General features: G+C 46.6%; 2 protein-coding genes and 2 long non-coding RNA genes across 13 annotated transcripts; 2 read left to right on the top strand and 2 right to left on the bottom strand.

The window, feature by feature from the left end:
* Positions 1-16,468: 16,468 nt before the first annotated feature.
* On the top strand, positions 16,469-20,599 carry LOC144112897 (uncharacterized). 4 transcript variants are annotated; one of them, XR_013310525.1, is made up of 3 exons: positions 16,469-16,539; positions 16,942-17,063; positions 19,770-20,599. It is a non-coding gene; the product is annotated as an uncharacterized LOC144112897 (long non-coding RNA). The 4 variants fall into 4 exon arrangements; XR_013310527.1 differs by having other exon boundaries at positions 16,942-17,075; XR_013310526.1 differs by having other exon boundaries at positions 16,942-17,094.
* A 6,807-nt stretch (positions 20,600-27,406) lies between these two features.
* LOC144112919 (uncharacterized) lies at positions 27,407-85,743 on the bottom strand. 5 transcript variants are annotated; one of them, XR_013310551.1, is made up of 4 exons: positions 85,204-85,456; positions 81,498-81,690; positions 32,190-32,382; positions 27,407-28,472 (listed from the first exon to the last, which is right to left on the bottom strand). XR_013310551.1 is itself a non-coding variant. In XM_077645745.1 (3 exons), exons 1-2 carry the CDS (start codon positions 85,366-85,368, stop codon positions 81,547-81,549), a joined length of 309 nt encoding a protein of 102 aa, XP_077501871.1. In that variant the 5' UTR covers positions 85,369-85,455; the 3' UTR covers positions 76,553-77,777; positions 81,498-81,546. The 5 variants fall into 5 exon arrangements, 1 of the variants encoding a protein (XP_077501871.1); XR_013310553.1 differs by lacking the exon at positions 85,204-85,456 and adding an exon at positions 85,544-85,743 and having other exon boundaries at positions 27,414-28,472; positions 29,590-32,382; XR_013310550.1 differs by having other exon boundaries at positions 27,415-28,472; positions 31,957-32,382.
* LOC144112916 (uncharacterized) lies at positions 39,227-44,976 on the bottom strand. Its single transcript, XM_077645742.1, has 2 exons — positions 44,495-44,976; positions 39,227-40,150 (listed from the first exon to the last, which is right to left on the bottom strand). Exons 1-2 carry the CDS (start codon positions 44,604-44,606, stop codon positions 39,459-39,461), a joined length of 804 nt encoding a protein of 267 aa, XP_077501868.1. The 5' UTR covers positions 44,607-44,976; the 3' UTR covers positions 39,227-39,458.
* Positions 65,710-69,438, top strand: LOC144112895 (uncharacterized). Of its 3 annotated transcripts, none has more exons than XR_013310522.1 (3): positions 65,710-65,771; positions 66,172-66,324; positions 69,000-69,437. It is a non-coding gene; the product is annotated as an uncharacterized LOC144112895 (long non-coding RNA). The 3 variants fall into 3 exon arrangements; XR_013310524.1 differs by having other exon boundaries at positions 66,172-66,293; positions 69,000-69,430; XR_013310523.1 differs by having other exon boundaries at positions 65,726-65,771; positions 66,169-66,324; positions 69,000-69,438.
* Positions 85,744-144,179: the final 58,436 nt, after the last annotated feature.

The following is a 144,179-nucleotide window of genomic DNA, read 5'->3' as shown; positions in this document are numbered from 1 at the left end:
GAGACATGCAGTTTGATCCTATGCAGGATGACTACAACGATGTGCTTAATAGCTACGGTGTGAACACCGATGACCCAGGTGTGGCAACCTCGAAGTTTACTGTCAAAAATGGTCACCGCATCTGCAAATTTTTCAACGCACAAGGCACCTGTAAGCACGGACAATATTGCGTTTACAGCCATGTTGCTGAAGAAGCGAATTAAGCGCTACTGCACGTAAATGAGCCAGTTCTGAGCCTTTCAAGAATAATGCAGCCACCTGTTGTGGAAAGCTGGGTGTTTGGACAGGTGTCTGCATGCAATAATAGCCCAAGTTTCTTCTTCCTGGTATTGCCTTATGGGAAAAGTCATTTGTGCAGCTGATTGTCGTAGGCATGGCTTCCAGGTCAAAGCTGTCTTTGAAAGGCCTCATGGAAGACATGCAACGTGAGTGCAATCTCAGGAAATTCAGCGAGGTCAGATCGTTCACAAAGGCCAAAGAGAGCTTGTGGCTGCGAGGAGCAATCACGACGCGCGTTGGTACAGAGGACAAGTTGTGTCAGTTGGCCACAGTGATGTTCTCCAGGTGTTCTTTGTGGACTTCGGGTTTTATGAGTGGGTACCAGAGGAGAAGGTGAAGGCCCTCGATGTGTGCTTCGCACACTTGCCATCATTGCAGGCACATCCGGCTTGCATTGTGGGAGATGGATTCAGTTGCCCCGGTGACAAGACAGGATGGGACGCATAAATGCGTGAGGTGTTTCTGAACTGCGTCACTCGCAAGGACCTCCTTTTGAAATTGTCCGAATTTTGGACGGACTTCTGCATGTCAGGCTATTCTTTTTCAAAGATGATAAGCTCCTTAATGTAACTGACTGTATGACAGCTTGCAAGAGACGCTCAAAGAAGAATGCCGTATGCGCTCCATCTTTACAAAAACTCATAGGGTTCCTTTTTAGGTGTGCATGATGTTTTGTTTTTGATGTTTATGCAAACAAGTGTGGCATTTTCTTAGGTGTGGATGGTCATTTGTTTTTGATTGAGTTTTATTGTATTTTTAAGTAGGTGAATTTACCTTTGACAGAACTTGATGACTGTGTACCAAAGTTAGTGTGCACTCCATCTTTACAAAAGCCCTTAAGGGGCCTTGTTAGGTGTGTAATATCTTTTATGTTTGACATTGCATGCATTGTTATCATTTATATGCATTTATCCTTGACAAACCTAATGACTCTGGCCCAAAATTTAGTAATAAGTGTGAGATTTGTGCTTTTTTTACAGTAGCAACGTGCACTATGCATTCAGTGAATAATAAATTTTTTGTGTTCGAGGTACATGCAGAGAAAACTGATTTCTCATTTAATAAAAGGTATAGTACAAGGAATGAAAGTCTTACTGACTGCACAGAAACGTTTGCAGAAACTACACATGGGTTTGAAGCTGAAGAAACAATTTCATTCTCTTTGATAATGTGCTTAGCTTTTATAGAAAACTCGCTGGAAAATGTGAGTGCATTCAGCACTGGCTCAGCATTTTGAGGCAAAGCTGGAAAAACAAGCAACGTTAAGTGGGTCATAAAGTAAAATTTGTGGCAAGAGTTGTACAAAAGAGTTAAGTTTTATGATAAATGGATGTGCAACATTATGCCAGGCTAGATGTTTGAAGCTGATGGTCTTCTCTTTTCCAGGTGCTCTCCTATCTTTTCATCATCTGCACCACTCAAAGTGTGCAGGAATTGAGATTAGATGATACAAAAAGAAAGAATAGTGCTTTTAGTGGCACTGGGTACTATTGGGGACAAAGCTTCCAGGGGCTGTATTCTATAATAAATAATCCATTCCACTTAGCCATGTTGTCAATGTTGCAAAGGCAACAGCAGGTAGGAAAGTGAATGCCTAAATCCCAGACATAGCCAATGTGGCCATAGCACCGCCACTAGCCAGCATCTTGCTGCCACATCCAGTCCGGCCGAGTCACACGGACCACGCTCTGCCAATTTGTCTTAGAAGCTCTTTCCTGAGAGGGCATTATTGGTGATAAAGCTCTTCAGGCATGTCAAAGATGTCGTTTTTCTTTGGCATCTATGCCTGCCAGCCAGTGCGACACGGACTTGAGATGTGTTAATGCAAGCAGGTGGCATTGTGAGCATGTTTCTGTCAGAACCAGCGTAACACCTGCTCTAATGCCCTGCGGCAATGGGAGCAGCAACGAATGGCAAAGGACCAAATGAAATAGCAATGGGATGGATTTTCACAAAATACGGCCTCAGGACACGCAAAAAGTGGTCCAAGCACATAGCTGCCATGTCTGTAAAGGATCACTTCCATTGGACTACCACAGTTTATAGGATCCTGGTCCACAAGTTGGGCTCGAGCCACTGTGTAACACTGTGTAGCTACCAGAGCAAGCTCTGCAATGGCTCTTTATTTTGTTTTACTTTCTGTCACATTTTCTCCTGTGATATGGTTCAGTGGTGAAGTACTGGCTGCAACAATACTAGTGCATGATGCTTTCAGAGCACGGCTAAGGTTATCAGCTGGGTTTGGTGGAGGGGAAACGCAAAAGGCACCCATGTGCTGTGCGATGTCAGCACAGCACACGCGAAAGAGAGATCCCCAAGTGGTCGAAAATTTTCCAAAGCCCTCCACTGTGGCACCTTCTGTCTTTACCCCCCCCCCCCTTTTCTTTCACTCCCTCCTTCATCCCTTCCCTCACAGCATGGTTGAGGTGTCCATGGAGAAGTGAGACGGTTAATGCTTCTTTCCCTCCCTCAAAACCAATTTATAGCTCACTGGCCTCAGGTGCTTCACTTACACAATAAGCTTACCCTGTTTATTCCACTTCTCTGGTAGTCCATATGCTTCCTTTGACAACCTAAAACTTCTCTGTTGTGATTGGTATGGTGTCAACTGCTCTAACATTGTAGATATCACCTTATGAGTACATTTTGATGGAGCACCACTTTGCATGGCCTAGAAATGCATGTGGCACTTAACACAAGAAAAATATCACTCAAGCATCTCCTATGCATACCAGCAGCCAATACTAACTCTAGCCATACATGCCTGCTGCATGCCTGCGTGGAGTCGGACTGATTATGGCCTTGGAATCGGTGAAAGGCCTTTGGTAGGCTAGCTTTACATCTGCTGCCAGGAGCAAAACTGCTGTATGCCTCGTGCTACTGTGTTGCTTGCTGCTCTTGCGATGCCTTTTGGTGTTTTCGTTGGGCAGGAATGCTACAGATCAGATGGAGCAGACTGGATTGCCTCAAGATAAAAGCAGTCACCTCCTCACTTGTTTTTACACCTGATCCTGCCAAGAAATAGCACAGCAATGGTAAGTGAACCTCGAGTGGTATACTCCATTTTTGTTTCCGACCGTATGTGTCGGCATGACGTGCACTTATGAATTGAAGTGGTCAGCATTTGAAGTGTAGTAAACATCAAGCAAGACTGTATGAATAGTAAATAAAGCAAAATTGGAAAGTTGTTTCGAGCTAGAGTCACTATCACGGTAGCAGTTTGCTAGCCTTATGTTATTTCACAAATTCTACTATCATTCCATACTTTATGACGATTTATTTCAGCCACTTCTCGCAATCTTGTGGCACTGCGGCCATGATAACAAAGTAAAATGCATAACGTGATGCTAATTGTTTTACGGAAGGTCATTTATGTACCACATATATATATTGGAACCGCCTGCCATCACGTGTTGCAAATAAAGCAAACATGATTTATAAATGTTTTGCACTCTGATAATAAGATTTAGCTGGCTTCGAGCCCAGCCGTGAGTTGTGTTATATGCATTAAAACTTGTGAATACTACCTGTGTAGTTGTTTTTTGCTGTGTACATCACTTCTTTGGGCAAGAAAATGTGCCAAATAGGTTACAAAGACTCAAAGAGAGAAGAGAATGACTAGACTGATGAAGTGAAAAAACTAGTAAGGAAAGGAAATTTAGGCGCAGTAATTGTCTCACATCTTGGTGGGCACCCAAAGGGGGCTTGCGAGAAGGGAGGAAGGTGGGAGTGAAAGAAGAAAGGTTGGCCATAGTGGAGGGCTTCAGAATAATTTTGACCACAGGGGGATCTTTAACATGCACTGACATCGCACAGCGCACGGGCGCCTTTTGAGTTTGGCCTCCATCGAAACGTGGCTGCCGCGGTCGTGTTCAATCCCGGGTACTCCAGCTCAGTCGCTGAAAGCCCTAACCACTGAACCTTACTCTCAATTGATTTTAAGAGCGTTAGCTCTTACTAACTACTTTTGTCAAGCACGTGTCTGTCTGCAATGAAGGTCAAATTGACCAAAACAGTAAGTGACATGGGCAGATCAGAACGGTTTCCAGTTTTCCACACAGAAAACAGTAGCCATTCTTTTCTCGCTGAATCGAGGCATACAAGCCGACCCATTCATACACCTGAACGGAACACAGATACCCGCCAAAAATGAGCACAAATTTCTAGGGATAACCTTTGACAAAAAACTCACTTTCCTGCCTCGTATAAACGCACTGGAAAAAAAAAAGCCTCCGGATCCCTAAATATACTCAAAGTACTGTCACGTAAGCATTGGGGGGCTGGCAGGACATTTCTTTTACAAATTTATTGCTCAGTGGTACGCTCTACGTTAGATTACGGATGTTTAGTTTACGGGTCGGTGAGACCTTCGTCCGTGAAACGACTAGATCCAATACATAATTTAGGTTTGCGTCTTTCCTCTGGTGCTTACAGGACGTTGCCCATAAATAGTCTTTATGTAGGAATCAACAAACCGTCACCTGCAGACAGAAGAACCATGCTCACATCCTCATACATTTTAAAAATCCATTTGCTGCCCAAACACCTATGTTACCCAATAGTCACAAACTGCCCATCTAGAACACTGTTTAAAAACAAACCGCTAGCTATCGGGCCACTCGGCCTGCGTTTTGAACAGATGTGCCAAAACTTCGGCGCACTAGATACAGTACCTGATATATTGCTCAGCGACGAGATCCACTGCCTCCATGGTAAAATTTTCCTGCAATCTGTGATCTCATTCTTAGACTGTGCCATAAAAAACAAACTCCACAACAAATTATAGTACAAGAATTCCTTGCACTTGAAGAAAAATACAGTAGTTCTACTCAGTTTTATACAGATGGTTCAAAAACGGACGTTTACATAGGAAGCGCAGTAGTCCGAGGGAAGTCTGAAAAAACAGTACGACTTCCACAGTGCTCATCCATCTTCACTGCAAAATGTTACGCAGTCTGTGTGGCCATAGAAAAATATAGAAAATGAGAACCTCACCAACAGTATTATTTACACAGACTCCCTCAGTATACTTACAGCTCTGGACTCTACAAATGCAGTGACTCCGATTCTTGGTGACATACACAAGATAGCAAAAGCCACAGCTCGAGGACAAGACACAAAATTCTGCTGGGTTCCCAGTCATGTCGGAATAAAAGGCAACGAGAGGGCAGATGTCTGCGCTGCAAAAGCTCATGGCAAGGAAATAAAGAAAGTAAATTTACCTTTTAAGGATTGCATGAACTTAGTACAACGTAAATTAAGTGAAAAATGGCAGTCGGCATGAAACGGCAAAGTGAATAATAAGCTACACTTGGTAAAGCCGGTTTTGGGTGAATTTAAATTGTGTGCACCAGGAACGTTTTAAAGAAATGATTTTATGTTGTCTCCAGATAGGCCACACGCGCACCTTACGCACAACTTTTTGCTAACAAATCAAGACAAACCTGTTTGCGAATGCGGAGATGATCTTACGGTTAATCACATTTTATTTTCATCTGTGAAACTGGAAAAACTAAGAAAAAAGTACTTTACTCAATTTTATAATGAATGCATTCCTCTTCATCCAGCACTGCTCTTAGATGATAATGCCATTGTTAACATACCTTCCATTTTTAGCTTTTTAAAAGAAGCAGGGGTACTTGAAAAACTAAATTTTGAACCACTGGTTTGCTTTATTACATGATGCACCTCAGCCACTTTCTCATTCCTGAGAAGCGTGGGGCTTTTTGATTGGTTGGGAGCCTCAGGATCCTTGCCCAGCCAAGGATAGTTGCTGAGGCTACCTGGCCTTCTCTAGGGCTTTTACCTTTAGCCATTTATAGATTTATTCTTCTCTGTTATTACTAGACAGTACAATCTCTTTCGGCCATCTACACCATCGACGATTTTTCATATTCCTAAACATTCTACAGAAAACAAATTCTATACCTTGAGCTTGGCGCATGATGGCCTTAATGGCCTACGTGCCATAAAACCCAACACAACACAACCACGTGACCACAGTATATCACACGGCAAAAGTGAGCGCGTGGCCTCAATTAATACATATACTTTCGATCCATTATATATATGCCAGTATAGCGACCATCGAAGTGGGATCTCCCCCCCCCCCCCAGGACCACCATTTGCATAAAATTTGGTAATAATAATAATTGGTTTTTGGGGAAAGGAAATGTCGCAGCATCTGTCTCACATCGTTGGACACCTGAACCACGCCGTAAGTGAAGGGATAAAGGAGGGAGTGAAAGAAGAAGGAAGAAGAGGTGCCGTAGCAGAGGGCTCCGGAATAATTTCGACCACCTGGGGATCTTAAACGTGCACTGACGTCGCACAGCACACGGGCGCCTTAGCATTTTTCCTCCATAAAAACGCAGCCGCCGCTGTCGGGTTCGAACGCGGGAACTCCGGATCAGTAGTCGAGCGCCCTTAGTAACCACTGAGCCACCGCGGCGGGTGATATAATAAAATTTGGGGGCCACCCGTTTGACGCATAATGTTCGAAGTGGTGTCGAACGACTTGGCATGTTTTTGAGGATAAAATTAGTAATTAAGATGAAGACCAAAATATGTGTGGGATTCGTATACCGACGACTTTTTCCGGCGCAAACGGTGCATTCAAGTAACTTTAAACGGCCATTACGGCCGAACCGTTTGTCGCAGGGGGTACTGGATGGTGTCAAATGATTCGTCGTGCCGTGATGCACGCGTTTATAGAATTTATTAGCTGATATAATGAAGAATTATACCGGATATAGCAACTGGCTATGGACCTCCTTCACCCCGCGACGTCACGAAGATGCGGTGGCGCTGATGTTAGCAGCGACTTTCGCATGGTAGGCAAAACAGGTTACGCTTGCCCGTGTCTACCGCAGCTGCCGCAGCTACCGGCGGCTGCTTCAAGCCTGTGAACTGCAGAAGCAGCATGTATTGACCGGCTGCGTCACTGCTGGATCCGCGTAGTAGCATAAAAAATATTAAATTAGCCTCGATAGGTTTCTCGCGCATAAATGCCGCATTCGGAAACTGGCCAACAGGCATTGGGCCACGGTAGCAAAGCGCGAAGTCTGGGATTCGATAGGCACTGCCACTCAATGCACTTAATAGCATGCAAGTTACTGCGTTCATTCACCTGAACTTCAGGATAGTAGGCTAATAATTGCTCAAGGAAAAAAAGACATATGCAGCTGCACACGTACTTATCACCTTGAGCCGGAGTGCACGGGGCGCCGACAGGATCACTCGCCCCCAAGGAATGCGTTTTTTTGTTAATAGCACACCATGTTTTAATGGCGCGTTTTATGACATTTAATATTTACTTGAAACTGTTTCTTGATATGACGACGTAATTATTTCATTCGAGTAGAAAGAAGTCTGGTAAGTTGTGTCAATCTTGCGCGGTCGCGTTGGTGTGCTTAGAATAGCGTACCTTAAGTATGCTAAACGCCATATGTTTTTCATTGCATCATGCATGTGTCATGTTTCATGAGGTAGTACATGATCGCGAAGCTTGTTTGGAAAGAAGCAGCCGCACGCGTGCTACTAACAGACACGTGGCGAGATTGAGAGGGGACGCGGCAATGAAAAGTGTTTTCGTTATTCATGCATGTGATATGTAACTAAACTTGGTGCAAATATCAAATTCCTACGCGTTTCAGTAATTCCTTTTATCACTGGTGCAGTTCTGGGTAATTATAATTAACACCGTCGTCAAGTCCCCCCAAGGTCTCAAATAATTGAGTAGATAGTGCGCAGTTTTTTATGCCAGCATGTACATAAAGCCCTGTTCTGCACGATGACGCGATTAGTTCTTTTTCTATATGATCAGTACTTATGCATGCATAGTTACATGAAAACGTTTCTTACAAGAAATAACTAACACAGTACTGCACGTGTAGGGAAAAAAATCGAGAGGTTTATTACGCTCCTCAACGTCTCAGGAATAGTTTGCGACAAATGGAATCATTTGATTTTCATGCGAATTACGAAGGTGAGTGATCCAGTCGCAGAAAATGTGAGAGGTCACAAAACGAACCTTAAAGTTTATGGCATCTTCGCTATCGCTTTGGTCAAAGAAATGCGGCACTGAAATCAAAGAAATTACCTCACAATTTTTGACGACCACACTTCTAAAAAGCGTAATTTATAAATTTGTACTCAATATTTTGCTATAATTTTTCGTCACGAAACTAGACTTCAGGGCTAAGAAAGAAATAATTCTAGAAATCAAAAATTTTCACCAAATCGACCAGCTTAAAAAGAGGACAAGTCGGCCTGGCTGGTGCGTGGTCATGCGGCTAAAAACAGCGCTAAGCGAGACAGAGGAGATCAGGGAGACGACGCTGTCCCCACTTTTCGCACAGCGCGACATGTACATATCTCAGCAGACGATGAGCGCACGCCTGCTCCGACGAAACAAGGCCAGCACTTCCCCTCACTATTGTCCCGAAGTAAAATCATTCCGGCTAGTGCAGAGTGTCAAAACTTGTTTTATTAAATGCCTGGCGCATAAATAAATGGCAGGAACGCTTTCTACATGTTTACTACTAACCATATATACAATACAGTGGAAAACTATTTCTCTTTATAGGCCGCACGTGGCCGACGCGAGCTCGTGTACTTCAACAAATTACTAAGTTGGAAGCATCGACCATTGCTATGATTCGCAGAAACTGCAAACGCGCCTACAAGCCTTGAAAACCCGCGCTCAACACCTATCCGCGACGCCACTCCCCGACCTTTTGCCTACCACGAGCTCGCTAGCGACTGCAGCGCCACCTCGTTTGTTTACAAACATAATAATAATAATAATAATTGGTTTTTTGGGAAAAGGAAATGGCGCAGTATCTGTCTCATATATCGCTGGACACCTGAACCGCGCCGTAAGGGAAGGGATAAAGGAGGGAGTGAAAGAAGAAAGGATAATAGGTTCCGTAGTGGAGGGCTCCGGAATAATTTCGACCACCTGGGGATCTTTAACGTGCACTGACATCGCTCAGCACACGGGCGCCTTAGCGTTTTTCCTCCATAAAAACGCAGCCGCCGCGGTCGGGTTCGAACCCGGGAACTCCGGATCAGTAGTCGAGCGCCCTAACCACTGAGCCACCGCGACAAACATGCAGGAAGTCCGTAAGTAGCAATAGTAATGCAATATCCATGAGGTAGATGGCGCTGCTTGTGTCTTAGAAGTAAAGTCCAGAGGACCTTAATTAGAAGGGATGTTTCCGAAAAGAAAAAAAAACATCCGCAGATGTTTGGATTTGGTCCTCTCCGCGTTTGCAGAGCACACTTATGTAAGCACGACACTCCCGTAGCTAACGCTCTTTTTTTTTAAAGCGAAATTTATTGCCCCAAGGCATCAATGATTGGTCAAGGTGTGATGATGTAGTAGAGAATAAATGAATGGAAAAAGGTTAGCTGATTTGATGAAGTCCAGTAGAGAACGATGGTACGGTCCCTGCGTCCAGGCAATGTATGAAGCAGGGTTGCTTGGTGAAAGACCTGCTACCATCAGGTGCCGGATCCTTGTATGTTTGTGAGCTGGGCAGTCCCACAGTATGCTGAATGTCGGCCTCAATGTCCTCGTGTTTACATATCGGACACCCTGGCCGAGGAAACAATCCTCGTCGGTACTAAGGCCACTTCCGAGTGATGGCTGGTGTGAGGGCAACCCCGACCCGGATCATCCTAAGCCCAACCTCCTCTGCACGGGTAAGACCGCGGGGGAGGGTTAAAGCACACGGAGGGATGAGAGAACGTGTGCGGCGCCGGAGGAGTTCCTTTCTTGATGAAAGGAGGGTAAAATTGTCCAAATGAAGGAGCCGAGGCGGCGATGAGTTTGTATTCGCAAGGCGGGTCGCTAATTATGCCTGGCTTTGATAGGTCAGCAGATCCCGTGGGACCCACTCAATACGTACTGGCTGCAGGATGCGTGCCGCGAGCCGGTGGATGTCCTGACATATCGTTGGACAGCGGCTAACACGTCGTAGCAACCGCACAACTTGAAGGGCGTCAGTGCGGATGACAACGCGGGCCGCAGGGAGCATATTATGTCGGCCACGGAGCAGAGTGCTTCTTGAACTGCAACGATCGAGCTCAGCACAAAAGGACGAAGGGCGTTCCGTAAGCTGAAACCAAGAGGTTTGATTCAGGGCACGTCTGCACGGGCAGTAGATAGCTGTTGTTGCTTTGCAGTCTTGTATGCTTGCGTCTACGTAGACAACAATGGATCCTTCAGGCAGGCAAGCATCTTGTTCCTCAAATTTCTGGCGAAGCAACGATGCCGAATGAGCAGATGTTGGCCGGCGATTATCTGTTGGCTTGTTGTCGCTGAGCTGAACAAACTTCCATGGGGGAAGAACTAGCGTTGGCGGCTGAAGAATGGAGTGTGACGTTGCATAAGTTCTCAGTGCATGCATTCGCTGCTGCACCAGCTCATCAATGGTATTGAGCTCCGATTCTCTTGTAAAGCTATGACCGGTGTGATGCGTGGAAGGCACGTAATGGTCCTCAAAGCCTCTCGGTTCACGGCTTCAAGACGCTCTTAAGTCGAACACTGAGGCAGTGTTGACGGAGAATTTATTATCCGAGAAATAGCTTTTTTGTACAGAAGCATGGATATGGTAGCGAAAAATGAACTTACATCACAAAAAATTGAGACTCTTAAGCTTCACCTTCAAGAGCGAAACACGACAGCGTGCTGCAGCGCTGCCAGGGAGTCCACGGAACGCCATCGCCTTGCCCATTGTTCAAATCGCTCGGAGTCTCTAGGCCTCTTCTAAAAAACAGACGCTGCTCCACACTACCACTCGTAGACAGCTGCGGTTCCACCACACCTGTTCAGAATCCGCCTTGCGACTAAGGCAGCCCTAAACCTACCTCGTAGCACTAGTACAGCCAAACCCCTTGCACTAGGCATGCATAACACCATTCAGGAACTAGTTGACGCGCACCTTGAGACACAGTACCTTAGACTTGCCACGAGCGCCACTGGCCGCCATATACTCTCCTCCCTTCGCACCAACACACTGGCTAACCAGTCAACCCTATAGATTGACGCATCCATACACCACACGTTGTGAAACCCCTTCCTCGAAACGCCCATCCCCAATATCAGATCCCTCGCCGCGTAGCTCGCGCTAATACCCTCCTTAAGTATTACGGGCAAGCCCACGATGCCATTTGGGTAGGCGCCGCATGTACAGCGCATGAAGCGGTAGCAGTTGCCTACAATCAAACCCTACCTCACTCCCTAACTCAGCGACTTCCGTCGGGCTCTACGCCCGAGGAGGCAGAGGAGACCGCCAATGCCCTTGGATCGCCGTGAGCGCTCGGAGCAAACGGGCGCACCTCAGATGCGTTCCGTATTTCTCCGGCCAAATTCCGTGTTCCGGGCCACTTACGTTCACCTTTTTTTTTTTTGCCCTGGACGTACAACTACCGCTCCGGACCCGGTGTTGTGTTTTTGAGACCCAGGTAGGCAAGATTTCCGGAATTTTCGACCAATTTCGTTTGGCCACGCCAGCAGCTGCGGCGGCGACGCCGCGTCCCGCCGAGCCCAACTACGCCTCGACTATGCCGTACACTGTGGAAGGCACCCACATTACCGTCGCGGAGTTATCCGACGGCACATGGACGGCGTTCGAGATGCAACGCCGATACCGAAGACCATCTCCGATTCAGCAACAACCTGCTGGAGCCCAGACTACAGCCTCGACACCTGCTATCCCGAAACCGCGGCGTCGCGGCCGCCCTCCACCGCCGACCAAGAAACGTCCGCTTCCCCGCCTGCCCTTGGAAGACCTCAAGATAGTCCCCCGCCCGCAGGGCACACTCAACCTCCACACCGTCGGCCCCGCACGACTGGCTGTTGCCATCTGCGAAGCCGCCAAAGTCGACAAACGCCTGGCAGTCACTGCCGACCAGGTCCGAATCCACCCCACTAACAACACAGTCAGTCAGCACGCCCGACCGTGCTGTCTTACGCCAAGGTCCAAACCATCACCATCGACACCACAGCAGTACCGGTCGCCGCCTATGCCCCAGCCCCGGACAATTCCGTGCGGGGGATCCTGTACCGGGCCTACAGCTATGAAAGCGACGCTGAAATCCTCGCCTAGCTTCGGGCTCGCAACACCGACCTCCCCATCGTTGCTGTGCGCCGTATGGACCAGACACGACACTTTGTCGTCACTTTCGCTACTACCAATCTTCCCCGATACATGCGGTACTAAAAGGCTTTACCTTCGAGGTGTTCTTTTACAAGGGGCGCGTTTCAACTGTCGCAAGCTGGGCCACAGGAGCCCCAACCAGCAGGCCAACCACTCACCTGTCAAGCCACGTGCCTCGTGTGCAAAGGCCCACATCCCACTGGCAGCAGGAGCTGCAAATACCGTTTCGTGGCCACCAACCGGCCCAAATCATTCCTATCATCCACGGATACTGACACTGACCCGGAACCTTGCCACATGGCCGCCAGTCCGGAGGTCGCGGCAACCAACAACGACCCCCGAGAGGTGACTCTTTCGCGCCACTGCGAAGCAGCAGCTGCAGCCACAAGAGCCGTAGCCGCTCCTCATCACGCTCTCGGAATTCTCGGGCTAACTCCCAGACCAGGCCGGAGAGCAAGCCCGCCAAGCAAGTCGGATGGAAGACTCCTCCACCAGCTCCAAGCCAAATAACTGGCCAACCCGCAGGTAAAGGAACTGGCAGGCATGGTCAAACAAATACAGCTCCAGCTAGCACAGGGCAATGCCAAAATTCACAGCCTGGAGTCGGCACAGGCACACGAAAAACCGCAGCCGCAGCAGATGGCTAGCGTTCCCAACCCCGATCACACCAATGACTCCAACATGGACACCGACCAGCACAAATGCACTAAGCGCAAGGCTCCCCCACCCTTCACCTCCGACAGTGATGCCAAATTCGATGCCTTTGACGTTCGTGTCTCTAAAATAGAGGGCGCCCTCCAACGGCTGACCCCAACTATTGACCGTCTCATTGACGGCTGTTCCGCCATGGCAGCCAATATTCACACCATCCCCATCTGTCTCAAATGGTCTACCCCCCCCCCCTCCCCCCCCCGTGCACTCAGTGGCCTGGTCCGAGTCCTGCGCCCGAGAGTGCAGCCGCGCGCGCGTGGTCTGGTGGTATTATCAATACCGCCATCGCGCCTCCGCAGCGCCCCGAACCCTACACTAAACGCGACGGCTAGCGCGCCCATCACGGTATGGCAGTGGAACTTCAGGGGCTTCATGGCAAAGCGGAGGGCCTTGGAGCATACCCTGCAGGTTAAGCCATACACACCCCACATTATCGCGTTCCAAGAAACGTACACTGACACCAATCTCACCGGCTATGTCACCTACAACCAACCGGTGGCGCCGGATCTCTGCCCGAGTACCGCCACCCTCGTACACCGCAACCTCACAGCCAATCAGCTCGACCTTTACTACGCCGAAGTTACGCACAATTTCGTGCAGGTCCTTCCCACCAGCCGAACCCAATCCCCGCTCAACATCTGAAACGTGTACATCCTCCCCAGTGACAAGAGCACTTAAGTAGCCACTCTCCTCCGCAAGGCCTGTGCAGTCGCGCGAAACGAGATGCAACTTATAGTGGGCGACTTTAACGCACCGCACGCCGAGTGGGGCTACCCCCGCAAAGCCTGTGGTCGCAAAGGAGCCAAGGTTTGGGAGACAGCCCAGACTCTGGGCCCCACGCTACTCCTTGACCCCGAACGATCCACCCGTTTCGGCAACAGCGTCACGCAAGACAGCTGTCCGGACCTCACTTTCGCCCGCAATATCCCAGACGCGCGCTGGGAAAATTTCGGTATGAACATAGGTAGCGATCATTATGTTCTCAGCACTACCTTCCACAGACAGCAAGGGCCCCCGTCGCACACACCAACTGGGACGCTTTCCGGTACGTGCGAGCTCAGTGTCCGCAGGACCCCATAAACGACCTCGTCACATAGAGAGACTGCTCCGCGACTCCGCTAAGGCCACCTGCATGGCCACCCAAGAGGAGGATGGCCTCACCCCCGACGCCAAACTCATGCGCATGTGGGAGGCCCAGCGCAGCCTCCACGCTCGCTGGCTCAGACGCAAACACAACCGTCCTCTCAAGCTTCGCCTCGCTCGCCTCGAACGAGAGATCGAAGCCTACTCTGCCAAACTCAGTCATGAGCAATGGCACCAGACTTGCGACCGCCGCAACGGGCAGTTGGGATGCAAGAACACTTGGTTTCTGCTCAAGCACTTGCTTGATCCAATACACACCAAGTCTGCATCCCACAAGAATCTAAACCGCGCTATACACGCGTTTCAAGGCACCAACGAGGAACTCCTCGTTACCTTGAAAGACAAATACATCAACATCTCCACAGACATACCCATCCCATCCCCTCGCAATACACAGGATCTAAGAACCCAGACATGGAAAGAGACATCATGGCGTCGGAAGTCCGCGCCGCCCTGAACCACCACCAGGGCCGCCGGCGACGACGACCGCATCACCAACAAGATGCTACGCAACCTCGACGACCATTCAGTCGAAGCTCTTCCGGACCTTTTCAACCACAATTGGCATGAAGGTCGCCTTCCGGACTGCTGGAAGCATGCCAAGGTAATCTTCATACCCAAACCAGGCAAACGACTCGAGCTAGGAAACCTCCGGCCCATCTCGCTCACGTCTTGCCTGGGGAAGGTTATGGAGCACATCATTCTACACGGACTTCACACCCACGTAGACAAGGAGGACCTCCTTCCCCCCACCATGATTGGTTTCCGGGCTGGACTGTCCACCCAGAACATATTGTGGCAGATACAACACGGCATACTCGACCGTGTTTCCGTTTGCCAGCCGCTGCATACAAGCTCAATGTTGCCCACGCCAACGCGCGCGAGGAGCAGCTGTTTGCCATGACAACTATGTACATGCCATGGTTGCCAACGCGCACGCGGAGCAGCTGTTGCCATGGCAAGTGTGGAAAATAGACGCGACGCCGGTAATTGCAAATGGCGGCGCCCTGCCGCCTTTGGGTTTTCGTGCTTTTCAATGACAGCAACGATGTCTGCCGCTTGCGGTGACTATCAGAGTGCCGTTTACAAAAGCTTAATTCAAGATGGGTATTTTCTTCGCTTTCATTGTTTTCATCGATAACGCAGGCAATTTATTTGAACGCCGGTGAGGCGGTGAAGCAACGATGTCTGCCGTATGGGTAGTATGGGATAAGTTTAATGCAGGTAATTTATGTGGGACAACTGTGCTGTCACAAGGACATCGCAGCTGTTGCCTTTTCTTTTCATTGCGGAAAAGTTCTGAAATGCAGGAAAATAAAACAACATTCCTTTTATATTTAAAGTGTAACAGTTTACCCTCACATTTATTTTTCCACTTGCTCAACATTGTATAGCAGTTGTTATAGTTGAGGAACTCACCTGAATGAACAGCATTTTGCACCACGGAGACTGCGTAAATACATGGTGTAATTAAGAGTGCCGCTTGGACAAGGTTAATTCAAGGCATGTGTAAATTATGATTTTGTGGGCCACATCATGTGGATGTATCCTTTTTTTCTTAGTGCGTAAGAGACTGCATGAATACATGGCGTAAAAGAGTGCCGCTTGGACAAGCTTAATTCAAGGCATGTGTAAATTATGATTTTGTGGGCCACATCATGTGGATGTATCCATTTTTTTTTCAGTGCGTAAGAGACTTCATGAATACATGGCATAAAAGAGTGCCGCTTGGACAAGCTTAATTCAAGGCATGTGTAAATTATGATTTTGTGGGCCACATCATGTGGATGTATCTTTTTTTTTAGTGCGTTAGAGACTGCATGAATACATGGCGTAAAAGAGTGCCGCTTGGACAAGGTTAATTCAAGGCATGTGTAAATTATGATTTTGTGGGCCACATCATGTGGATGTATCCTTTTTTTTTTAGTGCGTAAGAGACTGCATGAATACATGGCGTAAAAGAGTGCCGCTTGGACAAGCTTAATTCAAGGCATGTGTAAATTATGATTTTGTGGGCCACATCATGTGGATGTATCTTTTTTTTTAGTGCGTAAGAGACTGCATGAATACATGGCGTAAAAGAGTGCCGCTTGGACAAGCTTAATTCAAGGCATGTGTAAATTATGATTTTGTGGGCCACATCATGTGGATGTATCCGTTTTTTTTTTAGGGCGCAAGAGACTGCATGAATACATGGCGTAAAAGAGTGCCGCTTGGACAAGCTTAATTCAAGGCATGTGTAAATTATAATTTTGTGGGCCACATCATGTGGATGTATCCATTTTTTTTAGTGCTTAAGAGACTGCTAGAATACATGGCGTAAAAGAGTGCCGCTTGGGCAAGCTTAATTCAATGTATCCGCAAATTACGATTTTGTGGGCCACATCATGTGGAGGTAACCGTTTTTTTTAATGCATCCTTTGTTGTGCATCCTCTCACCTATGTCTCAAAATCGTCATTCATACTGTGAACAAATGTATGGCTGAAATTAGCCAAACATCTTGTTTTATGAGGGGAGATTTTGTATCAAAAAATTGTGTAATTATTTTGCGGTGCCCCATATTTAATCTCCTTCAAGGTAATGCCCATTTGATCCAATGCTCTCGTCTGAAAATGTGTTTTTTCACTTTTTTTGAAGCAGTCCAGAAATTCTTGCGAGAAGTGGGGTCTTTCAATGGCTGCGCCCTTCTTCCACGACCACAGAACAGTTTACCCTGTGGACTTTCTTCTTAGAGGGGAACTGAGGAAGTTGTGAAGAAGAAGGTACTGTAAATGGTACTGGTAAATATTCTAGGTAATGCTGTTTTTGCTTAGAAATTTGCCACAACTTGGGCTATTTTCGTCTTGTTCAATCATGCAAATGTTTTAGAACCTCCTGGCATTTTCTGGCTTTTTTTGGATGTGCTGAAGTTTCTCCGGCAAATGCTAATTATGGCTGAGAAATTTGAATTTAAAAGTTTCCCTGCTCCATGAGTCAAACTCATGATATCCGAACCGAGAAGGTCGGGTTACCACCATTTTGAAGTGAATGGCAGTGTAACATAGCCTTTGCAATCCATGCCCAAAATTTGGTGCCTACGCACACAGTTTACTTGCAAAATCAGCTGGTGATGACAACACCTGTAGTTCACCTTTTGGTGTTTTCCGTCTTATTAAAGCTCAGTTTTTGGTGACAGCAGTTCCTTTGACATTAGAATATCATAGTCTATCGAAAAGCAGGTCAACTTTAATTTATCCTCAGTGTTCTTTTAAGTTTTGCTTGATTTGTGGGGTTTAACATCCCAAACCGACTTTAGCTATGAGGGGTGCTGTAATAGAGGGCTCCAGATAATTTTGAATACCTGGGGTTCCTTTATGTGTACTGACATCACACAGTACACGGGTCTCTAGCATATTTTGCCTCCATCAAAATGCGACCGCCGTGGCCAAGATCGAACCCACGTCTTTCGGGTCAGCAGCCGAGCACCATAACCAGTGAGCCACTGTGGCGGCTTCCCCTGTAAGGTCAGTTGGTTGCCCAGTGATAACTGAAGCTTATGTTGTGTGTAGTTATGCGGCATTCATTTGGGGGCTGAAATTTTTCAGAGCACTTTAAAATTACTTATACATGAAGTTCACGATTGCTATGCACTGAGAAAGCAATAAAACCTGCTCATAACTGTGCGTTGCACAAAGATTGCTTTTAGATGTCGAGTGTAAAGCTGTGTAAGTGAGGTTGTACAATGACTAATAATAAGCTGGTCCATCTAAAAACAGATCTTTCATATGCTCACATGTGCAATTTCATATTCCAGAGAGCTGTGGTGTACAAAGTTTAAAACAGATCTTTCATATGTTCATATGTGCAATTTCATATTCCAGAGAGCTGTGGTGTACAAAGCTTCTGAACGCCAAACACTGAATTATACACCTCATTAGTGTTGCACCCAACTTCAGTGTATGTTGACTCGAGATAGAGTGCTCGAAATGTAAATGCATGAATTTATCATCTCAAGGGAATTTAGTGAGGAAATCACTTCCAGTTCTCAAAAATTAAAGGGTCATACACATAGTGTAACGCTGGACAAACTTGCAAAGGCTTCGTCCCGTTTTGAGCTCTGCTAATTTCCCTTGCAATTCTACATATACGAAATTATATGCATCTCAAAAAAAGATGAGGCCAGGCGTGGTGTCAGTGAGGTCATTAATTGTTTCATTCTTGCTGAAGTGGCCGCTTGTGCTGCTAGCTTAGCTTTCTCTCACCTTTACGAATTGCAAACATGCTCATGACAGAAGAAAGTTGGCACATTTTGTAGGTGCCGGTCCGAGTTCTTTCATACATTGCACAAGTAGTGTACCTTATTAAATAGATAAGCTTCATGCAGTTACTATCATCTGCACTGCATGAAAAGGTTGATGTATTGTGAACATGGTTAAACAATAATAAAGGGAGACCACAGTGAATATCATACTGTTACTCACTTTTGAAAATGACACCCGATTTTAGTTACATCTTGTCTTCTCTGTAGTGAAGCATAAGATATTAGAATGCATGGATCACCGCATGGCATTTAGCTACGACTGTTATGTGATTTAAAATTCAATTTATTTTCTCATGCTGTTTCGGTTTAGACAACCAGACAATGGCTATGACATCAAAGGTCAGTATAGGTCACTGCTTCTTCATTTGTAATCATTCTAGCTCTTGAGACAGCCTTGTTTTAGCATTGCAGTTAATGAAAACAAAGAAGGAGCAGTTATATTGCAGTTTATTTTATGCCGCATGTGACGTACACCAACCCTTGATATCACAACCACCTCCTAGCCGCTGGAATCAAAACAGCATCAAGAGAAAATTCGATTGTAAATTATTTAGTGACTCTGATGTGTATGGGGTGATCCATATATACTAATGTCTAATGCATCGTTTCAAACAAGAAAACATGCAAGCAAAGATTTGGTTGGTGGGTATAGCCCTGTGAAAAAAAAAAACAGTGAAAAAGCAAGAAAGGAAGGAGGAGAAATGAGAACTACTCACACACACACAGCATTTGAAGAGCAATGAAGAGAGGAATCGAGTGTGTTCCATGCCTTACCTGCATTATGTTTCTCACGTCAAGAAAGCTGCAGGCAGGTAACGAGTAAGCCTATGTTTTTGGTGCCATTTATGCGAGGAGCTCCAAATTTTTGTGGACTTTGGCAATACATTTTGCTGCATGAATGTTCTGTCTTGTCAAGCTTAGAGTGGCATTCCTATGTCGTTCTAGAGGCATAACTGCTTCATGGTGCTTTTCCAAATACACATACTGACTATAAATATGAGAAAAATGTGGAGATGGTGCAAAGACAACGGCGGCATTCTTGAAAGAACAAAAATGAACAAGGATACTGTACCATTTTCACTATGGGCTCAGGCCCCCCTATTGATTTGTTGAATTCCAACAGCATTTTGTGAATGAAGATTCATCTAGGACCACTGTTTATTTCCAGAAATGAGACCACTGCCACTCGGAACAGTGAAGTGCAAAAGCTACAAAGGAGTAATTTCAAAGCATATTAGGAAAAATAAACCTGTCACAAGAAACACACTGACATCAATGGCAAATATGTTGAGAGATGTTTGAATGAACAGACTCTTTTGGTACAACCTTTGTCTTTCGTTTCATCAACTAACGGCCACAAATTTTAGACCTCCTCTCATAACCTTGCCAAAGTGTACCCAAGGTTGAGCAAAAGATTAAGAGCTGAAGGAGTTCACAAAAAAACACATAAGCAAACACAATGCGCCTCAGGGCCATCAACAAGGCCCTTTATTCCAACTTGCGGCTCATTCAAAAACATCCCATTTGGTAATACTCTCTGTAGGGCTAAGTTGGTGCATGGTTTTGAAAACAGACGTGCAAAACAGACAATGCTGGGGGAAGACAGACGAAACAAGTGCAACTGTTTATTCACCTATTGAAGCAAGTGAATATATAGACAAAAAGGCAAGAGCAGAGAGGGACCCACACATGCGCACAAGTAGAAACAAAAAGGTAACAAATGGCTATAGAAAAAAATGTGGCTCAGCACATATCTAAAAACACACTTTCTTTTCTTCGCCTTTGTTGATGTGGAACGCCTCTATAAGTTCACGGGCTGTAGTATCTTTGCCCCTGCTTAAGATTTTTGTTTTCTTCAGCTTCGCCTGGCATTTTTTTTTCTTTTTCATTGCAGGATTTAAAGTAATGTGGTAAGAAAGAACCCGTGCCGTTCTTTAATGCGTGATTATGGTCAGCAAGGCTATCATTAATACATCAGCCCGTTTGGTCAATGTAAGATTTCCCACACGTCAATGGGATCTGATAAACTACGCCCACTGCACATTTCACAAATGGCGTCACATGCTTTTTCTGGCATTCTGCTTGTTTCGGTTTGTTTGAATCCATTTTGCCACACAAGGAGAACAGCTTCTTGGGGGTGGAAAAACTACACGAACTTTAAACTTTGCCTCAACATGTTTCAGATTGTGTGCCATCTTATGAATATAAGGAATTATCACAGGTTTAGTTTTCTGTTTGGCAACATCGTTTTTTGCACAGTTATTACACTTTTCTTTTTTAACCTTTTTCAGTAACACTTTGGCAATTGAGCAGAGTAGGATAGCGAGCTTGTTGAAGCCTGGTCTTGCCTTTTTGCTGATCTATTCACTCGTTTTCAAGTGAATACACAGTTGCAGAGTTGCACTTGTTTCGTCTGTCTTTCTCCTGTGTTGTTAGTTTTGCGCATTGTCTTTTTTCAAAATTTCATTCGGTGACACCTGACTGCCCCAAATGGCGGAAGTAGATGCACATCTGCTTCTGGCATTTTGGCCAATTAGGTTTCGCTGAAAGGGATGTTTTCAAAAGGGACACAAATTGGAATACAGGCAGAGATTCGCCTACCGTGTGGGAGTATGCCCATTTGGCAATGCACTGTAGCAAATGCAAGAAACATGGCTGCTGCCCTGCCCTTGAAAACACAGTGTTACAGTGTTCTTTGCAAAGGCAAGAGGTAAAACTGGGGCTTTCATATCACCAAGAATGCCGACAAAAATATATGAGCACGCTATCTTCATCATTATCATCATCAGCATGACTGCGCCAACTGCAGGGCAAAGGCCTCTCCCATGTCTCTCCCATTAACCCTGTCCTTTGCCAGCTGCAGCCACCGTATCCCCGTAAACTTCCTAATCTCATCCGCCCACCTAACTTTCTGCCGTCCCCTGCTACGCTTGCCTTCTCTTGGAATCCACTCCGTTACCCTTAAGGACCAACGGTTATCTTGCCTTCGCATTACATGCCCTGCCCAAGCCCATTTCTTCCTCTTGATTTCGACTAGGATGTCATTAACCCGTGTTTGTTCCCTCGCCCACTCTGCCCGCTTCAGGTCTCATAATGTTACACTTAACATTTTTCTTTCCATGGCTCGCTGCGTGGTCCTTAACTTAAGCTGAACCCTTTTCGTTAGCCTCCGCGTTTCTGCCCTGTAGGCGAGCACCGGCAAGATACAGCTGTTGTACACTTTTCTGTTGAGGGATATTGGTAAACTGCTATTCATGATCTGAGAGAACCTCCCATATGCGCTCCACCCTTCTTATCCTTCTAGTTATATCCCTCTCATGATCCAGGTCAACAGTTTCTGCCTGCCCTAAGTAGACATATTCCCTTACCACTTCCAGCATCTCGCTTCCAGTTGTGAACTGCTGTTCCCTTGCTAGGCTATTGAACATTACTTTGGTTTTCTGCATGTTAATTTTTAGACCCACCGTTTTGCTCTGCCTGTTTAAATCATTGATCATGCTTTGCAATTCATCTCATGAGTGACTCAGCAAGGCAATGTCATCAGCAAATCACAGATTATTTAGGTATTCTCCATTAACTCTTATCCCCAGCTGTTTGTAATTCAGGCCACATGATGTTATAACCCTTTTTTTTTTGCTGTAGTATGCAGTCTCCCCTTCATATTTTGTGCATATACAAGGTGTCCGATTTAATTCAATGCAAATGGTTGATTAAACATTGCATATGCTGTACACCACAGCTTTGGAAGTTGAATAATCGGCGAGGCTGATGCCTCAGTCAAGTGCAATGTAAATAATAAATGCTTATCCATATAACACTTTCAGATTGGCTTTTTAAATCCTGCGTTTAGGTCATATCTATAGGGAATAACATGGCACACCCTGTATACCATGAGTATTCCGCCCAAACATATTCTTTAAGAATAAATGAAAACACTGAAATGGCTCCATTGCGCCATCTTCTCACAATATGTCCAATGCTAATGGCAATTGCTAGAGTTTAGCAAGGCCGGAAATAAAAGCAGGGTTTTACCGGACGGACCGTAACAGGTGCTGGCACCACATCGCTGGAACTCCTTTATAAAAATTTATTTGTCGGCAACAAAAAATATTTTTCTAGTTTTTTTAATATGCGAAACTAAATGGGTTGACCATTTGGCTAATTTTTTTGTCCAGCACCGTTGCCCACATAGCGTTTTCTGGTCCTCAATGTGGCCGTTTCCGCAGAAATCTATGCACTTTTTCTTAAATTACAGAACAACGCAAGGTTCAAGTTTAATTCAAACAATGCTAGATCAAGGTTTCAGGCAAAACTCCAAAAAGTTTGGTTAAATTTAGACTCCAAGTTTAGTTTTAAAAATGCGGAAATCTTCAAATTTTTCTCCTGTTAAGCACTTCCATTTTAAACCAAAATGGCATCATCCAGTTTATTTTTTGAGGCATGACAGGGCATCTCAATACCAGACTACATGCGGAGATAAACTTTGCTGACAAGGACCGGTTCCTGAGCAATAATTCTTGCAAAATGCCCAGATGAAGGTGATGTCTTACACTTTGGAGCATGATATATGGAGAAAAAATTTTTTTTCTTTGAAAGAAGGTGTCTACACTTCTGTTGGGACTGGTCGTCCATGAATTTTCTCAGCGAAATCTACAATACCAAGAATTTGGTGCATCTCCTTTCGCGTGGAATGACTCTGCTGTCCCCAAATTTAATTCTTGAAATCGACTGGGAAGTACTGTAAAAAAAATTGTTTCATGAACCTCGGCGGCTGTGAATAGTGACGAAACATTCAAGAAACGGGCAATTTTCTCTGTTAAGGTTTTCTGCCTAGATACATGCCTTACGGAGCATACTTGTCCCCAACAGTTTTATGCTTTCTGGACCACTTGTTTCGTTGCACTCCTAGGACCGCAGCGCAGGTCTAGACAACCGTTTTTTCAAATTTATGAATTTTAAACTACTTGTATGAAATTTTCTTCTCACTTTAATATGTCAACAAACACTGAATCTCAAAAATTCAAAACGAAAATTTGAGCTTTGCAAAACAAAAAGAATTACAAGAATGACTTCACCCTGCAAGAACAATGAATGTTGAACTAGCCTTCTGCCATATTTTCTTAGCTTTGCAGGTTTTAAGAAAAATATATATCAGAAAATAATGTTCTGCACATAAAACAGTGACATTTGATGAGCTGTTATAAAATTATTTTTAAATTGCTCAAAAAATTTAATGTAAATACTCTAGAAATAAACTCAATTTTGTTGAAAGTTGCGTCCCTTCTTAAATGGAAATGTGGGACAGACTGCCGGACATATCATGCTGACTTGAAATCCTAATGTTTACATCAAGTGCCGTATTGCTTGCTGCATTGACTTTCTGACTGGTTCTCGCAGTTGCTTGTCAAGTGCGAGTGAACTTTGAAAATGGGCAAGGTGCCACCTCTTTTTGACACAGAGTGGCACATGACGAGAAATGTTGTTTGAAATAGTGGCCATTTGGCAATCACTAAGTGCCAGCAGACTGGTTGGAAATATGCAGAAATCACTCTTGCTTGACACTTCAGCAGCTGACTATGATGCAGGAATACTTTACTGTGAGACTGTTTATTGCCATGGGTGCACCCCAGAAACGCCACATTGTAGCACTCTGTATGTAGCCACTGTCTGCAAGTTACCACATCTGTTCTTCCATGGCCGAGATAAAGGTGACTCCCCTGCCATCATTGGTATCCAAAGAGTCTCCCTATGCATCGCTCCCACTATAGTGGCAGTGTTTATCATGCTGTTCGTCTTTTGATACAGCCACATTAGAAGATGCATGCAAAGTTAGTGGGCTTCCTCATAACAGGAACATTGAAAGGACTCTCAAAATGAACACTGAAGCTTGTTTGGCTGGTTGCTGTTTACTTCAGAAAGTTTTGCATAATACCTTTTCTGTGTGCTCAACTTACTGCCCTACCATTTCTGTATTTTTTTGTCATAGCAGGGATGAGGGACGTTCCTTAGGAAGGCCATGCATATCATGCGAAACCAGGTGGTGTTTTTCGAATACTGCATGGTTATAGAGGCATGCCTCGTTAATATGGTACTTTCGTCCCCCGTCAAAACTGTCCATAACAAATTGGGAAGAAAAATAAAAAAAAAGACATTTATTCATATATATACACTGGGATTACAGTATGCTTTTCTGCATAACAACAAGCAGTGAATTTCAAATTATAATCTTAGAAACTTGAACATTTTCCCGGTCGCAAAACTTGTACTGCGGTGCGAAGTGCCTCACAGGCCGTGAGAGACATGATGGCAGGATTCGCACTGGGTGTCCGATTCTGTTTGCTGTTGTATCCACAGTGGCCCTGCAGACGCCTTGCTTGTTCACCAGTTGTTCATCACTTCCTGGTCTACTGCATCAGCTGCAGGCATTCCTGAAGACTCATGAGGAGCATGTCATTGATGAGCACATTCATTTGCCTGTGACCTCCCTGTGAGGAATGCGATTTCTTGGCTGCTCTGTGACATCGATGGTGAGCCAATGTATATGTGGGCTTTGTTGGCTATGCAGAATCCTTCCAGGTTTCTGTGTGCGTTTGCACCTTTTGTACTGGAGTTTTAGGTTCCCTGGTTCACCTACCTGTTTGCATATGGTTCTGTGTTCATGTTAGCACCATTTGCATGTTCCATAACGAAATTCCAATTCTTGTGCAGGATGTCTGCACAATGACAGACACTGCACTGCTGAGTTGGCTCACAAAGTTTAATTTCGGTTTCATTCCTCACTGGTTGGACTAAATTAAATTGTTCTTGCTGCTTATACTTGTAAATTTAGAGCTTTCAACTGCTGTTAAGCTCAGTTCCTCTGCGCTTAACCGCAGTCATATCTCAAGACCAAATACCGCTTAATTTTCACCGCAACTGTTTTTCTTGTGTGCTTTTTTTTTCCAGAGTGGTCATCACACTGCAAGTGAACAGCTTTGTTTTCATTATTTTTTGAGTGGCTTCGTTCTCTTTGCACGTGCAGGTTGGCGCAACAAAGGTTGACGAAGCTTCCATTCTTTTCTTTACAATGTTGAAATGCTTATGGAGGTGGTCATTTGAAAATTTATTTATTTTCACATCCTGCAGCCTCAGGTGAAACTGTGGCGTGAGGAGCGGAAAAAATATGTACCCCAGTGTGCTCTTCTGAACACCTGCCCGATGACAGCAGGGTCTAATACACCGAATAATGTACAGTGGAATTTTTTCCTTACATATTTCTTTGTACACTTTTTTCCCAGAAGTGGTTGCTCTCACCCTACAAAGTAATGCAGCTAGTGCTGTGCAGAAAAAAAACACTGACATTAGTTTGCTGCTTGATTTTCAAGCTATGCAACAGCTGAAATGCCCTGGAGACTATACCATGAAGCCTTCAGCAACATCAGCTGCGGTGGCTCAGTGGTTATGGCGCTTGGCTGCTGACCCGAAAGACGCGGGCTCGATCCCGGCCATGGCGGCGAAATTCTAGAGGCCCTTGTACTGTGCGATGTCAGTGCACGTTAGAGAACCCCAGGTGGTTGAAATTTCCAGAGCCCTTCGCTACGGCGTCCCTCATAGCCTGAGTCGCTTTGGGACGTTAACCCCCATAACCCTTCAGCAACATTGGCCAAAACGTAGTTAAGGTACTGTGCTTCTGCTAAGTGTGCATCCTTTAAGGACCTGATGCCAACATGGTGTGAACATGACATTGAAGAGATGTCTTCATGATAGCTGTCTTGGCAAGTTTACGGTGGAATGAATTGTATTGAAGCAGTCCTTTAATAAAAGCACTGTCTCCTCATTGCTCTTCAGTGCAACCAAACTGCCATATATGTATATAGCCAAGAGAAAATCGGACAGCGATTTAATGTCAAAGTGGTTGTTTTCTGTGCCAAATGAGCTGCAATCGTTGTGCCAGATGACTAGGCCAACCATTTCTTGCACGAATAGAATGCGAAAAAAAAACATAACATCAGATTTTTTCAGTGCACAGGATTCATTGTACATTGGATCCCACTGTCTTAGGTACAGTTTCTTTAACGGCAGACTGGGGTACATTTAAATGATTGTTTTTATAAGCATTGCAAAAATGTAAAAGTCAGAGAATGGTGGTTTCCTCAGCTTTCATTGCAGAGTATGCAGATGCCAACATATCTTTGACATATTGTAACGAGAAGAAGCATATCTGATAACCCGAGAAATTGTCTGAACAGAAATAATTCATAGTCTGAAAAGAGAAAACTGCACATCTACTCCGGCCGACATTTTACTACAGAAACATGTCGTCATGATGATGATTCTTATTCATTCACAGTGCCAGCACTCTTTACTGCATAAGTCTGTGCAAGAGTGCGAACAGTAAATGGCAAGCAGCAGCAGTAGTGCATCATCCTTTCCCCTGTATTCACTGTCTATGTACTTAACCAAAAATAAAAATTACGATTACTAACGCTGCAAGACCAGGCCCCTTCTCATCAAACAAGCCATTTCCTACAAGGTACTTCACACCAAGGCACTGCGAGTTTTCTGTTTGAAACATAAGTTAAGGAGCTGCACAAGATTATGGTTATGATTATGGATTTTTATGGCGCAAGGGCATCTAAGGCCAAAGAGCGCCATGACACAAGGTATTTTTCTTTTTCTCAAGGTGGGGTCAAGGACCCGTTTTCCAAGCATTTCACCCTAAATAAGCCGAGCACCAGACCAGGGGAAAGCTTGTACCCATTGTATCACCGGTGGGTACCCGGCGGCACTGGGGATCGAAACCCCGCACCTCCCGCATCCGAGGCGGATGCTCAACCACTTGGCCACCGCTGCGGTCAGGAGCTGCACAAGATGGTATTATGGGGGTTTAACGTCCAAAAGCGACTCAGGCTATGAGAGACGCCGTAGTGAAGGGCTCCGGAAATTTCGACCACCTGGGGTTCTATAACGTGCACTGACATCGCACAGTACACGGGCCTCTAGAATTTCGCCTCCATCGAAATTCGACCGCCGCGGCCGGGATTGAACCCGCGTCTTTCGGGCCAGCAGCCGAGCGCCGTAACCACTCAGCCACCACGGCGGCTATGGAGCTGCACAAGAGTCCACACAACTTTCTGCACAGTGCGGATGTCAGATGAGTGATGTATTCCTTCCAGTCCTCATAAATTGGCAGTCAAACCACACCCTCGGTCACATGCAGCGTCACACCGTTACGGATGTTAGTTTTCTGTACAGTATGGTACACTGTTAAAGGGAACATGCAGTCGCGTGAAGTTGACTTTCCGCGAGGCGCTGCTGCGGAAAGCCGGAAAGAATGCCGAGCTGATTATGGTCCGGAGTTTCTTTTCGGCATTCTGTCCCCATGCCTGGATCTCATTTTTCACATCCACAACACATCAATTACCTCTTCTCGCTGCTGAATTGGCTTTTTCCATTCTGTGGTCGCGTTTCGTGCGAAATAAGCAACATTTTCTGCGGACTAGATTATCCATGTGTGAGTGACTTGGTTCATATGCCACTTAACGCGTACAGTACACGTTGATAAACATGCTGTTCTTATTGACTGATTCATGCACTAACACTGCGCCTTGGTTTAATCTATTTATTTATTTATTACCTTAAAGACCCCAGATATGGGGCATTACATGAGGGATGGGCATGACAGACTACAAGATGATGGCCTCAATCTTTTTCTTGAATTTGGTGGGGTTGGTAAGGTGTATGGCTTCCGGCGGCAGATCGTTCCAGTCCCGAGATGATTTGACAAAAAAAGATCGCAAATGAGATGCGGTTCTTGCAGGGGGAGGGTACACTGTCTTGCTGTGGTGAATGCGGCTGGACAGATGATGTGCTGCTGATATGATCGATGCTCCTAAAGATGAATGATAAAACTTATGGAACAAGCATAATCGAGATATTTTTCTTCTTGTTTCAAGACTAGACAAAGAGGCTCTAGATTTTAGAGAAGACACACTAGTATAATATGAATAATCACAGTAAATAAAGCGGATAGCGCGATTTTGTATTTTTTCAAGTGTTAGCGAGAGGTTCGACTGATGAGGGTCCCATACTGCTGAAGCGAATTCTAATTTAGGTCCGACGAAAGTTTGGTAAGCTAATAAATTAATGGAAGGGGTAGCAAAACGAAGATTTCGACGTAGGAAGCCAAGGGTGCGGTTAGCCTCATTAGCGATGTTCTTTATATGTGAAGACCATGTTAGGGTATGAGTTAAAGTAATGCCTAAATGCTTACAGGTAAGAACGGAACGCACTTCAGAACCAAAAAAAAACATATCTAGAGGGAATGTGGGATTGCCCGCGATGGAAGGAAATCATACATGTTTTAGCAATATTAAGGGACATTAACCACGGCTTGCACCAGGTTTCAGTTCGGGTTAAATCTTGTTGAAGGGTGTCGGAGTCGGTGCTTGTAGAAATCGGGCAGTAAATTACGCAATCATCTGCAAATAGCCGGATGCTAGAGGTAACGTTGGAAGGAAGATCATTAATGTAAATGAGAAAAAGCAAGGGTCCGAGCACTGTGCCTTGAGGAACACCTGAAGTAACCGGAGAACGAGGGGACGACGATTTGTTAGCGTAGACGAATTGTTCTCTGTTAGTCAAAAAGTTTTGAAGCCAGTTCATCACTAAATGATTAAGGTTTAGACGCGAGAGTTTTAGTAGTAATCTTTTGTGCGGTACTTTATCGAAGGCTTTTTCAAAGTCAAGAAACAGCGCGTCAAGAGGGATATTTAAGTCAAGATGCGAACTAAGGTCATTGATGAAAAGGGCTAGTTGGGAATCACAGGAAAGTCCTTTTAAGAAACCATGTTGTTTAGGGTGAAAAAAGTTTACTGAGACTAGGAATTTAATGATGTGAGAATAAATAACATGTTCAATCAGTTTTGAACAAATGCTTGTGAGGGAAATAGGGCGGTAGTTTTTACAAGAACAAGATGAACCTTTTTTGGGGACTGGGACGATCTTACCTATTTTCCAGTCTTGTGGCAGCACACCTGATGTTAGAGACTGTTGAAAAAGGTGGCATAAGATGACACTAACAATGTTCTTAGTATTTTTTAGAACTTTAGAGTTTAAGCCATCAATACCAGATGAAGAGGGCACTTTCAATGATTCGATTAGTATCATAATTCCACTGGTATCGAACAGAATGTCTAGCATAACAGGGTGATCGAAGACAGGGAAGTATGGTAATTTGCCTTCAGGTTCTTTAGTAAAAACTGAGCAAAAAAAAGGAGTTAAGAGTGCTACAGACTTCTTGTTCCGGTATGAGAATGTTACCATCTTTGTGTAATGTTAGAGGTTTGTGGCGTGTAGGGTTAATAGTTTTCTAAAACTTGTTAGGATTGGTGCGCAGCATAGACGGTAAAAGTGATGAAAAAAAGGAACGTTTGGTTTGGCTTGCTAAAGATTGGAATATTTTTTCCGCAGACTGATACCTTTTCCACGTGCAAGCGCTATTCAGGCGTTTGGCTGTTCGAAAAAGTCTTTTCTTTTTGTTGTTGAGGTGCTTCAGTTCGTTCTTAAACCACGGTGACGATGATTTTTCTGTGATGGTGATAGTAGGGATGTGCTTATCAATCAGTTGATGCATTTTGTGTTTGAAGAGAGACCAGTTAGTTTCAATAGACCGGCTTGAGAAGTCAAGGACCAGCCACGCCCAAAAGTCGGACAGTTCTGCGTTCATGGCTGTGTAGTTCCCTTTGTCATATAAGGTTAGTGTCTTTTTTTGCTTTTTCAGGTATGGCAGTTTGAAGGAAAATGTGCTTAGTATTACGGAGTGGTCACTAAACCCAGGTAAATGAAGCAGAAGTGACACGTTATCTGGGTGGGAAGTGAATACAAGGTCAAGAATATTAGAAGAATGATCAGATTGCCTGGTAGGGTTAGATACGAGCTGGGACAAGCCGAAGGTTAGGCACGTGTTAACAAAGTCACTTTCGATGTTATCTTTGGATGTAATGGCAGGGAGGTCAGACCAGGTAATATCGGGAAAATTAAAGTCACCATAAAGAAGAATGGGAATGTGCTGATGTGACGTAGTTATGACGCGGAGTGTTTCATGGAAGTGAGCCACAAAGGAATCTGTTAGATCAGGTGGTCGATAGCAAACGCCGATGATAACTGGAGGGAACGAAGCATGGCATTGAATGAAAAGCAATTCTAGAGGGGATGCAAGATTAATCTCGGAACAACGACATGACTGATGAGCACCGATTAGTACACCTCCTCGCCTGTTTATCCTGTCACGTCGAAAGAAATTGAAATCTGGAAACACGGAAAGTATCTCGGAGTCTCCTGTGGACGAATTTAGCCATGTTTCGGTTAGTACAATTATGTTGCTCTCCGTCGTGCGTACGAGACTGGCGAGGGTGTCAAGCTTAGGTGGAAGGCTGCGGATGTTAGTGTAAAGAATGGTCAAGGGGCGGAGCTTAGTCTTTTCGGAAGGGCCATTGGGTAGCTATGGAGTGCGGGGAACGACTTTGTTTGTAACATGGTCATAAGTGTACGTAGTGGTACCAATGATGAGCTTATTGTACCGGAGTTTGTATTTTTCGGTTTGCGATTTTCCAAATGCAAGAAGCTGCTTCCTTGCGAAGAGAGTAGTTTTAGAGTAGTCCTCAGAAACACTATAGCCACTGTCCTTTAGTTTGCTAGCACAAGAAAGAATTTTTTCTTTTGTTTTATAGTGAGCAAAATTAACAATAATCGGCCTGATTTTGTTAGCATCAAACTTTCCCAGTCTGTGAGCTCTTTCAATGTCTGTTGGGTTGATTGTGACGTCTAGTTTTTCTTTGCATACTTCAGTGACAATCTTTTCAGATTCAGCCCAGGTTTCTTGGTTAGTGTCTTTTAAGCCAAAAAAACAACAAATTGGATCGGCGTGCCCTGTCTTCACAGTCGGCCAGCTTAGACATAATGTTCGATATTTCACCTGCATTTTGCTCTGCAAGCTCCCGAACTTCGCTTATATCATCCTTTATGGCGCCAAATGATTCGCAATCTTTTTCAATTTTAGATAGTCTGCTTCTTTTTTCACCTAGCGCTTTGTCATTTTGGGTTAACGTGCTGCGAATTGTTTTCATTTCGGCCAGCAAAGATGCCTGTCCAGATTGAAGTTCATTCAAAGCTTCCATTATGTCGGAAGAATCTTGCGGAGCAGCACCGCGGGTGTTGGGACCGGGGTTTAATTCAACATCACCCGCCAAAATCAGCAGTTGGCGGATGACACCGAGGCATTCAAAGGCAGTCGCGACACAACACTGAGGGCTCGGCAGCACTAGCAATGCCGCATAACGGGTACGCCGCGCAAATAATGAGTGTTCATAGTTTACCTAGATGACAAAAAGGCGACGCAGGTGAGCGTACGTGGACATCGTTGCAGTGCTGCCGAGCCCATTAAGCGCGTTCGGCGTTGGTGCTGTCCTTAAGTAGTGTGGACGCTGCGGTGACGTAGACATGCTGGCTATCATCGTTGGGGGGAGGTTGGGTGGGTAGAGTGGCACATGCGCTGTACTCAGACAGGAACCAAAGCTGGCGTTTGGGCAGTATTCCAAGGTAGGCCTACTTGAGGGAGGGCGTAGATGGCACTGGGTCGATCCTAGTGATCCAGCCGACTAGGGTCCGGCCGGGATGCACAACCAGGCGTTGTTGCTCCACGGATGATATGGCGATGGTACCGGCAGGAGGGTGTTGCCGATGGCCCAGCTCGCGTCAGCACAAGCACCAGCCGGCGGACTGAAAGGCACGAGCGCCAGCACCTGCACGACAAAAAGGCGACGCAGGTGAGCGTACGTGGACATCGTTGCAGTGCTGCCGAGCCCATTCGGCACCTACATCGCCGAAACAATAACAAAAAACACCTTTACAGACAGGCTGACTGCTGGAAACGCTACAAAGGCTGGAAATGCTACAAAGCATGCGATAAGGATTATCAGTTGATGTCTAAAAAATGGTGTCATTGCATGGCATCAATTTTTTGGGAAGGAAGCATTCGAGTATTTTTTTATTTATTTACACACACTGCTGTCTCTTCTTTTAGAGGCGTAACAGGGGTGGGCTACACAGCTTTTGATTACAACAATGTCAATAACATAGTTAGGCAGTTCTTTTTGAAATTGATTATTTAGCAATGCACGCAGCTCACCGTCCAAGTTATTCTATAATTTAACATTCTGTGGACCTTGATATGCCGGCCTGTTGACATTGCAGATCTGCAAGCTTGAGCAATTTTTGGAAGCCACCCAAGACAAACACATTAGGTAAAAAACTGTGAAGCGTAGTAGTGATGTCATTGTTAAAGAGTGCGGGAAGACAGGACACATGAAAGGAAGACATGCAACACAACCACTGAAGCAAATGGATCATTACCAACTCGCCCAAACAGAAACTTTAATTTAGAGGTGATATGTTCACTTTTTCAAGAACTGGTGAGCGGTTTGAGCAGCTTTACATCGTACCAGTCTTTTTAGTTTTCATTTACCCACTGCAGTATGTTTTTTCACATTCACACTGCTCTGATATAATAACTACCAGCCCTTCTGACATGTATGATCCTGACAAAAGTCAACGAAATTTGGGTGCGCAGAAAAACCCATATACATGCGCCATAACCCATAGCAACATTTCCAAGGCAATCATGAGGGAACATGCACGCTCCATTCACTGGCATAATGCCAGGCAATTGGTACACAAGGCACCAGCACACCAATGAAGTTTTTCCTACACAGCCACATTCTGCAAACCTTTGAGGCTGACAAAACAGAAGATAGCAGTGCAGCACAAGATCAAGACTGTGACTAAAGATTTCTGGATGATAGGATTTAACAAAAGTGGCCATGGAATACTCTGTGTCAAACAAGCACATAGTTAACATACAACAGAGGAGAACCGTACACTGGTGAGTTGTTGGTATACCATGGCAACAGCAGCACCACAAGACAATGGCACAGGATCAGCACAGCCCCCTAGTTCTTCTGTCAATATCTTTTGGTGCTTCTACCGCAGATTGAATATTCTATAATCAGTACTTCTCATGATAACTTGGTATCTTGCAAATACTTTAAAAAATCTATATTTAGAATGAACTTAAACACTTGTACCCATTCTTGTATTACTCATAACATGCTTCAAGTTTTTTTTTTTCTGGAAAGGGGGGGGGGAGGCGAGATGCTGGCAGATAACTTCAAACATGTTTGCTACGTCCTTTTGCATACATTCCTCCCAGATATTTTTGGGGACACTGTTATCTGTTCTTATAAGCAAACACAGGTTTTTTTGTAATGCTCCTTTTCTTATTCTCAATTTTACAACCCTGCTGGGGGCACGTTGTTTGACCCCTCGTTGACCTTACGAAAAAGAAAAAAAAGATGTCTCGGGGAAACTACCCGTGGAATCTCCCACGCATGCTCCCCTATGTCGGACCGTGAGACGCGACCAACGATGGACAAGATGACGAAAGGAAGTGGGCAGAAGCGCATTCCCGAGGACGAAGTAGCAACGGACCTCCGTATCCTCCTTGCCCATTCCTACAGGGCTCAGCGTGCTATGTGCGGCGACTCTTCCGATCTGTGAATCGTGTGGTGAAAGCGGCGGAGCCTCAGTGTATTTAACGAGTGTCCTGAGTACGAACGATCGCTCTGGGCCCTGACGACAAGGCTCACCCAGTTGCTCGACGCTATGAACTTTTAATTCTTGACTGTTTGCTCTTTGTTTCCTTCTAAATTATGTAATCAAGTTTCTTGAAAAGTGCCAGTAAACCCGTTTGTTTTTCGTTTTCCCAAGCTTGAAGTTCCATATTTCTTCAACCCGAAGGCTCGGACCCGTTACCCAACGGAGCCCGGGTTCGAGTGAACCCCTGTGCCACGACACTATGAATGATTTACTTTTCACTGTTCAGACATTTTTTAAAAGTTGAACATAGTCTCAGCAGATACTTTCTTGTTACATAGTACTCAGTACCATAAGTAACTGTTTTCATGAAAAGTATTTTCAACAAATCTGTTTTGCACTCATGTGCCCAAACTTTGACCTACAGCAGATAGATCTGAGAAAAACGCACCAAGACTTAACTGCCACTCAATGTTATTTCACAAAATCAGCATACGGTGATGCCAAGTTCAGCAATACATAGTACCACAACTTGTTTGGCAGACTTCGCTACAAATGTATTATGCTGTCTTGCCATGCTGTTGCCAAATACAAGACATGTTAACCTGTTGTCATTATGAGCAGGCAGTGGTGGTGAACAACACTTACAGTAAGAAAAAAAAGAGAGAGAAGAGGCTATCAAATACAGATGCTTTGCTGAAGCATGTTGATGACCTCTGTTAACACTAGTTATGTCAAACTAAACTGGTAGCCGCGTTCACACTCATTTGAGGTGCTGAATCGAGCTGGACTGGTCAGAAATGTGCTTATGGAGTGTCTTTATACGGTTATGAAGGCATCAACTGTACAGCAATTGTAAACGTTGTCACTGTCATTTCGGCTCAGGAGGGCTAATATTTTAGTGTGAAAGTACTACTTCATGAGGTCTAACTGGCTTACAGAGTTAGTGTGAAGCTTGACCTTGAGGATGACCTTGGCAAACATAATAAAATAAATATTGCCGGGACTGGGATTCGAACCCGCGGAGGCGCGAGCAGATCAATTTCGCTGGCCTGTGCACGAGAGCACCATGCTGCTGCCGCAGACGACCCCGGTTCGCGTTAAACTGCAACACACGCTCGCGCTGTGCATTGCATGTCGTCGTCTTCCATCAACAACTACTCTAGAACTAGTCTCGTAGCCAGAACTGCCGACGACCTAGCAAAGCAAAACCATGAGACAACCAGGCTAAACACGTGCTTTCACACATATACTCGGTTTAACTACGTTAAAACCCTACCATTCTCCCCCTCCCTTGTGCGGTACCCGTTTACTATACAGGGTCACAGTGGCTGAGCTCGCACACTGCGCTCAGTATTTCAAAGAAAATTAACTGTGTGAACTCGCTTAATTGAACAGGTCAGGCCTGAAGTGATCAATTTCGAATCGCGTCACACGGAGGTACTATCGGCAGGCAAAATTTACGAGGTGGGAGTGTACGGGGAAGAAGAAGAAGATTGGTTTTTGGGGAAAAGAAATGGGGCAGTATCTGTCTCGCATCTTGTCGGACAACTGAACCGTGCCGTAAGGGAAGGGGTAAAGGAGGGACTGAGAGAAGAAAGGAAGAAAGATGTGCCGTAGTGTACGGCTCCGGAATAATTTCGACCACCAAGGGATGTTTAACGTGTACTCACATCGCACAGCACACGGGCGCCTTTGCGTTTGGCTTCCTTCGATAACGCGGCCGCCGCAGTCGGGTTCGAACCCGGGAACTCCGGCACAGTAGCCAAGCGCCACGTAAGCCAATCGCTCGAAGTGTCTGAACGAGGGGACTTGCATTCGCCACACGCTGGTAGCATTTTTAAAGCACTAGGTCGCGAGGAAGCCCCACAATAACTTTTCTGCCCCGAGAACACGCACCCCAATAACTTTTGCTGCTGGTGGTACATACATTTACGCGGTATGAACTCGACCCTGTCCGGTAGGATTACGCAGCAGTAAAAGCCTCCGAAAAGAAAAGTGACCATATGGTACCTCAACTGCTGTTTTCCCAAAAATTAGTACAGTACTAACGAAGGCCGTGTAGGTAGCCGCGCAGCACGGAGAGCTCGCCTGAACTTGCTCCAACGTGTCATACTTGAACACTGCAGCACAACTTTTTGCTTGCGCTTAAAAATGCACTTAGTGTTACAACAAACGCAAGAACAGCACCAATCCAGCCACAGATACAAACGACCCGCGGCACGAAGGATGATGCTGATGTCGATGGGCAGGCCGTCCCAGGCAGATGGCGCTACAACGCTACCTACGAAATGAACTTTTTCTGCAACTGATACGAAATGCGCTGGAAACATGGCTCAGAATTATTAAGAAATGACACCACAATAGCACCATAAAAACAATGAAAGCTGACAGCAAAAATAACGAAAGTACAGATTTTAGACAAAACTGCAAACCGTAAAATCAAAACCGAAACTCTGCAAAGAATGCACTCGGAATGCAACTTCACCATTTTTTTTTTGTCATCGAAGCGCGTTGACCTACAGCTGCACCAACTTGTCTCAATTTTGATGCGTGAAAATGTTATTCCTAAAACCGGCATCATTTTTTTTCCTGTCCGAGTCACGACAGCGCCTGCATCACGGCAGCGGCAGATCTGCCAGGCAGAAGTATTTCAAACAGAAATTTACAAGCTACATATGTACACCGTAGGTCTAGATACTCTTTCTTGAATCAAATGCTCTCTCGCAACCGAAACAAGATTGGTTTCGGTTCCATAGCGTGTACTGCCATCAGACAGTACACGGGCCTCTAGCATTAACGCCTCCATCGAAATGCGACAGCCGCCGCGGGATCGAACCCGCGTCTTTCGGGTCAGGAGCCGAGCACAATAACCACAGCAGCGGCTGAACGGAGGTGCTAGCATTCATGGCGGTACATGGAAGATATGGCGAAGCTATTATAATTGTGCAGTCTCAACCCCTTTTCTCGATGCGTCATATCTCGTTTCACAATTGGACAGGCAAAGATTGCAGGCTGAGATAAGCCGCGTTTACAAGAATACAGCAGTGCCGCACCGCATATTTCGTGGACGCGACACGCCACTATTCACATATGTACTATCGGGCCCAAAAGTTTGCGGGACGAGAGTTCTTGGAAAAACGTTTATTGCAGCTCCACTTCGCTAGTAAGTCGCCAGACAGTGTATGAAGTATACTAAAGAGTGCTTGGCTAAGGTGGCCTAGATGGGCCATTGTCTGGGCCCTTGGCAAGTTTCGACTTTATCATAATGGCCATCCTTTTGACGTGGTCACCAACCACCATGCCCTATGTTGGCTTTCTTCGCTAAAAGATCCCTCCGGTTGCCTGCCATGGCTCGACGGGCTCTCCATATACAAGAATATAACATACGTGCCGTATATCGCTCGGGCTGCAAGCACCATGATGCTGATGCCTTGTCCCGCTCCCCACTACTGGCCGAGCTTGCCAGCCTCTCTGCCCTCGAATCCGCTGTGCCTTCGCTCAACACATGCGACTTGACTTCTGAGCAGCGTAAAAATCACTGGATTGCCTCTCTTCTTGACTTTCTCTCTGCCCCATCTACGGCACCTGCATACCGCACGTGTAAAATTTGTTAATTGTAGGGTTTAACATCCAAAAACAACCCGCCGGCTACAAGGGTCGCCTTAGTGGAGGGCTCCGGATTAATTTCAAGCACGTAAAGAAGACTGAAGAGACATACACTTAATGCAATGTGACCATGCTGCCTCCAGAACTTTTGCATAGGCTGTCAGAAGCAAAAGGCGAAGGGCTATCCCGAACTATTTCCTGCGTAGTTAGTGTCTCATGGTGTCAGAAGCTTCAAACCATTTAGGTAAAGAGAACTAATTGATCAACAACTCAGAGAGAGACTAACACCATTCTTGCTTCAGGTTGTTGACAAATTCGACCTCACCATGACATCTGCTAGGCATCCTGGTTAGCTTAAATGTAGAGTGACTGCCCAAGCAAGCAGTGGTCCCTGGTTTTATCCCAAGACTAAGACGAATTTTCCTCCAGCTGCAAAGCTTCTGAGAAAGCTGTCTAGCTTTGCTCTGCAACCCAATAACTGCGATCAAGTTGAAACTCACGAGTAATTGCTGCCCAATTTAAATGCACTTCGCCTCTAGTGTTTCCCTTAACCACTTTGGACTACATTGTGAATGAGCATTTTAAGAGCATCTTCCATTCACCAATATTATCCTTGCCCTAAAACAGTTAGCAATCTGAAACTCAAAACAAAACAAGAGGCTCCATGCTGACACTGTCAACAGAAATTTTCTATTCAGTCTTTAAGAATATATGCATGCTATTGTAACGATATTTTTGATACAGCACTGTGTACACAGACTTAGGACACAAATAAATCGCACTCTCACTTTACAGTTCCATTCAGTGCCTCTCACGATGAACCTTCATGTCTACTCTTTGGTTATAAAAGCGTTTTTGCTGCAGTGCTGCCTGCATTACCTACCCCTTTCCAGTTTCCTATTCTTTTGCCAAGGCTGTGGAGTCTGATAGCACCTGTTTCAGTTAATAGGTATATTTAGCAGGCTAGTAGCTGCAGTTCACAGAGTGTTTGAAGTTACTTTCCTTGCAATGGAATAAAATATAGCAGGAAGCTTTTAGATAACTGGATTCTTATGCTGCAAACCTGTTGGACCTAACATGTGCTTTCTGGCAGTTTCTCAGTGTCATCTTTCTGCATTTTTGAAGTACACTGAAACTTAGGATTAGAGACAATGTTAGATAATGCTTTGTGCAACATGCACGGAAGCAACTTCACATTTTTTTGCCGTGGCTGCAATACTAACAGGATGACTTAGAGCTTGAACTAACACATGCAGGCTTTTGAGTTTAGGTCCCCTGTTGGGCTCTCTAGAAAGTATATGCTTGCTGTATGAAGTCAAGGGTTGGACGGAAACCTGTCTGGTCGGGGCTGTACGTGGAGAAGGCAGAACACCGGGCAAAATAAAATGAACTCCTAAATGATGTTTCAGCTCCCACACGGGAGCCTTGTTCACAAACAGGTGCAGATGTGTAAGGCTGGCTATTTAAGCTTGAAAATGTGCCCTAGGCAGCAGGCGTATACACTAGAAAGTGCCCCGTCAGTGCGATTAAGAGTGTGTTCGGTTGTCTGAATGATTAAGGAGTCTAGGCATAGACGGCTCTAGAGGTTCTTTTCTGTTTTTAAAATGCGTGCATTGCTTCAATCTACATCATGCTGCTGGCTTTCAGAATGTTCGGCGAGTGCATTTGACGACGCTTTCTTGTTTGCAACATCATGCTGGTGTTGTTTCAACCTTTTAACAAAGTTTCCACTTTCCCCCATATACACATGGTTACAGTCTCTGCACGGTATAGTGTACACTATGCCCGGAAATTTTTCTTTCGGCAGGCAGTATTTTACGTTGACGAGGGCTTGCCGCAACTTTTTTGCCGGCACGTGTGACACCTCAGAGTCATAAGATCGCAAGATGCGTGCCAAGGCTTCGTTGATCCCGGGCATGTATGGCACAGGTGCACATTTTTTGGCGGCTGGGCTACTGTCAGATCGTGGGGGTTGCAGCAGTTTGCGTTCCACAGCGTTGACGAAAGGCAACGGGTAGCCACATTCGGAGAAGTCCTTGCGAACACTTCGATGGTCGGCTTTCACATCCTCTGGCTCTGTGCAGATCCGGTATGCTCGATGAAAAAGCGAGGCAACCACTGATCTTTTGTGAGAGGCTGGGTGAAGGGAGTGAAAGTGAAGATAGCAGCCAGTATGAGTGCTCTCCCTGTACACTTTGAATGAGAGCATGGATTGGCTTCGTTTCACTAAGACATCCAAAAACGGAAGCTGTCCATCCTCTTCTTTTTCAACTGTGAACTGGACGACTCTTTCGATGCTGTTCAGATTTGCTGCAAAATAAAGTAAAACATCCTTGTTGATAATAGCAAAGCAATCATCAATGTACTGCACAAAAATCTTTGGCTGTGGGCTGAATGAATCTAGTGTGCGGCTTTCCAGCTATTCCATTGTTAGGTTTGCAGCGGTAACAGAAACTGAAGCACCCATGGCTGCGCCGTGAACCTGTTTGTAAAACACCTGGTCGAAAGTAAAATATGTGTTACTCAGGCAGAAACGCAGGAGTCGCCTGAGATCTGGCACATCGATTGGCGACCTGCCAGGCGAAGTAGCATCAGATTCCAGGGCCGCCGCGCAAACCTCGACTGCTAAGTCAGTTGGAACACTCGTGAAGAGCGACTTGACATCAAAAGAGACCATCATGTCACAGTCCTCAAGATGCACGTTTCGAACTTTTTATATAAAGTCAGCAGAATGAGGCACATTGGTGGGGGTTCTTCCAATGAGCAGAGCCAGTATGCGGTGCAGGAAGCCGGAGAGCTTGTAGAGGGGTGAATGGGTAAAATCTGCGATAGGCCTCATTGGAACATCGGTTTTGTGTACCTTAGGAAGGCCATAGTACGCCGGTGCTGAGTCATTGTGACATAGTAGAGCTAAGTAGAGAGACTTATGTTGGGGTGGCAGAAAGCGAAAGACGTCCGACAGAAGCTTTTGCAACTGTGTCTGTATCTTTGGCATTGGATCCTCCTTGAGACACGTAAGTGCTCTGGTCATTCAGCAGGGCCAGCATTTTGGCACAGTAGTAGACCTTGTCGAGAACAGTGGCATTTCCTTTGTCAGCTGGTAGAATGACCAAACTGGCATTAGCGTGGAGTTGCTTGATGGCACTGCACTGAACTGAAGAGTGTCGAGGAGGCCTGAAGCGTTTGCAGCCTCGAAACGCCGAGTGCACGAGTACGTGCTTCTTCGTGGCGGGAAGGTTCCACCTTGCTGATTGCGTTCTCCACCGTGCATACAATATTTTCTGCGGTCTGGGGCCAGTGCCACATTGAAGTTTAGGCCCAGGTTGAGTGCAGACATTTGAGCAGGATCAGGCTTATAAGCGGACAGGTTGTGGACTGTTGACAAAGTGACGTTGGTGCGTGCAGGCCTATCCTGATGTGTGAGCCTGTTGAGTTTGTTTTCGTGGGACTGTTCTGCTCTGGCAGCAGATAATTTGGCCTGAAAATTGGCATGTAGCTGCACGCTTGGGAATACTGCCGAGTACTGGTGCTCTAGCCGGCACCGTGCAAAGAAAGCTTTGGTTTCTAGTTTCCTAATCGTTTGTTTGCAATCCAAAATTCTTGCCTGTAGTAGAAGTCGTTCAGCCTTGGCGACAATGCTGTAGCCGAAACTTGCTGCAACGGGCCTGTTGAGGCGGAGGGGCCGAGGAATGAGGCCAAGTGTCTTGCATGTCATGTTGAAGGTCAAGTGCCCTTTGAATGATGCCACTCGAGTAGTCACGGAAGTAAATCGACAGATTTCGGTGATTGCTCTTTGGCCATACGACCGGCGTAAGTTGATGAAGTCGAGGGTTAGACAGAAACCCGTCTGGTTCGGGGTATACATGAAGAAGGCAGAACACCGACCAAAATAAAATGAACTCTTAAATGACGTTTCGGCTCCCACACGGGAGCCTTGTTCACAAACAGGTACAGACGTGAAAGGCTGGCTATTTAAGCTTAAAAATGTGCCTTAGGCAGCGGGCGTATGCACTAGGAAGTGCCCCGTCAGTGCGATTAAGAGTGTGTTTGGTTGTCTGAATCCTTAAGGATTGTAGATATAGACGGCTCTGGAGATTCTTTTCTGTTTTCAAAATGCACGCGTTGCTCAATCTATATGATGCTGCTTGCTTTAAGAATTTTTGGCGAGTGCATTTGACGAAGCTTTCTTGTTTGCAACATCATACTGGTGTTGTTTCAACCTTTCAACAAAGTTTCCACTTTCACCCACATGCACATGGTTTTACAGTCTGCACGATATACTGTACACTACGACCGATTTTTTTTTTTTGGTGCAGACAACAGCTCTATACGTGGCTTGAAAAGTGATGATATTCTAGAGTTTATTTCGTTTTTATTCATTATTCTCAGCAATCACTGTCTGCAACTCTCTACTAACATTCATCACATCATCTAGTACAGAAGCATTATTCCATAAAAGGTTTAAAAATGTGTGTACTTTTTAATTACCTTCATTTGCCATGCCAATGAACCCTGTATTTATTGTGTATGGCTTTTATTGCTTGAGTGCTTTTGTATAGTATTGTGTTCTCTTTTTGCCATGTTCCTTAATGAGTTTGTAAAATTGAGCATGCTTAATCAAATTTTTTGTTGTGATTGTTAATTCCTGCTGCACCTGCTTTCCGATATGTAGTTGCTATCTACCATATGTTTAATATGCGTCATATATACAATTAACAACAGGAGGTCCCCCGACAGTTTCTACTTGGGGCCTCCTCCTCTACTAATTTATTTACCTCATAACTGCACTAGTTTTTGAATAAACAATAATGTATGTCAAACAAAACTTTGCAGAGGTTATTTGTCATCTGTATGCCGTCTTGCTCACATACTGTTAGCTTCACACCACCTGCTAAGCTAGACCGCATGCTGGAGGTCAGATTTTGAGTTAACGGGATTGGTATATTATTCCAAGATGTTAATTAGGCCAAGGTATTTGGTCCTTATGACATTCCCCCAGTGTAATTCACAAATTGTGTATGATTCACCTACTTTGCTAAAAGCTTTGCAAACTGTTCACATCACCTTTACAAGAAAGTGTTGTAATCACTTCGATAGGTACAGAGTTAATCATATTACTTTGAGAACAAGCAAGAAATTTATGTATAGCAGTGCTTTTTATCTCAGGCCTTGGATTAAGCATGTGAATTACATTTGGAACGAGGCAGCCATCAGTTCCGGGTTTATTACAGTAGAGATTCGGTCATTTGCAAAGTGATTTCAGAATACAGCTGATAGTCAACTCTGACCAATACTTGAGTATGGATGTGTTTGTTGGGGCTTGCATACATGACCACTTATAAGTAAATTGAAAAAATTCACAACAGTGTTGCTTGATTTCCACCGGGAAATTAAAGACTAACTCAGAATGACAGAGCAAACGTAAACTGTAATAGAAACAGCAGCAGAACGACCACGGGAAAAATCTTGGATAAAAATCTTTCTACAATATTTACTTGCTAAAACTGCTGTAAACTGTGAGAAATATACTCAACCAACAACTTAATTACATATTGAAGCATTTAAAGGTAAAAGAGCTTTCCTTAAAGGATGATGTTTTCCATTCTTCTGTTTTTTACCTATCCTAGAGTAGAACAGCTTAGTGTCAAGTACTGTTCATACATTATCCAATGGTGCTTTCTTCCATGGTTTCAATGAGTAGACTATTTTCTTTTTCAACATTTTTAACTCCTTGCTGTAATGTCCTATGGGGTGGTGCAAGTAACTCTTAAAAAAAAATGTTGATGTTCAGAGAAGTAGCCACCTTTTTTTTTATTCTGAGGACACTAGACAAACTCCAAGCCATCAAAGGGGGGCTCACTACACAACATCAAAAGAGTCATTATGCATTGGAGAAAAGGAGCAAGCACATAAACCAAGCATGGAAAGCAGGTCTCTAAGTGAGAGAAGCATGTACTTTCAGAAGCACTATCACCTATGTTTAAGACCTACCAGATCACAGATTGCAGAAGATATGTGGATGCCACATCGAGCTCAGATTAGACACATAGCAGTGGACGCAATATTAATAATGACTACTGTTTAAACTCTGAACAGTTTAGTTAGGGGAGGTTGTGCTTAGTGGGATTTTTCCATTCCTGTGTCCAATGTTAAGATAAGACAGCAAGTATATGCCATCATGAAACTGTTTGCAACAGCGTCTAAAGGAAATGATCTTACAGCCCAATGCAATGTTCTAGGTTACCTGACAGTTCGTCACTTCAGCTACTTTATTTCAGTTTCGCCAAATCAATCATGCGACAACGTCACCCGTAACCGCGCGCAGCTTTCAGGAGAGGTGTGAGATGGATACGAACGTTTGACGATTCAACAATTTGAAAAAAATGTGCCACAACCCATGACGAAAAATGGGCAAAATGAGTATGGACTGTCGTGACAATTTTTGCAGTAAACCACGAAAATATACGCTGAAAACCTACATCATACAAAAACCACTCCGGCAGGGACATTACAGCAGCCCTGCTAAGAGAAAAGACTCAACAAAGCGACGGTTACGCAGAAAAATCACCGACAATGAAACAAAAGTGCCAGCAGGAATGTTGGCTTGCTTATTGTGAAAGGCCAGGAATTTTACAGACTGCCCATGACACTCACCTATTCTCACAAATGCAGGCCAGGTTAGCGTTACTACAATACAACTTGGGCCTGCCAGATGCGGGGCGTCTTCAGCGCATGTTTCCAACAGCAGGCAACAGCTGCACAACATTGCATTTGTCGGGAACGGCCGTGGGCGACACTGAACTTGGCTGTAGCGTCTGTTTTGGCAACATTGCACTTGTCGGGAACGGGTATGGGCAACATTGGGCTCGTCTGCAGCGAACAAGGGCAGGCGACCTTTATGTGAATCGGTTTACTACTGTTAGTGCACGGTGCCTTCGTGTGTGCTGAAGTCCGTTAGCGACTAATTGGAACTGCCGATCCGCTCCTAAAGGAGTAGGGGTGCGGATGTGCGTGCGACAATTCGTGTGTGAGCGCTGCGACGCGATGAGTTAGGAGTAAGATTGTCAGAAGTGAGTGAACGACACCCCCTTTTTCCCGCCACCACCCTTTTTGCCATAAGGCGTCGTGGCCAGACGAAGGAGACCACTGAGGAAGACTCTGCGATCAAGAAGTAGGTCCAGTGTACGACATGCAAATCGTGGCTCGTTTTGGAGGACAAGCCCTACGACACCGTACACGAAGCTCGGGAAGACCCTGCTTTCAAGTGCCACCAATGCATAAGGATGAACGCTTTGCGGGATGAGCTCACTACCTAAGCGGCTAAAGAGAAGGAAAACTGGAAGCTGGAGATCGCCAACATCAAGGCGCGGTTGGACGCCGAACTCACTGCGATTGAGGTGGAAAGAAACGGCCTAAAGGCGGAGCTTGAGGCGGAGAGAAGAAAGAGGACTGCTGTGGAAGAACAAGTAGTTGAACTAAGGCAGACACTGAGCGAGCTGTGTTCGGGGACAACTCGTGTGCGGCAGCCAGCCGCTGTCGAACCAATGGCCGGGGAGTCGGTGGGCACCCTAAAGGAGCAAATGCCAGGACAGCCTGCACCAGAGCCATGCAGAAGTGGAAAAGAGAACACAAGTGGAAGTGAAGAGGAGGAGGCCAGGAGCTTAGCTGATACTACCCAACCTGTCACAGGAGGAAGTACCCAAACAACAGCAAAGTATATCCAGCAGCCGCGCCACCAAACACCTAAAGTACGAGGCTCAGAGTATAGACACCAAAAAAAAGGGGAGAAACATGGGAGCCCACATGGACAGGAAAGGAAAGACCAAAGTGTTTTCCTATACGGGGATCACAACGCCTACCGTATGAAGCCCGCTATACTACAGGCTTCAAAGTGGCACAAGAGAGTACACATCAGGACAGAGGCAGACGCAACCCTCCAAGAGGCCTGTGAGGCCCTCAATGATGCAACGGATGTCTGGCAGGCGCAGGAGGCCCTGGTGGTACTACATGCTGGGATAAATGATGGAAGAAAGGAGGATTGGCCAGCGGAGGATGCCTTTCAGAAAGTGAAAGGCCACCTGGATACGTGGTTGCAGCGGGCTCCACAGCACCGCTTCATAGTATACGGTCTCCCCCAGACGGCGACCACCCCTACTGGGCTTTCAGTGTGGAATGAAGGAATGAAAAACGCATGCAAGGACCTTGGATCTAGATGGTGTGACGGATAGAATGGGCAGACTGCTCCTGGACTGGTCCCAAAGACAAGACTTATAGTGGTTGTAAATACCACAGACAAGTGTAGGGGGAAGACAACTTGGACTATGCACAAGAAGACCAGCAGCATAGACTACTGCTTAATAGCACATGCCTTTCTACCTCAGCTTCAAGAGATGGTGATAGATGAAGAAGGCCCCCAAAGCATTGGAAGCGACCACAACAGCTTTGTGCTGTCATTTGGAAGGGAGGGTCATACACATGTTGACAGGGCACGCCCAGAACATTGAAATGATTTGACGACAGAAATTGACGACATTGTGGCATGCTGGAGAGCGAGGCGGAGGGTGTAGATGTGCAATCATATGAAGACTTTGAACTCTGGGTAAAAAAGGCAATAACTGCAGTAAAAGCTAGCCGGCCAATCCAGAAGTACTCCAGAAGACATAGACCTAAAGCATGGTGGGACAAAGAGGTGTCCAATGCCCTAAAGCAACGTAAAGTCGCTTGTAGAGAGCTTCGACATGCTACACTGCAGGGCACACCTGAAATAATAAATAGGCTGTGGGAGGCATACATTGAAGAGAAAAAGCATATGGCCGCTTTGGTACAACAGAAGATGCTGGCAGTTAACAGAAAGCTCCTCCATGAAATCAAATCAGCTGGCAGAGATGGCCCAGCGAAATTCTGCCGATATATCCAGACACTTCAGCCAGTGGCTAAAGCTGACACGGTGACCCTGCGAGAACCAACCACAGGGGAGGAGTACGTGGAAGCAGCCTGCCTGGGCTACATTGAAACACATATGGCCCACCAGTTTCAATCCCTGATAGGCCAGGATAGTGCAGCACTACCACCCGCAAGCCCACCTGCCGGATCGGGATGTGACACAGTCACAGAGGGGGAGCTGAAGCGAGCACTGCGACACATGGCGGGAAGCTCGGCAGCAGGGCTGGATGGCATACCACCGTTACTAATAAAAAAGATGGAAAAAAGAACACGGGAACAGCTCAGGGACGCCTTGAACGATGTAAAGACCACAGGCACTGCTCCACCAGGGTGGCGGTGCTCAAGGATACGGCTGGTACTAAAGAGAGGAGGAGACAAGGCCCTCTTGAAAAGCTATAGACCCACTGTGGTAACATCTGCTTTGTATCGCTTGTTTTGCCACATTCTGCAAGCTCGCATACAGAGATGGGCGGAAGGTGCTCAAATTCTGGGCGAACTGCAAAATGGCTTTCGACCCAATTGCCGACTGGAAGACAACCTTTTCGTTGTGACATCTTCAATTGAGATCGCCACCAAAGAGAAGCGAGAGCTGGTACTGGGCTTTCTGGATATAGCCCAGGCATACGACTCAGTGGAGCACAATCAACTGTGGGAGGTCTTGGAGGAACAGGCTATCCCAGAACCGCTACTACACTTGGTGAAGGCTTTATACACTGAAACCCAGGCTGTGATTCACTGGGGGGCCTCAATCACCAGGCCAATCAGCATGTCTAGGGGATTGCGTCAGGACTGCCCTATGTCGCCGATCCTGTTCATGTTGTTTATCTTGGGGATGGAGCAGCGCCTTTTGGAGAGCGGAGTTGGGTTCAGCCTCACCTACATGGAGGATGGCGCCACTCGTACTCACAGGCTACCAGCCCTCCTGTACGCAGACGATATAGTACTGCTTGCGGACAACACGGGAGATCTCCAGAGCCTCCTAGACATATGCTCATCTGAGGGCGATGGCCTCGGGCTCCATTTCAACGCCACAAAGTCTGCAGCAGTCAGGTTCCCGCCGGAGGCGTCCGAGGACAGTGGACAAGAGACCCTACCCCTGCATCTTCAGAACAACAGTGTCCTTTGGTTGCCATCCTACAGATACCTGGGAATAGAAATCTCGGCGGGCCGCAACTATGTACAGGATTTCGAGAAGCAACTCCGGACGAAGGCCATCAGACGACGGGCTTTCCTGAGCTCACGCGCCTTATGGGCTTTCAAACGTTTTGAAGTCACCCGATCGCTATGGAAGGCGGTGGCGGTGCCAGGCCTTACCTTCGGCAACGCAGTCATCTGTTTATCCTCCGTGACTCGCCAAGGTTTGGAGACGCGGCAGAGAGGTGGGACGAATGGCCATGGGAGCTCACGGCAGTGTGCCGAACGAGGCGGTACAAGGTGATCTGGGGTGGTCCTCCTTTGAGGCACGGGAAGCCGTAGCCAAACTGAGCTACGAGCGCCGTCTTAGCGAAATGCAGGACGGTCGCTGGGCGCGGGAAGTGTTCAAGTATGTCCACCTGAGGTGTGTCAACACCAAGTGGGCCCGTCGCACCAAGAGTCTGGCGGATAAATACAGAGTGGTACCCCCCCCCCCCCCGTACTTCAAGTTTCCAACCCAACGGACGGCAAAAGATCCGAGAAAAGTGCGATGCGAGGAGCAGCGTCGTTGGCAGCAGACAGCCCGCGAGAAGCCAGCCCTGGCCGATGTCTTCGAGCAAAGTACACGGAGGGTATGAGCACGACGTGTGAACTCTGCGGAGGCGCTGATAAAACCATCGAGCACATCGTGTTGGAATGTGCAGGCCTACACCCGTCGGTTTCGGATGCACAGGACAATTCCTCAGTAGGTCCCATGCCACCTGACGCGATCAGCGGATCAAATTAAAGTCCCTTCATGAGCTTTTCTAAAAAAAGCGTATCTAGGGGCTTTAGATCCAACAGCCACGGGGCACTAGCGATGGCACTCAGTTTTCGCCGACCCGACGAGCCACCGCAATGGAAGCTGGATGAGCGAACGAAGCGAACGTTTGGAACATTGGTGGCGCACACGACACGGTCACGCTCCTTGAAGGCTCAGGGGACCAAACCGTGCCATGAGCGTGTGTTAGGTGTTTTTATTTTTTAATTTTTATTATTGTTACCTTCTTGGCTTGATCCGGTTCTTAGTGCCGTTGATCTCCCGATACAAAGGGATAGCCAGTATCATCATCATCATCATCATCGAACGGAAACGCGCGCTTCCCGGCTCTGCCTTTGTCCTCTGTCCCTCTGTGTTCGAAATAGTTCGAGACATGTTCGAGACGCTGGTGGCGCTGGACAGCTTCACGGTGCCGCGGGGCTCACAGTTCATACAGCTCCGAGCGCTTTTGGACGGGGTGTTCGGCAGTCTCCATTAATTTTTCCTTGTTTATGGCTTAGTCGTGTCGTGCCGCGGTCTCTCTCTTGCTGTGCGGGATCATAGCTGTGGCATAAGGCGTCTACGGAAAATCCACGATGGCTCCGGCGAACTATGTTGAGACTGCAGTGGTTGCGACGCATTCAATACCACGGCCGCGTGATGTGCCTTTTAAAGTTCGCGTCCCAGTTCGTGTGACTTACTACGATGGACCAGCCAAAGTCTTCCTTCGTTACAACCCGCCTGGCTTGCCTGAATACCCCTACGAGAAGTTGTGCGTTGGCGACGGGAGACGCCACTTACACAAAGTCTTTGTTGGAATGTTTTGCCTGGTGTGCCAGGACGGCAGAATGGAAGAGGGTCTTCGCGCGCAGATAAGAGACGTGCACAGAAATTCGAACGGCTTACATGCACTGGCCAGAATCCTGTACGTAGACACCGGCTGCGAAGATATTGTCGAGCTGAACTGTGTGTACCCCATCGACGAGCGAGCGGCAGCCGAACCGCGCGGGACCGTGGAATGCTGCCTGCGTAGGTTACGGCCAACACTGAGCAGCACACGCTGGGACTTGATGAACATGTTGCCCAGCAGCTGCGAATACGAAGCCATATTCCACAGCGTCTCAGACATGGGCGTCTGCGAGGTTGATCTGTTCGTTATATGCTCCACAACGAGAATGGGACCGGTTAGACTAAATGTTGACGAGAATCTTGTCTATAGTGGCTATGCCCAATTCCTGAGTTAACTTTATGACATCCCGGCTATGGACGGAAACCCAGCCCAAGCTACAAGCAGGCTTGCATCGCCCTCGTGTGAAGAAGGCTCCACCAAGACGCCTGAAACACCACCATCGACTCTTTCAGACCGCGCTGACACTCCCAGCGAGGGGTCGGCGCCTTGCTGTGAATTAGCGACGGCGGAAGAACCAAGGGGATGTTCCTGAGACATTATAGTCACATATATTTAAATGCACACCTGATCACATGGACAGCTGACTTCCAGATCGAAAGACCTTTTGGAAGTGTGCAGCATTATAAGCTCCTCATGCAGCGAGAGCGCATGCTCTGAACGTGAAGTTAAAAAAGGTTCATACTTGATCTGTCGTGATTTTCCACATGCGACGGGAGCCAGGGTAAGAGTTGAAGAGGTTCTGGACTGTGATGTTTCATATTTTTAATAGATTATGGCAATAGGAAAGTAGTGAGTTCTTCATGCCTGTTCAGGCTAGACAGAAGGCTTCGTTCCATAAACCCTCTTGCACTGAGGTTCCATCTTACTGGTATTGCACCATGGTCAGAGTGGACAGAGGCAGCTGTCGCGAGTTTTGAAGCACTCACTCAGGCTGACACCAAGCTTACAGTGGAAGTTCTGGAGAGACAGAACGGTGGTGACAAATTTGGTGACAAAGTCCACTTGGTAAAATTGTTTAGCAAGACTCATGGCAATGTGGCTGAGTGCAGGATCAGAGATGGCTATGCAAGGATGCCGATTGAAAGGCGAGAAAGACAACACCTGGACAAAGTACAAATTTTGGAGACATGCAGTTTGATCCTATGCAGGATGACTACAACGATGTGCTTAATAGCTACGGTGTGAACACCGATGACCCAGGTGTGGCAACCTCGAAGTTTACTGTCAAAAATGGTCACCGCATCTGCAAATTTTTCAACGCACAAGGCACCTGTAAGCACGGACAATATTGCGTTTACAGCCATGTTGCTGAAGAAGCGAATTAAGCGCTACTGCACGTAAATGAGCCAGTTCTGAGCCTTTCAAGAATAATGCAGCCACCTGTTGTGGAAAGCTGGGTGTTTGGACAGGTGTCTGCATGCAATAATAGCCCAAGTTTCTTCTTCCTGGTATTGCCTTATGGGAAAAGTCATTTGTGCAGCTGATTGTCGTAGGCATGGCTTCCAGGTCAAAGCTGTCTTTGAAAGGCCTCATGGAAGACATGCAACGTGAGTGCAATCTCAGGAAATTCAGCGAGGTCAGATCGTTCACAAAGGCCAAAGAGAGCTTGTGGCTGCGAGGAGCAATCACGACGCGCGTTGGTACAGAGGACAAGTTGTGTCAGTTGGCCACAGTGATGTTCTCCAGGTGTTCTTTGTGGACTTCGGGTTTTATGAGTGGGTACCAGAGGAGAAGGTGAAGGCCCTCGATGTGTGCTTCGCACACTTGCCATCATTGCAGGCACATCCGGCTTGCATTGTGGGAGATGGATTCAGTTGCCCCGGTGACAAGACAAGATGGGACGCGTAAATGCGTGAGGTGTTTCTGAACTGCGTCACTCGCAAGGACCTCCTTTTGAAATTGTCCGAATTTTGGACGGACTTCTGCATGTCAGGCTATTCTTTTTCAAGGATGATAAGCTCTTTAATGTAACTGACTGTATGACAGCTTGCAAGAGACGCTCAAAGAAGAATGCCGTATGCGCTCCATCTTTACAAAAACTCGTAGGGTTCCTTTTTAGGTGTGCAGGATGTTTTGTTTTTGATGTTTATGCAAACAAGTGTGGCATTTTCTTAGGTGTGGATGGTCATTTGTTTTTGATTGAGTTTAATTGTATTTTTAAGTAGGTGAATTTACCTTTGACAGAGCTTGATGACTGTGTACCAAAGTTAGTGTGCACTCCATCTTTACAAAAGCCCTTAAGGGGCCTTCTTAGGTGTGTAATGTCTTTTATGTTTGACATTGCATGCATTGTTATCATTTATATGCATTTATCCTTGACAAACCTAATGACTCTGGCCCAAAATTTAGTAATAAGTGTGAGATTTGTGCTTTTTTTACAGTAGCAACAGCAACGTGCACTATGCATTCAGTGAATAATAAATTTTTTGTGTTCGCGGTACATGCAGAGAAAACTGATTTCTCATTTAATAAAAGGTATAGTACAAGGAATGAAAGTCTTACTGACTGCACAGAAACGTTTGCAGAAACTACACATGGGTTTGAAGCTGAAGAAACAATTTCATTCTCTTTGATAATGTGCTTAGCTTTTATAGAAAACTCGCTGGAAAATGTGAGTGCATTCAGCACTGGCTCAGCATTTTGAGGCAAAGCTGGAAAAAAAGCAACGTTAAGTGGGTCATAACGTAAAATTTGTGGCAAGAGTTGTACAAAAGAGTTAAGTTTTATGATAAATGGATGTGCAACATTATGCCAGGCTTGATGTTTGAAGCTGATGGTCTGCTCCTTTCCAGGTGCTCTCCTATCTCTTCTTCATCTGCACCACTCAAAATGTGCAGGAATTGAGATTAGATGATACAAAAAGAAAGAATAGTGCTTTTAGTGGCACTGGGTACTATTGGGGACAAAGCTTCCAGGGGCTGTATTCTGTAATAAATAATCCATTCCACTTAGCCATGTTGTCAATGTTGCAAAAGGAACAGCAGGTAGGAAAGTGAATGCCTAAATCCCAGACATAGCCAATGTGGCCACAGCACCGCCACTAGCCAGCATCTTGCTGCCACATCCAGTCCGGCCGAGTCACACGGACCACGCTCTGCCAATTTGTCTTAGAAGCTCTTTCCTGAGAGGGCATTATTGGTGATAAAGCTCTTCAGGCATGTCAAAGATGTCGTTTTTCTTTGGCATCTATGCCTGCCAGCCAGTGCGACACGGACTTGAGATGTGTTAATGCAAGCAGGTGGCATTGTGAGCATGTTTCTGTCAGAACCAGCGTAACACCTGCTCTAATGCCCTGCGGCAATGGGAGCAGCAACGAATGGCAAAGGACCAAATGAAATAGCAATGGGATGGATTTTCACAAAATACGGCCTCAGGACACGCAAAAAGTGGTCCAAGCACATAGCTGCCATGTCTGTAAAGGATCACTTCCATTGGACTACCACAGTTTAGAGGATCCTGGTCCACAAGTTGGGCTCAAGCCACTGTGTAACACTGTGTAGCTACCAGAGCAAGCTCTGCAATGGCTCTTTATTTTGTTTTACTTTCTGCCACATTTTCTCCTGTGATATGGTTCAGTGATGTAGTACTGGCTGCAACAATACTAGTGCATGATGCTTTCAGAGCACGGCTAAGGTTATCAGCTGGGTTTGGTGGAGGGGAAACGCAAAAGGCACCCATGTGCTGTGCGATGTCAGCACAGCACACGCGAAAGAGAGATCCCCAAGTGGTCGAAAATTTTCCAAAGCCCTCCACTGTGGCACCTTCTGTCTTTACCCCCCTTTTCTTTCACTCCCTCCTTCATCCCTTCCCTCACAGCATGGTTGAGGTGTCCATGGAGAAGTGAGACGGTTAATGCTTCTTTCCCTCCCTCAAAACCAATTTATAGCTCACTGGCCTCAGGTGCTTCACTTACACAATAAGCTTACCCTGTTTATTCCACTTCTCTGGTAGTCTATATGCTTCCTTTGACAACCTAACACTTCTCTGTTGTGGTTGGTATGGTGTCAACTGCTCTAACATTGTAGATATCACCTTATGAGTACATTTTGATGGAGCACCACTTTGCATGGCCTAGAAATGCATGTGGCACTTAACACAAGAAAAATATCACTCAAGCATCTCCTATGCATACCAGCAGCCAATACTAACTCTAGCCATACATGCCTGCTGCATGCCTGCGTGGAGTCGGACTGATTATGGCCTTGGAATCGGTGAAAGGCCTTTGGTAGGCTAGCTTTACATCTGCTGCCGGGAGCAAAACTGCTGTATGCCTCGTGCTACTGTGTTGCTTGCTGCTCTTGCGATGCCTTTTGGTGTTTTCGTTGGGCAGGAATGCTACAGATCAGATGGAGCAGACTGGTTTGCCTCGAGATAAAAGCAGTCACCTCCTCACTTGTTTTTACACCTGATCCTGCCAAGAAATAGCACAGCAATGGTAAGTGAACCTCCAGTGGTATACTCCATTTTTGTTTCCGACCGTATGTGTTGGCATGACGTGCACTTATGAATTGAAGTGGTAAGCATTTGAAGTGTAGTAAACATCAAGCAAGACTGTATGAATAGTAAATAAAGCAAAATTGGAAAGTTGTTTCGAGCTAGAGTCACTGTCACGGTAGCAGTTTGCTAGCCTTATGTTATTTCACAAATTCTACTATCATTCCATACTTTATGACGATTTATTTCAGCCACTTCTCGCTATCTTCTGGCACTGCGGCCATGATAACAAAGTAAAATGCATAACGTGATGCTAATTGTTTTACGGAAGGTCATTTATGTACCACATATATATATATTGGAACAGCCTGCCATCACATGTTGCAAATAAAGCAAACATGATTTATAACCTTTTTGCACTCTGATAATAAGATTTAGCTGGCTTCGAGCCCAGCCGTGAGTTGTGTTATATGCATTAAAACTTGTGAATACTACCTGTGTAGTTGTTTTTTGCTGTGTACATCACTTCTTTGGGCAAGAAAATGTGCAAATAGGTTACAAAGACTCAAAGAGAGAAGAGAATGACTAGACTGATGAAGTGAAAAAACTAGTAAGGAAAGGAAATTTAGGCGCAGTAATTGTCTCACATCTTGGAGGGCACCCAAAGGGGGCTTACGAGAAGGGAGGAAGGTGGGAGTGAAAGAAGAAAGGTTGGTCATAGTGGAGGGCTTCAGAATAATTTTGACCACAGGGGGATCTTTAACGTGCACTGACATCGCACAGCGCACGGGCGCCTTTTGAGTTTGGCCTCCATCGAAACGTGGCTGCCGCGGTCGTGTTCAATCCCGGGTACTCCAGCTCAGTCGCTGAAAGCCCTAACCACTGAACCTTACTCTCAATTGATTTTAAGAGCGTTAGCTCTTACTAACTACTTTTGTCAAGCACGTGTCTGTCTGCAATGAAGGTCAAATTGACCAAAACAGTAAGTGACATGGGAAGATCAGAACGGTTTCCAGTTTTCCACACAGAAAACAGTAGCCATTCTTTTCTCGCTGAATCGAGGCATACAAGCCGACCCATTCATACACCTGAACGGAACACGGATACCCGCCAAAAATGAGCACAAATTTCTAGGGATAACCTTTGACAAAAAACTCACTTTCCTGCCTCGTATAAACGCACTGAAAAAAAAAGCCTCCGGATCCCTAAATATACTCAAAGTACTGTCACGTAAGCATTGGGGGGCTGGCAGGACATTTCTTTTACAAATTTATTGCTCAGTGGTACGCTCTACCTTAGATTACGGATGTTTAGTTTACGGGTCGGCGAGACCTTCGTCCGTGAAACGACTAGATCCAATACATAATTTAGGTTTGCGTCTTTCCTCTGGTGCTTACAGGACGTTGCCCATAAATAGTCTTTATGTAGGAATCAACAAACCGTCACCTGCAGACAGAAGAACCATGCTCACATCCTCATACATTTTAAAAATCCATTTGCTGCCCAAACACCTATGTTACCCAATAGTCACAAAGTGCCCATCTAGAACACTGTTTAAAAACAAACCGCTAGCTATCGGGCCACTCGGCCTGCGTTTTGAACAGATGTGCCAAAACTTCGGCGCACTAGATACAGTACCTGATATATTGCTCAGCGACGAGATCCACTGCCTCCATGGTAAAATTTTCCTGCAATCTGTGATCTCATTCTTAGACTGTGCCATAAAAAACAAACTCCACAACAAATTATAGTACAAGAATTCCTTGCACTTGAAGAAAAATACAGTAGTTCTACTCAGTTTTATACAGATGGTTCAAAAACGGACGTTTACATAGGAAGCGCAGTAGTCCGAGGGAAGTCTGAAAAAACAGTACGACTTCCACAGTGCTCATCCATCTTCACTGCAAAATGTTACGCAGTCTGTGTGGCCATAGAAAAACATAGAAAATGAGAACCTCACCAGCAGTATTATTTACACAGACTCCCTCAGTATACTTACAGCTCTGGACTCTACAAATGCAGTGACTCCGATTCCTGGTGACATACACAAGATAGCAAAAGCCACAGCTCGAGGACAAAACACAAAATTCTGCTGGGTTCCCAGTCATGTCGGAATAAAAGGCAACGAGAGGGCAGATATCTGCGCCGCAAAAGCTCATGGCAAGGAAATAAAGAAAGTAAATTTACCTTTTAAGGATTGCATGAACTTAGTACAACGTAAATTAAGTGAAAAATGGCAGTCGGCATGAAACGGCAAAGTGAATAATAAACTACACTTGGTAAAGCCGATTTTGGGTGAATTTAAATTGTGTGCACCAGGAACGTTTTAAGGAAGTGATTTTATGTTGTCTCCAGATAGGCCACACGCGCACCTTACGCACAACTTTTTGCTAACAAATCAAGACAAACCTGTTTGCGAATGCGGAGATGATCTTACGGTTAATCACATTTTATTTTCATCTGTGAAACTGGAAAAACTAAGAAAAAAGTACTTTACTCAATTTTATAATGAATGCATTCCTTTTCATCCAGCACTGCTCTTAGATGATAATGCCATTGTTAACATACCTTCCATTTTTAGCTTTTTAAAAGAAGCAGGGGTACTTGAAAAACTAAATTTTGAACCACTCGTTTGCTTTATTACATGATGCACCTCAGCCACTTTCTCATTCCTGAGAAGCATGGGGCTTTTTGATTGGTTGGGAGCCTCAGGATCCTTGCCCAGCCAAGGATAGTTGCTGAGGCTACCTGGCCTTCTCTAGGGCTTTTACCTTTAGCCATTTATAGATTTATTCTTCTCTGTTATTACTAGACAGTACAATCTCTTTCGGCCATCTACACCATCGACGATTTTTCATATTCCTAAACATTCTACAGAAAACAAATTCTATACCTTGAGCTTGGCGCATGATGGCCTTAATGGCCTATGTGCCATAAAACCCAACACAACACAACCACGTGACCACAGTATATCACACGGCAAAAGTGAGCGTGTGGCCTCAATTAATACATATACTTTCGATCCATTATATATATGCCAGTATAGCGACCATCGAAGTGGGATCCCCCCCCCCCCCCCCCCCCCCCCCAGGACCACCATTTGCATAAAATTTGGTAATAATAATAATTGGTTTTTGGGGAAAGGAAATGGCGCAGTATCTGTCTCATATCGTTGGACACCTGAACCACGCCGTAAGTGAAGGGATAAAGGAGGGAGTGAAAGAAGGAAGAAGAGGTGCCGTAGTAGAGGGCTTCGGAATAATTTCGACCACCTGGGGATCTTAAACGTGCACTGACGTAGCACAGCACACGGGCGCCTTAGCATAAAAACGCAGCCGCCGCGGTCGGGTTCGAACGCAGGAACTCCGGATCAGTAGTCGAGCGCCCTAACCACTGAGCCACCGCGGCGGGTGATATAATAAAATTTGGGGGCCACCCGTTTGACGCATAATGTTCGAAGTGGTGTCAAACGACTTGGCATGTTTTTGAGGATAAAATTACTAATTGAGATGAAGACCAATATATGTGTGGGATTCGTATACCGACGACTTTTCCGGCGCCAAACGGTGCATTCAAGTAACTTTAAACGGCCATTACGGCCGAACCGTTTGTCGCAGGGGGTACTGGATGGTGTCAAATGATTCGTCGTGCCGTGATGCACGCGTTTATAGAATTTATTAGCTGATATAATGAAGAATTATACCGGATATAGCAACTGGCTATGGACCTCCTTCACCCCGCGACGTCACGAAGATGCGGTGGCGCTGATGTTAGCAGCGACTTCCGCATGGTAGGCAAAACAGGTTACGCTTGCCCGTGTCTACCGCAGCTGCCGCAGCTACCGGCGGCTGCTTCAAGCCTGTGAACTGCAGAAGCAGCATGTATTGACCGGCTGCGTCACTGCTGGATCCGCGTAGTAGCATAAAAAATATTAAATTAGCCTCGATAGGTTTCTCGCGCATAAATGCCGCATTCGGAAACTGGCCAACAGGCATTACGCCACGGTAGTAAAGCGCGAAGTCTGGGATTCGATAGGCACTGCCACTCAATGCACTTAATAGCATGCAAGTTACTGCGTTCATTCACCTAAACTTCAGGATAGTAGGCTGATAATTGCTCAATGAAAAAAAAGACATATGTACCTGCACACGTACTTATCACCTTGAGCCGGAGTGCACGGGGCGCCGACAGGTTCACTCGCCCCCAAGGAATGCGTTTTTTTGTTAATAGCACACCATGTTTTAATGGCGCGTTTTATGACATTTAATATTTACTTGAAACTGTTTCTTGATATGACGACGTAATTATTTCATTCGAGTAGAAAGAAGTCTGGTAAGTTGCGTCAATCTTGCGCGGTCGCGTTGGTGTGCTTAGAATAGCGTACCTTAAGTATGCTAAACGCCATATGTTTTTCATTGCATCATGCATGTGTCATGTTTCATGAGGTAGTACATGATCGCGAAGCTTGTTTGAAAAGAAGCAGCCGCACGCGTGCTACTAACAGACACGTGGCGAGATTGAGAGGGGACGCGGCAATGAAAAGTGTTTTCGTTATTCATGCATGTGATATGTAACTAAACTTGGTGCAAATATCAAATTCCTACGCTATTTTCAGTAATTCCTTTTATTTATAGCTATACCTGGTGCAGTTCTGGGTAATTATAATTAACACCGTCGTCAAGTCCCCCCAAGGTCTCAAATAATTGAGTAGATAGTGCGCAGTTTTTTATGCCAGCATGTACATAAAGCCCTGTTCTGCACGATGACGCGATTAGTTCTTTTTCTATATGATCAGTACTTATGCATGCATAGTTACATGAAAACGTTTCTTACAAGAAATAACTAACACAGTACTGCACGTGTAGGGAAAAAATCGAGAGGTTTATTACGCTCCTCAACGTCTCAGGAATAGTTTGCGACAAATGGAATCATTTGATTTTCATGCGAATTACGAAGGTGAGCGATCCAGTCGCAGAAAATGTGAGAGGTCACAAAACGAACCTTAAAGTTTATGGCATCTTCGCTATCGCTTTGGTCAAAGAAATGCGGCACTGAAATTAAAGAAATTACCTCACAATTTTTGACGACCACACTTCTAAAAAGCGTAATTTATAAATTTGTACTCAATATTTTGCTATAATTTTTCGTCACGAAACTAGACTTCAGGGCTAAGAAAGAAATAATTCTAGAAATCAAAAATTTTCACCAAATCGACCAGCTTAACAAGAGGACAAGTCGGCCTGGCTGGTGCGTGGTCATGCGGCTAAAAACAGCGCTAAGCGAGACAGAGGAGATCAGGGAGACGACGCTGTCCCCACTTTTCGCACAGCGCGATGCGTACATATGTCAGCAGACGATGAGCGCACGTCTGCTCCGACGAAACAAGGCCAGCACTTCCCCTCACTATTGTCCCGAAGTAAAATCATTCCGGCTAGTGCAGAGTGTCAAAACTTGTTTTATTCAATGCCTGGCGCATAAATAAACGGCAGGAACGCTTTCTACATGTTTACTACTAACCATATATACAATACAGTGGAAACCTCTTTCTCTTTATAGGCCGCACGTGGCCGACGCGAGCTCGTGTACTTCAACAAATTACTAAGTTGGAAGCATCGACCATTGCTATGATTCGCAGAAACTGGAAACGCGCCTACAAGCCTTGAAAACCCGCGCTCAACACCTATCCGCGACGCCACTCCCCGACCTTTTGCCTACCACGAGCTCGCTAGCGACTGCAGCGCCACCTCGTTTGTTTACAAACATGCAGGAGGTCCTGTAGCAATAGTAGTGCAATATCCATGAGGTAGATGGCGCTGCTTGTGTCTTAGAAGTAAAGTCCAGAGGACCTTAATTAGAAGGGATGTTTCCGAAAACAAAAACAAAAGAACATCCGCAGATGTTTGGATTTGGTCCTCTCCGCGTTTGCAGAGCACACTTATGTAAGCACGACACTCCCGTAGCTAACGCTCTTTTTTTTAAAGCGAAATTTATTGCCCCAGGGCATCAATGATTGGTCAAGGTGTGATGATGTAGTAGAGATTAAATGAATGGAAAAAGGTTAGCTGATTTGATGAAGTCCAGTAGAGAACGATGGTACGGTCCCTACGTCCAGGCAATGTATGAAGCAGGGTTGCTTGGTGAAAGACCTGCTACCATCAGGTGCCGGTTCCTTGTATGTTTGTGAGCTGGGCAGTCCCACAGTAAGTGATGAATGTCGGCCTCAATGTCCTCGTGTTTACATATCGGACACCCTGGCCGAGGAAACAATCCTCGTCGGTACTAAGGCCACTTCCCAGTGATGGCTGGTGTGAGGGCAACCCCGACCCGGATCATCCTAAGCCCAACCTCCTCTGCACGGGTAAGACCGCGGGGGAGGGTTAAAGCACACGGAGGGATGAGAGCACGTGTGCGGCGCCGGAGGAGTTCCTTTCTTGATGAAAGGAGGGTAAAATTGTCCAAATGAAGGAGCCGAGGCGGCGATGAGTTTGTATTCGCAAGGCGGGTCGCTAATTATGCCGGGCTTTGATAGGTCAGCAGATCCCGTGGGACCCACTCAATACGTACTGGCTGCAGGATGCGTGCCGCGAGTCGGTGGATGTCCTGACATATCGTTGGACAGCGGCTAACACGTCGTAGCAACCGGACAACTTGAAGGGCGTCAGTGCGGATGACAACGCGGGCCGCAGGGAGCATAGTTATGTCGGCCACGGAGCAGAGTGCTTCTTGAACTGCAACGAGCTCAGCACAAAAGGACGAAGGGGGTTCCGTAAGCTGAAACCAAGAGGTTTGATTCAAGGCAGGTCTCTAGGCCTCTTCTAAAAAACAGACGCTGCTCCACAGTACCACTCGTAGACAGCTGCGGTTCCACCACACCTGTTCAGAATCCGCCTTGCGACTAAGGTAGCCCTAAACCTACCTCGTAGCACTAGTACAGCCAAACCCCTTGCACTAGGCATGCATAACACCATTCAAGAACTAGTTGACGCGCACCTTGAGACACAGTACCTTAGGCTTGCCACGAGCGCCACTGGCCGCCACATACTCTCCTCCCTTCGCACCAACACACTGGCTAACCAGTCAACCCTATAGATTGACGCATCCATACACCACACGTTGTGAAACCCCTTCCTCGAAACGCCCATCCCCAATATCAGATCCCTCGCCGCGTAGCTCGCGCTAATACCCTCCTTAAGTATTACGGGCAAGCCCACGATGCCATTTGGGTAGGCGCCGCATGTACAGCGCATGAAGCGGTAGCAGTTGCCTACAATCAAACCCTACCTCACTCCCTAACTCAGCGACTTCCGTCGGGCTCTACGCCCGAGGAGGCAGAGGAGACCGCCAATGCCCTTGGATCGCCGTGAGCGCTCGGAGCAAACGGGCGCACCTCACATGCGTTCCGTATTTCTCCGACCAAATTCCGTGTTCCGGGCCACTTACGTTCAGCTTTTTTTTTTGCCCTGGACGTACAACTACCGCTCCGGACCCGGTGTTGTGTTTTTGAGACCCAGGTAGGCAAGATTTCCGGAATTTTCGACCAATTTCGTTTGGCCACGCCAGCAGCTGCGGCGGCGACGCCGCGTCCCGCCGAGCCCAACTACGCCTCGACTATGCCGTACACTGTGGAAGGCACCGACATTACCGCCGCGGAATTATCCGACGGCACATGGACGGCGTTCGAGATGCAACGCCGATACCGAAGACCCTCTCCGATTCAGCAACAACCTGCTGGAGCCCAGACTACAGCCTCGACACCTGCTATCCCGAAACCGCGGCGTCGCGGCCGCCCTCCACCGCCGACCAAGAAACGTCCGCTTCCCCGCCTGCCCTTGGAAGACCTCAAGATAGTCCCCCGCCCGCAGGGCACACTCAACCTCCACACCGTCGGCCCCGCATATGACTGGCTGTTGCCATCTGCGAAGCCGCCAAAGTCGACAAACGCCTGGCAGTCACTGCCGACCAGGTCCGAATACACCCCACTAACAACACAGTCAGTCAGCACGCCCGACCGTGATGTCTTACGCCAAGGTCCAAACCATCACCATCGACACCACAGCAGTACCGGTCGCCGCCTATGCCCCAGCCCCGGACAATTCCGTGCGGGGGATCCTGTACCGGGCCTATACAGCTATGAAAGCGACGCTGAAATCCTCGCCTAGCTTCGGGCTCGCAACACCGACCTCCCCATCGTTGCTGTGCGCCGTATGGACCAGACACGACACTTTGTCGCCACTTTCGCTACCACCAATCTTCCCCGATACATGCGGTACTAAGGCTTTACCTTCGAGGTGTTCTTTTACACGGGGCGCCCGGAGGCGTGTTTCAACTGTCGCAAGCTGGGCCACAGGAGCCCCAACCAGCAGGCCAACCGCTCACCTGTCAAGCCACGTGCATCGTGTGCAAAGGCCCACATCCCACTGGCAGCAGGAGCTGCAAATACCGTTTCGTGGCCACCAACCGGCCCAAATCATGCCAATCATCCACGGATACTGACACTGACCCGGAACCTTGCCACATGGCCGCCAGTCCGGAGGCCGCGGCAACCAACAACGACCCCCGAGAGGTGACTCTTTCGCGCCACTGCGAAGCAGCAGCTGCAGCCACAAGAGCCGTAGCCGCTCCTCATCACGCTCTCGGAATTCTCGGGCTAACTCCCAGACCAGGCCGGAGAGCAAGCCCGCCAAGCAAGTCGGATGGAAGACTCCTCCACCAGCTCCAAGCCAAATGACTGGCCAACCCGCAGGTAAAGGAACTGGCAGGCATGGTCAAACAAATACAGCTCCAGCTAGCACAGGGCAATGCCAAAATTCACAGCCTGGAGTCGGCACAGGCACACGAAAAACCGCAGCCGCAGCAGATGGCTAGCGTTCCCAACCCCGATCACACCAATGACTCCAACATGGACACCGACCAGCACAAATGCACTAAGCGCAAGGCTCCCCCACCCTCCACCTCCGACAGTGATGCCAAATTCGATGCCTTTGACGTTCGTGTCTCTAAAATAGAGGGCGCCCTCCAACGGCTGACCCCAACTATTGACCGTCTCATTGACGGCTGTTCCGCCATGGCAGCCAATATTCACACCATCACCATCTGTCTCAAATGGTCTACCCCCCCCCCCCCCCCCCCCGCGCACTCAGTGGCCTGGTCCGAGTCCTGCGCCCGAGAGTGCAGCCGCGCGCGCGTGGTCTGGTGGTATTATCAATACCGCCATAGCGCCTCCGCAGCGCCCCGAACCCTACACGAAACGCGACGGCTAGCGCGCCCATCACGGTATGGCAGTGGAACTGCAGGGGCTTCATGGCAAAGCGGAGGGCCTTGGAGCATACCCTGCAGGTTAAGCCATACACACCCCACATTATAGCGTTCCAAGAAACGTACACTGACACCAATCTCACCGGCTGTGTCACCTACAACCAACCGGTGGTTGTAGGTGACCAACATCTGAAACGTGTACATCCCCCCAGTGACAAGAGCACTAAAGTAGCCACTCTCCTCCGCAAGGCCTTTGCAGCCGCGCGAAACGAGATGCAACTTATAATGGGCGACTTTAACGCACCGCACGCCGAGTGGGGCTACCCCCGCAAAGCCTGTGGTCGCAAAGGAGCCAAGGTTTGGGAGACAGCCCAGACTCTGGATCCCACGCTACTCCTTGACCCCGAACGATCCACCCGTTTCGGCAACAGCGTCACGCAAGACAGCTGTCCGGACCTCACTTTCGCCCGCAATATCCCAGACGCGCGCTGGGAAAATTTCGGTATGAACATAGGTAGCGATCATTATGTTCTCAGCACTACCTTCCACAGACAGCAAGGGCCCCCGTCGCACACACCAACTGGGACGTTTTCCGGTACGTGCGAGCTCAGTGTCCGCAGGACCCCATAAACGACCTCGTCACATAGAGAGACTGCTCCGCGACGCCGCTAACGCCACCTGCATGGCCACCGAAGAGGAGGATGGCCTCACCCCCGACGCCAAACTCATGCGCATGTGGGAGGCCCAGCGCAGCCTCCACGCTCGCTGGCTCAGACGCAAACACAACCGTCCTCTCAAGCTTCGCCTCGCTCGCCTCGAACGAGAGATCGAAGCCTACTCTGCCAAACTCAGTCATGAGCAATGGCACCAGACTTGCGACCGCCTCAACGGGCAGTTGGGATGCAAGAACACTTGGTTTCTGCTCAAGCACTTGCTTGATCCAATACACACCAAGTCTGCATCCCACAAGAATCTAAACAGCGCCATACACGCGTTTCAAGGCACCAACGAGGAACTCCTCGTTACCTTGAAAGACAAATACATCAACATCTCCACAGATATACCCATCCCATCCCCTCGCAATACACAGGATCTAAGAACCCAGGCATGGAAAGAGACATCATGGCGTCGGAAGTCCGCGCCGCCCTGAACCACCACCGGGGCCGCCGGCGACGACGACCGCATCACCAACAAGATGCTACGCAACCTCGACGACCATTCAGTCGAAGCTCTTCCGGACCTTTTCAACCACAATTGGCATGAAGGTCGCGTTCCGGACTGCTGGAAGCATGCCAAGGTAATCTTCATACCCAAACCAGGCAAACGACTCGAGCTAGGAAACCTCCGGCCCATCTCGCTCACGTCTTGCCTGGGGAAGGTTATGGAGCACATCATTCTACACATACTTCACACCCACGTAGACAAGGAGGACCTCCTTCCACTCACCATGATTGGTTTCCGGGCTGGACTGTCCACCCAGAACATATTGTGGCAGATACAACACGGCATACTCGACCGTGTTTCCGTTTGCTTGCCGCTGCATACAAGCTCAATGTTGCCCACGCCAACGCGCGCGCGGAGCAGCTGTTTGCCATGACAACTATGTACATGCCATGGTTGCCTACGCCAACGCGCACGCGGAGCAGCTGTTGCCATGGCAAGTGTGGAAAATAGACGCGACGCCGGTAATTGCAAATGGCGGCGCCCTGCCGCCTTTGGGTTTTCGTGCTTTTCAATGACAGCAACGATGTCTGCCGCTTGCGGTGACTATCAGAGTGCCGTTTACAAAAGCTTAATTCAAGATGGGTATTTTCTTCGCTTTCATTGTTTTCATCGATAACGCAGGCAATTTATTTGAACGCCGGTGAGGCGGTGAAGCAACGATGTCTGCCGTATGGGTAGTATGGGATAAGTTTAATGCAGGTGAGTAATTTATGTGGGACAACTGTGCTGTCACAAGGACATCGCAGCTGTTGCCTTTTATTTTCATTGCGGAAAAGTTCTGAAATGCAGGAAAATAAAACAACATTCCTTTTATATTTGAAGTGTAACAGTTTACCCTCACATTTATTTTCCCACTTGCTCAACATTGTATAGCAGTTGTTATAGTTGAGGAACTCACCTGAATGAACAGCATTTTGCACCACGGAGACTGCATGAATACATGGCGTAAAAGAGTGCCGCTTGAACAAGGTTAATTTAAGGCATGTGTAAATTATGATTTTGTGGGCCACATCATGTGGATGTATCCTTTTTTTTTTTAGTGCGTAAGAGACTGCATGAATATATGGCGTAAAAGAGTGCCGCTTGGACAAGCTTAATTCAAGGCATGTGTAAATTATGATTTTGTGGGCCACATCATGTGGATGTATCCGTTTTTTTTTTTGGGCGCAAGACACTGCATGAATACATGGCGTAAAAGAGTGCCGCTTGGACAAGCTTAATTCAAGGCATGTGTAAATTATAATTTTGTGGGCCACATCATGTGGATGTATCCATTTTTTTTAGTGCTTAAGAGACTGCTAGAATACATGGCGTAAAAGAGTGCCGCTTGGGGAAGCTTAATTCAATGTATCCGCAAATTACGATTTTGTGGGCCACATCATGTGGAGGTAACCGTTTTTTTTAATGCATCCTTTGTTGTGCATCCTCTCACCTATGTCTCAAAATCGTCATTCATACTGTGAATAAATGTATGGCTGAAATTAGCCAAACATCTTGTTTTATGAGGGGAGATTTTGTATCAAAAAATTGTGTAATTATTTTCCGGTGCCCCATATTTAATCTCCTTCAAGGTAATGCCCATTTGATCCAATGCTCTCGTCTGAAAATGTGTTTTTCACTTTTTTGAAGCAGTCCAGAAATTCTTGCGAGAAGTGGGGTCTTTCAATGGCTGCGCCCTTCTTCCACGACCACAGAACAGTTTACCCTGTGGACTTTCTTCTTAGAGGGGAACTGAGGAAGTTGTGAAGAAGAAGGTACTGTAAATGGTACTGGTAAATATTCTAGGTAATGCTGTTTTTGCTTAGAAATTTTGCCACAACTTGGGCTATTTTCGTCTTGTTCAATCATGCAAATGTTTTAGAACCTCCTGGCATTTTCTGGCTTTTTTTGGATGTGCTGAAGTTTCTCCAGCAAATGCTAATTATGGCTGAGAAATTTGAATTTAAAAGTTTCCCTGCTCCATGAGTCAAACTCATGATATCCGAACCGAGAAGGTCGGGTTACCACCATTTTGAAGTGAGTGGCAGTGTAACATAGCCTTTGCAATCCATGCCCAAAATTTGGCGCCTACGCACACAGTTTACTTGCAAAATCAGCTGGTGATGACAACACCTGTAGTTCACCTTTTGGTGTTTTCCGTCTTATTAAAGCTCAGTTTTTGGTGACAGCAGTTCCTTTGACATTAGGATATCATAGTCTAACGAAAAGCAGGTCAACTTTAATTTATCCTCAGTGTTCTTTTAAGTTTTGCTTGATTTGTGGGGTTTAACATCCCAAACCGGCTTTAGCTATGAGGGGTGCTGTAATAGAGGCCTCCAGATAATTTTGAATACCTGGGGTTCCTTTATGTGTACTGACATCACACAGTACACGGGTCTCTAGCATATTTTGCCTCCATCAAAATGCGACCGCCGTGGCCAAGATCGAACCCACGTCTTTCGGGTCAGCAGCCGAGCACCATAACCAGTGAGCCACTGCGGCGGCTTCCCCTGTAAGGTCAGTTGGTTGCCCAGTGATAACTGAAGCTTATGTTGTGTGTAGTTATGCGGCATTCATTTGGGGGCTGAAATTTTTCAGAGCACTTTAAAATTACTTATACATGAAGTTCACGATTGCTATGCACTGAGAAAGCAATAAAACCTGCTCATAACTGTGCGTTGCACAAAGATTGCTTTTAGATATCGAGTGTAAAGCTGTGTAAGTGAGGTTGTATAATGACTAATAATAAGCTGGTCCATCTAAAAACAGATCTTTCATATGCTCACATGTGCAATTTCATATTCCAGAGAGCTGTGGTGTACAAAGTTTAAAACAGATCTTTCATATGTTCATATGTGCAATTTCATATTCCAGAGAGCTGTGGTGTACAAAGCTTCTGAACGCCAAACACTGAATTATACACCTCATTAGTGTTGCACCCAGCTTCAGTGTATGTTGACTCGAGATAGAGTGCTCGAAATGTAAATGCATGAATTTATCATCTCAAGGGAATTTAGTGAGGAAATTACTTCCAGTTCTCAACAATTAAAAGGGTCATACGCATAGTGTAACGCTGGACAAACTTGCAAAGGCTTCGTCCCGTTTTGAGCTCTGCTAATTTCCCTTGCAATTCTACATATACGAAATTATATGCATCTCAAAAAAAGATGAGGCCAGGCGTGGTGTCACTGAGGTCTATAATTGTTTCATTCTTGCTGAAGTGGCCGCTTGTGCTGCTAGCTCAGCTTTCTCTCACCGTTACGAATCGCAAACATGCTCATGACAGAAGAAAGTTGGCACATTTTGTAGGTGCCGGTCCGAGTTCTTTCATACATTGCACAAGTAGTGTACCTTATTAAATAGATAAGCTTCATGCAGTTACTATCATCTGCACTGCATGAAAAGGTTGATGTATTGTGAACATGGTTAAACAATAATAAAGGGAGACCACAGTGAATATCATACTGTTACTCACTTTTGAAAATGACACCCGATTTTAGTTGCATCTTGTCTTCTCTGTAGTGAAGCATAAGATATTAGAATGCATGGATCACCGCATGGCATTTAGCTACGACTGTTATGTGATTTAAAATTCAATTTATTTTCTCATGCTGTTTCGGTTTAGACAACCAGACAATGGCTATGACATCAAAGGTCAGTATAGGTCACTGCTTCTTCATTTGTAGTCATTCTAGCTCTTGAGACAGCCTTGTTTTAGCATTGCAGTTAATGAAAACAAAGAAGGAGCAGTTATATTGCAGTTTATTTTATGCCGCATGTGACGTACACCAACCCTTGATATCACACCCACCTCCTAGCCGCTGGAATCAAAACAGCATCAAGAGAAAATTCGATTGTAAATTATTTAGTGACTCTGATGTGTATGGGGTGATCCATATATACTAATGTCTAATGCATCGTTTCAAACAAGAAAACATGCAAGCAAAGATTTGGTTGGTGGGTATAGCCCTGTGAAAAAAAAACAGTGAAAAAGCAAGAAAGGAAGAAGGAGAAATGAGAACTACACACACACACACAGCATTTGAAGAGCAATGAAGAGAGGAAGCGAGTGTGTTCCATGCCTTACCTGCATTATGTTTCTCACGTCAAGAAAGCTGCAGGCAGGTAACGAGTAAGCCTATGTTTTTGGTGCCATTTATGCGAGGAGCTCCAAATTTTTGTGGACTTTGGCAATACATTTTGCTGCATGAATGTTCTGTCTTGTCAAGCTTAGAGTGGCATTCCTATGTCGTTCTAGAGGCATAACTGCTTCATGGTGCTTTTCCAAATACACATACTGACTATAAATATGAGAAAAATGTGGAGATGGTGCAAAGACAACGGCGGCATTCTTGAAAGAACAAAAATGAACAAGGATACTGTACCATTTTCACTATGGGCTCAGGCCCCCCTATTGATTTGTTGAATTCCAACAGCATTTTGTGAATGAAGATTCATCTAGGACCACTGTTTATTTCCAGAAATGAGACCACTGCCACTCGGAACAGTGAAGTGCAAAAGCTACAAAGGAGTAATTTCAAAGCATATTAGGAAAAATAAACCTGTCACAAGAAACACACTGACATCAATGGCAAATATGTTGAGAGATGTTTGAATGAATAGACTCTTTTGGTACAACCTTTGTCTTTCGTTCCATCAACTAACGGCCACAAATTTTAGACCTCCTCTCATAAGCTTGCCAAAGTGTACCCAAGGTTGAGCAAAAGATTAAGAGCTGAAAGAGTTCACAAAAAAACACATAAGCAAACACAATGCGCCTCAGGGCCATCAACAAGGCCCTTTATTCCAACTTGCGGCTCATTCAAAAACATCCCATTTGGTAATACTCTCTGTAGGGCTAAGTTGGTGCATGGTTTTGAAAACAGACGTGGAAAACAGACAATGCGGGGGGAAGACAGACGAAACAAGTGCAACTGTTTATTCACCTATTGAAGCAAGTGAATATATAGACAAAAAGGCAAGAGCAGAGAGGGACCCACACATGCGCACAAGTAGAAACAAAAAGGTAACAGATGGCTATAGAAAAAAATGTGGCTCAGCACATATCTAAAAACACACTTTCTTTTCTTTGCCTTTGTTGATGTGGAACGCCTCTATAAGTTCACGGGCTGTAGTATCTTTGCCCCTGCTTAAGATTTTTGTTTTCTTCAGCTTCGCCTGGCATTTTTTCTTCTTTTTCACTGCAGGATTTAAAGTAATGTGGTAAGAAAGAACCCGTGCCGTTCTTTAATGCGTGATTATGGTCAGCAAGGCTATCATTAATACATCAGCCCGTTTGGTCAATGTAAGATTTCCCACACGTCAATGGGATCTGATAAACTACGCCCACTGCACATTTCACAAACGGCGTCACATGCTTTTTCTGGCATTCTGCTTGTTTCGGTTTGTTTGAATCCATTTTGCCACACAAGGAGAACAGCTTCTTGGGGGTGGAAAAACTACACGAACTTTAAACTTTGCCTCAACATGTTTCAGATTGTGTGCCATCTTATGAATATAAGGAATTATCACAGGTTTAGTTTTCTGTTTGGCAACATCGTTTTTTGCACAGTTATTACACTTTTCTTTTTTTAACCTTTTTCAGTAACACTTTGGCAACTGAGCAGAGTAGGATAGCCAGCTTGTTGAAGCCTGGTCTTGCCTTTTTGCTGATCTATTCACTCGCTTTCAAGTGAATACACAGTTGCAGAGTTGCACTTGTTTCGTCTGTCTTTCTCCTGTGTTGTTAGTTTTGCGCATTGTCTTTTTTCAAAATTTCATTCGGTGACACCTGACTGCCCCAAATGGCGGAAGTAGATGCACATCTGCTTCTGGCATTTTGGCCAATTAGGTTTCGCTGAAAGGGATGTTTTCAAAAGGGACACAAATTGGAATACAGGCAGAGATTCGCCTACCGTGTGGGAGTATGCCCATTTGGCAATGCACTGTAGCAAATGCAAGAAACATGGCTGCTGCCCTGCCCTTGAAAACACAGTGTTACAGTGTTCTTTGCAAAGGCAAGAGGTAAAACTGGGGCTTTCATATCACCAAGAATGCCGACAAAAATATATGAGCACGCTATCTTCATCATTATCATCATCAGCATGACTGCGCCAACTGCAGGGCAAAGGCCTCTCCCATGTCTCTCCCATTAACCCTGTCCTTTGCCAGCTGCAGCCACCGTATCCCCGTAAACTTCCTAATCTCATCCGCCCACCTAACTTTCTGCCGTCCCCTGCTACGCTTGCCTTCTCTTGGAATCCACTCCGTTACCCTTAAGGACCAACGGTTATCTTGCCTTCGCATTACATGCCCTGCCCAAGCCCATTTCTTCCTCTTGATTTCGACTAGGATGTCATTAACCCGTGTTTGTTCCCTCGCCCACTCTGCCCGCTTCCGGTCTCATAATGTTACACTTAACATTTTTCTTTCCATGGCTCGCTGCGTGGTCCTTAACTTAAGCTGAACCCTTTTCGTTAGCCTCCGCGTTTCTGCCCTGTAGGCGAGCACCGGCAAGATACAGCTGTTGTACACTTTTCTGTTGAGGGATATTGGTAAACTGCTATTCATGATCTGAGAGAACCTCCCATATGCGCTCCACCCTTCTTATCCTTCTAGTTATATCCCTCTCAAGATCCAGGTCAACAGTTTCTGCCTGCCCTAAGTAGACATATTCCCTTACCACTTCCAGCATCTCGCTTCCAGTTGTGAACTGCTGTTCCCTTGCTAGGCTATTGAACATTACTTTGGTTTTCTGCATGTTAATTTTTAGACCCACCGTTTTGCTCTGCCTGTTTAAATCATTGATCATGCTTTGCAATTCATCTCATGAGTGACTCAGCAAGGCAATGACATCAGCAAATCACAGATTATTTAGGTATTCTCCATTAACTCTTATCCCCAGCTGTTTGTAATTCAGGCCACATGATGTTATAACCCTTTTTTTTTGCTGTAGTATGCAGTCTCCCCTTCATATTTTGTGCATATACAAGGTGTCCGATTTAATTCAATGCAAATGGTTGATTAAACATTGCATATGCTGTACACCACAGCTTTGGAAGTTGAATAATCGGCTAGGCTGATGCCTCAGTCAAGTGCAATGTAAATAATAAATGCTTATCCATATAACACTTTCAGATTGGCTTTTTAAATCCTGCGTTTAGGTCATATCTATAGGGAATAACATGGCACACCCTGTATACCATGAGTATTCCGCCCAAACATATTCTTTAAGAATAAATGAAAACACTGAAATGGCTCCATTGCGCCATCTTCTCACAATATGTCCAATGCTAATGGCAATTGCTAGAGTTTAGCAAGGCCGGAAATAAAAGCAGGGTTTTACCGGACGGACCGTAACAGGTGCTGGCACCACATCGCTGGAACTCCTTTATAAAAATTTATTTGTCGGCAACAAAAAATATTTTTCTAGTTTTTTTAATATGCGAAACTAAATGGGTTGACCATTTGGCTAATTTTTTTGTCCAGCACCGTTGCCCACATAGCGTTTTCTGGTCCTCAATGTGGCCGTTTCCGCAGAAATCTATGCACTTTTTCTTAAATTACAGAACAACGCAAGGTTCAAGTTTAATTCAAACAATGCTAGATCAAGGTTTCAGGCAAAACTCCAAAAAAGTTTGGTTAAATTTAGACTCCAAGTTTAGTTTTAAAAATGCGGAAATCTTCAAAGTTTTCTCCTGTTAAGCACTTCCATTTTAAACCAAAATGGCATCATCCAGTTTATTTTTTGAGGCATGACAGGGCATCTCAATACCAGACTACATGCGGAGATAAACTTTGCTGACAAGGACCGGTTCCTGAGCAATAATTCTTGCAAAATGCCCAGATGAAGGTGATGTCTTACACTTTGGAGCATGATATATGGAGAAAATTTTTTTTTTCTTTGAAAGAAGGTGTCTACACTTCTGTTGGGACTGGTCGTCCATGAATTTTCTCAGCGAAATCTACAATACCAAGAATTTGGTGCATCTCCTTTCGCGTGGAATGACTCTGCTGTCCCCAAATTTAATTCTTGAAATCGACTGGGAAGTACTGTAAAAAAAAATTGTTTCATGAACCTCGGCGGCTGTGAATAGTGACGAAACATTCAAGAAACGGGCAATTTTCTCTGTTAAGGTTTTCTGCCTAGATACATGCCTTACGGAGCATACTTGTCCCCAACAGTTTTATGCTTTCTGGACCACTTGTTTCGTTGCACTCCTAGGACCGCAGCGCAGGTCTAGACAACCGTTTTTTCAAATTTATGAATTTTAAACTACTTGTATGAAATTTTCTTCTCACTTTAATATGTCAACAAACACTGAATCTCAAAAATTCAAAACGAAAATTTGAGCTTTGCAAAACAAAAAGAATTACAAGAATGACTTCACCCTGCAAGAACAATGAATGTTGAACTAGCCTTCTGCCATATTTTCTTAGCTTTGCAGGTTTTAAGAAAAATATATATCAGAAAATAATGTTCTGCACATAAAACAGTGACATTTGATGAGCTGTTATAAAATTATTTTTAAATTGCTCAAAAACTTTAATGTAAATACTCTAGAAATAAACTCAATTTTGTTGAAAGTTGCGTCCCTTCTTAAATGGAAATGTGGGACAGACTGCCGGACAATCATGCTGACTTGAAATCCTAATGTTTACATCAAGTGCCGTATTGCTTGCTGCATTGACTTTCTGACTGGTTCTCGCAGTTGCTTGTCAAGTGCGAGTGAACTTTGAAAATGGGCAAGGTGCCACCTCTTTTTGACACAGAGTGGCACATGACGAGAAATGTTGTTTGAAATAGTGGCCATTTGGCAATCACTAAGTGCCAGCAGACTGGTTGGAAATATGCAGAAATCACTCTTGCTTGACACTTCAGCAGCTGACTATGATGCAGGAATACTTTACTGTGAGACTGTTTATTGCCATGGGTGCACCCCAGAAACGCCACATTGTAGCACTCTGTATGTAGCCACTGTCTGCAAGTTACCACATCTGTTCTTCCATGGCCGAGATAAAGGTGACTCCCCTGCCATCATTGGTATCCAAAGAGTCTCCCTATGCATCGCTCCCACTATAGTGGCAGTGTTTATCATGCTGTTCGTCTTTTGATACAGCCACATTAGAAGATGCATGCAAAGTTAGTGGGCTTCCTCATAACAGGAACATTGAAAGGACTCTCAAAATGAACACTGAAGCTTGTTTGGCTGGTTGCTGTTTACTTCAGAATGTTTTGCATAATACCTTTTCTGTGTGCTCAACTTACTGCCCTACCATTTCTGTATTTTTTTGTCATAGCAGGGATGGGGGACGTTCCTTAGGAAGGCCATGCATATCATGCGAAACCAGGTGGTGTTTTTCGAATACTGCATGGTTATAGAGGCATGCCTCGTTAATATGGTACTTTCGTCCCCCGTCAAAACTGTCCATAACAAATTGGGAAGAAAAATAAAAAAAAGACATTTATTCATATATATACACTGGGATTACAGTATGCTTTTCTGCATAACAACAAGCAGTGAATTTCAAATTATAATCTTAGAAACTTGAACATTTTCCCGGTCGCAAAAGTTGTACTGCGGTGCGAAGTGCCTCACAGGCCGTCAGAGACATGATGGCAGGATTCGCACTGGGTGTCCGATTCTGTTTGCTGTTGTATCCACAGTGGCCCTGCAGACGCCTTGCTTGTTCACCAGTTGTTCATCACTTCCTGGTCTACTGCATCAGCTGCAGGCATTCCTGAAGACTCATGAGGAGCAGGTCATTGATGAGCACATTCATTTGCCTGTGACCTCCCTGTGAGGAATGCGATTTCTTGGCTGCTCTGTGACATCGATGGTGAGCCAATGTATATGTGGGCTTTGTTGGCTATGCAGAATCCTTCCAGGTTTCTGTGTGCGTTTGCACCTTTTGTACTGGAGTTTTAGGTTCCCTGGTTCGCCTATCTGTTTGCATATGGTTCTGTGTTCATGTTAGCACCATTTGCATGTTCCATAACGAAATTCCAATTCTTGTGCAGGATGTCTGCACAATGACAGACACTGCACTGCTGAGTTGAGCTATTCCCGAATCTGGCAGTATCGATGCTAGAGTCTGTGCATCAAAGCTGAGGTCAAGTGTTGGACCTGCCTAACTCCCAAAGTTTAATTTCTGTTTCATTCCTCACTGGTTGGACTAAATTAAATTGTTCTTGCTGCTTATACTTGTAAATTTAGAGCTTTCAACTGCTGTTAAGCTCAGTTCCTCTGCGCTTAACCGCAGTCATATCTCAAGACCAAATACCGCTTAATTTTCACCGCAACTGTTTTTCTTGTGTGCTTTTTTTTTCCAGAGTGGTCATCACACTGCAAGTGAACAGCTTTGTTTTCATTATTTTTTGAGTGGCTTTGTTCTCTTTGCACGCGCAGGTTGGCGCAACAAAGGTTGACGAAGCTTCCATTCTTTTCTTTACATTGTTGAAATGCTTATGGAGGTGGTCATTTGAAAATTTATTTATTTTCACATCCTGCAGCCTCAGGTGAAACTATGGCGTGAGGAGCGGAAAAAATATGTACCCCAGTGTGCTTTTCTGAACACCTGCCCGATGACAGCATGGTCTAATACACCGAATAATGTACAGTGGAATTTTTTCCTTACATATTTCTTTGTACACTTTTTTCCCAGAAGTGGTTGCTCTCACCCTACAAAGTAATACAGCTAGTGCTGTGCAGAAAAAAAACACTGACATTAGTTTGCTGCTTGATTTTCAAGGTATGCAACAGCTGAAATGCCCTGGAGACTATACCATGAAGCCTTCAGCAACATCCGCTGCGGTGGCTCAGTGGTTATGGCGCTTGGCTGCTGACCCGAAAGACGCGGGCTCGATCCCGGCCATGGCGGCGAAATTCTAGAGGCCCTTGTACTGTGCGATGTCAGTGCACGTTAGAGAACCCCAGGTGGTTGAAATTTCCAGAGCCCTTCGCTACGGCGTCCCTCATAGCCTGAGTCGCTTTGGGACGTTAACCCCCATAACCCTTCAGCAACATTGGCCAAAACGTAGTTAAGGTACTGTGCTTCTGCTAAGTGTGCGTCCTTTAAGGACCTGATGCCAACATGGTGTGAACATGACATTGAAGAGATGTCTTCATGATAGCTGTCTTGGCAAGTTTACGGTGGAATGAATTGTATTGAAGCAGTCCTTTAATAAAAGCACTGTCTCCTCATTGCTCTTCAGCGCAACCAAACTGCCATATATGTATATAGCCAAGAGAAAATCGGACAGCGATTTAATGTCAAAGTGGTTGTTTTCTGTGCCAAATGAGCTGCAATCGTTGTGCCAGATGACTAGGCCAACCATTTCTTGCACGAATAGAATGCGAAAAAAAAAACATAACATCAGACTTTTTCAGTGCACAGGATTCATTGTACATTGGATCCCACTGTCTTAGGTACAGTTTCTTTAACGGCAGACTGGGGTACATTTAAATGATTGTTTTTATAAGCATTGCAAAAATGTAAAAGTCAGAGAATGGTGGTTTCCTCAGCTTTCATTGCAGAGTATGCAGATGCCAACATATCTTTGACATATTGTAACGAGAAGAAGCATATCTGATAACCCGAGAAATTGTCTGAACAGAAATAATTCATAGTCTGAAAAGAGAAAACTGCACATCTACTCCGGCCAACATTTTACTACAGAAACATGTCGTCATGATGATGATTCTTATTCATTCACAGTGCCAGAACTCTTTACTGCATAAGTCTGTGCAAGAGTGCGAACAGTAAATGGCAAGCAGCAGCAGTAGTGCATCATCCTTTCCCCTGTATTCACTGTCTATGTACTTAACCAAAAATAAAAATTACGATTACTAACGCTGCAAGACCAGGCCCCTTCTCATCAAACAAGCCATTTCCTACAAGGTACTTCACACCAAGGCACTGCGAGTTTTCTGTTTGAAACATAAGTTAAGGAGCTGCACAAGATTATGATTATGATTATGGATTTTTATGGCGCAAGGGCATTTAAGGCCAAAGAGTGCCATGACACAAGGTATTTTTCTTTTTCTCAAGGTGGGGTCAAGGACCCGTTTTCCAAGCATTTCACCCTAAATAAGCCGAGCACCAGACCAGGGGAAAGCTTGTACCCATTGTATCACCGGTGGGTACCCGGCGGCACTGGGGATCGAACCCCGCACCTCCCGCATCCGAGGCGGATGCTCAACCACTTGGCCACCGCTGCGGTCAGGAGCTGCACAAGATGGTATTATGGGGGTTTAACGTCCAAAAGCGACTCAGGCTATGAGAGACGCCGTAGTGAAGGGCTCCGGAAATTTCGACCACCTGGGGTTCTATAACGTGCACTGACATCGCACAGTACACGGGCCTCTAGAATTTCGCCTCCATCGAAATTCGACCGCCGCGGCCGGGATTGAACCCGCGTCTTTCGGGCCAGCAGCCGAGCGCCGTAACCACTCAGCCACCACGGCGGCTATGGAGCTGCACAAGAGTCCACACAACTTTCTGCACAGTGCGGATGTCAGATGAGTGATGTATTCCTTCCAGTCCTCATAAATTGGCAGTCAAACCACACCCTCGGTCACATGCAGCGTCACACCGTTACGGATGTTAGTTTTCTGTACAGTATGGTACACTGTTAAAGGGAACATGCAGTCGCGTGAAGTTGACTTTCCGCGAGGCGCTGCTGCGGAAAGCCGGAAAGAATGCCGAGCTGATTATGGTCCGGAGTTTCTTTTCGGCATTCTGTCCCCATGCCTGGATCTCATTTTTCACATCCACAACACATCAATTACCTCTTCTCGCTGCTGAATTGGCTTTTTCCATTCTGTGGTCGCGTTTCGTGCGAAATAAGCAACATTTTCTGCGGACTAGATTATCCATGTGTGAGTGACTTGGTTCATATGCCACTTAACGCGTACAGTACACGTTGATAAACATGCTGTTCTTATTGACTGATTCATGCACTAACACTGCGCCTTGGTTTAATCTATTTATTTATTTATTACCTTAAAGACCCCAGATATGGGGCATTACATGAGGGATGGGCATGACAGACTACAAGATGATGGCCTCAATCTTTTTCTTGAATTTGGTGGGGTTGGTAAGGTGTATGGCTTCCGGCGGCAGATCGTTCCAGTCCCGAGATGATTTGACAAAAAAAGATCGCAAATGAGATGCGGTTCTTGCAGGGGGAGGGTACACTGTCTTGCTGTGGTGAATGCGGCTGGACAGATGATGTGCTGCTGATATGATCGATGCTCCTAAAGATGAATGATAAAACTTATGGAACAAGCATAATCGAGATATTTTTCTTCTTGTTTCAAGACTAGACAAAGAGGCTCTAGATTTTAGAGAAGACACACTAGTATAATATGAATAATCACAGTAAATAAAGCGGATAGCGCGATTTTGTATTTTTTCAAGTGTTAGCGAGAGGTTCGACTGATGAGGGTCCCATACTGCTGAAGCGAATTCTAATTTAGGTCCGACGAAAGTTTGGTAAGCTAATAAATTAATGGAAGGGGTAGCAAAACGAAGATTTCGACGTAGGAAGCCAAGGGTGCGGTTAGCCTCATTAGCGATGTTCTTTATATGTGAAGACCATGTTAGGGTATGAGTTAAAGTAATGCCTAAATGCTTACAGGTAAGAACGGAACGCACTTCCGAACCAAAAAAAAACATATCTAGAGGGAATGTGGGATTGCCCGCGATGGAAGGAAATCATACATGTTTTAGCAATATTAAGGGACATTAACCACGGCTTGCACCAGGTTTCAGTTCGGGTTAAATCTTGTTGAAGGGTGTCGGAGTCGGTGCTTGTAGAAATCGGGCAGTAAATTACGCAATCATCTGCAAATAGCCGGATGTTAGAGGTAACGTTGGAAGGAAGATCATTAATGTAAATGAGAAAAAGCAAGGGTCCGAGCACTGTGCCTTGAGGAACACCTGAAGTAACCGGAGAACGAGGGGACGACGATTTGTTAGCGTAGACGAATTGTTCTCTGTTAGTCAAAAAGTTTTGAAGCCAGTTCATCACTAAATGATTAAGGTTTAGACGCGAGAGTTTTAGTAGTAATCTTTTGTGCGGTACTTTATCGAAGGCTTTTTCAAAGTCAAGAAACAGCGCGTCAAGAGGGATATTTAAGTCAAGATGCGAACTAAGGTCATTGATGAAAAGGGCTAGTTGGGAATCACAGGAAAGTCCTTTTAAGAAACCATGTTGTTTAGGGTGAAAAAAGTTTACTGAGACTAGGAATTTAATGATGTGAGAATAAATAACATGTTCAATCAGTTTTGAACAAATGCTTGTGAGGGAAATAGGGCGGTAGTTTTTACAAGAAAAAGATGAACCTTTTTTGGGGACTGGGACGATCTTACCTATTTTCCAGTCTTGTGGCAGCACACCTGATGTTAGAGACTGTTGAAAAAGGTGGCATAAGATGACACTAACAAAGTTCTTAGTATTTTTTAGAACTTTAGAGTTTAAGCCATCAATACCAGATGAAGAGGGCACTTTCAATGATTCGATTAGTATCATAATTCCACTGGTATCGAACAGAATGTCTAGCATAACAGGGTGATCGAAGACAGGGAAGTATGGTAATTTGCCTTCAGGTTCTTTAGTAAAAACTGAGCAAAAAAAAAAAGGAGTTAAGAGTGCTACAGACTTCTTGTTCCGGTATGAGAATGTTACCATCTTTGTGTAATGTTAGAGGTTTGTGGCGTGTAGGGTTAATAGTTTTCTAAAACTTGTTAGGATTGGTGCGCAGCATAGACGGTAAAAGAGATGAAAAAAAGGAACGTTTGGTTTGGCTTGCTAAAGATTGGAATATTTTTTCCGTAGACTGATACCTTTTCCACGTGCAAGCGCTATTCAGGCGTTTGGCTGTTCGAAAAAGTCTTTTCTTTTTGTTGTTGAGGTGCTTCAGTTCGTTATTAAACCACGGTGACGATGATTTTTCTGTGATGGTGATAGTAGGGATGTGCTTATCAATCAGTTGATGCATTTTGTGTTTGAAGAGAGACCAGTTAGTTTCAATAGACCGGCTTGAGAAGTCAAGGACCAGCCACGCCCAAAAGTCGGACAGTTCTGCGTTCATGGCTGTGTAGTTCCCTTTGTCATATAAGGTTAGTGTCTTTTTTTGCTTTTTCAGGTATGGCAGTTTGAAGGAAAATGTGCTTAGTATTATGGAGTGGTCACTAAACCCAGGTAAATGAAGCAGAAGTGACACGTTATCTGGGTGGGAAGTGAATACAAGGTCAAGAATATTAGAAGAATGATCAGTTTGCCTGGTAGGGTTAGATACGAGCTGGGACAAGCCGAAGGTTAGGCACGTGTTAACAAAGTCACTTTCGATGTTATCTTTGGATGTAATGGCAGGGAGGTCAGACCAGGGAATATCGGGAAAATTAAAGTCACCATAAAGAAGAATGGGAATGTGCTGATGTGACGTAGTTATGACGCGGAGTGTTTCATGGAAGTGAGCCACAAAGGAATCTGTTAGATCAGGTGGTCGATAGCAAACGCCGATGATAACTGGAGGGAACGAAGCATGGCATTGAATGAAAAGCAATTCTAGAGGGGATGCAAGATTAATCTCGGAACAACGACATGACTGATGAGCACCGATTAGTACACCTCCTCGCCTGTTTATCCTGTCACGTCGAAAGAAATTGAAATCTGGAAACACGGAAAGTATCTCGGAGTCTCCTGTGGACGAATTTAGCCATGTTTCGGTTAGTACAATTATGTTGCTCTCCGTCGTGCGTACGAGACTGGCGAGGGTGTCAAGCTTAGGTGGAAGGCTGCGGATGTTAGTGTAAAGAATGGTCAAGGGGCGGAGCTTAGTCTTTTCGGAAGGGCCATTGGGTAGCTATGGAGTGCGGGGAACGACTTTGTTTGTAACATGGTCATAAGTGTACGTAGTGGTACCAATGATGAGCTTATTATACCGGAGTTTGTATTTTTCGGTTAGCGATTTTCCAAATGCAAGTAGCTGCTTCCTTGCCAAGAGAGTAGTTTTAGAGTAGTCCTCAGAAACACTATAGCCACTGTCCTTTAGTTTGCTAGCACAAGAAAGAATTTTTTCTTTTGTTTTATAGTGAGCAAAATTAACAATAATCGGCCTGATTTTGTTAGCATCAAACTTTCCCAGTCTGTGAGCTCTTTCAATGTCTGTTGGGTTGATTGTGACGTCTAGTTTTTCTTTGCATACTTCAGTGACAATCTTTTCAGATTCAGCCCAGGTTTCTTGGTTAGTGTCTTTTAAGCCAAAAAAACAACAAATTGGATCGGCGTGCCCTGTCTTCACAGTCGGCCAGCTTAGACATAATGTTCGATATTTCACCTGCATTTTGCTCCGCAAGCTCCCGAACTTCGCTTATATCATCCTTTATGGCGCCAAATGATTCGCAATCTTTTTCAATTTTAGATAGTCTGCTTCTTTTTTCACCTAGCGCTTTGTCATTTTGGGTTAACGTGCTGCGAATTGTTTTCATTTCGGCCAGCAAAGATGCCTGTCCAGATTGAAGTTCATTCAAAGCTTCCATTATGTCGGAAGAATCTTGCGGAGCAGCACCGCGGGTGTTGGGACCGGGGTTTAATTCAACATCACCCGCCAAAATCAGCAGTTGGCGGATGACACCGAGGCATTCAAAGGCAGTCGCGACACAACACTGAGGGCTCGGCAGCACTAGCAATGCCGCATAACGGGTACGCCGCGCAAATAATGAGTGTTCATAGTTTGCCTAGATGACAAAAAGGCGACGCAGGTGAGCGTACGTGGACATCGTTGCAGTGCTGCCGAGCCCATTAAGCGCGTTCGGCGTTGGTGCTGTCCTTAAGTAGTGTGGACGCTGCGGTGACGTAGACATGCTGGCTATCATCGTTGGGGGGAGGTTGGGTGGGTAGAGTGGCACATGCGCTGTACTCAGACAGGAACCAAAGCTGGCGTTTGGGCAGTATTCCAAGGTAGGCCTACTTGAGGGAGGGCGTAGATGGCACTGGGTCGATCCTAGTGATCCAGCCGACTAGGGTCCGGCCGGGATGCACAACCAGGCGTTGTTGCTCCACGGATGATATGGCGATGGTACCGGCAGGAGGGTGTTGCCGATGGCCCAGCTCGCGTCAGCACAAGCACCAGCCGGCGGACTGAAAGGCACGAGCGCCAGCACCTGCACGACAAAAAGGCGACGCAGGTGAGCGTACGTGGACATCGTTGCAGTGCTGCCGAGCCCATTCGGCACCTACATCGCCGAAACAATAACAAAAAACACCTTTACAGACAGGCTGACTGCTGGAAACACTACAAAGGGTGGAAATGCTACAAAGCATGCGATAAGGATTATCAGTTGATGTCTAAAAAATGGTGTCATTGCATGGCATCAATTTTTTGGGAAGGAAGCATTCGAGTATTTTTTTATTTATTTACACACACTGCTGTCTCTTCTTTTAGAGGCGTAACAGGGGTGGGCTACACAGCTTTTGATTACAACAATGTCAATAACATAGTTAGGCAGTTCTTTTTGAAATTGATTATTTAGCAATGCACGCAGATCACCGTCCAAGTTATTCTATAATTTAACATTCTGTGGACCTTGATATGCCGGCCTGTTGACATTGCAGATCTGCAAGCTTGAGCAATTTTTGGAAGCCACCCAAGACAAACACATTAGGTAAAAAACTGTGAAGCGTAGTAGTGATGTCATTGTTAAAGAGTGCGGGAAGACAGGACACATGAAAGGAAGACATGCAACACAACCACTGAAGCAAATGGATCATTACCAACTCGCCCAAACAGAAGCTTTAATTTAGAGGTGATATGTTCACTTTTTCAAGAACTGGTGAGCGGTTTGAGCAGCTTTACATCGTACCAGTCTTTTTAGTTTTCATTTACCCACTGCACTGTTTTTTCACATTCACACTGCTCCGATATAATAACTACCAGCCCTTCTGACATGTATGATCCTGACAAAAGTCAACGAAATTTGGGTGCGCAGAAAAACCCATATACATGCGCCATAACCCATAGCAACATTTCCAAGGCAATCATGAGGGAACATGCACGCTCCATTCACTGGCATAATGCCAGGGAATTGGTACACAAGGCACCAGCACACCAATGAAGTTTTTCCTACACAGCCACATTCTGCAAACCTTTGAGGCTGACAAAACAGAAGATAGCAGTGCAGCACAAGATCAAGACTGTGACTAAAGATTTCTGGATGATAGGATTTAACAAAAGTGGCCATGGAATACTCTGTGTCAAACAAGCACATAGTTAACATACAACAGAGGAGAACCGTACACTGGTGAGTTGTTGGTATACCATGGCAACAGCAGCACCACAAGACAATGGCACAGGATCAGCACAGCCCCCTAGTTCTTCTGTCAATATCTTTTGGTGCTTCTACCGCAGATTGAATATTCTATAATCAGTACTTCTCATGATAACTTGGTATCTTGCAAATACTTTAAAAAATCTATATTTAGAATGAACTTAAACACTTGTACCCATTCTTGTATTACTCATAACATGCTTCAAGTTTTTTTTTTTCTGGAAAGGGGGGGGGGGAGGCGAGATGCTGGCAGATAACTTCAAACATGTTTGCTACGTCCTTTTGCATACATTCCTCCCAGATATTTTTGGGGACACTGTTATCTGTTCTTATAAGCAAACACAGGTTTTTTTGTAATGCTCCTTTTCTTATTCTCAATTTTACAACCCTGCTGGGGGCACGTTGTTTGACCCCTCGTTGACCTTACGAAAAAGAAAAAAAAGATGTCTCGGGGAAACTACCCGTGGAATCTCCCACGCATGCTCCCCTATGTCGGACCGTGAGACGCGACCAACGATGGACAAGATGACGAAAGGAAGTGGGCAGAAGCGCATTCCCAAGGACGAAGTAGCAACGGACCTCCGTATCCTCCTTGCCCATTCCTACAGGGCTCAGCGTGCTATGTGCGGCGACTCTTCCGATCTGTGAATCGTGTGGTGAAAGCGGCGGAGCCTCAGTGTATTTAACGAGTGTCCTGAGTACGAACGATTGCTCTGGGCCCTGACGACAAGGCTCACCCAGTTGCTCGACGCTATGAACTTTTAATTCTTGACTGTTTGCTCTTTGTTTCCTTCTAAATTATGTAATCAAGTTTCTTGAAAAGTGCCAGTAAACCCGTTTGTTTTTCGTTTTCCCAAGCTTGAAGTTCCATATTTCTTCAACCCGAAGGCTCGGACCCGCTACCCAACGGAGCCTGGGTTCGAGTGAACCCCTGTGCCACGACACTATGAATGATTTACTTTTCACTGTTCAGACATTTTTTAAAAGTTGAACATAGTCTCAGCAGATACTTTCTTGTTACATAGTACTCAGTACCATAAGTAACTGTTTTCATGAAAAGTATTTTCAACAAATCTGTTTTGCACTCATGTGCCCAAACATTGACCTACAGCAGATAGATCTGAGAAAAACGCACCAAGACTTAACTGCCACTCAATGTTATTTCACAATATCAGCATACGGTGATGCCAAGTTCAGCAATACATAGTACCACAACTTGTTTGGCAGACTTCGCTACAAATGTATTATGCTGTCTTGCCATGCTGTTGCCAAATACAAGACATGTTAACCTGTTGTCATTATGAGCAGGCAGTGGTGGTGAACAACACTTACAGTAAGAAAAAAAAGAGAGAGAAGAGGCTATCAAATACAGATGCTTTGCTGAAGCATGTTGATGACCTCTGTTAACACTAGTTATGTCAAACTAAACTGGTAGCCGCGTTCACACTCATTTGAGGTGCTGAATCGAGCTGGACTGGTCAGAAATGTGCTTATGGAGTGTCTTTATACGGTTATGAAGGCATCAACTGTACAGCAATTGTAAACGTTGTCACTGTCATTTCGGCTCAGGAGGGCTAATATTTTAGTGTGAAAGTACTACTTCATGAGGTCTAACTGGCTTACAGAGTTAGTGTGAAGCTTGACCTTGAGGATGACCTTGGCAAACATAATAAAATAAATATTGCCGGGACTGGGATTCGAACCCGCGAAGGCGCGAGCAGATCAATTTCGCTGGCCTGTGCACGAGAGCACCATGCTGCTGCCGCAGACGACCCCGGTTCGCGTTAAACTGCAACACACGCTCGTGCTGTGCATTGCATGTCGTCGTCTTCCATCAACAACTACTCTAGAACTAGTCTCGTCGCCAGAACTGCCGACGACCTAGCAAAGCAAAACCATGAGACAACCAGGCTAAACACGTGCTTTCACACATATACTCGGTTTAACTACGTTAAAACCCTACCATTCTCCCCCTCCCTTGTGCGGTACCCGTTTACTATACAGGGTCACAGTGGCTGAGCTCGCACACTGCGCTCAGTATTTCAAAGAAAATTAACTGTGTGAACTCGCTTAATTGAACAGGTCAGGCCTGAAGTGATCAATTTCGAATCGCGTCACACGGAGGTACTATCGGCAGGCAAAATTTACGAGGTGGGAGTGTACGGGGAAGAAGAAGAAGATTGGTTTTTGGAGAAAAGAAATGGCGCAGTATCTGTCTCGCATCTTGTCGGACAACTGAACCGTGCCGTAAGGGAAGGGGTAAAGGAGGGACTGAGAGAAGAAAGATGTGCCGTAGTGTACGGCTCCGGAATAATTTCGACCACCAAGGGATGTTTAACGTGTACTCACATCGCACAGCACACGGGCGCCTTTGCGTTTGGCTTCCTTCGATAACGCGGCCGCCGCAGTCGGGTTCGAACCCGGGAACTCCGGCACAGTAGCCAAGCGCCACGTAAGCCAATCGCTCGAAGTGTCTGAACGAGGGGACTTGCATTCGCCACACGCTGGTAGCATTTTTAAAGCACTAGGTCGCGAGGAAGCCCCACAATAACTTTTCTTCCCCGAGAACACGCACCCCAATAACTTTTGCTGCTGGTGGTACATACATTTACGCGGTATGAACTCGACCCTGTCCGGTAGGATTACGCAGCAGTAAAAGCCTCCGAAAAGAAAAGTGACCATATGGTACCTCAACTGCTGTTTTCCCAAAAATTAGTACAGTACTGACGAAGGCCGTGTAGGTAGCCGCGCAGCACGGAGAGCTCACCTGAACTTGCTCCAACGTGTCATACTTGAACACTGCAGCATAACTTTTTGCTTGCGCTTAAAAATGCACTTAGTGTTACAACAAACGCAAGAACAGCCCCAATCCAGCCACAGATACAAACGACCCGCGGCACGAAGGATGATGCTGATGTCGATGGGCAGGCCGTCCCAGGCAGATGGCGCTACAACGCTACCTACGAAATGAACTTTTTCTGCAACTGATACAAAATGCGCTGGAAACATGGCTCAGAATTATTAAGAAATGACACCACAATAGCACCATAAAAACAATGAAAGCTGACAGCAAAAATAACGAAAGTACAGATTTTAGACAAAACTGCAAACCGTAAAATCAAAACCGAAACTCTGCAAAGAATGCACTCGGAAGGCAACTTCAACTTTTTTTTTTGTGATCGAAGCGCGTTGACCTACAGCTGCACCAACTTGAGTCTCAATTTTGATGCGTGAAAATGTTATTCCTAAAACCGGCATCATTTTTTTTCCTGTCCGAGTCGCGACAGCGCCTGCATCACGGCAGCGGCAGATCTGCCAGGCAAAAGTATTTCAAGCAGAAATTTACAAGCTACATATGTACACCGTAGGTCTAGATACTCTTTCTTGAATCAAATGCTCTCTCGTAACCGAAACAAGATTGGTTTCGGTTCCATAGCGTGTACTGCCATCAGACAGTACACGGGCCTCTAGCATTAACGCCTCCATCGAAATGAGAGCCGCCGCGGGATCGAACCCGCGTCTTTCGGGTCAGGAGCCGAGCACAATAACCACAGCAGCGGCTGAACGGAGGTGCTAGCATTCATGGCGGTACATGGAAGATATGGCGAAGCTATTATAATTGTGCAGTCTCAACCCCTTTTCTCGATGCGTCATATCTCGTTTCACAATTGGACGGGCAAAGATTGCAGGCTGAGATAAGCCGCGTTTACAAGAATACAGCAGTGCCGCACCGCATATTTCGCGGACGCGACACGCCACTATTCACATATGTACTATCGGGCACAAAAGTTTGCGGGACGAGAGTTCTTGGGAAAACGTTTATTGCAGCTCCACTTCGCTAGTAAGTCGCCAGACAGTGTATGAAGTATACTAAAGAGTGCTTGGCTAAGGTGGCCTAGCTTGGCCATTGTCTGGGCCCTTGGCAAGTTTCGACTTTATCATAATGGTTGTCCTTTTGACGTGGTCACCAACCACCATGCCCTATGTTGGCTTTCTTCGCTAAAAGATCCCTCCGGTTGCCTGCCATGGCTCGATGGGCTCTCCATCTACAAGAATATAGCATACGTGCCGTATATCGCTCGGGCTGCAAGCACCATGATGCTGATGCCTTGTCCCGCTCCCCACTACTGGCCGAGCTTGCCAGCCTCTCTGCCCTCGAATCCGCTGTGCCTTCGCTCAACACATGCGACTTGACTTCTGAGCAGCGTAAAAATCACTGGATTGCCTCTCTTCTTGACTTTCTCTCTGCCCCATCTACGGCACCTGCATACCGCACGTGTAAAATTTGTTAATTGTAGGGTTTAACATCCAAAAACAACCCGCCGGCTACAAGGGTCGCCTTAGTGGAGGGCTCCGGATTAATTTCAAGCACGTAAAGAAGACTGAAGAGACATACACTTAATGCAATGTGACCATGCTGCCTCCAGAACTTTTGCATAGGCTGTCAGAAGCAAAAGGCGAAGGGCTATCCCGAACTATTTCCTGCGTAGTTAGTGTCTCATGGTGTCAGAAGCTTCAAACCATTTAGGTAAAGAGAACTAATTGATCAACAACTCAGAGAGAGACTAACACCATTCTTGCTTCAGGTTGTTGACAAATTCGACCTCACCATGACATCTGCTAGGCATCCTGGTTAGCTTAAATGTAGAGTGACTGCCCAAGCAAGCAGTGGTCCCTGGTTTTATCCCAAGACTAAGACGAATTTTCCTCCAGCTGCAAAGCTTCTGAGAAAGCTGTCTAGCTTTGCTCTGCAACCCTATAACTGCGATCAAGTTGAAACTCACGAGTAATTGCTGCCTAATTGAAATGCACTTCGCCTCTAGTGTTTCCCTTAAACACTTTGGACTACATTGTGAATGTGCATTCTAAGAGCATCTTCCATTCCCCAATATTATCCTTGCCCTAAAACAGTTAGCAATCTGAAACTCAAAACAAAACAAGAGGCTCCATGCTGACACTGTCAACAGGAATTTTCTATTCAGTCTTTAAGAATATATGCATGCTATTGTAACGATATTTTTGATACAGCACTGTGTACACAGACTTAGGACACAAATAAATCGCACTCTCACTTTACAGTTCCATTCAGTGCCTCTCACGATGAACCTTCATGTCTACTCTTTGGTTATAAAAGCGTTTTTGCTGCAGTGCTGCCTGCATTACCTACCCCTTTCCAGTTTCCTATTCTTCTTTTGCCAAGGCTGTGGAGTCTGATAGCACCTGTTTCAGTTAATAGGTATATTTAGCAGGCTAGTAGCTGCAGTCCACAGAGTGTTTGAAGTTACTTTCCTTACAATGGAATAAAATATAGCAGGAAGCTTTTAGATAACTGGATTCTTATGCTGCAAACCTGTTGGACCTAACATGTGCTTTCTGGCAGTTTCTCAGTGTCATCTTTCTGCATTTTTGAAGTACACTGAAACTTAGGATTAGAGACAATGTTAGATAATGCTTTGTGCAACATGCACGGAAGCAACTTCACATTTTTTTGCCGTGGCTGCAATACTAACAGGATGACTTAGAGCTTGAACTAACACATGCAGGCTTTTGAGTTTAGGTCCCCTGTTGGGCTCTCTAGAAAGTATATGCTTGCTGTATGAAGTCGAGGGTTGGACGGAAACCTGTCTGGTCGGGGCTGTACGTGGAGAAGGCAGAACATCGGGCAAAATAAAATGAACTCCTAAATGATGTTTCAGCTCCCACACGGGAGCCTTGTTCACAAACAGGTGCAGATGTGTAAGGCTGGCTATTTAAGCTTGAAAATGTGCCCTAGGCAGCAGGCGTATGCACTAGAAAGTGCCCCGTCAGTGCGATTAAGAGTGTGTTCGGTTGTCTGAATGATTAAGGAGTCTAGGCATAGACGGCTCTAGAGGTTCTTTTCTGTTTTTAAAATGCGTGCATTGCTTCAATCTACATCATGCTGCTGGCTTTCAGAATGTTCGGCGAGTGCATTTGACGACGCTTTCTTGTTTGCAACATCATGCTGGTGTTGTTTCAACCTTTTAACAAAGTTTCCACTTTCCCCCACATACACATGGTTACAGTCTCTGCACGGTATAGTGTACACTATGCCCGGAAATTTTTCTTTCGGCAGGCAGTATTTTACGTTGACGAGGGCTTGCCGCAACTTTTTTGCCGGCACGTGTGACACCTCAGAGTCATAAGATCGCAAGATGCGTGCCAAGGCTTCGTTGATCCCGGGCATGTATGGCACAGGTGCACATTTTTTGGCGGGTGGGCTACTGTCAGATCGTGGGGGTTGCAGCAGTTTGCGTTCCACAGCGTTGACGAAAGGCAACGGGTAGCCACATTCGGAGAAGTCCTTGCGAACACTTCGATGGTCGGCTTTCACATCCTCTGGCTCTGTGCAGATCCGGTATGCTCGATGAAAAAGCGAGGCAACCACTGATCTTTTGTGAGAGGCTGGGTGAAGGGAGTGAAAGTGAAGATAGCAGCCAGTATGAGTGCTCTCCCTGTACACTTTAATGAGAGCATGGATTGGCTTCGTTTCACTAAGACATCCAAAAACGGAAGCTGTCCATCCTCTTCTTTTTCGACTGTGAACTGGACGACTCTTTCGATGCTGTTCAGATTTGCTGCAAAATAAAGTAAAACATCCTTGTTGATAATAGCAAAGCAATCATCAATGTACCGCACAAAAATATTTGGCTGTGGGCTGAATGAATCTAGTGTGCGGCTTTCCAGCTATTCCATTGTTAGGTTTGCAGCGGTTACAGAAACTGAAGCACCCATGGCTGCGCCGTGAACCTGTTTGTAAAACACCTGGTCGAAAGTAAAATATGTGTTACTCAGGCAGAAACGCAGGAGTCGCCTGAGATCTGGCACATCGATTGGCGACCTGCCAGGCGAAGTAGCATCAGATTCCAGGGCCGCCGCGCAAACCTCGACTGCTAAGTCAGTTGGAACACTCGTGAAGAGCGACTTGACATCAAAAGAGACCATCATGTCACAGTCCTCAAGATGCACGTTTCGAACTTTTTATATAAAGTCAGCAGAATGAGGCACATTGGTGGGGGTTCTTCCAATGAGCAGAGCCAGTATGCGGTGCAGGAAGCCGGAGAGCTTGTAGAGGGGTGAATGGGTAAAATCTGCGATAGGCCTCATTGGAACATCGGTTTTGTGTACCTTAGGAAGGCCATAGTACGCCGGTGCTGAGTCATTGTGACATAGTAGAGCTAAGTAGAGAGACTTATGTTGGGGTGGCAGCACGCGAAAGACGTCCGACAGAAGCTTTTGCAACTGTGTCTGTATCTTTGGCATTGGATCCTCCTTGAGACACGTAAGTGCTCCGGTCATTCAGCAGGGCCAGCACTTTGGCACAGTAGTAGACCTTGTCGAGAACAGTGGCATTTCCTTTGTCAGCTGGTAGAATGACCAAACCGGCATTAGCGTGGAGTTGCTTGATGGCATTGCACTGAACTGAAGAGTGTCGAGGAGGCCTGAAGCGTTTGCAGCCTCGAAACGCCGAGTGCACGAGTACGTGCTTCTTCGTGGCGGGAAGGTTCCACCTTGCTGATTGCGTTCTCCACCGTGCATACAATATTTTCTGCGGTCTGGGGCCAGTGCCACATTGAAGTTTAGGCCCAGGTTGAGTGCAGACATTTGAGCAGGATCAGGCTTATAAGCGGACAGGTTGTGGACTGTTGACAAAGTGACGTTGGTGCGTGCAGGCCTATCCTGATGTGTGAGCCTGTTGAGTTTGTTTTCGTGGGACTGTTCTGCTCTGGCAGCAGATAATTTGGCCTGAAAATTGGCATGTAGCTGCACGCTTGGGAATACTGCCGAGTACTGGTGCTCTAGCCGGCACCGTGCAAAGAAAGCTTTGGTTTCTAGTTTCCTAATCGTTTGTTTGCAATCCAAAATTCTTGCCTGTAGTAGAAGTCGTTCAGCCTTGGCGACAATGCTGTAGCCGAAATTTGTTGCAACGGGCCTGTTGAGGCGGAGGGGCCGAGGAATGAGGCCAAGTGTCTTGCATGTCATGTTGAAGATCAAGTGCCCTTTGAATGATGCCACTCGAGTAGTCACGGAAGTAAATCGACAGATTTCGGTGATTGCTCTTTGGCCATACGACCGGCGTAAGTTGATGAAGTCGAGGGTTAGACAGAAACCCGTCTGGTTCGGGGTATACATGAAGGCAGAACACCGACCAAAATAAAATGAACTCTTAAATGACGTTTCGGCTCCCACACGGGAGCCTTGTTCACAAACAGGTACAGACGTGAAAGGCTGGCTATTTAAGCTTAAAAATGTGCCCTAGGCAGCGGGCGTATGCACTAGGAAGTGCCCCGTCAGTGCGATTAAGAGTGTGTTTGGTTGTCTGAATCCTTAAGGATTGTAGATATAGACGGCTCTGGAGATTCTTTTCTGTTTTCAAAATGCACGCGTTGCTCAATCTATATGATGCTGCTTGCTTTAAGAATTTTTGGCGAGTGCATTTGACGAAGCTTTCTTGTTTGCAACATCATGCTGGTGTTGTTTCAACCCTTCAACTAAGTTTCCACTTTCACCCACATGCACATGGTTTTACAGTCTGCACGATATACTGTACACTACGCCCGATTTTTTTTTTGGTGCAGACAACAGCTCTATACGTGGCTTGAAAAGTGATGATATTCTAGAGTTTCGTTTTTATTCATTATTCTCAGCAATCACTGTCTGCATCTCTCTACTAACATTCATCACATCATCTAGTACAGAAGCATCATTCCATAAAAGGTTTAAAAAAGTGTGTACTTTTTAATTACCTTCATTTGCCATGCCAATGAACCCTGTATTTATTGTGTATGGCTTTTATTGCTTGAGTGCTTTTGTATAGTATTGTGTTCTCTTTTTGCCATGTTCCTTAATGAGTTTGTAAAATTGAGCATGCTTAATCAAATTTTTTGTTGTGATTGTTAATTCCTGCTGCACCTGTTTTCCGATATGTAGTTGCTATCTACCATATGTTTAATATGCGTCATATATACAATTAACAACAGAAGGTCCCCCGACAGTTTCTACTTGGGGCCTCCTCCTCTACTAATTTATTTACCTCATAACTGCACTAGTTTTTGAATAAACAATAATGTATGTCAAACAAAACTTTGCAGAGGTTATTTGTCATCTGTATGCCGTCTTGCTCACATACTGTTAGCTTCACACCACCTGCAAAGCTAGACCGCATGCTGGAGGTCAGATTTTGAGTTAACGGGATTGGTATATTATTCCAAGATGTTAATTAGGCCAAGGTATTTGGTCCTTATGACATTCCTCCAGTGTAATTCACAAATTGTGTATGATTCACCTACTTTGCTAAAAGCTTTGCAAACTGTTCACATCACCTTTACAAGAAAGTGTTGTAATCACTTCGATAGGTACAGAGTTAATCATATTACTTTAAGAACAAGCAAGAAATTTATGTATAGCAGTGCTTTTTATCTCAGGCCTTGGATTAAGCATGTGAATTACATTTGGAACGAGGCAGCCATCAGTTCCGGGTTTATTACAGTAGAGATTCGGTCATTTGCAAAGTGATTTCAGAATACAGCTGATAGTCAACTCTGACCAATACTTGAGTATGGATGTGTTTGTTGGGGCTTGCATACATGGCCACTTATAAGTAAATTGAAAAAATTCACAACAGTGTTGCTTGATTTCCACCGGGATATTAAAGACTAACTCAGAATGACAGAGCAAACGCAAACTGTAATAGAAACAGCAGCAGAACGACCATGGGAAAAATCTTGGATAAAAATCTTTCTACAATATTTACTTGCTAAAACTGCTGTAAACTGTGAGAAATATACTCAACCAACAACTTAATTACATATTGAAGCATTTAAAGGTAAAAGAGCTTTCCTTAAAGGATGATGTTTTCCATTCTTCTGTTTTTTACCTATCCTAGAGTAGAACAGCGTAGTGTCAAGTACTGTTCATACATTATCCAATGGTGCTTTCTTCCATGGTTTCAATGAGTAGACTATTTTCTTTTTCAACATTTTTAACTCCTTGCTGTAATGTCCTATGGGGTGGTGCAAGTAACTCTTAAAAAAAAATGTTGATGTTCAGAGAAGTAGCCACCTTTTTTTTTATTCTGAGGACACTAGACAAACTCCAAGCCATCAAAGGGGGGCTCACTACACAACATCAAAAGAGTCATTATGCATTGGAGAAAAGGAGCAAGCACATAAACCAAGCATGGAAAGCAGGTCTCTAAGTGAGAGAAGCATGTACTTTCAGAAGCACTATCACCTATGTTTAAGACCTACCAGATCACAGATTGCAGAAGATATGTGGATGCCACATCGAGCTCAGATTAGACACATAGCAGTGGACGCAATATTAATAATGACTACTGTTTAAACTCTGAACAGTTTAGTTAGGGGAGGTTGTGCTTAGTGGGATTTTTCCATTCCTGTGTCCAATGTTAAGATAAGACAGCAAGTATATGCCATCATGAAACTGTTTGCAACAGCGTCTAAAGGAAATGATCTTACAGCCCAATGCAATGTTCTAGGTTACCTGACAGTTCGTCACTTCAGCTACTTTATTTCAGTTTCGCCAAATCAATCATGCGACAACGTCACCCGTAACCGCGCGCAGCTTTCAGGAGAGGTGTGAGATGGATACGAACGTTTGACGATTCAACAATTTGAAAAAAATGTGCCACAACCCATGACGAAAAATGGGCAAAATGAGTATGGACTGTCGTGACAATTTTTGCAGTAAACCACGAAAATATACGCTGAAAACCTACATCATACAAAAACCACTCCGGCAGGGACATTACAGCAGCCCTGCTAAGAGAAAAGACTCAACAAAGCGACGGTTACGCAGAAAAATCACCGACAATGAAACAAAAGTGCCAGCAGGAATGTTGGCTTGCTTATTGTGAAAGGCCAGGAATTTTACAGACTGCCCATGACACTCACCTATTCTCACAAATGCAGGCCAGGTTAGCGTTACTACAATACAACTTGGGCCTGCCAGATGCGGGGCGTCTTCAGCGCATGTTTCCAACAGCAGGCAACAGCTGCACAACATTGCATTTGTCGGGAACGGCCGTGGGCGACACTGAACTTGGCTGTAGCGTCTGTTTTGGCAACATTGCACTTGTCGGGAACGGGTATGGGCAACATTGGGCTCGTCTGCAGCGAACAAGGGCAGGCGACCTTTATGTGAATCGGTTTACTACTGTTAGTGCACGGTGCCTTCGTGTGTGCTGAAGTCCGTTAGCGACTAATTGGAACTGCCGATCCGCTCCTAAAGGAGTAGGGGTGCGGATGTGCGTGCGACAATTCGTGTGTGAGCGCTGCGACGCGATGAGTTAGGAGTAAGATTGTCAGAAGTGAGTGAACGACACCCCCTTTTTCCCGCCACCACCCTTTTTGCCATAAGGCGTCGTGGCCAGACGAAGGAGACCACTGAGGAAGACTCTGCGATCAAGGAGTAGGTCCAGTGTACGACATGCAAATCGTGGCTCGTTTTGGAGGACAAGCCCTACGACACCGTACACGAAGCTCGGGAAGACCATGCTTTCAAGTGCCACCAATGCATAAGGATGAACGCTTTGCGGGATGAGCTCACTACCTACGCGGCTAAAGAGAAGGAAAACTGGAAGCTGGAGATCGCCAACATCAAGGTGCTGTTGGACGCCGAACTCACCGCGATTGAGGTGGAAAGAAACGGCCTAAAGGCGGAGCTTGAGGCGGAGAGAAGAAAAAGGACTGCTGTGGAAGAACAAGTAGTTGAACTAAGGCAGACACTGAGCGAGCTGTGTTCGGGGACAACTCGTGTGCGGCAGCCAGCCGCTGTCGAACCAATGGCCGGGGAGTCGGTGGGCACCCTAAAGGAGCAAATGCCAGGACAGCCTGCACCAGAGCCATGCAGAAGTGGAAACGAGAACACAAGTGGAAGTGAAGAGGAGGAGGCCAGGAGCTTAGCTGATACTACCCAACCTGTCACAGGAGGAAGTACCCAAACAACAGCAAAGTATATCCAGCAGCCGCGCCACCAAACACCTAAAGTACGAGGCTCAGAGTATAGACACCAAAAAAAAGGGGAGAAACATGGGAGCCCACATGGACAGGAAAGGAAAGACCAAAGTGTTTTCCTATACGGGGATCACAACGCCTACCGTATGAAGCCCGCTATACTACAGGCTTCAAAGTGGCACAAGAGAGTACACATCAGGACAGAGGCAGACGCAACCCTCCAAGAGGCCTGTGAGGCCCTCAATGATGCAACGGATGTCTGGCAGGCGCAGGAGGCCCTGGTGGTACTACATGCTGGGATAAATGATGCAAGAAAGGAGGATTGGCCAGCGGAGGATGCCTTTCAGAAAGTGAAAGGCCACCTGGATACGTGGTTGCAGCGGGCTCCACAGCACCGCTTCATAGTATACGGTCTCCCCCAGACGGCGACCACCCCTACTGGGCTTTCAGTGTGGAATGAAGGAATGAAAAACGCATTCAAGGACCTTGGATCTAGATGGTGTGACGGATAGAATGGGCAGACTGCTCCTGGACTGGTCCCAAAGACAAGACTTATAGTGGTTGTAAATACCACAGACAAGTGTAGGGGGAAGACAACTTGGACTATGCACAAGAAGACCAGCAGCATAGACTATTGCTTAATAGCACATGCCTTTCTACCTCAGCTTCAAGAGATGGTGATAGATGAAGAAGGCTCCCAAAGCATTGGAAGCGAGCACAACAGATTTGTGCTGTCATTTGGAAGGGAGGGTCATACACATGTTGACAGGGCACACCCAGAACATCGAAATGATTTGACGACAGAAATTGACGACATTGTGGCATGCTGGAGAGCGAGGCAGAGGGTGTAGATGTGCAATCATATGAAGACTTTGAACTCGGGGTAAAAAAGGCAATAACTGCAGTAAAAGCTAGCCGGCCAATCCAGAAGTACTCCAGAAGACATAGACCTAAAGCATGGTGGGACAAAGAGGTGTCCAATGCCCTAAAGCAACGTAAAGTCGCTTGTAGAGAGCTTCGACATGCTACACTGCAGGGCACACCTGAAATAATAAATAGGCTGTGGGAGGCATACATTGAAGAGAAAAAGCATATGGCCGCTTTGGTACAACAGAAGATGCTGGCAGTTAACAGAAAGCTCCTCCATGAAATCAAATCAGCTGGCAGAGATGGCCCAGCGAAATTCTGGCGATATATCCAGACACTTCAGCCTGTGGCTAAAGCTGACACAGTGACCCTGCGAGAACCAACCACAGGGGAGGAGTACGTGGAAGCAGCCTGCCTGGGCTACATTGAAACACATATGGCCCACCAGTTCCAATCCCTGATAGGCCAGGATAGTGCAGCACTACCACCCGCAAGACCACCTGCCGGATCGGGATGTGACACAGTCACAGAGGGGGAGCTGAAGCGAGCACTGCGACACATGGCGGGAAGCTCGGCAGCAGGGCTGGATGGCATACCACCGTTACTAATAAAAAAGATGGAAAAAAGAACACGGGAACAGCTCAGGGACGCCTTGAACGATGTAATGACCACAGGCACTGCTCCACCAGGGTGGCGGTGCTCAAGGATACGGCTGGTACTAAAGAGAGGAGGAGACAAGGCCCTCTTGAAAAGCTATAGACCCACTGCGGTAACATCTGCTTTGTATCGCTTGTTTTGCCACATTCTGCGAGCTCGCATACAGAGATGGGCGGAAGGTGCTCAAATTCTGGGCGAACTGCAAAATGGCTTTCGACCCAATTGCCGACTGGAAGACAACCTTTTCGTTGTGACATCTTCAATTGAGATCGCCACCAAAGAGAAGCGAGAGCTGGTACTGGGCTTTCTGGATATAGCCCAGGCATACGACTCAGTGGAGCACAATCAACTGTGGGAGGTCCTGGAGGCACAGGCTATCCCAGAACCGCTACTACACTTGGTGAAGGCTTTATACACTGAAACCCAGGCTGTGATTCACTGGGGGGCCTCAATCACCAGGCCAATCAGCGTGTCTAGGGGATTGCGTCAGGACTGCCCTATGTCGCCGATCCTGTTCATGTTGTTTATCTTGGAAATGGAGCAGCGCCTTTTGGAGAGCGGAGTTGGGTTCAGCCTCACCTACATGGAGGATGGCGCCACTCGTACTCACAGGCTACCAGCCCTCCTGTACGCAGACGATATAGTACTGCTTGCGGACAACACGGGAGATCTCCAGAGCCTCCTAGACATATGCTCATCTGAGGGCGATGGCCTCGGGCTCCGTTTCAACGCCACAAAGTCTGCAGCAGTCAGGTTTTCGCCGGAGGCGTCCGAGGACAGTGGACAAGAGACCCTACCCCTGCATCTTCAGAACAACAGTGTCCTTTGGTTGCCGTCCTACAGATACCTGGGAACAGAAATCTCGGCGGGCCGCAACTATGTACAGGATTTCGAGAAGCAACTCCGGACGAAGGCCTTCAGACGACGGGCTTTCCTGAGCTCACGCGCCTTATGGGCTTTCAAAAGTTTTGAAGTCACCCGATCGTTATGGAAGGCGGTGGCGGTGCCAGGCCTTACCTTCGGCAACGCAGTCATCTGTTTATCCTCCGTGACTCGCCAAGGTTTGGAGACGCGGCAGAGAGGTGGAACGAATGGTCATGGGAGTTCACGGCAGTGTGCCGAACGAGGCGGTACAAGGTGATCTGGGGTGGTCCTCCTTTGAGGCACGGGAAGCCGTAGCCAAACTGAGCTACGAGCGCCGTCTTAGCGAAATGCAGGACGGTCGCTGGGCGCGGGAAGTGTTCAAGTATGTCCACCTGAGGTGTGTCAACACCAAGTGGGCCCGTCGCACCAAGAGTCTGGCGGATAAATACATAGTGGTACCCCCCCCCCCCCCCTTATTTCAAGTTTACAACCCAACGGACGGCAATAGATCCGAGAACAAGTGCGATGCGAGGAGCAGCGTCGTTGGCAGCAGACAGCCCGCGAGAAGCCAGCCCTGGCCGTTTACCAACAAGGGAAATCGAAGGTTGAAAAAGAGCCCCTATATGACAACACTAGGGGCAGTGGACTGTTGTGCGAAGCTAGGAGCGGTGTGCTACGCACCCGATGTCTTCGAGCAAAGTACACGGAGGGTATGAGCACGGCGTGTGAACTCTGCGGAGGCGCTGATAAAACCATCGAGCACATCGTGTTGGAATGTGCAGGCCTACACCCGTCGGTTTCGGATGCACAGGACAATTCCTCAGTAGGTCCCATGCCACCTGACGCGATCAGCGGATCAAACTAAAGTCCCTTCATGAGCTTTTCTAAAAAAAAATGCGTATCTAGGGGCTTTAGATCCAACAGCCTCGGGGCACTAGCGATGGCACTCGGTTTTCGCCGACCCGACGAGCCACCGCAATGGAAGCTGGTTGAGTGAACGAAGCGAACGTTTGGATCATTGGTGGCGCACACGACATGGTCACGCTCCTTGAAAGCTCAGGGGACCAAAACGTGCCATGAGCGTGTGTTAGGTGTTTTTATTCTTTAATTTTTATTTTTGTTACCTTCTTGGCTTGATCCGGTTTTTAGTGCCGTTGATCTCCCGATACAAAGGGATAGCCAGTATCATCATCATCATCATCGAACGGAAACGCGCGCTTCCCGGCTTTGCCTTTGTCCTCTGTGTTAGAAATAGTTCGAGACATGTTCGAAACGCTGGAGGCGCTGGACAGCTTCACGGTGCCGCGGGGCTCACAGTTCATACAGCTCCGAGCGCTTTTGGACGGGGTGTTCGGCAGTCTCCATTAATTTTTCCTTGTTTATGGCTTAGTCGTGTCGTGCCGCGGTCTCTCTCTTGCTGTGCGGGATCATAGCTGTGGCATAAGGCGTCTACGGAAAATCCACGATGGCTCCGGCGAAGTGTGTTGAGAACGCAGTGGTTGCGACGCATTCAATACCACGGCCGCGTGATGTGCCTTTTAAAGTTTGCGTCCCAGTTCGTGTGACTTACTACTATGGACCAGCCAAATTCTTCCTGCGTTACAATCCGCCTGGCTTGCCTGAATACCCCTACGAGAAGTTCTGCGTTGGCGACGGGAGACGCCACGTACACGAAGTCTTTGTTGGAATGTTGTGCCTGGTGTGCCAGGACGGCAGAATGGAAGAGGGTCTTCGCGCGCAGATAAGAAGCGTGCACAGAAATTCGAACGGCTTACAAGCACTGGCCAGAATCCTGTACGTAGACACCGGCTACGAGGATTTTGTCGAGCTGGACTGTCTGTACCCCATCGACGCGCGAGCGACAGCCGAACCGCGAGGGACAGCGGAATGCTGCCTGCGTAGGTTACGGCGAACATTGCGCAGCACGCGCTTGGACTGGAACATGTTGCCCGACGGCTGCGAATACGAAGCCATATTCCACAGCGTCTCAGACACGGGCGTCTATGAGGTTGATCTGTTCGTTGTATGCTCCACAACGAGAATGGAACTGGTTAGACCAAATGTTGGCGAGAATCTTGTCTATAATGACTATGCCCAGTTCCCGAGTTACCTTTATGACATCCCAGCTATGGACGGAAACCCGGCCCAAGCTACAAGCAGGCTTGCATCGCCCTCATGTGAAGAAGGCTCCACCAAGACGCCTGAAACATCACCATCGACTCTTTCAGACCGCGCTGACACTCCCAGCGAGGGGTCGGCATCTTGCTATGAATTAGCGGCGGCGGAAGAACCAACAGGATATTCCTGGGAGATTAAGGTCACATATATTTGCACACCTGATCACTGGTATGGACAGCTGACTTCCAGGTCGAAGGACCTTTTGGAAGTGTGCAGCATTATAAGCTCTTCATGTAGCGAGAGCGCATGCCCTGAACGTGAAGTTAAAAAAGGCTCATACTTGATCTGTCGTGATTTTCCACATGCGATGGGAGCCAGGGTAAGAGTTGAAGAGGTTCTGGACGGTGATAGATGTTTCATATTTTTAATAGACTATGGCAATAGGAAAGTAGTGAGTTCTTCATGCCTGTTCAGGCTAGACAGAAGGCTTCGTTCCATAAACCCTCTTGCACTGAGGTTCCATCTTACTGGTATTGCACCATGGTCAGAGTGGACAGAGGCAGCTGTCACGAGTTTTGAAACACTCACTCAGGGTGACACCAAGCTGACAGTGGATGTTTTGGGGACACAGAGCTGTGGTGACGAATTTGATGACAAAGTCCACCTGGTAAAATTGTTTAGCGAGACTCATGGCAATGTGGCTGAGTGCATGATCATAGATGGCTATGCAAGGATGCCAATTGAAAGAAAGGCGATACCCGGACAAGGTACAAATTTTGGAGACATGCAGTTTGATCCTATGCAGGATGACCGCAACGATGTGCTTAATAGCTACGGTGTGAACACCGATGACCCAGGTGTGGCAACCTCGAAGTTTACTGTCAAAGATGGTCACCGCATCTGCAAATTTTTCAGCGCACAGGGCACCTGTAAGAACGGACAATATTGCGTTTACAGCCATGTTGCTGAAGAAGCAAATTCAGCGCTACTGCACGTAAGTGAGCCAGTTCTGAGCCTTTCAAGTATAATGCAGCCACCTGTTTTGGAAAGCTGGGTGTTTGGACAGGTGTCTGCATGCAAGAGCCCAAGTTTCTTCTTCCTAGTATTCCCTTATGGGCAAAGTCCGATTGAGCAGCTGATTGTCGAAGACATGGCTTCCAGGTCGAAGCTGTCTTTGGAAGGCCTCATGGAAGACTTGCAACGTGAGTGCAGTCTCAGGAAATTCAGTGAACACAGATTGTTCACAAAGGCTGAAGGAGAGCTTGTGGCTGCGAGGAGCAATCGCGACGCGCGTTGGTACAGAGGACAAGTTGTGTCAGTTGGCAACAGTGATGTTCTCCAGGTATTCTTTGTGGACTTCGGGTTTTATGAGTGGGTACCAGAGGAGGAGGTGAAGGCCCTTGATGTGCGCTTCACATACTTGCCATTGCAGGCACATCCGGCTTGCATTGTGGGAGATGGATTCAGTTGCCCCGGTGACAAGACAGGATGGGACGCGGAAATGCGCGAAGTATTTCTGAACTGCGTTACTTGCAAGGACCTCCTTGTTGAAATTGTCCGAATTTTAGACGGACTTCTGCATGTCAGGTTATACTTTCTCCAGGATGATAAGCTCTTTAATGTAACTGACTGTATGACAGCTTGCAAGAGACGCTCGACCAAAGAAGAATGCCGTGTGCACTCCATCTTTACAAAAACTCGTAGGGTGCCTTTTTAGGTGTGCATGATGTTTTGTTTTTGATGTTTATGCAAACAAGTGTGGCATTTTCTTAGGTGTGGATGGTCTTTTGCTTTTGATTGAGTTTAATTGTATTTTTAATTAGGTGAATTTAACTTTGACAGAACTTGATGATTGTGTACCAAAGTTAGTGTGCACTCCATCTTTACAAAAGCCCTTAAGGGGCCTTCTTAGGTGTGTAATATCTTTTGTGTTTGACATTGCATGCATTGTTATATCTTTTATATGCATTTACCCTTGATAAACCTAATGACTCTGTCCCAAAATTTAGTAATAAGTGTGAGATTTGTGGTTTTTTTACAGGAGCAACTTGCACTATGCATTCAGTGAATAATAAATTTTTTTGTGTGTGAGGTACATGTGGAGAAAAATGACTTCTCATTTAATGAAAGGTATAGTACAAGGAATGAAAGTCTTGCTGACTGCACAAAAACGTTTGCAAAATCTATACATGGGATTGAAGCTGAAGAAAATTTTCATTCTCTTTGATAATGTGCTTTGCCTTTATAGAAAACTCGCTGGAAAATGTGAGTGCATTCAGCACTGGCTCAGCACTTTGAGGCAAAGCTGGAAAAACAAGCAAGGTTAAGTGGGTCATAATGTAAAATTTGTGGCAAGAGTTGTACAAAAGAGTTAAGTTTTATGATAAATGGATGTGCAACATTATGCCAGGCTTGATGTTTGAAGCTAATGGTCTGCTCCTTTCCAGGTGCTCTCCTATCTCTTCATCATCTGCACCACTCAAAGTGTGCAGAAATTGAGATTAGATGATACAAAAAAAAGAATAGTGCTTTTAGTGGCACTGGGTACTAATGGGGACAAAGCTTCCAGGGGCTGTATTTTGTAATAAATAATCCATTCCACTTAGCCATGTTGCCAATGTTGCAAAAGGAACAGCAGGTAGGAAAGTGAATGCCTAAATCCCAGACATAGCCAATGTGGTCACAGCACCGCCACTAGCCAGCATCTTGCTGCCACATCCAGTCCGGCCGAGTCACATAGACCATGCTCTGCCAATTTGTCTCAGAACCTCTTTCCTGAGAGGGCATTAGTGGTGATAAAGCTCTTCAGGCATGTCAAAGATGTCGTTCTCTGGTATCTCTGCACGCCAGCCAGTGCGACACGGGCTTGAGATGTGTTAATGCAAGCAGGTGGCATTGTGAGCATGTTTCTGTCAGAACCAGTAACACCTGCTCTAATGCCCTGCGGCAATGGGAGCAGCAACGAATGGCAAAGGACCAAATGAAATAGCAATGGGATGGATTTTCACAAAATACGGCCTCAGGACACGCAAAAAGTGGTCCAAGCACATAGTTGCCATGTCTGTAAAGGATCACTTCCATTGGACTACCACAGTTTAGAGGATCCTGGTCCACAAGCTGGGCTCGAGCCACTGTGTAACACTGTGTAGCTACCAGAGCAAGCTCTGCAATGGCTCTTTATTTTGTTTTACTTTCTGTCACATTTTCTCCTGTGATATGGTTCAGTGATGAAGTGCTGGCTGCAACAATACTAGTGCATGATGCTTTCAGAGCACGGCTAAGGTTATTAGCTGAGTTTGGTGGAGGGGAAACGCAAAAGGCACCCATGTGCTGTGCGATGTCAGCACAGCACACGCGAAAGAGAGATCCCCAAGTGGTCGAAATTTTTCCAGAGCCCTCCACTGTGGCACCTTCTGTCTTTACACCCCCTTTTCTTTCACTCCCTCCTTCATCCCTTCCCTCACAGCGTGGTTGAGGTGTCCATGGAGAAGTGAGACGGTTAATGCTTCTTTCCCTTCCTCAAAACCAATTTCTTTATAGCTCACTGGCCTCAGGTGCTTCACTTACACAATAAGCTTACCCTGTTTATTCCACTTCTCTTGCAGTCCATATGCTTCCTTTGACAACCTAACACTTCTCTGTTGTGGTTGGTATGGTGTCAACTGCACTAACATCATAGACATCACCTTATGAATACATTTTGATGGAGCACCACTTTGCATGGCCTAGAAATGCATGTGGCAATGTAACACAAAGATATCACTGAAGCGTCTCCTATGCATACCAGCAGCCAGTACTAACTCTAGCCATACATGCCTGCTGCATGCATGCGTGGAGTCGGACTCCGATTATCATCTTGGAATCGGTGAGAGGGCTCTTGGTAGGCTGGCTTTACATCTGCTGCCAGGAGCAAAACTGCTGTATGCCTTGTGCTACTGTGTTGCTTGCTGCCCTTGCGATGCCTTTTGGTGTTTTCGTTGGGCAGGAATGCTACAGATCAGATGGAGCAGACTGGTTTGCCTCGAGATAAAAGCAGTCACCTCCTCACTTGTTTTTACACCTGATCCTGCCAAGAAATAGCACAGCAATGGTAAGTGAAGCTCGAGTGGTATACTCCATTTTTGTTTCCGACCGTATGTGTCGGCATGACGTGCACTTATGAATTGAAGTGGTAAGCATTTGAAGTGTAGTAAACATCAAGCAAGACTGTATGAATAGTAAATAAAGCAAATTAGAAAGTTGTTTCGAGCTAGAGTCACTGTCACGTTGGTAGCAGTTTGCTAGCCCTACGTTATTTCACAAATTCTACTGTCATTCCATACTTAGATTGATTTCAGCCACCCCTCGCAATCTTCTGGTGCTGCGGGCATGATAACAAAGTAAAATGCCTAACATGATGCTAATCATGGAAGGTCGTTTATGTACCACATATATATATTGGAAGAGCCTGCCATCACATATTACAAATAAAGCAAACATGATTTCAAAACGTTTTGCACTCTGATAGTAAGACTTAGCTGGCTTCGAGCCCATCCGTGAGGTGTTGTGTTATATGTATTAAAACTTGTGACTACTACCTGTGTACAGCACTTCTTTGTGCAAGAAAATGGGCCAAATAGGTTACAAAGACTCAGAGAGAAAAGAATGACGACAGATGAAGCGAAAAAATTTCTGAGGAAAGGAAATGGCGTAGTAATACAAGCCGACCCATTCATACACCTGATACCCGTCGGAAATGAGCACAAATTTCTAGGGATAACATTTGACAAAAAACTCGTTTTCCTGCCTAATATAAATGCCCTGAAAAAGGAAGCCTCCGGATCCCTAAGTTTATTTTTATTTATCTTATTTATTTATCAAATACTGCCAACCACCTCTTGGAAGTCAAGGCAGGAGTGGATACATTGTTCTTGAACAATTTCCAAGTTGTGTTTAACAGCGGCAAGGAAAGAAAACGTGCGATTGACAATCGGCCACGAGGGAATGCACACAATAAACAAATAGAAAAAAGAAAGAAGGAATACACTTCGAAAGGCGGACAGCAAAGCAAGAAGCGCTGTAAAGAAATACTTGATGCATCATAGATAAGGTGACACAGCCGGCCGCTACAAAAGATTGAGCAGAGGGCATGTTAGAAACCTCGTAGGGTTAGGCGTTCCGCTCGGCTATGATTCGAGGAAAGAATGATGAATGGTAGGAGTTAGTTTTAACCTGCGGGATTACAATTGTCTTGCTGTGCTTACCTCTCGTTTCCCTGGATTCATTGAGATGCATGTAAGTAGGAAAATTGATTTTGACATGGTTGTTGACAATATTGTACATCATTTGTAGGCGGTGTAGTTTACGGCGCATTTCTAGCAACGGGAGCCCAGGTCGTGTTCTCAGGTCTGAAACGGAGATACTTCTATGGTAAGCGGTGTAAATGAATCTCAGTGCTTTCTTTTGCACCCCTTCAATGTGTTTGATGTTTTTCTTAGTATGAGGGTCCCAAACAGTGTCAGCGTAATCAAACATTGGCCTCACGAGTGTCGTGAATGCTGCAAGTTTTGTTGCACTATATATATAGTGCAGTGCTTCATGCGGTGCTTCAATAACCACAGCTTTTAAGGGACGCTGAAACAACATAACTTGTGCGTTCCATGTTAATTTGGAGTCAATTATAACGCCCAGATATTTGAAGCTGTCAACCCGTTTGACATCTGCATTGTTAATTTTGTAAGTATATATTAACATTTTTTTCTTGTGACCATCATATGGGCACATTTCGAGACATACAGGTTCATATGCCAGGATAGGCACCAATTGTTAATTGCAGAGAGGTAATCACTTAGCATAGCCTGGTTTTGTACAGATTCGATGTTCTGGTACATGATGCAGTCATCGGCTCATCAAATATACTCAAAGTACTGTCACGTAAGCGTTGGGGTGCTGACAGGACATGTCTTTTACAAATTTATTGCTCAGTGGTATGCTCTACCTTAGATTACGGATGTATAGTTTACGGGTCTGCGAGACCGTCGTACCTGAAACGACTAGATCCAATACATAATTTAGGTTTGCATCTTTCCTCTGGTGCTTACAGGACATCACCCATAAATAGTCTTTATGTAGAGATCAATGAGCCGTCACAGACAGAAGAACCATGATACATTTTAAAAATCTGTTTGCTGCCCAAACACCTATGTTACTCAATAGTCACAAAGTGTCCATCTAGAACTCGGTTTAACAACAAACCGCTAGCTATCTGGCCACTCCGCCTGCATTTTGAACAGATGTGCCAAAACCTCGGCGTACTAGATACATTACCTGACTTTGCTCGGAGACGAGATCCACTGCCTCCATGGTACAATTTTCCTGCAATCTGTGATCTCACTCTAAGACAGTTCCGTAAAAAACAAACTCCACAACAACATATAGTAAAAGAATTCCTTGCACTCGAAGAAAAATACAGTAGTTCTACGCAGTTTTATACAGATGGTTCAAAAACGGACGTTTACGTAGGAAGCGCAGTGGTCCGAGGGAAGTCGGAGAAAACAGTACGGCTTCCACAGTGCTCATCCAATTTCACAGCAAAATGTTGCGCAGTTTGTGTGGCCGTAGAAAAAATACAAAACGAGAACCTCACCAACAGTATTATTTACACAGACTCCCTCTGTATACTTACAGCTCTGCACTCTAGAAATGCAGTGACTCCGATTCTTGGTGACATTATATATACACAAGATAGTAACAGCCACAGCTCGAGGACAAAACATAAAATTCTGCTGGGTTCCCAGTCATGTTGGAATAAAAGGCAACGAGAGGGCAGATGTCTGCGCTGCTAAAGCTCATGGCAAGGAAATAAAAAAGTAAATATGCCTTTTAAGGATTGTATTAACTTAGTACAGCGTAAATTGAGAGAAAAATGGCAGTCGGCATGGAACGGCATAGTGAATAATAAACTACACTTGGTAAAGCCGGTTTTAGGTGAATTTAAATCGTGTGCACTAGGAACGTTTTAAGAAAGTGATTTTATGTTGTCTCCAGACAGGCCACATGCACCTTACGCACAACTTTTTGCTAACAAATCAAGACAAGCCTGTTTGCGAATGCGGAGATGATCTTATGGTTAATCACATTTTATTTTCATCTGTGAAACTGGAAAAACTAAGCAAAAAATACTTTACTCAATTTTATAATGAATGCATTCCTTTTCATCCAGCACTGCTCTTAGATGATAATGTCATTGTTAACATACCTTCCGTTTTTAGCTTTTCAAAAGATGCAGGGGTACTTGAAAAACTAAATTTTGAACCACTGGTTTGCTTTAGTACATGATGCACCTCAGCCACTTTCTCATTCCTGAGAAGAAGCCTGGGGCTTTTTATTTGATTGGTTGGGAGCCTCAGGATCCTTGCCCAGCCAAGGATAGTTGCTGAGGCTACCTGGCCTTCTCTGGGGCTTTTACCATTAGCCATTTATAGATCTCTTCTTTGTTATTACTAGGCAGTACAATATTTTTAGGCCATCTACACCATCGACGATTTTTCATATTCCTAAACATTCTACAGAAAACCAATTCTATACCTTGAGCTTGGCGCATGATGGCCTATGTGCCATAAAACCGAACACAACACATAACCACGTGACCACACTATATCACGACAAAAGTGGGCGCGTGGGGCCTCAATTAATACCTTTACTTTCGATCCATTATATATGTGCCAGTATAGTGCGGCTATCGAAGTGGGATCCCACTCCCCCCCGGGACCACCATTTGCATAAAATTTGGGGGCCACCCGTTTGACGCAGAATGTTCGAAGTGGTGTCAAACGACTTGGCATGTATTTGAGGATAAAATGACTAATTGAGATGAAGCCCAAAGTACGTGTGGGATTCGTATACCGACGACCTTTCCGCCGCCAAACCGTGCATTGAAGTAACTTTAAACGGCCATTACGGCCGAACCGTTTGTCGCAGCGGGTACCGGATGGTGTCAATCTATTTGTCATGTCGTGATGCACGCGTTTATGATATTTATTAGCTGGTAAAATGAGGAAATATACCGGATATAGCAACTGGCTATAAATAGCTATAATAGTGCAAAATCCATAAGGTAGATGGCGCTGCTTGTGTCTTAGAGACAAGATGGCCATCGGGGGTGGATGCTTTTCTGGGGAGCTCCAGCGACTACGTCCGAAGCTAAGTGCTTTTGGTATCTGCGCTTGTATACATGCTGTCGGGCGGTAGTTTTAGACCGAGTTAAGGGCAGGAAGGCCAGCGGAGGTGTGTGAGAATAATTTTTGGCGGGATTTTACGTTACGTAGTGCCGAGGGCTTTCTGCATAGGAATTTTGGCGGGCTTTTACAAAGCGTTGTCGGCCGGACGATGGGTCGGCAAGCTAGGAAAGTTAAGGTGGACGGGGACGGGGAGTTAGTGCAGTGCCAGGAGTTCGGGAGCTTGGCCGAGGCAGATGAGGCTAGCTTCACGTGCAAGATATGCAAGCGGTTTGAGGACGCCGTTCAGGCGTTGAAAGGGGAATGGGAAGCTAGGTTTAAGGAACTCAGCGGGGACCTGAAGCTAGAACGAGAGGCACGGATTAAACTGGAAACTCAGGTCGCTGAGTCGCTTAAAAAGGAGGAGGATAATGCCGCCCTGTTGGAGCGAATTGTGGGCGAGATGAAAGAGGAGCGGGAAAAGCGGACCCAGCTAGAAAAGCAGGTAGAAGCGCTCAGGTCGCGGCCGACAGGGCACCCCGGTGCGGAGCAGTGTCAGGTGGGGGACGAGGCTCGTCGATCCTACAGTGCTGTAGCGCAGCAAGCTTTGGGTGAGAAAGAGGTGACAAGAATAAAAGCGCAACAACACGACACAAAGAAGGAGGAAACCGACAGGACAGGCGCTAACTTGCAACACTTTACTGTCTTCATAAACCGTCGCGTATATATCAACCACAGGGGGTGGGGGGGGGGGTAAAGACATAGGGGGGGTACACAGTTGAAAGCACGTGCGTAGAAAACTCGAATATGGCACAACAAGAACAGGTGATTCCGCAGATACTATGCCATATCTAAAAACTGACATTCTTTTTTATACATCACGATCGACGGGGTGCTAACACATGCACTCCCACTCTTACATATTCTGTGCGCTTCTATCAATTCGCGTGCGATCGTGTCTTTACTTTTGCAGATTACACTTGTTTCCAGAAGTTTTGCTCCACATGCCTTCTTTCTTCCTTCTTCTTCTTTCCAGCAATCCTTACAGTGAATCGGTAGATTTGACCCGGTCCCATTCTTTAATGACAGACTGTGTTCTCTCAAACGGTCATTAATACATCGCCCCGTTTGGCCGATGTAAGTTTTACCACACGTCAGTGGGATGCTATACACAACTCCAACCGCACAACCTACAAAAGGATTAGCATGTTTCGTTTGGCAAACTTTATTCTTGTCCTTATCCGGGTTAGTCATTCGGCACAATGCGGCGAGTTTCCTGGGAGCAGAAAAAACCACTGGCACCTTGTACTTGGAAGCAACATGCTTAAGATTATGTGCAACTTTATGCGAATACGGGATCACAACTGGCCTAATTTTCTTTTCTGAGGTTCCACTTTCGTCTCTTTTTTCTTTTCGTACTTCACCTTTTTTAGTAAAGCTTCGCTGACTGAGCTCAAGACCGAAGGTGGAAAGCCCGCCTGTTTCAGCTTCTGAATCAGGGCGTAGAAGCTTTCCAGCGCTTTGTGGCAACACGACTTCTTTAGAGAGGATTCCAGGCACATCATGGCGACGGCGCGCTTTACCGTTTTCGAATGCGTACAGCCGTACGGCAACAGTTCCTTGCGGGCACGGGGGCAATACTTCCAGCATGCGCTTTCGTCTGTAATGGTGATGTCAATATCTAAAAACTGCAAGCTATTTCCTTTCGGGAGCTCATAGGTAAAATCTAAGCATCCAGCGTGATTTTTAAAATCAGCTAAAACTTCTTCCACGACCCGCTGGTAGGACAAAGATGATTGTTTCCTTAATACAATTAAAAAGTCGTCAACGTACCTAAAACTCTTCAAAACACTGCTGTCAACAAAGGCAGCAGTGACGGCCTGTGCATGAGACGGGATGTTCCAGCAAGGTTAGAAATTAAACAACGTGGCGTAGGGAGGCTAGCTTTGGGAGCAGATGGCAATACACCAAATCAGGGGGTACAGGGTGATATGGGATGGGCGTCGTTCGAGAGCAGAGAAGCTAGCAGTAAGATAGCATTTCAGGAGCGATTGAGAAAAATGGGGGAAAACCAGTGGGCTATAGGAAAGTTTTCAGATACCTGTATACAAGGAATGTTGATACGAAATGGAGAAAGCGAACTAGAATATTTACAAGCAAATATCTGGACAGCAGTTTGGGGAAAATCCGCAATTATCAGTTAAGTAAAAGGTTAACAAAACAGAGAGAGCTCTGTGGAAAACAGGGATGCTGACCAAATGAGCACTGGGAACATACAGGATTTTAAGCAGGGAATTGCCAAAGAAAATATCTATGATAATTGTAGGGGAAGCTCTGTTGTTTGAGGCCAGGACGGGAGTTTTGCGGACTAAGACAGGTACCACGAGATAGACACGTTGTGCGTTGCGTGCGGAGAGGAGGAGGAAACGGCTGAACACTTGATATTTTTCTGTAAAGCGCTTCACCCTACAGTGGGGCTGATTTATTCAAGGCATTGGGGGTTAAGGACAGTGAAGGGAAAGTAGATTTTAAGCGGGTAAAAGTAACCAAGCGAAGGTTATCTGAATGGTGGCTAAAATCAAGAGAAGAGTAAAATTTCATAAGTCCTGGCTAGGTGGCTTGAGCCACCGTCCGATGTAAAGGGTTCAGCTGTATCCATCCATCCATCCATCCATCCGTCCGTCCGTCCGTCTGTCCATTCATCCGTCCGTCCGTCCGTCCATCCATCCATCCATCCATTCATCCATCCATCCAAGTAAAGTCCAGAGGACCTTAATTAGAAGGGATGTTTCCGAAAAAAAAACATCCGCAGATGTTTGGATTTGGTCCTCCACGTTTGCTGAGCACACCTATGTAAACACGACACTCCCGCAGCTAACACTCTTAAGTCGAACACTGAGGCAGTGTTGGAGGAGAATTTTTTATTAATCGAGAAAAAAAGCTTTTTTATACAGAAACATGGATGCGGTAACGAAAAAGGAACTTACGTCACAAAAAATTGGAGGACTCTTAAGCTTCACCTTTAAGAGCGAAACACGGCAGCGTGTTGCAGCGCTGCCAGGGAGTCCACGGAACGCCATCGCCTTTTCCATTGGGCAAGTCGCTCGGAGCCTCTAGCAGGCCTCTTATAACAACACAGACGCTGCTCCACACTAGTACTCGTAGACGGCTGCGGTTCCACCACACCTGTTCAGAATCCGCCTTGCGACTAAGGGAGCCCTAAACCTACCTGGTAGCACTAGCACAGCCAAACCCCTTGCACTAGGCATGCATAACACCATTCAGGAACTAGTTGACGCGCACCTTCAGAGTACCTTAGACTTATTTGCCACGAGCGCCACGGGCCGCCATATACTCTCCTCCCTTCGCACCAACACACTGGCTAACCAGTCAACCCTATAGATTGACGCATCCATACACCACACGTTGTGAAACCCCTTCCTCGAAACGTCCATCCCCAATATCATATCCCTCGCCGCGTGGCTCGCGCTAATGCTCTCCATAAAAATTACGGGCAAGCCCACGATGCCGTTTGGGTAGACGCCGCATGTACAGCGCATGAAGCGGTAGCAGTTGCCTAAATAAAATCCTACCCCATCCCCTAACTCAGCGTCTTCCGTCGGGCTCTACGCCCTAGGAGGCAGAGGAGACCACCATCGCCGTGAGCGCTTGGAGCGAACGGACGCACCTCACATGCGTTCCGTATTTCTCCGGCCAAATTCCGTGTTCCCGGCCACTTACGTTCACCTGTTTTGCCCTGGACGTACAACTACCGCTCCGGACCCGGTGTTGTGTTTTTGAGACCTAGGTAGGCAAGATTCCGGAATTTTCGACCAATTTCGTTTGGCCACGCCAGCAGCTGCGGCGGCGACGCCGCGTCCCGCCGAGCCCGACTATGCCGTACACTGTGGAAGGCACCCACATTACCGTCGCGGAGTTATCCGACGGCACATGGACGGCGTTCAAGATGCAACGCCGGTACCGAAGACCATCTCCGATTCACCAACAACCTGCTGGAGACCAGACTCCAGCCTCGACACCTGCTATCCTGAAACCGCGGCGTCGCGGCCGCCCTCCACCGCCGACCAAGAAGCGTCCGCTTCCCCGCCTGCCCTCGGAAGACCTCAAGATAGTCCCCCGCCCGCAGGGCACACTCAACCTCCACACCGTCGGCCCCGCACGACTGGCTGTTGCCATCTGCGAAGCCGCCAAAGTCGACAAACACCTGGCAGTCACTGCCAACCAGGTCCGAACCCACTCCACTAACAACACAGTCATAGTCAGCACGCCCGACCGTGCTCGCGCATTGTCTTACGCCAAGGTCCAAACCATCACCATCGGCACCACAGCAGTGCCGGTCGCCGCCTATGCCCCAGCCCCGGACAATTCCGTGCGGGGGATTCTGTACCGGGCCTATACAACTATGAAAGCGACGCTGAAATCCTCGCCGAGCTTCGGGCTCGCAACCCCGACCTCCCCATCGTTGCTGCGCGCCGTATGGGCCACACACGGCACTTTGTCGTCACTTTCGCTGGCACCAAGCTTCCCCGATACATGCGGTACTAGGGCTTTACCTTCGAGGTGTTCCCTTACAAGGGGCGCCCGGAGGCGTGTTTCAACTGTCGCAAGCTGGGCCACAGAGCGGACGTGTGCCCTCAACCACGCCAACCCACTTGCCGCCGCTGCGGCGTGGCCCATGATCGAGCCCCAACCAGCCGGCCAGCCACTCACCTGTCAAGCCACGTGCATCATGTGCAAATGCCCACATCCCACTAGCAGCAGGAGCTGGAAATACCGTTTCGTGGCCACCAACCGGCCGAAATCATCCCAATCATCCACGGATACTGACACTGACCCGGAACCTTGCCACATGGCCGCCACTCCGGAGGCCGCGGCAACCAACAACGACCCCCAAGAGGTGACTCTTTCGCGCCACTGCGAAGCAGCAGCTGCAGCCACAACAGCCGTAGCCGCTCCTCATCAGAGAGAGAGAGAGAGACTCTTTAATGAAAAAAAACAGAATTTAGCCGGCGTTTCAATATCGCTGGCATGCTACTCTGCGTAGGGAGGGGAATTTGGGAGATAAAGACTGAAGGAGAGCAGCGTGGAAGAGGTGGAAAAAAAACGAAGATAAAATGCAGCCATGAAATGGGTACTAAGGATGCAGTGGCGAGTATTGATGTAACCTATGGAATGATGGAGTGCATAGTCCGACGAATGGGCTGACGAAGTTCACTGCAAGAAGAATGCATGAAGGTAACCTGCAAGTGAATTTAGAGCTTATCTAGATGTCCAATGTCTTTTAAATATGTAAAAAGAAAGTTCATTGCAAGTCTCTATTGCCTGAAGCAGGCTAAGGGGCCTAAAACTGTCCATTGTTAGGGGCACTGGGCAGAGCTTCTGCATGCAATGTTCATAGTACGCACGCTCGTTAGCATACGCAGGGCACTCAAGCAGGATATGTTCCACAGTTTCTATCGAAGCACAGTTGTCACAATGCGGACTGTTCATTTGTCCAAAACGGTATCGCAGGCCATTTGTATATGCAGCATTCAGACGAAGTCGGTGATAAAGTGTTTCGAGTTGTCGAGGAATTTTGGATGAGAGTCTTGATCAAGATGTGGGTCGATTGAGTGAAGAAATTGGTACTGATGTGTCGGCAAACTCCAAAGCCGATACGTTTCTTCGTACGCAAAACTTTTAGCCATTTGGGACGCATCAGATTTCGTGAGAAAACTTCGAATGTATCTCTGATGTTGATTGCCCTTACGGGCCGCTTCATCTGCTTTTTTATTAGCCATAATGCCTCAGTGAGCAGGTACCCACTGAAATGTTATGCAGTGGCCTGCGGCAATAGCTGAATGATGGATATACCCAATGTCCAGGGGAACTGGCTGGTGATTCGTTTTCTTCAGCAGGTTGTCCAGGATCTGCAGAGATGCTTTTGAATCGGTGAAGATAACCCAACGGCCGGCGGTTCGGCGCAGGATGTAAGAAACAGCTTCCTTAATGCCGTGAAGCTCAGCTGTTGTAGAGGAGGTCCTCCGCTGCAGCCGGTAAGAAAGGGCATGGCCTGTTGAGGGCACATAAAGGCCACAAGAAGAACTTTCTTTAGTAGTTGAACCATCGGTGAAGATATGGGTGTGCTGCGTATATTCTTCGATTAAGTAGGCGAGAGTAGCTTGCAGAAGTGCTGCCTGTGGCATGCGGCTCTTTGCATTCACACCTGGAACAGACTTCTTTACCTTTAGAGGAGAGAGTGTCCATGGAGGAAAGGCCAGAGGTAGTAGTTTCTGAGGCTGATTAATAGTAGGAAGGGGCAGGAGCTGCACTGCCTGGCCAAAACTAGTGTTGCTGTGAGTTAGGTGGACACGGTGTAGGAAGTGCTTCTTCCCTTGCAGGACATGGCGGAGATGGGTACGCATAGTTTCCTGGGCGGCAATTACCTCTAGTGGGAGACATCCTGCCTCCGCTACTGTTCCTGATGCAGAGGAACCCTTTTGGAGGCCAAGACATATTCGCAGGCAGTTGTTCCGTGCGGCATTGAGAGTCTTATTGCTTGATGTAGATAATCTTTGAAGCACTGGTAGACAGTAGCGCAAGGTTCCCTCAACGTAGGCTTTTTCAAGCAGAAGCATTGATCGGCAGTTGCTACCCCACCTTGTTCCCGCCATGAACCTGAACACTTGCGATGCTGCAGTAATCCTCGCACGGAGTTTTTTTATCTGAGGTGACCATGACAGATTATAGTCGATTACAACACCCAGGAATCGCTGAGATCGTACATATGGCAGCGATCGTCCGCCTAGGAGCAGCGGATATCGGGTCATCGTTTTTTTTGTAAACGCCATTGCAACACTCTTTTCTGGCGAGAGACGAAGACCTCTGGAAGCCAGGTACATCGAAATGTGCAATAGTGCTCTCTGAAGACGTTGCTGGGTAATATAGCGCGAACGTGACGCGGTCCAGATGCAGATACCATCAGCATAAATTGTTATGCGGACCCCTCGCGGAAGGTGTCTTCTTATGTGAATAAGGACAATATTGAACAGGAGAGGGCTGAGCACCGCTCCCTGTGGTACGCCCCTCTCCACTGCGTGAAAACGTGTTGGACCGTTTGGAGTGGTAATAAAAATTTGTTCTTTTAAATAATGCCCAATCCACTTGTATAGCCTTCCTCCAAGGCCAAGACTGCCAAAGGCTGCGAGAATTGCATGGTGAAAGACGGAGTCAAAAGCGGCCTTGATGTCTAGGAAAACGGCTGTTGGGATGTACCCAGCATGAAGGTACTCGTCAATTGATGAGACGAGGGCGATGATATTGTCAGTCGCAGACCTGTTTTGACGGAACCCGTTCATTTCTTGGGGGAACTCATTTCTGCTTTCTAGGAACCAAGTTATGCGCTTGCAGATCATGCGCTCCATGAGCTTACCTACGCAGCTCAGTAGGGCAATGGGCCGGAATGATGCGCAGCTTGTTGGCTGCTTACAGGGTTTCAAAACGGGCACGATTTTCGCCAGCTTCCATTCCGTGGGGACCTCACCAGCCATCCAGGAAGAATTGTAATACTCCAAGAGTCGAAGACGAGAGGTGTGGGGTAGCTTTGCAATGGCATCATAGGTCACCTCATCATGACCCGGAGACGTGTGCCTGTTTGTCTCCGCGATAGCTGTGGATAGTTCTTCTATTGTGCAAGGCAGGTCTAACGCCTCATCACGCTCTCGGGATTCTCGGGCTAACTCCCAGACCAGCCCGCAACGAGAGCAAGCCCGCCAAGCAAGTCGGATGGAAGACTCCTCCACGAGCTCCAAGCCAAATAACTGGCCAACCCGCAGGTAAAGGAACTGGCAGACATGGTCAAACAAATACAGCTCCAGCTAGCACAGGGCAATGCCAAAATTCACAGCCTGGAGTCGGCACAGGCACACGAAAAACCGCAGCCGCAGCAGATGGCTAGCGTTCCCAACCCCGATCTCACCAATGACTCCAACATGGACACCGACCAGCCCAAATGCACTAAGCGCAAGGCTCCCCCACCCTCCACCTCCGACAGTGATGCCAAATTCGATGCCTTTGACGTTCGTATCTCTAAAATAGAGGGCGCCCTCCAACGGTTGACCCCAACTATTGACCGTCTCATTGACGGCTGTTCCGCCATGGCAGCCAATATTCACACCATCACCATCTGTCTCGACCGCCTTACAGGCCCCCTCCAATGGTCTACCCCCCCCCCCCCCCCCCACGCACTCAGTGGCCTGGTCCGAGTACCGCGCCCGAGAGTGCAGCCGCGCGCGCGTGTGCTGGCGGTATTCTCAAAACCGCCATAGCGCTTCCGCAGCGCCCCGAACCCTACACGAAGCGCGATGGCTAGCGCGCCCATCAAGGTATGGCAGTGGAACTGCAGGGGCTTCAAGGCAAAGCGGGGAGCATTGGAGCATACCCTGCAGGCCCAGGCATACACACCCCACATTATCGCGTTCCAAGAAATGTACACTGACACCAAACTCACCAGCTATGCCGCCTACAACCAACCGGTGTTGCCGGATCTCCGTCCAAGTACCGCCATCCTCGTACACCGCAACCTCACAGCCAATCAGCTTGATCTTTACTATGCCGAAGTTACGCACAATTTCGTGCAGGTCCTTCCCAACAGCCGAACCCAATCCCCACTCAACATCTGAAACGTGTACATCCCCCCAGTGACAAGAGCACTAAGATAGCCATTCTCCTCCGCAAGGTCTGTGCAGCCGCGCGAAACGAGATGCAACTTATAGTGGGCGACTTTAACGCACCGCACGCCGACTGGGGCTACCCCTGCAAAGCCTGTGATCGCAAAGGAGCCATGGTGTGGGAGACAGCACCAGACACTGGGTCTCACGCTACTCCTCGACCCAGAACGTCCCACCCGTTTCCTCAACAGCATCAAGCAAGACAGCTGTCCGGACCTCACTTTCTCCCGCAATATCCCAGACGAGCGCTAGGAAAATCTCGGTATGAACATAGGTAGCAATCACTATGTTCTCAGCACTACTTTTATTGCCACACACAGCAAGGCACCCCGTCGCACTGTCGCACACATCAACTGGGACGCTTTCCGGTACGTGCGAGCTCAGTGTCCGCAGGACCCCATAAACGACCTCGTCACATGGAGAGAGACTGCTCCGCGACGCCGCTAACGCCACCTCAATGACCACACAGGATAAGGATGGCCCCACCCCCGACGACAAACTCATGCGCATGTGGGAGGCCCAGCACAGCCTCCACGCTCACTGGCTCCGACGCAAACACAACCGCCCTCTCAAGCTTTGCTTCGCTCGCCTCGAATGAGAGATTGATGCCTACTCTGCCAAACTCAGTCATGAGCAATGGCACCAGACTTGCGACCGCCTCAACGGACAGTTGGGATGCAAGAACACGTGGTTTCTGCTCAAGCACTTGCTTGATCCGACATACACCAAGTCTGCATCCCACAAGAATCTAAACCGCGCCATACACGCATTTCAAGGTACCAACCAGGGACTCCTCGTTACCACAGACATACCCATCTCCTCACAATGCACGTGATCTGAGAACCCAGACCTGGACAGAGACATCATACCGTCGCTCTTTCTGTACTCAGCAGCTTTGACAAACGCGGGTCAGCTGACAGCCTTAGAAGACTGTAGCACCTTGCTAACTTGCTAAAGATCAAGGCTCAGAAAGAAAAAGCTAACAAAAATGAGGCGTTTCCTTATTCACACTGTATTTTATATGGCGCTGAGAATGCGGCTAATATATGGCATGAACATTGTTTTTTCTGCTCACTTTCAAACTTTCTAGCCTGTGGTAACGTATCACTGTAATGTAAATAATGAATAAATACCGGCATTGTACAACATGCTGCAAGACTTACAAAAAAATGGTGCACCTACAAGGCTACCACATACCTCTTGCGTACAGTTTATATCGACCAAACTAGCTAGCCTGCAAGGTGAGGAGACACTAAGCCTCTCACATCTGGAGATGTGTACCTCCCATGTAATTAGATTGATTGGAGATGCTCCTTTTGGATGACACTTCAGTTGCTGGGTATGGAAGGACCAGATATGAAGGGGAACAACTAGACATCTAGTTTTTAAGCAACATCACAGTGAGCAATGTGCCTTGGCTTTTCTTCTGTCCTTAAAGGAGTTTCATTTTCCATATTCTGTGTTCACATAACTGCTTGCGTGTGCTCATTTTTGCTTGCTTGGAGGTGCTTTTCTGTGCTAAACTACTATTTTAACTCTGGCCTCAGTCCTCTGCACCTTCTTAGTTTTTTGCTGCTGTTCAGCTTATTGTGTACCAACTCGCGCAGATCTCTATTTCTCTACATTTCCAACTGTGTCCGCCTCCGTCATGTTCACCTCTGCACCAGACGCCTTCAAGTCTGCTGTGTATAATGATCTTAATTATTCTGCCTATAACAAATGTATTTTTGTTAGTCACCCACTCCTCTCTGTAATGCCGATTGGCGCTGAGAGTAAAAAAATGAAATGGAAATGTAGTCTAAGCTAAGCCTGAGGAAGCACGCATTATGTTGAGTTTATTTTAACATTTGACCAGTAGAGAGTGGAGGGAAAAAAGCTGCTAAGTTGAGCTTGACATGCTTATCACCCCTACACTGGAAAACAGCAGGCGCCAAGGCATACATAACCACTAACGACAGCAGAAAATGCCAAGTGTGAAGTAATTCAGTAACGTTCATCGCATTTATCACAGTGCATATTCGCTGCTCAGTAATTTATTACCCAATTAGACATCCTGCATGGAGAGTGCACAATGATGTGTTTTATTTGAACATGGCACCACAGTACAATGACAGTCATTAACCCTGTGCCAACACAACAGCAAATAAATTTCTGCCCAATGAATGCACAGCTTACAGTGCAATCAACAGGCGAGTATGGTCAACCCTCAAGATCAAAATAATAAAGAATGACATTTGAGCAGCCGCTCATTCCCCCCCCCCCACCCCTCCAACCCCCTCCTTACAAAAATGAAAAAGGGTGTTCTTCATACGGCACGTTGGAACGATGCGGTGTTAATATTTGCGACAGTTCAACTACGTGTGAAATTCAGATATAAATAATTAACGCTCAAGCATGTGGTTGGATGCTAGAGGCCAGGGCGCGGGCAAACAGTAATCGTCTTCAGGTATCGACTGGTGCCACCTCCTGCTCAACGAATAACACTCATGGCCACGTTCACATCCATCAAGCTTGTATCAAATAGACAGGTGTTTATATCAAAATGCAGCAGCAGTTCATCAGTGCTGTTGGCCAGTGCTGATTTTTTTGGCGTGATAAACGGAATCATCCTACGAAACGCGCGTCAACTGTTCCTCTCCAGATTCTTGCAGTCCCACGAGGGAGAGCAGCTTTTCCGTCGGCTTCAAGTCGACTCTTTCGTGCTGGGCCACTGGCATTAAATTGTAACGCACATTCTGCACGGTCGCTCTACTATGCATCTACGCCGCATGGGACACCAAGAACGGTTGTAAAATCTAATGCGGCGTACAGGCCGCACATACACATACACTAACGACAACACAACGCGCGGGACACACGCAGCGAACACAGAACAAAAACTGCTCCAAAGCACCAGTTCCCCATGCTGTTCCCTGTTCAGTGTTCAGTGCGTTCCGACTGTGGGCTTGGCCAGCGCTTCGACTTTGCTATGGCTAAGCCGCAGCCGTGATGGTAACAACGTTCATGCAACGAAAAGAAAAAAAAATAGTATCAAACCATTGAGGTTGTAAGCTAAAAAAGCTACTGTAAAATTAAATACATAACTTTGCTTAAAAACATACCGTTGCGCGCCTTTGCGACGTCAACGACGCGAGCATGGACGCAAATACGCGAATGGCGCTATGAATTTGGTGTGCTTCTCTGTAACTCTGAAAATGGCGTGCTTATACTTGTTGAAGTGCACGTTTGTCGGTGTTGATATGCTTGGGTATCGGGACCGAGGTCTTCTCCGCATGACGATGAACTCTGCAGACAACGGCGGGAAGCCTTCAGGAGGGTTGGTAAACTTGAAGGTTTATTTACATATTGTAAGCACTGTGAGTGACCTTCATCTTCATCTCAGCGTAATCATCATCGGTCATCGGGTCGTGCGAAGAAGACGAAGTGTTGCTAAGCTGTGACTAGTCGGTAGCTGCTGCTTCGGCCTACCTGAAGTAAAAAGGTGAATTTGCTGGTGCGTTCTTCTGCCTCACAAGTGGTGGAGGTGACTCCTGATCCCAGCGTCCTCAACGCGGCACCCCCTGGAGCTCCGTTCCGGTCGTGTTCTTGGCGGCACATCAACCGCCATGGCGCAGTCACATCCCCCTGCTCTCACCGTTCCGGCGCCTGTAGCTACCGATGGGCATCCCACGGCTGCCCATGCCACCTCTGCACCACTGACGTCCCAAGGTGCACTTGCTCAGCACCATTTGACCCACCCAACTTGGTCAGTTACCTCACGTCAGCGCGACCCTCCGGTTTTCGCCGGTCTCCGCGGTGACGACGTCGAAGACTGGCTACAGCAGTACGATCGGGTGAGCGCTTTTAACGGTTGGGACGCTTCTATGAAGCTACTCAACGTCTCATTCTACCTGAGTGACGTGGCTAAGACGTGGTTCCTCAACCATGAGGACGCCATTCCTGACTGGCCTCAATTCACGACACAGATCCGCCAGATATTTGGAACTGTTGGTGCTGGTCCGACCTCTTTTCAAAAGAAGCTAGAGACCCGTGTGCAGCTTCCAGGAGAGACATACACATCATACATTGAGGACGTACTCGCCCTTTGCCGGCGAGTTAACAATGGCATGGTCGAGGCTGAACGTGTCGGACATATTTTAAAAGGAATTGGCTCTTTTGCCTACGCAGCTCTAGCTGCCCAAAATCCCGTCACGGTGGCAGACATTCGTGCCACTTGCCAGCGACTTGACTATCTACAGTCGCGCCGCCTCAACAACACCTGGGATCCGAGCCAAATTCCCGAAACTGATCTGCGCACCATCATACGATCTATAATACGGGAAGAGCTCCACAATGATATTTCGTCGGTTCCTGCCTTCTCACGCCCACCTGCTCAATCTACTGGGTTGCGTGGCATTATCAAGGAGGAGCTTACTTCACTCAATCGTCCCATGGCTACAGAACCACCAGCCCCTCCCTACGTTCCGACGTATGCTGAAGTCACTGCGGCTCCTCCTCCTTGTCCTCCTGTCCATCACGCGCCCGTCCCACCCAGCCTCGCCGCCCTGTCCCCGCGACCACCGGTGTATGGTAATTGGCGGCCTCTCCCACCTCGTCCAGTATGTTTCTACTGCGGAATCCGCGGCCATGTAACACGCGTTTGTCGCCGACGACTGCGAGATGAGCGTGCGAGCTATGGGTACGTTCGACGTGACGACGCCTACCAGCTTCCTCCTCGCCAGTACTACACCGATAATGACCTCCGTCCCTCTTCCTCCCCGTCGACTTCTCCTGACCGGTCTAGGACAGCACGGCCATCGCGTCGTCGCTCCCCGTCACCCTTTCGCCGGACTTCGTCGCCCCTTCGCCCTCCATCTTCAGCTTCTGCCCGCCAAACGGAAAACTAACCTGTGCAGTTTCCGGAGGTAAAACTGCACCGCCTGTCGTCGCTCCAATTCCTCCTCAGCTCCCATCAAACATGTTGACTGTATTCCTTGAGGGACATGAACTGGAAGCTTTAATTGATACCGGCGCCGCTATTTCTATTATGAAACTTGACTTGTGTTTAAAACTGCGAAAAGTGCGCACACCTTATACCGGTCCTCCTTTACGTGCTGCAAATGGACAGAATATTAACCCTTGTGGAGCGTGTACAGCCCGAGTCACCATTGATGGCATCTTGCACTTCATTGAGTTTGCTGTCCTATCCTCCTGTGTCCATCAACTCATCTTCGGCTGGGATTTCCTCCAAAACGCCTCAGCAGTCATTACGTGTTCCCCTCCCACTATTGAAGTCACTGAATGCAACATTCTTGCCGATAGAGAACCACTTTCTTCCCGTGTAGTTATGCTTGCCGATCACGTCCTCTATCCGGGCAACGAAGATATTCTATCTGTGACTTCTGACGCCGTCACCGATGGCGACGTCCTGATTACACCCAGCCCTCGTCTCCTGTCAAGAGGTATTATCATCATCGTGTCCCTTCTTCGCTTCTCCAGCGGTTCTTCTCTTCTCGCCGCATTCAACACCACATCAGAGCCCATTCTTCTGCGACGCGACTCTACTGTTGCATCAATTGCTTCCGCCCAGCCTGTCACACTTCTTCCCATTTCCACCTCCGATCGCTCTGATTCATCCCCTGCCTCGCTCAGTGCAGCACTTCGCCACACGATCAGCACCGACCTGACAACAGACCAGACAGACGCATTGCTCGCTGTATTGAACAAGCACGCAGACTCGTTCGACGTCAATTCCGGCACACTGGGTCAAACCGCTGCAGCAACGCATCGCATACTCACCGACGGATCAAGCATAGTTAGACGCCGGCCTTATCGTGTTTCTCCAACCGAGCGCAAAGTTATTCAGGAAAATGTTGCTGACATGCTTGCACGCAACATCATACGCCCATCGTCTAGTTCCTGGTCATCGCCTGTTGTGCTAGTGCAAAAAAAAGACGGTTCGGTTCGTTTTTGTGTAGATTACCGTGCTCTAAACAGAATAACTCGTAAGGATGTGTATCCCCTCCCTCGAATTGACGACGCCCTCGATTGTTTGCAAGGTGCCCAATTTTTCTCCAGCCTTGACTTAAGATCAGGCTACTGGCAGATCCCCATGAATGAAGATGATAAAGAGAAGACCGCCTTTGCAACACCGGACGGTTTATACGAATTCAATGTAATGCCTTTTGGACTCTGCAACGCTCCTGCTACATTCGAGCGTATGATTGACACAGTTCTCCGCGGCCTCAAATGGAAAACATGTCTCTGTTACTTAGATGACATCGTCATTTTTTCTTCGTCATTTCCTGATCACCTTACTCGTCTCGATGAAGTTTTGACAGCACTTTCCAGCGCTGGCCTACAGCTAAACACGAAGAAATGCCGTTTTGCATCAAAATCCATTAAAGTTCTTGGCCATCTCGTAAGCAGCGAAGGAATTAAGCCTGACCCTGAAAAAATCGCTGCTGCGCTGCACTTTCCCCGTCCAACTCGGGTCAAAGATCTCCGCAGTTTCCTCGGCTTGGCATCATACTTCCGCAGATTCATCCGCAATTTCGCCTCTATTGCCTCACCTTTACATGCGCTTCTTCACAACGACACGCCTTTCATCTGGTCTCCTGCTTGCGAAGAAGCATTTGAAACTCTGAAGCGTGCTCTGACTTCGGGTCCCGTCCTCTGCCATTTTGATGATAAAGCACCGACAATTTTGCACACCGACGCCAGTAGCCATGGCATTGGCGCTGTCCTTCTGCAACGCCAAAACACCTCTACAGAAAATGTTGTTGCCTATGCGAGCCGAACTCTGACTTCTGCGGAACAAAACTACACTATTACCGAACAAGAATGTCTCGCCGTCGTCTGGGCTGTTCAGAAGTTTCGTCCTTACCTGTACGGCCGTCACTTCACAGTCGTCACTGACCACCACGCCCTATGCTGGTTATCCACTTTGAAAAATCTGTCCGGTCGTCTCGGGCGGTGGATCCTCCGCCTTCAAGAGTACGACTTTACTGTCACTTACAAATCGGGCAAGAAGCACAAGGACGCCGACGCTCTCTCTCGTTGCCCTATTGCTTTGCCGTCGCAACCCATGTCCTCGCATTCCTCTCCTGTCCCAACGGAGTCAAGCCATTTAAACCCTACAGTTATGCAGTCTTTGAGCGCCGCCTCTATTGCTCCCATGCCAGATATACACTGCAATCTTGCTCACCACCAGAGTGCTGACCCTTACTGTCAAAAGCTGATTGATAGTCTCAGCGGTGTTCTTAGACCTCCAAATGCCCGTCTCCGTCGTCGGCTCAAAAATTTCAAGTTACAGGATGGCACATTATTTTGGCACAACTACAGCCCACTGGGCCACACATGGGTTCCCGTAATTCCTTCTTCCCTGCGTCCTCAAGTTCTACAAGCCTTCCACGACGACCCCACCGCAGGTCACCTTGGGTACCACAAAACCTATGACCGCATCAAACGTCGTTTCTTCTGGCCTGGCCTTTCAACCTCAGTATTAAAATACGTAGCGTCTTGCATCCCTTGTCAACGACGCAAGCGGTCTACGTCGCCTCCTGCCGGTCTCTTGCAACCTCTCCCATGTCCTTCCACACCTTTCGAAGTCGTCGGAATCGACTTGTATGGACCCCTGCCCTTGACTCCAGCTGGCAACCGCTGGGTCGTTACTGCCGTTGACCACCTCACCCGATACGCTGAAACCGCAGCACTTCCTTCCGGCTCCGCTTCCGAAATCGCCAACTTCTTCCTCCACACCATACTTCTTCGCCACGGCGCCCCTCGCCTCCTCCTTAGCGATCGTGGCAAGTCGTTCCTCTCCACCGTCCTCGCCGCAGTGCTTCATGCTTCAGGCACGGTGCATAAAACTACATCTCCTTACCACCCTCAGACCAATGGCCTCACAGAACGCTTTCATCGCACCCTTTCTGATATGCTATCCACCTACATTCACCCTCAGCACAACAACTGGGACTCTTTACTCCCCTTTGTAACCTTCGCCTACAACACTGCCGTTCAACGAACCACCACCTACTCTCCGTTTTTTCTTGTTTATGCCCGCCATCCTACCTTCTCCCTCGAAGCATCTTTCTTCACAGCTTCTACTCCTTCTGCCGCGCCTTCCCACGAACAGTTCGTGTCTCGTATCGCCCACTGCCGTGATCGTGCCCGCCTTCAAACTGAAGCCACTCAAGCTTCCAGGAAAAGCACGTATGATGCGACTCATCGCTCAGTGTCTTTCCGCCCTGGAGACGAAGTGCTACTCTGGACACCTACTCGCATCCCCGGCCTGTGTGAAAAGTTTCTGAGCCGTTTTATTGGCCCGTACACGGTTCTGGAACAAACTTCCCCTGTAAACTATCTCATCACACCTGCATCGCCTGTTCGCGATCGTCGGTGTCGCGGCACCGAGATTGTGCACGTGTCGCGCTTGAAACCCTTTAACCGCCGACCTTAAGATTTAATTTGCGACCAGGATGGTCGCTTTCGTTCGGGAGGGGGAATGTTGTAAGCACTGTGAGTGACCTTCATCTTCATCTCAGCGTAATCATCATCGGTCATCGGGTCGTGCGAAGAAGACGAAGTGTTGCTAAGCTGTGACTAGTCGGTAGCTGCTGCTTCGGCCTACCTGAAGTAAAAAGGTGAATTTGCTGGTGCGTTCTTCTGCCTCACAATATTTACAACAGAAGCAGGGAGACCAAAAGTCAGAGATGAAGTGCCGTGAAACCAGCCAAATCGCGGCTTAAATACAGTGGATATTCCCTAGGCACCTAGCCAACACCACCTAGACTTTGTAAGGCCTCTCCACGTTTGCGTGACGTCACCGCTCTGCGACGGCCCAGTAGGTTCGGCTTCCGCGCTCGCACGCATTTCGCGCATTTCAAAGTGCTGTTTATGTCTCTCGAAAAGAAAATTTCTTTTTTTTAAATCGTGTTTTGCTTGCCCACACCCTAACCGAATGTTTTTTTTTGTTCTTGTTTCTTTGAAAGTATAAGCAGTTACATTTTAGCAGACTTTTACTGACTTTATATCAAAGCGCGCATGTGTGAAGATACGTTCGTAATATTTTTTTTTATTGAAAATGAACAACGCAGAGGACTTTCACAAGTCGTATTTTATTTTCAGATGAGAAACACGATCAGTAGGAGTAGGAGGTAAGGAAACTGTTACAGCACTGAATCATAAAATGCAGTAAGTGAAGCCAACAACAGAAAAGCTGTAAACAGAAAGCAAACAAAAGAAAATATGCAGAATATATAATAATACAACGCAAAAACTGGTTTCGAAACTAAAAAAAACTATCAAAAACAGTCACAAGCACACAGAGTAGTCAATTCTTCAATGTCTTCAATTTTCTCTCTTTTTCTTTTGCAGCCTTTTCAACTATAAGTTTATCATTTTTTCTTTTACAAAGGTTATTTAGAAGCGTGTTTGCTGCTGCACTTAGGACATAGTGCATTACCAACTGTGGAGTGGGCCCATTCTCACACACATCAAAGTCAATGCCGTCGTTTAACACATCATGTGTGAGTGCCAAGAGAGCCTCCTTTTGGTTTGGTAGTGCATGAAACTGTGTCGCATGCTGTTCGCTTCTCAGTTTGTCAAGAACTATCTCAGCAGTAAGAACAGCATTTACTATGGCAGGCTGTGGAAACTTGAGACTACCACGAGTCATGGTCTTGACTAACTCCCCACCTTCTACTTGAATTTCATCTTCTAGCATTAAATTTTCTTTGCAAGTCATGCATGACAGCTTTTTGAACGCAGCGTGGGCACAATAGCCAGCAACGTAAGTGGTTGCTGGGAGATTTGGCGCCTTCGCATAATCGTCGTCCGTTACCTCAATGTCAAACACTTCAAGTACTGCATCGTTTACTGCCACCGCATCTGTTGCAGCCTCAAACTCTGGGAGCTCCAGAATGTTCTGCAGACGAAGCTTTCGCTCCGACTCATAGACTTGTCTTATGGAAATGTGGTATTGCGCACCGGAGAGTTGGCGGTATTTGCCAAACCTCTCTTCCAAGCAATCAGTCTGAAACTTTCCTAAAAGTAAATACTCGAAGTTCATTTCATCTAGGCAATACCTAGTCACCTTTACCAAGGTGTCTATCGTGAGTCGGAGCGCACTGTGAGTCTCTCTTGTAAATATGCCTGTGTCAAATTTGAGAGACTGCCCCAGATCTAGCCACTCCACTATACTTAACAGAAACTGGATCTGTGGACTTGACGCTGATGTAATCGGTGACTGCAGCTCAGCACGAAGTCGAGTACCCTTGTTGCATTGTTTTACATTTACAATGTTCCACCACTTTGTTATTGTTTCAAGGAACTGTGCAGTGCCAGACACATGATCTAGCTCAAGTCTGGGCCCACATGCTCGCAGAGCTGCTGCCGTAGACGGGCTGAAAATCCTTAGCGCAAGCTTGACATTCTGTCGCTCAATATTCGATGGGTTCAGAGATTTAGACGAAAGTGTTGGTGCTGATTTAATCAGCTGACCCTGTTCTTTCGAGTGAAGTTCTCGAAGTGTTTTAAATGAAGCTGTAAGTATAGGTGGCTTTATATTAGGTCCTGTGGGGCTAGGAAAGAACATGCATGTTCCAGCATTTCGCTGATTGATCCAGTTATTCCTGACGCATTTTATTAAGTGTACAGGATCAATCAGAAAAAAGAGAGGACGTTTAGAGTCTCCAGGGTGTGGATACAGACTCTGAAGTTTGCAGGGGGCCCCAAAAAGTGACATTGTTTTCCGGTTGATTGAGTTATTGTCAGCTATGACTGCGATTATACGCAACCCAACATGCTCTAGCTGAGTAATGATGCTATGCAGAATAGTGTGAAGCTGCTGTGCGTTGATGCGCTCTACTGGCAGTATGTGCACAACATTCTTCTGACGCGAAAGCAAGCTTTGCATAATAAAAACATGGGCTGTTTTTGCTGCATTAGGGCTATTTGTAGCCGCACCAACAATTACTCCTCCCTTATAATCAAAATACGGCTGCAGGTGAATTTCGTCCATCATGAGTACAACAATTTTTTCATGCTCCGTCATTGCTGCGACAAGCTTCTTTGCATACGATAGGAAAGAAGTGCCTTGCTGTTCAGCTGCCGGGCTTACGCTGTAGGAGTTACATATACGACGTATTGTAGATTGATGGGGTAATCTAAGGTTTCCGGAACTGTGAAGGAACCTATAAGCATGCGGAGAAACTGTAAATAAAATGCTTGAGAATACTAGCAACTCTGCAGAATACCGGGATGACCTGCTATGCTTGACAAGAAGAAGAGAAACTTGCTCTTTCAAAAAACTAACTGCATTGGGTAGTTCAACATCTGCCAGTTCACAATTTAAGGCATCTTCAAGCAGGGAAAGTGCCAACTTAAGCAAACCATCAATTTTTTCTTCATGCTTAGACAACAATTTTCCGTGAAACGACTCTAGAGCATTCAGCAGACCTATCAAGCAACGGATATAATGTACTGTGTGAGGGATGGTATCTTTGCCATCAATTGTAGTCAGCTGCACATTTCGGTAATGAACTTTCACCGTGAGGTTCTCTAAGACCGTGACTGACGACAAAACACAAGGGACGTAATCAACAGCAACATTGAGAAAAAGGACGCAGACAGGTCGAGAAATAACATTCCAAAAATCAGAAAGCTTGATTTGAGGAAGGCACTCCATTCGAACTTGGAAAGTGTCAATCTTGTTCTTTGCTTCTTCCTCCTCGTGTGTCTGGAGTGACATGGCGATTGCATCTCGTAAAGAAGCTGCTTCAAGACGCATTCTCTTTTCAGTCGGTGCTTCTCGGGACGTAGTGGCGGGCGCAGAAAGGTACGCGGGACAGTTCGGGAATACACTGGGAATGGCATCGGAGCTGAGACGAGCGATCTTCAATTTTGCCCCGACGACTTTGCCCGTTTTTGAGTCCACATACTTAGAAGTCCGAATGTCTCATTCTTTATAAAGTGCCGCTCGCAGACCTGCAAAGCCCAGCGCAGATAAGGTTAGCATATTTAAGATGATTAATTCCATGGGTGCAATAGCATTTAGCGCAGTGAAATATTTCAAATTTAGAATATTTCCAGCTCGCCCACTAGGCCATGTTGTAGCGCATTATGTACACACAGCTACGTCGCGGAATAAATATCACGCTTTTTCGACTTACCACTGAGCGCTTTCCGGGTTCGAAATCAGCACGTGGAATGGCTTTCAACCATTGCCTCCTTCTGTCAGCATCAGCTGGGAAAGTGAATACGCGCACAGTCTTTTCTCCATCGTAATTCCCGCGGCAGCCGGGAACACAACAGTGTCCTGGCATTTTAACAAATGGCTCAGGAACTGTCACACGCACACAGCACTTTCACAGACGTTTCCTAGGATTGCACTTCGAGTATTCACAGCCCGCAAGGAATCTTCAGCAAATGACACAGAAAGAAAGAACGGCGGAGGAACAGCATGTAACACACGACACGTGCAGCACATGTTCAAACACGACGGTAGTGATGTTTACAGCAATCGCGATGTCTCCTTTCAAATGATTGCTTTCAACAATTTACTATAAAAACTGCACAAAGTTAGCTTTTAAAAGATTGAACAGTTTCCAGAAATGCGAACGAAGATTGTTACATTGAACCAGATATCTTTCATGTCTTTTAAAACGGTGAAATTCATTATCATCAATTTGCTATACGCAAATACGCCTCGGAACTCCGCACTTCAACAATTTGAAACAGCGCGGGAGGAGAACGGCGGCAGCGGCCGCCAGGAGGTGCTGCCGCAGCGGTCGGCGGTGGCTGCTCCCGCGTCGTAGTGCGGTGACGTCGCGCGTCGGAGGAGAAATCGTGGAGAGGCCTTAAAAGTCTAGGTGGTGTTGACCTAGCTAGGGAAACCGGTGGCTGATCAAGCGTCCAGTGGGCAGACACACTCTTCATAGTCTCTTCCCTAACCCCGTGACCGCTCCGCCCCCACAAACACGTGCACAGGCGATAAGGAATCCTGGCGCCTTGAGGTCCTGGAATGCTGTTTCCGACCGGTTGACCAGGTGCATAAGGTCGTTGGCTTAGCAGGCGGTGATCCCCTCCGTGCGAACGAGGCGTCCTGGAATGTGGTTTCCGACGGGTTGACCATGTGCATAAGGTCGTTGGCTTTGTAGGCGGTGATCCCCTCCGTGGGAAAGAGGCGTCCTGACGGCCCCGTGCATTCCAGAGGGTAAGATGAATCAGCCGTGTCCGCCCCCGCTTTGTCTGGCCGCGCAGGTGCAAGCGAGCGAGGCGGGTCCGGCGCATTTGTTCGGGTCTTTCTGCCGGTCCACGTGAGGGCGCAGTTCGGGAGAAATGCCGCATTCCATACTCCGGACGAAGGGATGAGAGGCCTTTCGTCACAGCTCACCGTCGCCAGGAGCCATTCCTAATCCTCTTCTCAGGACGACAGCACCTTTGGTCAAACATAGTTCGATGGCGCCTGCCGGGCTGGTCTGTTCCCGCTGTCGGGGCCTCCGATCAGAACAATCCGTCCGCCGCCAATAAGACGCCACTAAGTGGTTGCAGCTGGTCGGTGCACCACGAATGGGCGTCAGAGTCCCAGTCGGCCTCGTAGTAGTCAGTCCACTTGACCTGCACTGCTGACAAGGGTCCTCAACGGAGCATTAGCGATCAGATCTGAGCTCAGCCCCTACCTCCGGCTAGGCAGCACGCGGCCAGCCTCAGAACATTGCCAGGTCTTTAATACGGAGCAATATGGCTGCAAATATTGGATGACTTAACCCTCGCCAACAGCTCACGCCCGGAAGTCTGCTGAACCAAAACTATTTCCTCTTTTTGTTTTTCCTTTTTTCGCAAAGACATGCGTCGAAATCTCGGGTGGCTCCTGGGAACTTTACAGTGCAAGGGTGTTGGACGGGGCCGCTTCCTCCTCTCTCTCTTTCTTGCATGTTGTGTCCCCCTCCGACACTCGCGCGTTCTGTGGCGCCCTTTTGTGTGGCAGCTGTGCGCCCTTCTGCGCAGCACGCCGCACGCGTAATCTGTCTCGCGACAACTCCTGTCGTGGTCCCATAATGGAATAGGTGGCTTTCGCCCTGCACGCTTAGTTGGTTGGTATGGCACGCGACGCCTTTCTGATTTCCTGTGCCGCGGCGAAGATATCAGGCCGTTACACTGCTGATTAGTTTTCACACTTCTGGTGCTTTTGACCCGCACATCTTTCTTTGCCTGCAGCCGCCTTCGGGAAACTACCATTGTTGATTTTCCCTTTCTGTAATCAGTTCTCCCGGTGCCGTCGCGTGTTGTTAAGCTGCCGGCCTTCGCCTCAACACCAGCAGCCGACGTAGCATTTGGCAAATGCTTGTCGCGTTCTCTGTTTTTCTCGCGCAGCGAAGCCACTTGCGCTTTGCTCTCAGTACCAGGTGACGGTTTCCCTGACGAGCCGGTCGCTGCTCTTTCTTCTAAACAAGGTAGCTCATTTTCTTGCGGTCGGTCACTGGCCGTTGTGATTTCCTCATCACTGAGCTTCTCTTTGTTTCGATGCCGCGCTGATCCGCATTCTGCGCTTACAATGGAACTGTCAGCGGGCGCTATCCGTGGGCCACTACCCGTCGGCAACTCAAAACAGTCTGCCCGCATTTGCATCTCCGCAGAGGGTAACACTTCGCTGTCCATAATTCTGGATATCGGAGCAGCGTCATTGCCATTCCGGGTTAAAGTGACACCGCACTTTTCAACTAACGCTGCGCTCTGTCTGGGCGCTTCAACGCTGCTGTCAAGTGACTCTGCGTTACGCTCTTCGACGGAAAGCTCTCTTTCCGTGCGGTGACATACAAGTTCGCCGCAGTCTTTCTGGCGCGGAATCTGTGCCTCATTTGCCATAGCGGCATCTGTATCAGGGCTAGAACCGGCCCTTTCTCTGCTCTTCCGAGCAACAATTGTGTCCCTAGCTGACCAAGTGGGGTTCGTGGGCTGGTCGCTGACACCCTGATGGGAGCGCGGCTCGCTGCCATCACTACGATCTTTAGAGTGCGCCTCTGTACGTATGCCGAAAAAGTGGAAGAGGGCTCTTTTTGCCATTTCGTAGTTGTCGGCATCCTCGTCAGACAGCCGCGCTAATACGGCGCCGACATCACAAGGGAGGATGGCCGTCAACATCCGCGGCTAGTCGCCCTGGTCTACCTGCTCATCTGCGCAAATGTTTTCAAAATTTGCGAGAAAATTTGGAAATTTTCTCCTCTCCTAAAAATTCTCAGACGCGCTCTCGCTCTTTGCCATCTGAGCAATTTAACTTTACGCCTGAGCTCTTCCAGTTCTCGTACGCGTTGCTTCTCTATCTCTGCCCGGCTTGCCACTGTGTTCGGCACTTCTAGCCTAGTGCGTTCTGCCTGTGCAGCCTGAGCTATCTGTAGATCGAGCCGTTTTTTCTCGATCTCTCTTTCATGCTCTCTTTCCTGCTCTTCGCGCTTCCTTTCGTGCTCCCTTTCCTGCTCTTCGCGCTTTCTTTCGTGCTCTTCGCGCTTCCTTTTTTCTTCATCCTCTCGCTTCTTTTATTCCCTTTCCTTCTCCAACTCCTCCTTAATAAGCTCCCAACATTCTACTATCTCCTCCTCGTCCGCACCGAAATCCTCAATTGCCCTAATCAATTCAGGTTTTCTACGGATCGACCCACAATCTATGCCCAATTCCCCGCATACGAGAACTAGGTCTGGTTTGCGCAGCTTCTTCCAGTCCATGACTATTTAAGCAACGGCAAGTCTCTACTCACGTGGTCAGAGGAGCCCCGGCTGCCTCTTATACCAACCTTCGATTATATAGGCTAACAATTTTCCAAAGTTGTAAAACCTGGCAATGCTCCAAGAGAAAGACCGCGCACTTACCATACCAGAGTCAGGACCAGGCGCAGACCATCCCACCGCTGCTAACCAGTTGATATGATTGGGTATCGGGACCGAGGTCGTCACCGCATGACGATGAACTCTGCAGACGACGGAGGGAAGCCTTCAGGAGGGTTGGTAAACTTGAAGGTTTATTTACATATTTACAACAGAAGCAGGGAGACCAAAAGTCAGAGATGAAGTGCCGTGAAACCAGCCAAGTCGCGGCTTAAATACAGTGGATATTCCCTAAGTACCTAGCTAGGGAAACCGGTGGCTGATCAAGCGTCCAATGGGCAGACACACTCTTCATAGTCTCTTCCCTAACCCCGTGACCGCTCCGCCCCCACAAACACGTGCACAGGCGATAAGGGATCCTGGCGCCTTGAGGTCCTGGAATGTTGTTTCCGACCGGTTGACCGCGTGCATAAGGTCGTTGGCTTAGCAGGCGGCGATCCCCTCCGTGGGAAAGAGGCGTCCTGGAATGTGGTTTCCGACGGATTGACCATGTTCATAAGGTCGTTGGCTTTGTAGGCGGTGATCCCCTCTGTGGGAAAGAGGCGTCCTGACGGCCCCGTGCATTCCAGAAGGTAAGATGAATCAGCCGTGTCCGCCCCCGCTTTGTCTGACCGCGCAGGTGCAAGCGAGCGAGGCGGGTCCGGCGCCTTTGTTCGGGTCTTTCTGCCGGTCCACGTGAGGGCGCAGTTCGGGAGAAATGCCGCATTCCATACTCCGGACGAAGGGATGAGAGGCCTTTCGTCACAGCTCACCGTCGCCAGGAGCCGTTCCTAATCCTCTTCTCAGGACGACAGCACCTTTGGTCAAACATAGTTCGATGGCGCCGGCCGGGCTCGTCTGTTCCCGCTGTCGGGGCCTCCGATCACAACAGTGTGAACAGTTTGAGGTTTAATCGACTGAAATTGCTCAGGGAAAGTCAGCGGCACTGTATTTCTCGTTTCTGTGCATCGCGAGTGACTTTGGTGGCAGCCACACGGCAACATCTCCGGTTTGGCGAACTTGTGAAAAGGTGACCATTTTGTTCACAAATTTGGAAAGCGTTTTTTCCCCTATTTAACCACGCAGTGTTTTTGTTTGTATTGTAACCCTGCGTCTCGTCGCATGTTATGTTCACGATAACATAAGTACCACGTGCATGCGCTTTCCGTCTCTATTTGAAGTAACATTAGTCAATCAGCATAAACTTTTGGATTCAGTTAAGCACAAACTTTCCATGTTGGTACGGCCTGTAGGATGTGCTTTGAGATGATTCTGCGCACGAGGTAGTCTTCTGATAATTAGTTTATTACCAGAGAAAGTCTAGAGGCATGAAACCATTAATCCCATTGCAACAATGCTGAAAAGCTGTTTAGTGTTCATGCATCAGCTCTCCTTACACTTAACCATTCGGTAACCATTCGCATGGTTCCTTTGTATCTAGTCAAGTGGCTACTCTTGCTAGGGACGCCTGGAAACAGAGCCCCTGGGGACGCCCAGTGGGTCAGCTGTTTGTCCAGGTGCCAATGTACCAAAGTTACCATACCTGGCTTTTTCTTCCCAGTCCATCAACCTCATATTCCTTGCAAAGCTTACAATATGTAATCAGGCACTAAAAATATATTTCAGGACAGTTTAGAGAAATGCACACGCAGCATCACTCTTCTCTTAGTAGACTTTCTATGACCTGGATTCATTTCTTCTAGCAGAGTGGCAAGCAGTAGGTGAACTGCACACAAATGTATTTGCCTCTGGGGCAAAGTAAGGAGTGCGAACATCATAAGACAAGACTCTAGTCTGTTTCATTCTCACTGCAAATAATCAAAGCATAATGTGAAATGCTGTATCTCCCACACCCTAGTTTTCTTTACTTTGAGCAGTAGGTATCCACAATGAACAGCAAGGCAACTCCACTCGCTGATGATTTTGCTTTCAGCAGCAAAACAGGGAGTATGCTACCCCATGTGTTATCTCGACATAGACTCAAAACTTCGGTGGACAGCTGCGTCCACAGCTGCAATCACCTCTCATGAGCATGCACTCCTAAGACACATAAGGGTCATTCAGCCTATAAATTCCTCTTTGTCCAGTAAACCCTCGTACGTCAATTTCAAGCCACTGAGTCATGGCTCCTTTCACTTGGAATGCCCCGGGCCAACACTACAGTGTTTGCCATCAGCAGCAGCATCCTATGTCTACTGCAGGACAAAGGCCTCTCCCATACCTCTCCTGTTAACCCTGTCCTGTGCCAGCTGTGGCCACCTTATCCTCGCAAACTTCTTTATCTCATCCAGTTATCATGCTTTCTGTCAAGATGCACCACACCATGAGGAACTTCATGTACAGCGCAAATATTGACTGGTATTCAATGTGTTCAGGAACCTCGAAGTTCCAAGGGATGGACGGATGGCAAACAAGTGCCACATCATGCTGGATGCTGTGAGTTACTTCTGAGCACTTTGACATGAAAGTGCATCGAGGACTGATCAAAGTTTAGAGTGGAGCCACCAGTCAGTTCAGTGCTAGGGAAAAGGGAGCTAGAATAACTTCGTCCCTTTCAGTTCCTCAAAGTATAGACGTTAAACTATTAAGCCATAGCTCATTTAAGCAGCATTGATGGTAATTGCTTGTTCTTTAAAAAAATGAAAAATACAGTGATTTTCTCTGTGGCCGCACATAATACTCTTAATGAGTGATGATATTTTGAGCATTCATCTCAGCGCAAAAGGAATTCCGCAGCGTCTCTGTATGCAGCCTTCTGAAAACAAACGACTTGTGCTTTTTTTATTTTTTTCATTCTGTTCCCAATCAGTTTTTAACACCCATGCTTGTTGGTGACTGATACTTGATGTCTGTGCACGGGAATTGACCAGAAAAAGGCCACAAATTTAATAGAGCATGAGGTGTCAGAAATTGTGAAAAGCACTCAACTGACCCAATATCGCAGCACGGCAAATAAAACTTGAATAATGACCTGATGCCTTATCACAGGGTGCTTAAAAAGTCAACAATGTAAACATCAAAACTTGCCCTATTTAATTTCAAATCCTACATTTTCACATGCTTACTTTTGGTTGAAAGATCCAGGCTACTTTTAGCACTACCTTGGTACTAGGTATAGTGTGGAGCTTGCAAGGGGTAAAGCTGTTCTGCTTCAGGTATGTTTGGTACAGTATCATTTTGTTGCTAAAGTAATGGCAGCCATTCCACCCAGATCCCAGACTAGACCTCAATTGAGCTACACTTACTTCTCATTTTCTGCAACTCCGGATTACTATTTACAAAGCCTTGCTCATGCATTTGCTGATAAACACCTCATGAGTGGTATTATTATGCATTCTTTTCTTTGGCACTATGTACGAGCTTCTGTTCTCGCGCTTTCTAGAAATGCATGCAGTTTAGAAATGTAAAAAGAGAATTTACATCCAGCTAGATTATCCTTGTTGGCACCGTATGTTGCAGCAAATTGTACATTGATGTCGATGCTGGTGGTTTCGTTTCATTATTGTAGTAGAGTGTTGTTTTAGTTTCACATACAGGAAGCAATAGCCCTCACTAATTAGCTGTTTTTGTCATGTCCAGTATTTTCGTATAGTAAGCCACCAGAGCATGATTCAGAATGCGGTGAGGAGTAGAGGCTGTGAGCCTTTCGTGTTACTAAAAGTTGTGCTTTAGTGTGGTATGTTTGCTTGAACACCTATCCCTAGTATCTCACAAACGGAATAAGGGAGGGAAAAGCCTCAGGGTGCTTGCTGACGTTTCGTCGAGAGGACTAGTCTTTGTCTGGGCAAACCATTCATCATTGGCGGGGTTTATATAGGGCTTTCACTCCGAGAAGGAACGCCGGTGAGGGGGAGAAGGGTGCGATGTGGGAATGGCGTTATGATTTGGAGGGTGCATCTTCTCTAGGCATGATGGCTGCTAAAGAGGATTAAACGGTCGACCTGCAAAACTGTGAAAAGAAAAAGGCGAGCTCAGTAGAAAGGATTCCTGGGGTGTGGAACATGGAGGGATAGTTGGCTTGAAAGGCTGTGTGTCCAGCTGCAACAGGTGGCTTGCTATGGCTGGCTGCCTTGACCTGAAAAACTAGGGTAAAGGAATTAAGCAGCATGGCAGAATAAAATACCAGGGGGGGGGGTCAAAAAAATTCAAAGGAAAAGAATAAATGAGGGCGGGTTCAGGGAACAGGCAGAAAGAAGGGGCGAAGGAGTGTGGAAGCAAAGGGTTCCTGAGAAGTGATAGTAGGAGGTGCAGGGCATAAGGTAAAAGTATCACGATTAATGAAATGACGGGTTGGGCGGGAGCGTTAGGGTGAAAGAAATGATAAATCAGCGATATGAAGTACTGGGAAAACCTCTGACCACGTATGAGAACTTTCTGAATAATTACGCCAGTGCTGGAATATGCATGTTTACACTTTTAGTGCAAACATGCTAGCATGTAGCCGCACTCTTTAGACGTCCATTGCGTGTGACAAAGCCACTCATCGCTGCAAAATGGCGCAGGAGAAGGTGGAACTGAATGTAGTGCTATAGTACTCCCCTACGGGGCAGAGATGTAGAGGCTAACTTTTGGGTTCAGCTCAGGTTAAGAACAACATGGGTAGCTATGGAAAGAAGAATGATAGGTGTAACATTAAGAGACCGGAAGCAGGCAGAGTAGGTGAGGAAACAAATGTGAGTTAATGATATTCTAGTCGAAATCAAGAGGAAGAAATGGGCTTGGGCAGGGCATGTAATGTGAAGGCAAGATAACCACAGGCCCTTAAGGGTAACGGTGTGGATTCCTAGAGAAGGCAAGCGTAGCAGGTGGCGGCAGAAAGTTAGGCGGACGGATGAGATTAAGAAGTTTTCAGGCATACAGTGGACACAGCTGGCAAAGGACGGTTAATTGGAGAGGCATGGGAGAGACCTTTGCCCTGTAGTGGGCGTAGTCAGGCTGATGATGATGTCATCTGTCACTTTGCTTCGATGTGCAGCAATATCGGATGCAGTGGCCCTCCAAAGAGCATGGTCATGTGCTCGCGTGTTCAAATCAAAAGTGGACAACCCTCTAGTTCAGAGATTCTTAATTTCCTCTGGATATGTTGATCCCAGACGAAGACAAGTGCTCTTGTCGAAACATTGGCAAGCACTTTGAGGCTTTCCCCTTCCCGTGTTCACTTTGTGAGTGTTGTGAATGTCAAGAAACCATCTGCCTACTCTCTCTCTACCGTGCAGTCCTTTTATGGTGAGTTACCTTTCTAGTAAGCCTTAGGATTGCCTTACAAGGTGCAGATAACCATATCTTGTCGGTTATCATTGTATGTATACACCAGTGGTAAGTCATCAAAGAAATCAAGGAATTTGTATTGTTTAACACTTACTTTAAAGCTAATTACGAGGATATAGTTGAAAATGTGCCGTTTTCTGCCTACAAGGGCTTGGCTGTGTGTCACTACTGGTTTCTTCTTATCAGGGCTACTTGACAGCTGCCATGAAACGCAGGTTTTTGAAAAGTCGTATGTCAAATAAGAGCATTTCTACTATTACAATTTAAGTGTTATTTGTGGAAACTTCAATTATTGCGGGTCAGGGATTGATATTCTCAAATAACTGGCCTTAAGTTAAAACCTGCAGGATTAACTTTGTAACTTCTTTCCTTCCTTAAAAACCCGGTATTTATTTGTTCCTTTCAGCAAGCAGAGGTCTGTGTTATAGCACATAATTTTCACTACATTGAGTGAAAATCGGGCAGTATCGATCCACCATAAAACTAGGGGTGTAGTATGCAAACTGCTTGTATGCAACTGTTTTGGCGTTACAGCATGCATAGCGTGGTTTTAAAGCCAAATTCTTTACACTTGCAACTGGTTCATAAAAGGCCTATTCTGGCTAATGGCATTTTGCAAAACTGTGTTGCTTTGAATGCTAAGAGTAACTAGTTCATTCAGGAGCATATATATTGACAATATCTCTTAAAGGCATGATTGCTGACATTAGGTCTTGGTACCTCACAATATATAGTTTTATGCCTCCAGCATCACTGACTTGTATCACATGTTAGAGTAGTAAAATGCTCACTATTAGCTTAAACTACTACTCAGCATGGGGCTGTGCACTTTTTGTCGTGTTGCATGAAGTATACTTATGTATCAAACAACTTCTTTCAGCTGCACTTTACATGATTCAAATTCTACCAGAAAAAAGGCTGCAATACAACATTAGTCACTAGCTGTCTCTTGTCGAGCACATAACAGGCCATGGTAAGATATAAACAAAAACGGTGCATGTTTGTGTTCTGCACGTGCATTTTATATGCTACCAACACTATGATGCGATTAACTGATGTCATGTAGGAGAGAGCACATAAAGCATTTTTTGTATACATTTTTTAGAAAACATTTTTTGTATATATTGCAGCATGTTTACTTTAAGTTATAAACTGACCGTATAGCTCATGACTCAGTAACTGCTACATGTGCAGAAATTTGATAGACCAAGTGATTTCCACTAATTCAACCTACACCTTTAATTGACACGCTTTCTGTCCTGTTGGGAAAGTTAAATAATGTGCACTACAGTAAGCATATGCACACATTCTAGCTCAGAGGTCTGCCAGGCTGTGGAGATTGTGGTGTGGGTTGCAATGGCGAACTTACCACAGTAGGCCTATTTTCTAATTGCTTTTTCTAAGCTTTCTTGCTGCATGTGTGCATAGTTAATTTGTACATTTTTTAGTGTACAGCGGGCACATACAAACATCAACTCTGTATATGTTAAGCAGACTGCGGTGTCCTCTTTCCAAGGCTGTTTTTGGGCTGAAAATTTACTTCCAAATTGTTTTCATACCACTGAAATCTGACAGCTCTGCAATGTTTGCTGCCCAGGTCTTCCTATTAATGTGGTCCAGCTCATTGAAGATTCATGGGCAAGCAGCGGTGGCATGAATTACTAGCAAAGTGATCATGAACATTGATGTTTGTGTCTAAACTTTAGGTGGAGTAGTGCAATAGAGCAGCATGTTTTCAATATAAAAACACGCGTGGTTTGACAGAGGTGCAGATGCCCTTGTGCCATTTAAGTCCATCATGAAGTTCATCTTGCTGCCCTAAGCCCTTGGTGATTCATTTCCTGCATCGTATGCCCTGCCCTAGTCCATTTTCTTTTTTTAATATCTGCCAGAGTATTGACAGCTTGTTCTGAAATTAGTGTTGCCATAGTCCAGTCTTACCGCTAACATTTTCATCTCTGTGGCCTACAATTCTTCCTGCATTTAATCTCGAGCCTCATTGTTGGCATCCAAGTTTCAAGATGTGGCTTTTATTTTGAGCAACATCATTAGGCTGCTTCAGAACATAAGAATGCCCACTAAGTTCACTACAGGCAATTCTGTATCTCTTGATAATTTCTTTCTCATGGTCTAGCTCTCCAAACTCTACTTCGCTTACATAGAGCTCCCTTACCACTTCTAATGTCCTTCTACTCATCATAGGCTGTTGGTTCCTTTTGAGACTATTGGACTTCACTTGCGGTTTCTGCTTACTCTTTTTGTGCCCTCAGTTCTTTTTCTGCTTACGTCCTCAAACATACACTGCAATTCATACTCGTAGATACTTTATAGCACCATCAACGAATCGGAGTTTTCTTGTTGTCTGTCTCCTACTGCTTATATTTCGCTTCTGCATACTCTCTTGGCTTGTTGCTGCTGCTTTTAGGTTTCCTCTATGACTTTCTGTTTGCTCAATCCTGGCCTTGATATATTTTCTTCTGCTGCTTAGCTTCGAATTATTGGCTAAGTTTGATGGTTCTGCTCCTTCTATGCTCACTGTGAGGTTTTAGAGTTCCATGCTTTGTTGGTTCTTATATCTTTTTCTTCTCGAGGTTGTATATTCTCTATCTACCCTACCTCTTGCTTTTCACTTGTTCACTTCTTGATTATTGTGGCAAGTTCACCGTTCAAAACCACACCACATTCTCTGCCGTCTGGCCGACCTATGTATGAGAATGCATGCATATGGCTCACCAGTCCTCCTTACTGCTGTGATATGTAATGCCTAATAACTCCGTAAACAGTACAGCTATTCCAGCTACGGCTCGAACTGCTAGGTTCAGAGATTCTTAATGCCCTCCGCTGCGTCGCAGTTGTGGCCGTGATTTATCCAATAACTGCTGGAGATAAAGAATCAAACAAATTTAAGCTTTATTTATGACCAGAATCACTGTTTAGCAAAGCAGAATGGTGGAACTTGAGGCATTATTTGAAGAAAAACAAACATTTGTAGCTTTGGCATGCTGTAAACAAGGTTATCTGAAGTAAGCGAGATTGAAGGTTCCTCAGGCAGGTAATTTTTTGTGGTTTTCCTCAATCGGTACACAGGAGTATTCACCAACATGAAAATGGCCATCATTAGTTGCTCGCGGAGCATGCCTAAAGGCCCCTATGCGTGTCTAGTCGGCTTATCCTCACCAGATCTGGTCTGCACTGCTGAAGCTACGTGCTGGATAACAAAATGGCACCCATGACATTTGAATACCCTCTATCCGGTTGTATACATTTACAGTGGTGAAGTGCCTCCTTGACACACCAGTGTTTATCTGCCTGCTCATTTTGGTGTATTTGTAACTCAGTGGTTATGGTGCTCGGCTACTGACCTGAAAGATGTGGGTTCAACCCCTGCCTGCGGCGGTCGCATTTAGATGCAGGCAAAATGCTAGAGGCCCGTGTACTTTGCAATGTCAGTGAAATATTGTGCACTGACGTTTCACAGTACATGGGGTTCAGGTGGTCAAAATTATCCGGAGCCCTCCACTACGGCGTCCCTCATAGTCTGAGTCACTTTGGGACGTTAAACCTCACAAGTCAAATCATAAATGAGATTTTTTCAGGACGAAAAATTCCTAATCAAGAGACCGGCTGCCTAATTGGAACTGATACTTTCAGTGTACTAAAATGTATTGCAAACAGCTATGCTAGCATAGTTCCAGTGTGGCTGAAATGTTGCAGCAGCTTATTAGGCATTTTTCAGGGAAGTTCTGCCATATATGCATTTTTATCCTCAGTGCATCTGTGACAATTTTTTTGTGTTTTCCTATTTGTGCAGGACAAGTGTTTCTCTGAAGATTTCATGGGCTTAATGCTCCTGCTCACTGCATAGATCAAGGGGCGGGTATATCTGGGCCAACAGACAATAAATGCTGCATGGCCTTCATGTCATATTTACCACTTTAATCAGGTGGGCCTTGTGTGAATTCCGTGCCGAGCTGCAGCAGTATTGTGATGACCCCCATAATGCGCAGGTCCACACGGGACGGAGAGGCAAAGAGACACCGTATGGCTCAGTTTAAACAAACAGGTATATTCAATAATTACACATGATTAAGATTATACATCAGAGGCTGGGGCGTCCGAGCTTACGTGCCGACGACTTCATGGGGGCGATGGAGTGGCTCCGGAGTTGGGCTCGAGCGGTTGCTGGCAGAAGCTGCACGCCGTCGGGCTTCGGCGCTGAAGGCCCTCTTGGCGAACGATGTCGTCCTGAGCGTGCCTCTTCCGTACTGCTTCTCGATTTTTATATCCTCTTCTCCACACTCCCTAGGGTGAGGACGCCCACGCCGGAGGGGAAGGAGGGGGGCTAGGGCTTTCACTTGGGCGCACAAACATACCACCGCACTTATTGTCTCGCCCCCCCTCACGTGTTGAGTCCGAGGGAAAGAATGTTGTCTTCGCGGTAGCGCATAGCGTCGGCTGTGGTACGGCGCGCTCTGGCCCGCTGACAGTTCCCTTGTCCTGGAATGTGCCCGGGAGGGCCGCACCTGGAATGGCCACGCAAATTGGGGGAGGATAAAGCCTGTTTCCCCGCGGCGGCGGCGGCGGGTCCGGTTGGGTCCGGTTGGGCTTAAACCCCTTCGTTCTGGTTGTCACTCTCAACGAGCATGGCTGGGTAATTGATGATGCCTGTCATCTGGGTCTCCGTCTTCCCTTGTCCTGGAATGTGCCCGGGAGGGCCGCACCTGGAACGGCCACGCAAATTGGGGAGGATAAAGCCTGCTTCCCCGCGGCGGCGGCGGCGGGTCCGGTTGGGTCCGGTTGGGCTTAAACCCCTTCGTTCTGGTTGTCACTCTCAACGAGCATGGCTGGGTAATTGATGATGCCTGTCATCTGGGTCTCCGTCTACGCCGCGCCGTCGAACGTGGAACCTCGCAGCACACACAAGGAATGCACCTCGCAGCACACACAAGGAATGTACCTCGCAGCACACACAAGGAATGTACCTCGTAGCACACAAGGAATGTCACACTCGCTCACCCTCCAGAAGAATGTTCTCCGAACATTTGAGTCCCTGCAGCTCCCCTTGTCTTTCTGAATCGCCTCGCACAGTGCGTCCGACAAAACACTTTTCGCTGCACTCAACACCACTGCACAACACCATATGCCTCCGCTGTCATAACTGGCGTCTCCAGGGGCAGCACTGATCTTCTTTTACAGATAAACATGAAACTCAGCACCCAAGCCTCTCCTTTCTAGTCCAAACTGGACGAAATAAATTTACCACAGTTACAAAGGAGCTCCCACTTCTAGCACGATCACGGCACAGACAAAAATATAGATAACGAAAGGAAGTAGGGCAGGTTCTGCATGCGCTCCGCATACTCTCCTGTGAAGGTGTTACTTAATGACAGAAAGGTTTAATTACCAACTCCGATAACTTAACACATAAGCACATAGCAATGTTATGAGCTGTGGCATTACACAATTCTAGCCAGTTCAAAACTCCGCTCTGTTTACACCATTAGTCCGACTTAGCTTTCCGATTTCGCAGCCGATATCGGTCTTCATGAGTCATACTAAGTAAGTCTGTGCCCCTTTGTCTGCTTTGGGACTCGCGAGGGCTCGTGGCAGGAGCCTCTCCTGGCGTTATCTGCGCGGCAACCTCGCGCGCTTCTTCTAGCAATGCATGAAGTAAATCCGGTGGCATTCCGGCCGTCACCTCTGGCGCCTGCAGAACAAATGCAGGAGAGGGCGTTTCTTGCGAACTATCTGCGCGCTCCGCTTCACTTCTGTCCCCATCAAAATCCGCGCTTTCCCTTTCCTCATTTCGTGAATACTGAACCGGTGCCGACTTGAGGCGATTTGCGTGTATCCTTATCAAGCGCCGGTTCACGTCTCGGACTCTGAAGTTTACCGGAGAAAGCTTCTCGACAACCTCGCACGGTCCTCTCCACTTCGTCTGGAACTTACGAGCTAGCCCAATCTGCCTTTGGCAATTTTCAATGTACACGCTGTCCCCCACATTAAACGGCGCGTCTCTAGCACTGCGATCGTGCACCTCCTTCCTGCGCTTCGCCGCTTTCTTTAAGGCCTCCTTTGCGATGTCCCTCGCCACTTGCAAGCGCGATTCTAGCTCCACCTTATAGTCGTCCAGTGAAGCGTATGGGACACGACGGGGGCCCTCTGGCACTTCACTAGGCTGGTCCGGGTCTCGGCCGTAGAGAAGAAAGAATGGCGATTCGCCCGTGCTCTCGGGTGCTGCGGAATTGTAGGCAAACATTGCATACGGGAGCCACAAGTCCCAGTCCCGCTGGTCGCGCGAAACAAAATGCGACAGGAACCCGGCCACGGTTTGGTTCAGTCGCTCCACCGCGCCGTTGCAAGCCGGATGGTACGGTGTTGTCTGCTTCTTAGCGATCTTAAGCAGCTCGCAAACTCTCCTCATTAGCTGCGACACGAAGTTCGTTCCCCGATCTGTCAAGAGTTGCCTCGGGGGTCCATGTCGGAGCACGATCTGTTCGACAAATGCTCTTGCAACCGTGTCTGCCTTCTGATCTGGGAGTGCTACCGCTTCCGCGTATTTTGAAAGGTGGTCGACAAATACTAAAATGTACTTGCTTCCGGAAGTGGTCGTGGGCAATGGGCCCATTATGTCCATACCTGTCCGCTAGAAGGGAGCCGAAACCTCAGGGAACGGCTGAATTGGAGCTGGTCTTCGTCCCTTGGGTGTTTTTCTTTCGAGACAGGAATGACACTTCGCACAGTAGTCTCTAACATCCTGTCGCATGCCACTCCAAAAGTACAAACGCTCCACAC

This window comes from Amblyomma americanum, chromosome 1, assembly GCF_052857255.1.
Source record: "Amblyomma americanum isolate KBUSLIRL-KWMA chromosome 1, ASM5285725v1, whole genome shotgun sequence".
In the NCBI taxonomy this organism is placed as follows: domain Eukaryota; kingdom Metazoa; phylum Arthropoda; class Arachnida; order Ixodida; family Ixodidae; genus Amblyomma; species Amblyomma americanum.
Note: the sequence above shows the minus strand (reverse complement) of the source record. Positions and strands in the feature narration are given on the sequence as shown.

What these genes read in the sequence shown, in the direction of transcription:
- LOC144112916 (XM_077645742.1), bottom strand. Translation starts at nt 44,606, where the DNA reads ATGTTGTGCAGCTGTTGCCTGCTGTTGGAAACATGCGCTGAAGACGCC. An exon ending in GCCTGCATTTGTGAGAATAG is followed by an intron (nt 40,151 to 44,494) that starts GTGAGTGTCATG and finishes TTTATTTTGCAG; the next exon opens with CAAATCTGAACAGCATCGAA.
- LOC144112919 (XM_077645745.1), bottom strand. Translation starts at nt 85,368, where the DNA reads ATGCTACCAGCGTGTGGCGAATGCAAGTCCCCTCGTTCAGACACTTCG. An exon ending in GCGCCCGTGTGCTGTGCGAT is followed by an intron (nt 81,691 to 85,203) that starts GTGAGTACACGT and finishes TTTGTCGTGCAG; the next exon opens with GTGCTGGCGCTCGTGCCTTT.